Genomic DNA, 143,843 nt, shown 5'->3' with positions numbered 1-143,843 from the left:
TTAAAAGACCTGCTGTGAACATTATTTTTAAAGCCAACAGTGAAGCCCTGCCCTGCCACCGGACCACCTTGCCCTTCGTACACGCAGATGCCGCTGCTCCGGGCCAGCCTGCCTCCCTCCCCGCAGGCTTGGCGAAGGAAGCCACTGGGAGGACTGCGAGCCTGGTCTCCGTGGACCCTCCATGCGCCACCACGTTCCAGAGCGCAGTGCTGAAAGGGACGCAAACGGAGGATTCTGCAAAATTCTGCCCAGCAAGCTGTGAAGCCAGCAGAGTTTACTCTCTCAGCCAGCTAGGAAGGTAAAGACCCAATTTGTTCCAGTCGACAAACATCTGGAAGCAGAATGAGCCATCTGCCAGGCCAAAGGCCACCCCCAAGCCGTATTTCTAATGGTTCCTTGTCTGCGCTGTTTTTGCACACGCTCTCTGAAGCCAGGCCAGGTGGTGATTACTGACACTCCGTGCTTTATAATTCTGTTAGCTCACAGGGAAAAAAAGGAGAGCTTCCCAGTTCATTTCTTGGAGTCAGTGTAACCCTGGTACCAACTCCTGCAAATACCTTGTCTCCCTTGGTCTGTCCACACACACAAGACCATCATTTATACTAGTGCACAAATTCTAAATAAAATACTAGCAAAAGGATATGGAGCAACAGGCAAAATTGGTGCAAAGGGATCTCAAGCTAAGGCCCCATGTACAACCCCTTCCTTTTGCAGTGCACCCCATGCCCTCGTTGGCTAAAGGTCTAGGGTGGAGAGATCCTGCCATTATTAACCTTAAGAGGGGATGGACCGGCCTGCTGGGCTTGTGGGGGATGAGCAAGGACAGAGAACTGAGAATGAGGGAAGGAAGCCTCTCCAGGGACAGACGGCCTCCACGGTTCACCCTCTGTCCATGTGCTGGGCCACATGAACACCACTGCCTGCCTCCCCTCCCCACACCTGTCCAAGGCTGGGAGGGGGAGAGAAGTCCCGTAGGTACATGAAGATCTAATCCAAACAGAAACACAACCCACTGTTCTGGTTGAGGAGCCTCCATACCAGGACACAGCAGTTCTTCCCAAATTAATTTCTAAAGGTGTTGACTGACAGCAGCCCAAACGAGGAGGGGTGGTAGCGGATGGCGGCAGTGGTGGTACCGGACCTTGGCAAAAATGAGACTTAAAGACAAGGTTCTCAAGTTCAGCTGGACGACACTTGAAAAATAAGAGTAGAGACTTACGCTATCTTATATGACAATGTGTAGTTTTAAGATTGTAATCGTAGTTACGCAGTGTTAGCAGTCAGAAGCAGGGGGAAGACCCAAGATCCACAGGGGAGGAGACAGCCAGGCGAAGACAGAGGCCCCAGAGCGCCTGCAGCCGCCAACGGCTGGAAGAGGTACTTACGGACCCTGCACCTGCCCCTCCGAGCCACTTGATCTGACTCAGGCCCCTGGACGCCTGGCGGGACTGCCACGTGGGGCCCGGCTCACCCTTAGGAGAAACCAGTTCTGCTATTTAATAAACACTGAGTTAGCCTAAGACGCTGCATTGGAGACAAATGTGGTATAAATTATATCAGTTTTATCCCTGGGTAAAATGCCTAGAATTGTTCCTCTTAGTCACTCAGGGGCCAGACCACAAACAGAAGGCCCGGCTTTCTTCTGACTAGTATTTCTCAGGTGTGATCACCGTGCTGCCTGAAAGCCTGAAGTGCAGAATCCAGAGCCCACGCCCAGATTTTCTGAACCGGAATCTCACGGAGGGGGCCCGGGAATGTATGGTTTGGGAAATTTCCTCATTTGGTTTTTACTCACACTCGAGATTGAAAACTGGTGCACCAACGTGCGTGTGACCTCCCTTTCTGCTCTAACGCACTTGGCCTAGATTGTATTCTTGACTCTGTTACTGCCAATTGACTGAGCTTCCAACATCCCATCTTTAAGAGGGAGAAAAAATCTCCTCCGCTGCTGGGTGTTGGGCTAACATTCTCGAATCCTGAGATCGGAAGGACTCAATACCACAGCACTGTTGTTTACCAATCAACCTTCATCTGTGCCGGGCCTGCCCCGGCATTTTCCTTCGGTGCTGCAGGAAAATGCGCCAGGCGGGAAGGGCCCAGATGCCGCGGAGATCACCGCTTCCCTCTCTCCCCACGTGCAGGGGCAGGTGAAAATGAGGAGCTGCAAAGGCTGATACCTTTCTTCCCCATTTTGCAATACTCTAAATCAGATAGCAGACGGCCCCCAGGCCCAACGGAGCCCCGGGTGTCTGGAGCTGTTCAGTCACTGGAGGCCCCACAGCCAGGCTCTGAAACCAGTTACTGGTGGACAGAGCCAGTCCCCGTCCCCACCACTCAGGGGCCGCCGTGCAAGCAAGTAACATGGCTGGGTGCTTGCTCAGTCCATGGTACAGGTGCTGCCAACTTACCATGGCTCAATTTAAGATTTTTCCACTTTAGGGTGGTGCAAAAGCCACATGTATTTAATACAAATCATACTTGGAAATTTTGAATTTGGATCTTTCCCCGGGCAGGGCGATCCTCTGTCGTGATGCCTGGTGGCAGCAGCGAGCAGCAGCTTCCAGACAGCCACACGATCTTTTCTGGGAGGCTTGAGGAAACTCATTTCAAGATTTTTATGTTTATGCGAAAAACTTTACTCCTGTCATATACACAAGCAAGCCCAGTTGCCATCTGCACTTTACTGAAGGTGATTCAGACCAAGAGTGAATTAAGTACCTACTCGAGGCCTTTGCGACCCTCCCTCCTTCCGTCGGCAGTTAGCGCTAGAATCCTACACCCTCAGAGAAAGGGACCTCAGGAGCTGCTGGGCCCAATCTCCCCAAATTCCAGATGGAGAAAAAGAGCTTTGGCTTTTGTCATTATTCCTTGTCATGAGATGCAACAAATTAGTCCCTTTCTGTCAAAGACTTCACCCCCATATGCTATCACGGCGGCCCCTAAACAATTATGTCTAGGTCATCTAAAGAATATTATTGGTAGCTTACGCCCAGGGAAGAATCTCCCTAGGAGGCCAGGGGGGATTTTGGCCAACGCTCCCCTACCCTTCAGCTGTGTTGGAGGCAGGAGAATGGGGGCTGCCCCTGGGTTCCCCTGAGGAGCAGGAGGAAGAGGGTGTGTCCCGGAAGCCCTCTGCCCAGCCGGGCTGGCTGTGGTGTAGGGGAAGGGACGCTGTGGGGTCTGCCCTGGGGGGAGGGTGGCTTTCTCAGCCCCCCAGGGCAGACTGGAGGCGTCCTTGACTCCGAATGGGGGCTCAGGACCCAGGCTGTAGGCCGGAGTGCCATCCCGTAGGAATACACAGCTCTTCCCCTCTGTCTGTCTCCTCCAGCTCCATCTAGAATTGTGAGAAAGAGCAGGAGACATGGGGTGAGCCCCCAGCGGGTGCCTCAGAGGGAGGCTTCGGTGGGAGTGACTGCCTTTGCACTCCACTTTGGGGCCCTGCGCCGTTTGGTCCTGGCACCCGCCACCGGGCAGGAATGCACCAGGCTTCAAAGGAGGCCCTAAAGCAGAGTGTTAAGCAGATTGACGGAAGCTACTAAAGAACTCAGCCTGGAGCAATCAGCAACTTTCCTCAGACTGCTGAGAGCCCAGCAAGCAGAGAAGGGATGAAAGTCTCCACTAACCCGGAGGGAAACAGAAACACCCAAGAGTGGATTCTATAGACAGTAATATGACCCAGTTCATAGAAAAATTATATTACCATTTGAAGTCATTGAAGCTGTTTCCAGCTGTGTCGGGAGAGAGACTGCTGCCCCCAGGCAAGAATGACCTAATATGGTAAAAGTGAATGTAATATCAAACATGTTATCCTGGAACAAAATAAATAGAATAATGTGCCTTGTATTCCTAGAGTGCTTTTATTTATTTATTTATGTTGAAGTTTTCATTACCGGAGCCCTTGGCCAACATTCTCTTACTGCTTCACCATATTTCCTGTATAAAAATTGCCCTTAATATGTTCAAAACCTACTTCTCACTTACAGAAACCCTCAAGAATGCCTTGGTAGAATGCAGCTAAGTTTCAAAATGTGGAAGTCCCCCAGAGGAAGCTGACTGCAACAGAGTTAGTTCCTGGGCCCACTGCCCTTCTCCCCACTGGGCTCGCGGGGGCTCCGTGGTGGAATCTCAGCCCAGAGGGTGTTCTCCGCGCCAGGGTGCTCAGGCGGGTACAGGCAGGGGGAACTACACATTCATAGGCTGCTGTCGCCCCAACAGACGTGCTCTGTGGTCCCCAAGCTCTCTGCACTGTGGTGTGTGTGGGCCTGGACCCCACTTTCTCTTTGCCTTTCTGGGTACTGTGAATCCCCAAAAGGAGGTTAACTGTAAATCCACCTGTACAGCGGCAATGATGGCTTCTTTGTAGCTGAATGTTTTTTTTAAAGAGTGTCTCACGTCTCCTTCCTAAGAAGCAATAGCTGAGCGTTATGATCTCTGGCTTTTAAGATAAGCAAAAATGACACGAGGTCCAGAATTCTATGACCAGGAGCCACTGAGCCATGTTAGGCAGCAGATGGCCCTGCCATGTCTAGCTCCTTCTGTATTTCCAAACTGAAGCCTTCAACTAATGTCTGTTTCCACTCAGGTGTTCACTGACTACTGCAATCAGATTTCCCCCAGGATAATGAGCAAATTCATAGCCAGGGAGGTACTATGTGTTCTTTTCCTCTCCTATTTACTAGTTCGAGTTCCACATGGCAGCCATAAAAGGAGCATTCTGATTCTTATAAGCTCTAGCTTGGAAAAATAAATAAAGGTGAATAAGAATTTCCCACTCTCATCACCGTTACAAAGCCCCATGGAATCGATCTCACCACCCCAAGCCCCACTGAAATCAATGGGGTAATCTCCTGAATTCATTTTCACGGGATTTGGCTTTGTAAAAATAATTGGATTGTGTGGTACTCTAACTCTCTTTTCAGGAAATAGAGAAAATGTGCCTTTGCTAGTAGGTGGGGGTGAAAAACTCCCCCAAGTGCTGGTAGGTTTCACCCTGTGTTTTCGGTATTGGCTTGTCAAGAGGAGCTATTATCCTGTCCCAAATGAGCCTGTACTACCCTCAGTGAGGTGTTTAAAACCGCCTTCCCTAGTGAGAATGAGAACACTTCTTTTGTTCCCATCTTTAAAATTAACTGCACAGTATCACCACTATCAATGAGGTGTTTAACATCAAAATTGCCTCCCCTGGTGAGAAGAAAAAAACTTACTTTGTTTCCTTCCTTAAAATTAATTGAGGTTTTTAAAAACTCATTCTTATTCAACCAACAGTTGCATAGAAGGGGAGAAGAGCAGACGATAGGGTGTTTAAATGTTGCTTTTGGGAGCCCAAGAAAGGTCGACAGCACGTTCTTTTTGTTGAGACCACTTGCCGAACGCTGTCCTGCGCCTCTGCTTTATTGTCCCCCCATTATCTTTTATAACACTGGTCTCATCCGTGTGACCCTTGGTGGGGAATTAATTAATAGGTACTTGCTAGAATGAAGGAAGGAATGTCTCCATCAACCCAGATATTTCCTCTTGGTTTGCAGATTTTCTGCAAGCCTACTCTTCCAATGGGGTTAAAGAAATTGCTTATTAAAAATTAAAATTAATCTCTAGCAGTAATATCTGTAGATATGGCTAACGATGTTCCCTTCCCTCATTTTCTCAGGAATTGCAGAGGTGACTCTTTTAACGGTCTGGCTAGGAATTGAGACGTGAGGGTTGTGTGGGCACCGCCCTTTGCAAGATGCCGAAGAATGAGGCAGGCAGAAGAGGCGGCATCTTGACTTTTACTAGTCAGAAGTTCCGGTAGGTGTAGAAGGATAAAGCACCAGACTAGCCCTTATCCAGCTAAAAAACTGTCCAAAGGAAGGGAGAGCTGGGAGGGGAGGGGAGGGAACCAGGAGAACTGGACCGCGGGTGAACTTCCCCAGGTCCTGCTGCCCCTGTCACCCGGGCTGAACTGCAGAGGGAGGAGGAGGCCCGGAGGTCCTTGAGCAAGGTGACCATACATCATTCCCAGTAGAGCCCAGGGCAGCGGCACAGGCATGGCATCGAGGAGCAGACTAGACAGAAGCAAGCAGACGTGGGACAGCCCAAGAGCGAGAGCGCTGGCGTCCTCAGCGTGGCAGGTTCCCAGTGCCTGAGGCAAGCAGGGTGTAGCAAGGAGGGTCCCCCAACCCAAAGAGGCTGTGCCACAGGGGCGGGGAGAATGAAGCGGTGGCCTACATGGACCTACATGGACCGAAGGATGATGGATATTTCAGGGGATGCCCAGGCAAGTCCTCGACCTTGACCCTCAGCCCCTGAGCCTCAGCACCAGGTAAACTCTCTGGAATGGATACTTAAATTGCTGAGTGGATTGAAATTAAATTACCACCACTTGGTGGAATGGGACCTTGAAGCAGAAAATGAGTTCAGTCATAGAAAAATAGTTACATTTCTTTGCACACCTTGAGTTTGTGGACTCAGTTCATTTGCTACCATGTCATTTGCATAAGCCAAAAAGCCAATTGTTACAACTGCATCATGACCAGATAAAACCTAAAACATGTTTTTAAAGTTCATTTTCATTGACTGTAAGCTATGTACCAGATACTGACCTATTCTCTCTATGTACAGGATCTCCTTGTAATTCATAGATGCAACTATCCTCATTTTCCAGTAGAGGAAAAAGATTTAGAGAAGTTAAATAATTTGCCCAAGGCTGCACTGGTGATAAATAATGAGCCAGAATTCAAACCCAGGAATGTCTGACTTCTACGTCAATATTCTTACCCACTACATTAAATAAACTACACACAGTCATCTCCTTTGGCTTCCTAAGCATCTCCAAGAACATTCCTTTCTACTGTCTCTGCTGCTCCTCCTTTCAAAGCAATCACACATTCACATTACTGGAGCCCTGGGTACAAAGAAGCGCAAAGCTCTTATCCTTCCTGCTTCTTGTTTCCAAATCGCCCAACAATTAGAAAGATTATCGCTGTTGTAATCTTAGTGCCTGGACTTACAAGTGTTAGCTCAGTTCCTATTTCTTTTGCAGCCATTACACTTTGTGAGTTAATCAAAATTGCTTATTAATTAAACTTCACCAAGGAGCAAACTAGGACAGGAGACAGAGTGCTAGACTTGAAGTCAGTAGACTTACGTCCCTTGGTTTCTCATTCTTGCCTTTCCACTAACAATTGTTTGACATGGGCAATCAGATCATGTAACCTCTCTGACCCTCGTTTCCTCATCTACAAAATAAGCACAGTTTTAAGGTTCCCTTCTAGCTCTAACTTGCCATGATTTTGCCAAGCCAGGATCAAATGTATCATTATTGTATGGGAACTTGAACTGTTCTTCTCCGAACACTAACTCTTCTCTGATCTCTAGCTGTATCTCACTCCTAGATTTAAAATTCCCACATTTTGGGATATGGGAAGAGTTTTCCAAAGGAATGGGAGGTTACATATAATAATACCTCATCTGGTCAGCATTAGGTGGAAGATGAAGACTAAAAAGGTAAGATTGTTTTGAGGAAGGCTTTATGTAAGACTACATAAAGAAATACAAGAATTGCTCTAAAAAGATGTCATCACTTTGGCTAAGGTGTGGAGGAAAGGAAGCCTTCTTGGTAACAGGGCCTCACACAAGAGAATTGCCCTGTGCCATTTGAAACTGCTTACTATCATCTTTTCTTTAAAATCTTTTCCGGTATTTGATGATCCTTCTGTTCACATGGCAGTTATATGTGGCAGCAATAATGCACCTAGTTATTGGGCAATTTGGGAACTAGGAGCAGAAAGATGATGAGCTTGGTGCTTCTTTGTATGGGGCTTCTTTGCTCCAGTATGTGAATGTGTGATTGCTTTGAAATGAGCGGCCTAGACAGTAGGAAGGAATGTCCCTGGAGATGTCTAGGAGGCCAAAGGAGGAGACAGTGCGTAGTTTAACTTAGTGGGTAAGAATACTGACGGAGGAGTCAAGACTTCTGGCTCCATCATTTATCACCATTGCAGCCTTGGGCAAATTATTTACCTTCTCTAAATCTTGAGTGTAAATTCTTTGATTATTGAATTCGTTCTTTCCTTTGTATGATATTGACCTTATTCAGATGTCTTATTATTCTTGGGGTGGACCCCATGACTCCAACTTACGCAATCAGCATGTTTCATACCCCTGGCCACAACGTTTACTTAAGAAATGATTCAACAGAACCAGTGGATTCCCAATAGTATTTCAGGACATTGGCAGAAACTATCAGGAAAGGTAAATTATCTTTCTACAGCAGTTGTGTGTTGGATCCCAGCCACTCCTGTTCCTTCAAAAACTGTCCCCTTCTTTTTCTTCACTATCCTCAGAACCCCCTGGGTCAGGTCTTCCCAGTCAGCAGATGGACATGCTCAAGCTACTCCGATTTTAATTTTAAAAGCTGCTTAGAACCGATGATCCTCTCCTGCTTCATCTCCTTTCTCTCTTTTGCAATCAAATGCCTCAATTTCCTAGTCCTGGACTCAATCCAGTTTCGAGTGTGCCTCCATCAGACCGCCAAAACTGTTTTTGCTGAGCTCCCCTGAGAGTCCCAACTCTAAATCCAACCAGCATAAATTAATACCAGCATTCCTCTTATTTCTCCCCAGCTACTGACACAGAGGACCATTCTCTTCTTAAAAACATTCTCTTTCACTTTCAGGAGCCCACTTCTTCTCACTGGGATTTGGCTGACCTTTGACCTCATACGTTGTTTTGTGTACAAGTTCCGGGTGGAATGTTTATCAAGTCCGACCCTGACATCGACTAGAGCATTTGTTCCCACACAGCCCTGCATGCCCAGGGCACCCTTAACCCTCTGCTGGCTTCTACACTCATCTTCAGGAGCAGAGCCGCTCTCTTCAGGTTGCTCCCTTGAGGAAGCCACCTTGCAGAGAAAAAGCCAGCTCACCACTGGGATTTTCATTGGATTTTTTCAGACACACAGTAGCCACAGGTTTAATGAATGTGCTTCCACTTGTAGTGGAAAACTTAATTCCTGAAATTAAGAGAATTCAGTCACTTGTAGCTTAAAACTCAATTTAGGGGTTTTGGGGTGAGAAATTCCTCAGTTGGTTTGGATTTTCTTCCCTGATCGGGTTTCTAGCAGAGGCAGTAGTCAGGGGAGAGGCTCAGGTATCATTGCAGCACAGTCTCTGGGCTTCTGTCTTTCTGTGCCTCTTACCTGTGAGATCTAGCGAGTGAGCTGTCTCATCTCTCAGTACAAGCAGTGCACGTTGGTCATGGCAGGAGTTGAGGGTTCTCCCCTCTGAGTTGGCTGGACCTGGATCTCAGGGGCAGGGTGACTTTAAGAACTAGCTATTGTCTCCTTTGCAGACCTGGGCTGTCCACCCCTCCGACTTCAAACGGACCATGGTGCCTGGGAGGCACTTCTGCATTCTTCTCTCTCTCAAGCCTCTGGGACTTTTGGATTCCTCTGGGCCCTGTGAGAAACAAGGTGTGGTTTGTGTTGGTGGGTAAGGGAGGGAGTGGTGTAGGTGGTTATCAGAATTACAAAAGGCCTTCTCTGCGCTCATTTCTTCTCTCCTAAAGGCCAACCTGTGTGGGCTCAGGACCCTAAAGTTCCAAGCAGACCCCACACTTCCGGCCTCCCACCCCCTCATTGATTTTATTAATTCTCTTCTCACCTTTCCTGAATTCCCTGTCCCAGGCCTGGAAAGGAATTTGTCTCCATATGGTGAAAGGCCTTTTGTAAAAATATGCTTTTCTTCTCAACTTTGTGGTCCGTGGTCCACATGGATCTTTATATGCAAAGTCAACTTTTTAAGAATCAAAAAGAAAAACATATGTACCTTCTCTGTCAAGCAACTGGCTCTTGCAAATAAGTACTCCAGCTTTCAGACCATATTGCTTTTATTATAACTTTAGAAATGACTTTGAAATGCAGGCTCTATTTGCTCAGCTTTGAAGGCAACGAAGCCCATGGGTGGAAGGCTACATGGCAACAAGAAAAAAGTGAGAAAATTCTTGGTTTAAAATTCATAGACATCATGTAGGTATGTAATCAGAGATTATTTTACTTGTTATCTCCTCGCAAAGAATTCATGAAAGGAAAAACCATAGGATTTTTCCAGTCTTCTAAACTGCCAGATTTCTGCATCCTTTCGTCTAAAAGTTTCAGCAATTTACAGTGAAAAGGAGTAAAGAACAAAACTAGAAGCATAATCCCAAGCTTCAAAATTTCTTTGTTCCTGTGTTTTTATGCAGATTCTTTTGGCATTGGCAAGAAAAGGGGCAGTATTTTTTTTCATATTTATGGCTGGATTTTGATTGTTCCCGCATTGTGTGTAAATTACATGTCTTTTTAAAATCTTATCTTAGTGACTTTTGTTTGCTTCTTCTGATTCAAGAATTTTAAATTCAAAGCCCACAAACACTTAGTGACAGGACTTGTCATTTATCACTGTTACACATCCTTTATTTTGACTTATTAAAATTTATTAATCTTAAAATACATTCATCTTAAATTTCCTGAAAAGAATATAATTATTCTTAAATTTCCTGAATATGGAAACGTAATGAGCACGCCGGCAGTAGTGTTAAGTGTGGACATTCTGAAGTGGAAAAATTGCAAGGAAAAAAAATGGCTCCAAGAGGGGAAGGTTGGGGGCGGTGGAGATAAACAAGCCGTTTTCCGCGCCCCGAGGGCTACCTGTCCAGTTGGGGGTTATTGTTTGCTGCTTTAAGGAAACACTACAGCTACAGAAAGTCCTCCACGCAGTGTATCGTGGACCGCAAACGCGAGAGGCGGCACTGCCTGGGTTGACCTGCGGAAACCAAGCCCAACCCTGCGGGGCAAAGGCGTCTCAAAGCCTGGACGCCACCGGGCAACGTCGAGCTGCAGTCCTCGTTTAGCCTCACTGTCTTAGGATTACTATTTACGCGAATAGGCGCCCCCACGTTCCTAAGTGCCCGCGACCCGGACGGACTCGGGATGCTTCGCCTGTCGACGTTCACAACAGCGCTCGCAGCGGATTGTGACACAACCGAAAGATGGAGGAAACCTTTTGTTTACGATGGCCAGGCTCGAAGCCAGCGTCCCGGGGCGGGGACGCACAGCCCCGGCACCCGAACCGCCCCAAGCCCGTGAGGACGCGCGAGGAGGCGGTGGGAGCGCGCGGCGTCACAAAGCCGGGCCGGGAAACGCCGGGAAACCCCGCAGCCCGGCCCCCTTCCCGGGCGCCGCCACCGCCTCTCGGGGCCGCAGCGCGCTGGCCGCCGGGCGCCGCAAAGCGCCCTGGGAAAGCGCCGGAAAGACGCGCGGGCGGTCGGCGGCGGCGAGGTTATAAAAGGGAAGGAGCGCGCGGCGGGCGGAAGTGGGCGGTTCGGCTGCTGCGGGCGCTGCTGTTCGGCGTCCGGACCGCGCGAGGGGCGTTCTCGGCCTGCCGCTGGTGCAGGCCGCAGTGACAGGGCCCGCGCCCCCGCGTCCCCCCCTCTCCTCAGGTGCGGCGGCCCCAGCGGCCTGCAGGCCCAACATGGCGCAGGAGGTGTCGGAGTACCTGCGCCAGAACCCGAGGCTGGCAGCCTGGGTGGAGGCGCTGCGCTGCGAATGCGAGACCGACAAACACTGGCGCCACCGCCGGGAGTTCCTGCTCCGCAACGCCGGGGACCTGGCGCCCGCCGGCGGCGCCGCCTCGGCGGACGCGGGGGAGGCTGCGGACGCCGAGGGCGGGAGCCGCGGGCGGGAGATGCAGCAGCTCGTCTCCTTTTCCATGGCCTGGACCAACCACGTCTTCCTCGGATGCCGGTGAGTGCGGAGGCGGCGGTCCGCGCTTTGTCCCCCGTCGCCGGACTGGGGCCTGGACGCAGCGCGGGAATCCGCGGGACCGGCTGCCCTCGGAGGGCGCAACGGGCGTCTCTGCCCGAAGCCGGCGCGGTTAACAGCCCGTAGGGGTCCCCCCCCGCCTTAGATGGAGGGCTGCTGGTGCAGTTGCTGGCTGGCTACGCTCCGGTGGACGGACACTAAATTTAAAGGTTGCTGGGGAAGGACCCTGCCTCCCAGACCCCGGGGCATTTGTTTATGGGGTTCCAGGAAACACAGTTCTTGGCGGTTGGGACATTTTATTATAACCAGGAAATGCAGTTCCTGTGGCCCGTTCTTGCATACCAGAAGTATTGCTTAGGAAAAAAACTTTTTAAAAGTGTCTTTTCCTTCTTTTTCAGGTACCCTCAAAAAGTTATGGATAAAATACTTAGTATGGCTGAAGGCATCAAAGTGACAGATGCTCCAGTCCATACAACAAGAGACGAACTGGTTGCCAAGGTGAAGAAAAGAGGGATATCGAGTAGCAATGGTTAGCAGATCATAGATGTGAACATACATAGGAGTTTAGAATATGTTTGATGTAATTAGGAATTACTGTTGTTACTAATTTTTTAACAAGCTGGAATTTATGTAACGTTCAGTTGAAATGTTAAATTTGTCTGTCTTTTACTCTGAATTTGATAGTTCTCTTTGACTTCTTTAGATTTTGAAGTGTCAAACGTCTTATGCTGTTGATTTTTTAATATTTGAAACTAATGATGTTATTCAATAATGTTTTAAAAGAAATGAAGTTACTCTACACTTTTTAAAGAAACTATCCGTTCCTGAATCTTCTTGCCTTGTACCTTTATTTTAATGAGTATCTGTCTTAGAAATTTTCAGCTGATACGTATGAGGTAGACGTAGTCACATATCTGTTTTCCTTCTTTTTAGAAGAGGTAGACGAGCCGGTGAAGAAGCGAGTCATAGACGGAAAAAACAATTCTGCAGTTGAGCAAGATCGTGCAAAAACTTCTGCCAAAACAGAACGTGCGTCTGTTCAGCAGGAAAGCAGCTCGGCATGTTCTAAGTCGTCCACCAAATCGGAGAGTAGTGGAAACTCCGCTGGGAGCGCTGGCACCGTGGGTCAGAGTAGCTCTACAAGTGATGGAGATCAGCCCGTCTCCAGCCAGAGCAGCAGCAGCAGCGTTTCCTCTCAGGTACCAGCGGCGGGGTCTGGGAAAGCCGAGTCGGAAGGTCCAGATAAGCATGGTGGTGCAGCCGCTCTTGTTTCCTTGTTGAAATCTGGTGTTAATAGTCCTGTGACCCAGTCCACTGAGTCCAGACAGCCAAGTGGATCACCTAAAAAGAGTGCTTTGGAAGGCTCTTCAGTCGCAGCCTCTCAGAGCATCTCAGAGGTCGAGGTGCCCTTGTTGGGCTCCTCTGGAAACGCGGAAGAAGAGTTGCCACTGTTGGCTTCTAAACCTAGTTCAGAGACAGCTTCAAGTGGGTTACCTTCCAAAACTAGTTCAGAGGCAAGTGTTTCATCATCGGTTCCTAAAAATAGCTCCTCATCAGGCGCATCCTTACTAATGCCCCAGAGCAGCACCTCAAATGCGTCCGTGCTGACTTCCAAGACCACTTCACAGGTAGCCGCGTCACTGTTAGCTTCCAAGAGCGGTTCGCAGACCAGTGGGTCTCTGCTTCCCAAAAGCACTTCCTTAGCAAGTGTGTCTCAGCTGCCTTCTAAGAGCAGTTCTCAGACTAGCACATCACAGCTGCCTTCTAAAAGTGCGGCACAGTCAAGTGAGAGTGCTGTCAAATTCTCTTGTTGCAAGTTAACCAATGAGGATGTGAAACAGAAGCAGCCTTTTTTCAATAGACTGTATAAAACGGTGGCGTGGAAGTTGGTAGCTGTTGGTGGTTTTAGTCCCACTGTGAATCACGGAGAGCTCCTCAACGCAGCTATTGAGGCTCTGAAAGCAACACTGGATGTGTTTTTTGTCCCCCTGAAAGAACTGGCAGATCTGCCTCAAAACAAAAGCTCTCAAGAAAGTATTGTTTGTGAATTGAGATGCAAGTCTGTGTATTTGGGCACTGGCTGTGGAAAAAGCAAAGAAAATGCAAAAGCAGTTGCATCAAGAGAAGCATTGAAGTTATTTCTCAAGAAAAAGGTGGTGGTAAAAATATGTAAAAGAAAATACAGAGGCAGTGAAATAGAAGACCTGGTACTCCTTGATGAAGAATCAAGGCCTATAAACTTACCTCCAGCATTAAAGCATCCTCAAGAATTACTGTAGTATGTCCAGAATATCACTGCATACAGTGTCTCATTTGAAGAAAGGAACTGGCTTACTTTTGTATAATATAAAACACAGGCTTTCACAAATTTTGTATTGCTTTTTTCCAGTTTTGCAGAAAATTTACATTCTAGTTCTCTTCACACAGTAGAAGCTGTAAATACTTTATGAATGACAGCACACATTAAAAGGTATGCAGTAACAGCATCTCAATATGCTGTTTAATTTGCTGACGAAAATACTGTCTTCTATTTTTAATGATCCATTAGGTACGATGTGTAGTTCTATAGAGTCTTAAAATTTTTGTACTATGAATTTGGTGAAAATGTATTAAATTGTCTACCATGTTTTTTTTTTCTTTCTAGCAGAGTAAATCACATCAAAGAAAAGGGGACCATAGTATTTGAATCAAAGTCTGTGAACCTTAAGGTTTTAAGAGTGTTGCTCATAATGTTGAACGTGTTAAAGAATAAAAGAAGAAATAGTTGCCTCAGACTATTTTTATGAGAAGTTGTAAGCATTTTTAGGTATAAAGCAATATAAAGTACTTAAGTTTATTTTATTCTGAGGTTGTTAAATTCACCATGATTTTGACACTGCAGATTCTTTAAGTGGGTTAATTTATGTTTTGAGCTGAAATACAATTTACACTTTTTCTTAAAAGACATAAATGTGGGTTTCTATATTAAGCATATTTTGTGACTACTATTAACTGATTGATTTGTTTAGATATTAAATGCTTTAAGCTATTTTACCTTTTCAAGAAGTTGTGGTTTTTTTTTTTCCGACCAAGTCAGAACCAATTCCTGCAAGTAGGCTTCCCACTACTAGTCATTGTAAGTTACAACCAGGTAATTTTTCATAACTGTATACAACTTTTTTATGGATAGAGAAGTTAGAGTTTGCAAATCTAAAGCTAGATGGGTTTTTTGTTTGCAATTCTCATAGAAGAATACTGGGGAAAATAGCCATATTCCGCTCTTATGAGTCTATTCAATTAAATTACATTTGTTAGGAAAGAAATTGAATCCTGTGTCTGTATCTTAGGTGTTTCTGGCTGTGTACTTGATTATAGTATATAATTGTAATTGTTGTTTTTTTTGTTTTTTTCCCCAAACACTGGCCCAAAATTTTTTGCTATTTTTGTGGCCTTTTTTCTGGCTTTCTAGATGCTGCACATAAGCAGTAGTAGTGATAATGTACAGAGATAAATCAAGAAATAACCTTTTACATGCCAATTACATTGCGGTAGAAAATGGACCATAAGTGGCACGATTTTAAGTATGTAGAAGTTAATTCATACTCTAGAAATAATAGACAAGGTTACTTTTTATGTACTTCAAATAATTAGTTATTTTTATTCTACCAGATAACTTCTTTTACAAATGGTCACTTCTTAGCATGTTAAATTGGCTGCCAAAGCTCAGTCCATACTCTGTAAATGGGCAGCCTTCACATGCTGTGAGAAGCAGTGACGCGGCCACTGTGAAAGCGCTTTGACCGCCGCCTCTTCCTTCAGCCTTGGAGTGTGTGTTTTGTGGGACAGCGATTGCCAGAAAAGTGAGCCGAATATTACAAAGAACAAATAAATTTTTGTAATGTATCCAGTTAGGTGGCTTGGTAATTTCCTAAATTGGCTTGTTTCGAGTTAATATAAAGTTTATTGAAAATATTTTTAATTATAGTAACCTTTTGATATAATTGGAGGAAACTGCTTAGTGTAAAAAGCAGACATTTAATTTAAAACATTTATTTGCTATAACCTTATTAGAAGCTTTTATAATACTCTTAATAGGATTTGAAGAATCCCTGATTTAAGAGAAGTGCATATTTTGTAATTCTAGATAGTATAGTGCAGAAGAAAAGCTTTGGGATCTCTTATTCTTGAGATAGAATCTTGGCTTTTTCTGGGAATTTAACCTTTTAACTTGTAAAATGGAAGTAACAGCTGCCTCAGAGAGCTGTGAAGGTTAAATGAGATGATACGTTTAAGGTGCCAGTATAGTGCAACATTCCATAGTCATTAATTACGTGTACATGTGTACTCATCGCTTCACAACCTTATGAATAGCTATTCTCATTCGGCTCATTTATCAAGTGAAGAAAAAATAATTTGGTCAGAGATCGAATTCCAGCCCATATTTGATTCAGAGCCCAAGCTCTGACTATATATATATATATTTTTAATAATTTTTTATTAAGGTCTGACTATATTGCTTATTACCTTTCTCGTTTTTCTAAGTACTAAAATGTCTGAAAATCCCCCTCAGGCTGTGGTTTTCTCCCAGTTTTATTAAGTAACCTTAACATCTTTCCCAAAGTTTCATTTCCTTGAAATGAGTCACATCCTGAGCTCTTCTGTTTATTAGTGCTTCTCCTTAGTACTTGAATGTCTTGAATATTCTCACTAGGGAATTATCCTATATGGGTGCAGCTGAAGTTTGTTGAACACCCAAAAATAATTTGCAGTCAAGTTTATAAAATAATTTATGATAGGAAATACTGAATTTTTTTAAAAAGATTAGGCTAAATGATGTCCTGTCACTGGCTTTTTCTGAGAGTACTAGAGTTGGGATGATTTTTTTAATGGTAAAGTTAGAAGGGTTGACTTTGAAGAATAGTATTTTGGATTTTTAAGCCAAAATCTTGGGGTCTGCCACTGCCACCACTAACTGGGGTAATTGTCCTAAGGCCATGTGTTAGTGAAAGCCCACTCCAATCTGAGTTGTGTGGGGAAGGGCTATCATTTCCCTGCGAAATCCAGCTTTTCCTGGCACAGATTCCACATTGGCTGTTGGGATTGCTGAGTGATGGCAGTGAGACGTGACAGCAAGCGTCAAGTGGGAACCAGGTCAGTCCTACCATTGTGCTGCTCTTGTGATTTGGGGGGAATTTGTAGGTTTTGTCCTCAAAAATTGTGCTCTCGACTCACCAGGACAATGGTAAACCTGTGGATATCAATTTCAGCATGGCTTTTGAGAAATATTTTCTGTGGTTAGATAAAAATTTTGTAGCTTTCTACCATTTAAACAAAATAAATGCAGGGGTTAAGCCATTAGTTTTCTCACTACCCCTCTGTAAGAAAAATACTAACAGATTTCATATTGCCCTGGCTTTCCTGAACACAGCTTAGTTGTTACCCATCTAGAACCATTCCTTTTTGCTTTTCTTTTTCTACCAGCTTTAATTAATCTCCACTTTTCTGTTTCCCTTCTTTAAAAATACTACTGAAGATCATTATCTGAAAATGAACAGTTAAAAAGTTATCTTTTTCTGTCCCTTTGCTGTTTATACAGAAAGAAAAATAGTGAACAAGGTCTCAAACTAAATTGACTAACTTGAAGGGGAAAAAATGGAAAACTAACCAGGAAGGGTTTGATACAGGACATTCTTTTCAGTAATAAGCAGAGGTTTCATACGCCAGTACTGACAAGAAGCAAGCAAATACGTTGTGATTTTGAAACTTCGAGGGCTAGAATGTGAGTCCTTAGACATCATTAGGAAGCAACCAAATGTAAGATAAACAGTAAATTATATAGAAATGGAACTATTATAAGTAATGGTGGTTAGTATTGGTGGTCTTACGTTACAAATGAGAAAACTAGCAATTTCTAATTGTGTCCCTCAAATCACAGCTAGTCAATGTTGAAGCAGGAACTCAAATCCCGTGTTTTTACAGAAGACTAAACAATGGCTTGGTTCTAATCTGGGTCACAATGTGAACACCAGTGAGGCATGCTGCCTGTCCCGTGATACTTATTTCCATGTCCCAGGAAATAGTGTAATCATACTTTGAGGAAAATTCGAAAAATTTTATTTAACTATGAAAACTAGGAATCTTCTAACTGAACTTTAAAAGAAACTGCTCAAATATGTATTTGAAGTAACCATTAGAAAATATTTTCTTGACATTCAATTTGTAGAATTCAAAGGGACAATTCAGAGGCAATGATATAATCAGTGATATCAGTTGGAACATTATATATCTTATGAATCCTGTCTCATTCATCTTCACCATTTATATATTATTAGTTTTCTACACTAGCTATGGATAAAATAGTTCTCATGAAATACCTAATAGAGGTCCATGGAAGCATTTCCTGTGTACTTGACCTGGGGGCACTGATAGTGGAATGCACTTAATGAGGGAGTTATCAAATATGCCTAATGACCTGCAGTTTGGAAGCCAGTATGGGGTAGAGTTCTGCACCTTTCTATCCTTGTTTTTCATTTCAAAATACTAAATGCAGCCAATGAGAAGTGTGAAATCGGTAAAAAAAAATACTACTCTGAAAATACTCATTCCTTTTCCCTGTAATTCACGTTGGCTAGCAGCCATTCTGCCCTTAGGCTCATATAGGGACAGAGAGAACATCATGTGACTTTAGGGAAGTCTACCCATTTCAGGCCCGGTAGGTTTTGAGGAGGAGAAGGGTACAAAAGGTAAGCAGCATTTTAGACATGTAGGTTCTGATCTCTACAGCACAAACTTCACCTGGGTCAGTACCATGAGGTGGCAGTAATGACAACTCCCACTTAATGAGCATGACTTGTTTATCCCCTGACTGTAGTCAATGACTGTGTCACTCTTTAGGAGGGTCCAAGAGATGGAAACAGAAGGCCTGCGTAAGAAATCCTGAAGGCATCAAGACCTTAAATCCAGAGCCGCTGAGTTGCACAACAGCAGGGGGCACCATTCTCCTGGGATACCAGGGAAGTCATTTAACACAATGTATGATGTCCATTGGAGCTGTGGGGATGTGGCCCTTTTTGGAATTTCTGAGATCACAGTTTGCATGGTATGAACTTATAGAAAAATCTTACTTTAAAAAAGTAATATGAAATAAAATTATTGGTGGTTCTATGAAGCATGGATAGCATAAATTCTAACACTGTTCTTGGGGGGAGCATTTGTTAAAAGCTATTTGATGATGCTGAAGGCACAGTTTATATTTGGTCGTGAATAACTCTGCCCAACACGCTGAGGAATTATTTCAAGACAATAGCCTAAAATGATTACGTGAAGTAAGGCTGCTTGGGTTATGTTAAGGGTGTTTTTTTTCCTCTATTCACAAAGTTTGGGGGAAGTTCAGGAACTAGGCAGATAAAGAAGTATGTCGCTCAGGTGTGGAATTACACTCAGTTGGCTTTGTGTTCTCTCCTACAGGTACGGTCCTTAGTTATATCAGATTTGCTTCTCTATATTTGACGTAAACCCCCCCTTTCTTGCTCAGTTTCCCTTTCACCTTTCTTTCTCTTTGCTCCATTGATTTTTTTCTTGGTTGTTACCATTTGCTTATGTGAGCTAATATAAAACAGCAAAGATTTTAAGATTTTTACTTTCTGAAACCATGGGAAATAGTCCTTCAGAAGTCAGCGTCCTATAAATTTCAGTGTGATGTTGGTTCTGGGAAAATAGTGAAAGAAAATTGCTGGCAACTTTCTATCTCTGTCAGTATAAAATAAAGGGAAAAGAGTGGTACACACAAAATAATATAGGGTCAGCTCAACTCTGTTTCCATGAAACACATCTGTGAATTTTTGGTAGACTTTGGCACTTTTTTAGAATTTAAAATTCTGTCCCTTATTGTAAGGGAATCCATGCCACCAGCATCAAAGCCAAGCTTCCCTACTGGGTCTTGACCTAAAGCAAGCAAACTAAACTAACATCAACAGCCTGTTGATTTTCCATTGCCACTGTGACAAATTACCACAAATTTGGTAACTTAAACAATACCAAATCTGTAGGTTAGAAGTCCAGCATAGGTCTCCCTGGGCTCAAGTCAAGGTGTTGGCACCTCTGTTTGCTTCTGGAGGCTCAGAGGGAAACTGTTTCCTAGCCTTTTCCTGCTTCCGGAGGCTGCTTGTGTTCCTTGGCTAACGAACCCCCTCTTCATCTGCAAAGTGAGCAATGGTGAGTTGAGTCCTCAAATAGCATCACATGGACTCTGTTTCTGCTGTCACATCTCTTTTCTGACCCTGACTTCTCTGCCTCCCTCTCGACTTTCTCTGCCTTCCTTTTCCACTTACAGAGCCCCCTGTGATTACATTAGGTGCACACGGATAATCATCAGAGATGCAATAACTTGGGAGAAAGAACGAACAGGAATAATACAGTAAGACGTAAGCTGGAGGAGCTCGGGAAGCAAGTAGAAGAAAAGTACAGCCACTAAAGATGGAAACAAATTAGAAGAACCACAAGGAGAATAGACACAGCTGTTGACACAGGAGCACAGAGGATAAAGAGCATAAAAGTGGGGAAAAGAAATTTAAAACAGGGTTAGGAAAGATTAGAGAGAGAAAATGATAGGGAAAATAGAGAAAGGAGTTACCATAAGCATAACTGGAGTGTTCAAATAGTTGAACAGGACAAGGAATGTGTTCAAAGAAAACAACCAGCCAATAGGCTCAAAATGGAGTCACTTGTGCTAAGCCCATGTCACCAAACCAAAACTTAATACCTAACCTAACTGCAGTTTCAACCTCCCCCAGGAATGTAGTCTTAAACTGGTCAGTCTGGGATTTTCCTGGTCAGCAGTAATGAGGTAATTTGCCTGACAGATCCCTTTCATCCCCCAAAGAAAGATGAGGAAATCTGCTTTTTCCTTGTCCCTCCCTCTTTTTGCCTATAAAAGCCTTCCATTTTGCATAGCTTTCAGAGCAGTTTTCTGTTTCCTAGATAGGATGCTGCTCAATCCACAAATGACTGAAAAAAGCCAGTTAGATCTTCACATTTACTCGAATTGTTTTTTAACATGTATTTCAGGAAAATGTGTATGAAATAAAACTGGAATCAATGTCAAAAGAGCACATTGCATTCCAGGAAAAATTGATTCATAATCCTAAGTATTTAGATATATCTTAGTCAAGTTACTGGACTTCAAAGATTAAAAAAAAAGAAGGCTTTGGGTGTCCAGGTGAAAAAATCAAGTTATTTATAAGAAAAAACTCAGACTGACCTCAGACTTCTTTGCAGCCACATTCAGCACCAGAAGACATTAAGAAGGAAATGTGACCCAAGAATTGTACACCCAGACAATGACTCCAATGTAAATGAGAAAGAAGCAATTTTTAACGTTCAAGAATTCAAGGAATATTGTCCCCATGAGCCTGTTGTAAAAACTGTACTAGGAGAAGTTTTAACCAGCAAGAGATCACTGGGAATGCTAGCGCAGATGGATTGGCAGTGATCAGTGACTGACAGCAGAGCAAAAAGGAGAGCAAACTCAGAGATGAAAGTGACAGAAGAGGAAGCAGGGGCTCTGTTCACAATCTGTGCTGACGGTGTCTCATGAATGGATGGCTCCGTGAGAAGTCTCACCTCTCGTAAAGAAGAATGTCGCCTCACTGCTTTCCTCAGAGAGGTTCCAAAGTAAAAAACTCTTGGGGATGAAATGACAAGAGTTCAGAGTGATTTTACAAAAATGGTAAAATGCATTTAAAGCAAAGCCCCGTTCACCTGGGTATGTTCTGAAAACTAAAAACCTGGACAAAGGCACATAAATCTCTTGGTACGAAGAGAAATCCGGTGGCTTAGCAGAGGAAGGGCTCTCCCTCTGGTGCTTGAGCTGACAGGTGACTTGCAGGAGTATTTTTGAGAAAATAGTAAGCTAGACTTTTCTGGGTGCTTTGAAAATAATGTCAGCAGAAACTAGCCTATCTGGCAAACACTTCACCACATGAACTAGTTGAATGAGTATCTACAAGGCCTGCGAGAAAACGTCTGACTCCCAACTGAGAAGTTCTTGGGTTTAAAGAAAACAAATGAATTTTTGGAAAAATGTTGATGAAGAAAATCTTGAAGTGTTTCCACTGTTCTACGAACGAGAGAAGATATCAGTAAGTCTCAAGCCTCACTGAAAACCACCTGGAAGAGCTGCCGGCTAAACTGGAGCTGTGTTTTCCCTCCTTTCAATGCCACCAAAGGCCTGGGCAAGGGCCCCTTTCTCTGAATTTGCTCAGCTTGAGAACTCAGCTTTGAGAGAAGACTGAGAACTTTGTGAGCTGCGCTCTGACCGGATACTCGAGATGACATTCCTAATCTCTCCCGAGACAAGTTCTGGATTTTTGCAAAAGAACAGTGTCCTGCCATTCATAGGCAAGCAATGAAAGTTTTTCTGCAGTGTACAACTTTTTACTCATGTGAGTGAGCTTTTACTTACACAGGTTAAGCTCTTGTAGCTTAACAAGCATCAAAAGCAAGGACAGAAATGGCCTCATTTCAGTTGAAATAAAGTCTGTGGGCATACATTTCAAATTTACTCCATGATCAAGTATTTTGCAGCTAAAAATAAGCTTATATTTCTTTTGAAGAGGCAAAATTTTACTCTTTATTTTGAAGAATATTTTTTATGCACAAATAGGCCTATAGGAGAGATTAAGAAGCCAACACATGTCAACAAAAATTTTGTAACTGCTGGGTTTAATTACATGTGAGTCTGATCATGTCATTCAGTAAGAAAATGTTTTTACAAAATCTTATGATAAAATTGTGTTTTATAATTTATTTTTATTAATATTGCTTTGCCTTATGGTTTTAATAGCTTTCCTATTCAACATTGTCAATATATTTTCATGCCATAACATTAATTAAAATCGATTTATAACCTTAATTTAAAGTCAGTCTATGGAGACTACCTTTAAAAAATTAAATGCCAATTTTAACTTGAACTAATTATTGGTTACATTTCCTTATAACTTCTAAAAATTTATAAAAATGATTTATCTCAAAGCTAAATTTAACCATTTTTTCATAAAGAACATTTGGCAAAAAAGTCATTTTTAGTTTCAAATGGGAAAACCACTCTTGCACTTATCTGTATTGTAATGGTACATACTGTACTTATTACCATCTTACATAGTGAAATCTGCAGTAAGACTTGTAGGCACCTTAATATCCTCTGTCGGGAAGGGGACCCACTGAAACGAACCTAGGTTCCCATCCAGCCACCGTGCCTGGGAGGTTTAGGCTTAAGAGAAATGTCCAATGAAGGGACCATTGAGCCACCAGGGGGCAGCACTAGGGCATGGCTTTCGTAAGGAATAAACGAAAAAGGAAAAGGCAGGTAACGATGGTATTCAACAAATATGTGTTGTGCATCTTGAGTGCCAAGCACCTGAGGAGCTTCCATTCCCGGAGAGTGGAGTGGTGCTAACCAGCATCAAAAGCAAAGTTGCCTACTTCCAGTTCTGCCTATAACATTATCTCTCCCAAATCCCCGTGTCCACCTATTAATAACTTTTGTGTTTTTCTCCATGTTTTGCTTCCAGCCGCTCTTCCTGTTCTTAGTCCCACTTCTGGATGGATGAGAGTTCAGGTAAGGCTCTGATCGCTTCTTAGTGGAACAAAGAAATGGTCACTATTGGCCACTCCTTTCTTAAAATGATAGGTATCATGTCAGACTTTTCTCCAATCAGTGTCATGGTAGCAATGCATTTATTTCTTCTGGGCCTACAAAGCCTGAAATATTTCTCATCTGGTCCTTTACAGAAAAGCTTTCCGGCCCTAGATCTCATCCATCATCATCTCTTCCTTGCACAGATTCAGAAGACTCCAAGTCATGCACGATCAGCTCCTATTTCTTCAGTCACCTGGGACCTGGTTTTCTCTTTTTCAAACACATTAAGTCCTGTCCCTCTTCAGGACTTTTATTCTTGCTGCATCCTTTACCTGGAATGCCTTTAAAGGTTTGTTCCCATCCTTTAGACCTTATCTCAGATATCCCTAACCAGAGGGAGTAGGCTGTAGTTATACTCTGTCCCCAAATCACCCTCTTTCTTTCCCTCAGAATAATCTTGCATATTTATCTGTTACCAAGTTATTGTCTCCACTAGAATGGAAGCTTCATGAGGCTGGGTGCCTTACTGTCTTGTTCATCAGTGACTGGCACACAGTAGGTGCTCAGTAATATTTTTTTATTGTGATAAAAACCACATCACATAAAATTTACCATGTTCAAGTGTATAGCTCAGTGGCATTAAGTACATTTGCATTGTGGGTAACCATCACCACCATCCATTTCCACTTTATCCTCCCCACCCCTCCTACCCCCAGTCCTTGGCAACCACCATTCCACTTCCTTCTCTATGAATTTGACTCTTTGAGTATTCTGGGTACCTTGTGTAAGTGGAATCATACAGTATGTGTCTTTTTGTAACTGGCTTATTTCACTCAGCATGTCTTCAAGGTTTATTCATAGTGTAGCATGTGTGACTTTTCTTCCTTTTTAAGACAAAGTAATATTCCTTTGTATATACAAACATACATATATATGTGTGTGTATATCTATATTATATATCACATTGTTTATTCATACATCAGAGTGCACACTGTAGGAATTTCTTAATTAAAAAACAAATCTTCTCAATAGTGAACATTCCCTGGGTCTCTTAAATTAGGCTTACCTGAACTTTACAATTACACCTAATATACAGTTAGTATATGCTTAACTTTGAATCTAAAATTCGCACTAGCAAAATCAAGAGAATAATTGGCAGCAAACTCCAGGGATTTTATAAGACAGCCATTAGAAAGCAGTAGGGTAGGCTGCTTTTTTTTTCTTTCAATTTTTACTATTGAATATCAACCCTATATAAAAGTAGACAATAATATAGTGTCCCATATAATCATTGCCCAGCTTAACTAACACCTCAGTACTTCACCTTTAACTTCACTCACTTCCTAAATTATTGTGAAGCAAATCATGTTGTCTCTATTTCAAATGTCTCCCTAAAAGATAAGTAAATGACTTTGATATCTTGACATTTTATCAGAACATTTTGTTCATGGTGGTATCAAACATATCTGTAAGTTTGTCATATAATTTGATAGAACTTCATTAATAAAACAAATTTTAAATTTAAAAGGATTTATAAATGTCTGATTATTTTAAAAATGCAAACCCTGAAGGAATAACCTGTCAACATTTAGCCACAAAAAAAATAAAAAATGTTGGGTTACAAGGTGACCGTAGTTCTTCATGTAACTGGCGCTTGGGCAAGGAACTGGGGACCGAGTCTGCTGCTCTCCATTCAAGGAGTGTAGGAATCACCAAGAGCTTGTTTAAAAAGCAGATTCCCGGGCCCCACTTCTATAGATTTCTGATTTGGTAGGACTGGGCTGGGACCCAGAAACAAGCATGTCTAAGAAATACTAAACATGATTCTGATGAGGGGTCTGAAAGTGGCTAAAAACCTTATTTCTGACTTTTGTACTGGTTTTCCCCGTGGCTTTGCTATTTAACATTTGTGCCTGTGAATATTCTCTTGGGTGAAATTTTCATGTACTAACCAGATAAATACACTGTATCTCAGCATTTCCTTCCTTTATTCTCGACTTTAATTGATAGACATTTTCTCCACACGTTTACATGGTCATCTATTGTTCTATTGTCTTACAGGTGAGCATGGTCAGTTTTCATGGTCTTTGATAACTTTGATTACTTTATTGGTTCCCAAATACAACAGTCTCAGTAAATCAGGATGACGTTGGCTGGAGCAATTTACAATACATGTGCATTCACTATTCCTGAGGACAAGAAAAAAGGTAAGAATATATGATCTTTTTTGGTAAATTCATAAATTCTTTTGTATCAGACTATGGTTATAGCAGAATACAATTGCAATTTGGTTCCATTTTCTTAATTTAAAAACAGCATCTAAATCAGCAATGCTTTAGTAACAGCGATCTTCTTGGAGAATCATTTTATGCTATCTAATTAAAATTTCAGTTTCACAGTGATGGAGCCAAAGCTAAAGGACAGATGGAAAGAATAAAAGGCCTGAACATGAGGAAAATGTAATAGAGGAAAACACAGAAGAAAAGAAAGCTGATTTTAGTTATTTATCTAATTTCATTAAATGGCAGTGCTAAATCGAAGATAATCAGAATATGGCATACAAAATAGGCTACTTTGGCAAAAGGATTATTTTGAGCTGGTGTCTCTGTCTTTTATACCAGGGAGGGAAAAACAACGTTTATCACAGATCAAGATGACGCCAAGATAAGTCTGCATAAGCAAAACCTTACTAAATAACTCTACCTTCCATTGGTTTCCTGCATATATTTACTTTCCCACAATTTACTACCCCTAGAAGCCCAAACTCCTTTTACTTTGTCTTGTCACTTCTCCATAATCCATCACCCTTTGTTAACATGGTATATAAGTCCCCCTGAGTTTAACTGCTTCTTTGCATCTTCACTTTATGTGAAGGTTTCTGTGCATGTAAAAATATTAAAATATTAAAATATAATTGGTATGCCTTTTCTCCTGTGAATCTGTCTTTTGTCAGTCTAATTTGCAGGCCAGAGACATAGAAGCTAAGAGGATAGAGGAAATTTTGCCTTCCCAACATAATTATTTGAGAACTTAATCCACTAGGCATTTGCTCTCACAGTTTTCTTTTAAGTGGGAAGAGATAGTGGTAAAGTAGAAGGAACTTTGACTCTTGAATCTACTAAATGTATGACCATTGGCATGTGATTCAAACTGTGCGCCTCCATTTCTCCATCTGTAAAACAAAGACAGTCAGTAGTTCTAATTACTTAATGTAAGTAATTACTTAATGTAGTTGTTTTGAGGGTTAAATAAGATGAAATATGTAAAATACTTAGCGTAAAGTGGAGCCTTGGTGACATTCAGTTTGTTTTGTTGCGTATCTCTATTGTTAAAGTAAAGATTGTTGGAAAGAGGTGTTTAGGGAGCAGGATGGGTAAATGTGGGTGGGGCTGTTCTCCTTCTCTGGGTGAGGCTGCCACAGAAATCCATAGCGGTCTCATTGTGTTCGCTGGCAGTTTTGCACAAAGGGCTTGCAATTGAAAGAGGAATCTGAGAAAAATCCAAGATCCCAGAGTATAAAATAAGGGCACAGAAGGGAAAGGACTATCATTGTGGGTATTGCTGAATGGTTTAGAAGAAGAGGGAAAGAGCATATCCGATTGCCAATATGAAGCAGGAGCTTGCACCCAATAATTCTGTTTTAAGGGCCCCTATTAAGGAAAAAATCCAAAATACATAAACACAATCAAGTACACAGGTGGTCATCTCAGCCTTACGAGACAGAAAAACTAAAAAACAACCTGAATAACCAAAAATTGTAAATTAATTAACTTACAGTATTTTTATGAGGGAGTATTACTTAGCCACTATAAACAATACAGAATAGGTATATGTATTATCAGTTCAATTATTTAAGAAAAAAGTGCACAGATGAAAAAAGACCTGAAGAACATACAAAACAGTATAAAAGTACTTCATAGTGGGGGGTGGATTATAAATGTGGAATTTCAATGTTGTTCTTTTCAGTAAAGTTGCCTATTTTGAAACCTTTAAATAGGCTTCAAAATTAAATTGCAGTATTTCTTGGTTTTAATTTTGAATGATAATATATGTGCAGTTAGAATGTTGGTATATATAAAGTACAGATTATGAACAGTAGTAGTAGAAAAATTCTAATAAAAGTGAACTAAGTCTAAGTCTAAAAACTTAGCATATCTACTTTTGTGCCCCTTTCCTAGTAGGTAGTATGCATATGCAGTGTGTTACTCCAGAATGTCCAGAGGGTTTTTGTGCTACTTTTATAGTTAAAATAAGCAAAGTTTATGTTTTATTTCAGTAATGCATGCATCAAAAAATTGTATGTGCAAACTGATATTTGTGAAAAACAAGTCTCCCTCCAACTCCACATTCCTAGGCTCTAAAATCAGAGACAACTACAGGTATGGCTGGCCTATTCTTCTAGAGATATTTTACTTGAATACAAGACATGAGAGTTATTCTAAAGGTCACGTTATGTAAGGAAGGCTCTTTTGAAGCTGTTTTTGAATGAACATGCTGATTTTTAAAGATTGGGTTAGATAGGCTGTTAGTCCAACCCTGTATTCCAGCTGTATTTTTTGTTATTCATGCAAGTATCACAAAGTTTCCATAGATATAATTTATCCATCACAGTCCTAAATTTTAATTCCAATGTAGAATTAATGGCATGTTTAGCATTTATTAGATTAATGGCTCAAAGAATCATTCCTTTCTCTGATTTTTGTTTTCCCATAACAGAAAGCTTTTTGGCTTGAAGTACTTTCCGTACAAATTTTTCCCCCTTTTATATCTTTGTTTTTTTTAATCTTGCTCATTTTACTATGTACTTTAGGTCCATACCAGGAGAAATATTTCTACTGTGACTTCGGGAATTTCTTCAAAGTCTTCTACCTGAAGATGTCATTTGTGTGACCCAAGGACATTAGACTAAAGCATCCGGAATGTACAGCACAGAACAAGCAAAAGAAACTCCACTACAACTCAACTGTACTCAGATAATGAAGAATACAACCTTTTTCCTCAAGCAGAATAAAACAATGGAGCACACAGTCTAGAAAGCGAAAGAAAATCAGATACGTTATTTGTATTAGTTTCAAAACTTCAGTATCCTAACAGACCTGGCATGTTTACAATTACTTGTTGTAGGAAAATAAGGTTTAAACACAATTTGCAGTACATATTGTATAAAATGAGATATACTGGTTTCCACTATATAAAAAAGCCAGAGAATCTCAATTTATGGAAATAAATTAGATAAATAATTTTAAACATTTTGTGACTCTGAGAAGATAAATTAATATTCACTAGAATGCTGGATTAACCATGCCAACAGCAATTCATGTAACAAAAGCTCCAGTAAAGCCTCAGTAAATAATCAATTAGAATCATTTAAAATAAACAAAAGATTGAGTAAAAATACTCCTGGCAGTAGCACTAGTTTTATTTTTAAAAGATCATTCTTACTATAGCTATAGCTGAAGGTATAAAACATTTGCCAGAATAACAGTCTAAAGGATACATGGTTTTTAGTATTTTTGATTTCATGATTACTTTGAACGTTATTGTTCAGAAAAATCCTGATTTTCCTTTAGAGGTAATTTTATTAAGTTTGCTGCAAGACTTCTCAAAGTGATTTTACAATATCCCAAGTTCTTAGATTTTATTTTTCCTGTGGGTACTTTTCTTTCCTGTGATGATCAGCTAGAAAATAAGATTAACTAGTATTTATTTTACTCTTAAATTTCTAGGTGTACACTTACCTTATGAATTGCTATGTAATTTCTGCTTAAGTTAATGACCTTCTCTGGGACCCCACAGTGTCACCGGTAGAGGTGATCTGTAACAGGGATTCTAACCTCCTCTCCGTCCCTGCAGACAGGACAGTCCCGGTAATTCACCATCGGCCCCGCTGCCTCCCCCAGCTGCTCAGTGGTGCGGCCTGTTGTCTGCTTTCTCCTTCTTCAGGGAAATCACTGATCTAAGATGACTTTTAATCCTAAAAAGTCTGTGAGTCTGTACTTATCAAGAGATCAAAAATAACCATCTGAAATCATGCAACCTTAAGATGGATGTTTTTCTCTCCTTTCATGTAGCCTCTATTAAGCACTGTGCAGAGCTCTGATACAACCGACAGGGTTCCTGAACTAAATCATCTTTTTGTGAGATTCTTCATTAAAAACCAAACAAAAACATACAATTTAAAGAAAGGGTAAAGTCTATGCTACCATGGCTTTCAGGTACATTCTCTGCCTACCACTCATCCCTGTCCATTTGATGAAATTAGTAAGAAATCTGTACAACAAATTAAGAGTAGCATCTGACAGGCATTGCACAACGCTTTAGTCCCAAGCTTTCAAAGAAGGTAAGAGGTCAAAGCTTAAGTTTACACATGGTTTGGCTACTCCAAGATTCTAGGCTATAGCTAGGTTTACTGGTTACCTGCAAAAACATGTTAAGGTGAGATAGCTCACTGAGATACAGAGGTATCTGTAAGGACAGAATGTGCTGGCATCTCTTTTATCACTCTAGGGACCTACCTATGACATTATTTGTATAGGTTGAGCAATTTATATCTACAGTATCAGCTATTTAATTTTGGACAAGTTTTTAAGTGTCATTGGCAAAATCAGACCAGAATTTCAATTTTGAATATATAGTGTAAATCTCTTTTCCCTAAACTATAAACCCTTTCCCCTGCTTTTCAGAAACATAATTGCATAATTCAAACTCCTTCAATACAGTGACCTAGTTCCCCCTCTTGATGTTATAAACAGCTCATGTAACTATGGTAACCATCCAGGGAAAATTGAATGTTTTTCTGGTCAGCAATATGCAAAGTATACCATATGTGCTATTTTTTTCTCTCTGGGATAACCAAAGTGAGTCATACATGTTTACTGTTCTCCTCAGTTAGGGGAATATTTTATGATAACTGAATTTTCTCTTGACTACAGTCCCAGTCATTTATAGTCCTTTTATTAAAATGTTTTACAATCGTCTCTTGCTGTTAGTAGTCATTCTAAATCCTGAACAGTATCATAACCTTTAGTAGGATTGATTGAATAACCAGCTTAAAATCTGGCAATCTACTGTGTAAATGAAATGTACAGGCTGACATTGCTCAGATTTCTAATATTCCATCTTGACAATCTGGTATTTTCTTTGTCATTCAGTCCTTGCCAAAGCATCTCCTTAAGGCAAAAAACTAAAATGAATTACATCTTGGGGGTATACTAGACACTGAGAAGAGCTATCTCCAGAGTATAGGAAGTTTTCATGTATTTTTTTTAGCTCTATTTTATTTTTCTATCTATAATTAGTGTGTACTACTTATGCAATAAAAGCAATTAAAAATGCTTTAAAACTGAGCTCAGTGAAGATGTAGGCTGTATTGGTTTTTTTTTTTTTTAGTTGCCTGTTATACTAATGAACTGATTTAAAGTTTTAGGTTTTTTCAGTATAATTTAAAATGCTTCACTGGACCTTCTAGAACAAATTACCCTCTAAATAAAAACTCTTAAATTTTTAAGGATTTATTTGCATTAGGTAAAAATTACACTTCTACAGTGGACTGTCAGTGGGTGGCCTTTTAATATGAGGATTCTGTTTATAAAGTGATTTTCCTGAATTTCCTCTATTTTTAATAGTGCTTTTCAACTATCCAAAGATCTTCCTTAGAAAAAACATTGTTATCTATCTGCTTCACTGAATTAAATAGGGAATTAACTGCCTCTTACTGGTTTAGAAAAGACCTTACTAACCAAATGTAAAGTGCCGAACTTATTTGGATCCTGTTGAACAAACCAAGTGTAAAAAAGACTGATGACACAATAGGGAAATTTGAAATTTGAGTTGTCTGGATATTAAATGATAATGTAATTTTTTTTGATGGGATAATAGTATTGTGGATGTTTTTTTTAAAGAAAAACATCCCTCATCTGTTTATATTTGAAGTATTTACAGATAAAATATTAATAATCCAGCAAGAGTAAGGAACTAGTGGAGGGCTATAGATGAAATTATATTGGCCATATGTTGGAAAGTGTTCATGCTGAATGACTGGTATATTAGGATTTATTGTAGTATCTCTATTTTTGTGTGTGTTTGAAAATTTCTATGTTAAAAAAAATTACAAAATAGGAAAAAAAAGGATTTCAAAATTAATAGGCCTGACTCAAGCAGTAACTGAATTTTCTCAGGAGGTAAGTTTAGGAATCCTTCAGAACTACCTGCTAGTTTTGTTTTACATCTGTTTGAAGTTGTTGCTCTGCCCTCTCACAGTATAAATAGGGGCTCCAGGATGCAGATTTAGAGGCATAAACCTTTCCTACCAGGAACCTCTTAGAGTAACTGATTTAGAAATTAAAGGTAATCCCAGACATTTCTGCTACTCTGGCGGTGTCAGTTATCTTTTGTAGGGCTACTTTATGGTAGAAAATATATTCAAGAGGAAATGCCTTTTTGCTTTATTTGTAAGATTAAACATTACCAATTAACTTCCATATTGCAGAAAACGGGGGACCTTAAGTATTGCATTCAGCAGAGTAAGGGAATCCCAATTTGAAAAGGCCCCAAATTTCCAGCTAAGTGATTACTAAGAAAAGGACATGATAAATAACCAAGCTCAAGACTTGAGTTTGGGGAGTATGGTGATTTATTTTTCCATGTCAGTACTATCCCCACACAGTCTGCTGTCACAAGCATAGCAGGAATAAACCTCTGATTAACTTTTATAAATTAATATAGCAACTTTAGCATGTGTCTGAAATACTTCACAAACATACGTATAACCACATTAAGGTGTTCTTTACAGGTCTAGACCACCACAAGCTGAGAAATCTTTATTTGAATTTTTTGCTTCCTTTCAGCCTGTCCAACAGTTATGAAAGGTGAAAACAAGGCTATAAAAGGTATCCCTTCCCAGGCATCCTTCCTGCCTCTCCTCTGTCCTGGGGTCCTGGAGGGAGGAGTACTCTAGGCATTCTGCATCAGTGCCTTTTCGCACTTCTCGTTTGTAACCACGTGTCCTGTCTGCCTGCAGATCACCTCTCAGGTGGAATAAAATACACTGGTGCATGCAAGGTCTCACCTGAATCAAATAACAAAACACCTTGCATTATTTTGGGGGCGCTGATTCAAATCTGTAAGTAAATAAAAACAGTAGCGGTTCAGGCAAAAGGAGATAAAATTCAATTCTTAATGTTTTTGTTTTTAACAATGATTGATTTTTGACAAGACCTGGCTGTTTAGTCTGAAATATTTAAAGAATGACAACAGTAAAATTCCTAGACGAAAATACAACACACTATACTGCTTGGGTTGACAATATTCGGGTAGTAGAACCTCAAAATGTCACAGGATGGTAACACAAGACAATCTGTGAGTTCTGGGCAATACATTTTTTGTTGTTCTCAAGACGCCCTATTCCTTTGTGCTTTGTTTCGGTTTCGATCAAATTTTCCTTTAGATCAAGGTCTAGGTTTCTCTCTGCATGTCAATAGTTACATTCTAATAACAACCGTTTCAAAAGCTCTCTAACGGGTCACCATACAGGTAACATCACCGCGGAGACCGCGATGGACAGGAGGAGGAACCCAGTTCATCCCCGCTCGCGTCTTCTCTTTAACTCGGAGGTACTATTCAGAACCGGGTTTGCTTACATAGGCATTCCATCAGAATTCTCCCTGGAGTTGTTCTATTTAACATCCATTTCTTTCAAAAAACGCACGTTACGAAACACTGAGTCCGTCGGCATTACGAGCTCCTCCGTTCGGCATTTCATGTAACACTGAACAGCGATCAAACGCTGACGGCCGAACGCGTCGCTGAGGCCGTGGGTCGCTGACGGGCTTTGGCCGCACCCCCACTTGCCCTCCTTACCCCTCCGCCCCGAGTGTCTCCCAGCCCTCGGGTGGGAGCGGGCCAGGCGGCGGTGCCCGGGCGGGCCTTTACCGCTGTAACGTCCAGACCCCCGGGGGAGAACAGGTTTTTAGAAGGGAGGTCTGGTGGACAAACACGTCTCGGGGCAGATGCCTCCGGACGGACCAGGGGGTCCTCCAGGGCCGGAGGGCGGGCCAAACCTCCAGGGGCCTCGGCGACGGGAGACCTCCCGCGTCTAGGGGCGGGAGCACGCCGGGGCCGCGAGGGAGATTTAAAAGGCGGGCGGACTGCCGGAGACAGAGCACCGCCTACCTCGGCGATCAGCCCCCGGCGCCCCACGAGCCCACAGGCCGCGGCGGGAGGAGGGCCGGAGCCCGCGAGCTGCGCGAAAGCGGCGGCGGCTCGGCGGGAACTCGGCGCCGCGCATGCCCTGAGCTGCGCCCAATGCACGCCGGGTCGCGTAGCGCCGCAGGCCTCCCTCCAGCCGTCAGCCCGCAGCGGCCGCGGAGGCGCTCTTTAAGGCTCGCGAGTTGCGGCGCTAGATCCAGCTGCAGGGGAAAATGTGGGTAACACCGGGCCGAGGAAGCTGGGCCAGGCTTGCCCCTGCCCGCGGGAAGGACGGAAACGAGGAGCCCAGCTCCTCCCCTCTCCAGCCCCATTCACACATTGAGCTGAGAGGCGGGCTTGACACCGCTTCCCCTTTAAGAGGGGGCGGGGCGCAGCCTGTCGTTTGGCCGCACCCCGCACTCTCCTCCCGGGCCGAGAGTTGACAGACCAATCGCCCGGGTGGCGAAGGGAAGGCGGGAGAATGCGAACCCGTCGGTAGGGCGGTAGGGGTGGGCCTCCGGCCTTATTAGGAGGGAGCCCTGCGCAGGCGCAGAGGCGGCCGCAGGCGGAGGGGCGGGGGCAGTCCGGTGAGAGACTACGACAGGCTCGGAGGGTGATTGGGAGGAAAGGGGGCAGCAAGCGGCTTGTCATGGGGATCCGAGCTACGAGACGGCGGTGGTAGCATCTGGGGACTCTGAGGGCGACAGGAAGTGTCAGCGCCTGGGACCCCGGCGGCAGCTCCGCTTGGGGGATCCCCGCTGTTCCCGTACTGGGGAGGGAGGGGCAAGGAGGGAGCCCCGGTCTCGCCCCGCCCCTGGGCTTGTTACCGCGGGGGCGGGGAGTGAGGCTTCTGCGGGGAGTGGAGATCGGGGGACTCGGCTGTGCCCTCCGGAGCGGCTGCCGGTGTTCCCGAGGGCCGGGCTGCGGAGCAGGAGCCGCGGCGGCCGCGGCTGTTGCATGTGTGGCTGCTGGATGCGGAGGCGGCGGCGGCGGCGGCGGCGAGGAGCAGCAGCAGCGGCGGCAGGATGTTAGGGCAGCAGCAACTATACTCGTCGGCCGCGCTCCTGACCGGGGAACGGAGCCGGCTGCTCACCTGCTACGTGCAGGACTACCTCGAGTGTGTGGAGTCGCTGCCCCACGACATGCAGAGGAACGTGTCTGTGCTGCGAGAGCTGGACAACAAATATCAAGGTAGAGGGCCCCAGGGTGCCCGTGCGTCCTCCCCCGACTTGATCCGCCGGCCTCCGGACTCGGTCGCTCGGAAGCCGCCCGGGGAAGTGGCACTTTCCATTTCTCCTGTGACAGTCTCTCCGAGTGCACAGACGGGGTCTGGTGTGTGGGACCGGGCACAGGGGCTGGGGGCCTGAATCGAGGCCCTCCCTCCCCCCGCTGCGGTCGGCGAGGACTCCGGTGGGGTATCGGGTGGGGATGGGGGTGGGGGCCGCTCGTCAGCCCCCGCTGCATACCCAGAGGCTGCAGCTGTGTGGACGGGAATCAGCCATTTTAAGCAGCATTTGCTCCGAGGCTTCCTGTCGGGTGCCGCAGACCCTCCTGCCCCGGCAGGGAGCGTGCTGCCAGGCGCAGGGCTGTAGGGAGGGAGCGGTCGGCCGAGCCCGGGCTCCCGCTGGTCTCTGGGGCCTGGCTTCCCTGCCCCTTCGGCCCCCACCCCATGAGAGCAGATGCATTGGAACGTGCGGGGTGGAGGGGGCGAGAGACGGCCGCGAAGGCGGACTTGGCGGAGCTCCCCTCCCTCTCCTCTCCGGCTCCCGGCCCGGGAATGAAAGAGTCCTTTCCCCTCTCCCGCCCCAGGGGAAGTTCCGGGCCGCAGCCCTGGCCCCGCTCCTTCAGCCGAAGAGTTAAAAGGGGAGGGGTCCCCGCAGGGAACGGGAGGGGGGCGTGTGTAGCGGGGAGGTCGCCCTGCCCCTGGGGGCGGTGCCTGAGGGCGTGACGTAGAGCATGGGAGCGGCCCGGGCGCCCGCGCTCCCGCCCGTCTGGAAAATGGCTGGTCGCGGGAAGGTTTGGGCGGAGCTGGCTAGTTGCGAGGGGGCCGGAGCCGTGAGGGACGTTAGTTTGTCACTAGCAGAGTCAGTGTTGAGGCCTGGGACATAATTTGTTGTGATTTTTTTCCACTCTTTCCTGTCTACTCAATCTCGAGGACACAAGCTACTGGGACCGTCGCTGACCCTAGCATCCTGTAGGTTCCGGGCCTGGCGTCACTTCCGGGTCCCAGAAAGCAGTGGGTGGTTGACTGGGCAACCGCCTAGCGTCCCTTAACCCCTGGGTCCCTTCTCAGTCAAGTTTAGGAGATGAATGCGAAAACCACCCTTTGTGGTCAGACCCAAGAAGCTAGGACAGTATCATTAATACTGGTGGACCTTTCACCTGCTGCTAGGAGGGGAGAAGTTTAAATGGGGCGCCGTTTTGCGTTTAATAGCCTGGAATCAAGGAACAGACCTGGGACAAAATGTGGGAACAGCCATATGGTCTTAAAAAGATAACTTCTTGGACCCATTCTCTCGTTTTGTAGACACGTCACTAATCTTATGATTTACTCTCTAAGGAACCCACTTCTGGGGTGACATTTTCTGGCCTGTAGCACGTTAGAATAAGTATCTCATGTTTTCAAATCTGTAATTCTGACTTCTGAATCCATATAATTAATAGAACTGATCTTTGTTAGAGGGGAAGAGAATTAATACTAATTACTTACCGTGTGGAGCATTGTCTCATTTAATTCTAACAATCACCCAATGAAGTAAAACTTTTATTTTTAAAAATTATTCAAGAAATTTACAGATAAAATTTACAAGGATTTTTAATTGTTCAATTAATTAGGTGGGCAATATTTGACTCCAGAGCCTGGCTACTTCAGATGCACAACCAAATAATACTAACTCTGAAGTTTGTAAAGCATGCAGGTTTTTACATTTCTTTAAAGACACATGACTTGCCGTCACAAAATTAAGCTATTTTCTTTAAATTCAAATTGAAGAGTGACATTTTGTTACAGAGAAATCTGCCATCTTGACCACCTAGAATTCTCATAAGAATTCTGGTAACATGAGAAAGAGTATTAGGGCTTAAAAGATCAAGAGATTATGAAAGTTTTGAGCTCCATTAAGATTGTGGTGAGTTTCAAGATTAATATAAAAACAACTATCTAGTTTTTACTCTGTGCACATGCTTATTGAGCTCAGCTTTCACAGTTCTGTGTTTATTAGCTTTGTGCACTCCTGTGTTCTTGGTTCAGATTTGATATGTTTTTTTATTTCTTCTTAAGTATTTTCTATTTTTGGATCTAATGTTTACTGCAGTATTTAGTGATATAAATTATGTAGGCAGGCAAAGAAGTTTCTCTCCTACCTATTTGAGACACTTTTAGAAATTACTGAAGAACTTTAAAAGTGATCTTAAAAGCTTTTTAAAATGGAGAAATGAATTTCACAATTGAATTAATTTCACAATTTCACAATTGAATTAAGTGTTTAATATGGGATACGGTTATTAGAGAGCCTTAATTTTTGTTCCAGTATTATTGTTCATAATTTATTGGGTAAATAATCATCGAACTAAACTTTAATACCTAATTTCAAGTACATTTCATGCAGCTTGGTAGAAAGTGCTTAAAGGCAGAGCCAGATATACTTATCTGTCATAGTTCAAACTCTGAGGTCGTTACCTCTTGGACTTCATTTCTTCATGTATAGAAGTATGTCTTCCTCTTGAGGTTGCCGTGGGGATCGAATGAGAAATCCTTCATCACATGGAAGGGGCTTAGTGTTAGTTTCCTGTCTACTTATAATTAAGGTGTCTTTAAAACGTGATTTTTTATCTCCTCTAAGTATATCAGTGTGCTGGTGTGACATAATTAGCTTCTAATTCCTGATTCTTAAATACAGAATATTTGAAATAAAGCTTGCCTTTATTTTACTTATTTTTTTATTGAAGTATGGTTGATATACAATCTTATGTTGGTTTCAAATGTACAACACAGTGGTTCAACAGTTATCCATGTTATTAAATCCTCACTCCTGTAGTGCAGTTACTAGCTATCAACATAGAAAGATGTTACAGGATCATTGACTGTATTCTCCATGCTGGACTACCGTCCTGTGCCCAACTTATATTGTGATTGTGAATTATTGTGCCCCTTCATCTCCCTCACTCTCTCTCCCTCCACCTGCCCCAACCCCTCCCCCTTGGTAACCACTAGTCACTTCTCAGTGTCTGTGAGACTACCCCTGTATTGTTCCTTTGTTTTGCTTTGTTTTTAGATTCCAGAAATAAATGAAATCATATGGTATTTGTTTTTCTCTGCCTGGCTAATTTCACTGAGCACAATACCCTCTACATCCATCCATGTTGTTGCAAATGGCCAGATTCCTTTTCTTTTCATTTGCTTTTATTTTTTAACCCCCAAATTTTGTGTGTCTGAGGGGAAAATATATAATTTCCTTATTTTCTCTAGAGGAAAATTATGTTCTTAAGAAGTCCACTTTTATACCTCGCGGGACAAATGGCTAGATATGAACTTTGTTTAGAAATATGCTACACAGGTATGAATACCCTCAGTGTGTGGTCACACCTTGTCCTGTGTCCCAGGTCAGCCAGCTGTCCATCATGTGTGAGTACTTCTGGTTTCCCTGGGTAAGCTAATGCCTAAGAGTTGTGTTGAATCCTTGCTTTGTGTTCCCCTTGCTTGCATACAGCGCCAGTGCATGTATTTCACTTGCCTCACATTTCTGATCTTATCATTAGAATAGTAATATTGGAAGGTTATGCCATGTGCTGCTAATAATATTGCAATATAAAACTGCTATGCCACGTGGCATGATAAAGGAGAGTTCATTTTTCTTTCTCCCTATTTAGTAAGGTAGAACTCTTTCAGAGAGCATAATATTGCATAAAGATAAGAATAGACTAAATTTGAATTAAAAACTAATCTTAAGTTTTGGTGACAACTGTATTTTCAGATTTTCATGTACATTCTATGGACTCAGCTATTTTTAATTGATGTAAGTGTTTTCAATATGCTGTACAGTACCTAAATCAGCAGTTCCAAAAGCTTAGAACCACCGGCCGAGTTCTCTACAAAAGCAGAGTGACCCAATGCTGACTTCACTGTCATTTTGTTAGTAGCTTAGTCAGTTGAACCTGAACCTAACCCTATTCTGGAAATAGTTCATTTTCAGAATCTCGCATGTGATGCAATAAAAGCGGGTAAAACCAAAACCAATGTAACGGGAAGCTAAGAGTTGCTTGTGTCTTCTTTGTTTAAAGATGTCCAGGGGTGTCATATGTAAGTCAAGGTGTAGTCTCTCTCTGAACCTTGTAGCAGGTCATTCATTGAACTGTAAATCCTGTAAACACAGTTAGACAGTAATCTTTAGCCTAGTCTTGAAACCTCTTTAAGTTTTATACTAGAGTCCAGCATGTAAATTTTATATACAGAATTGTTGTGAAGTTCAAATGAAGTAGAGGTAATATAGCACTAAGTAGACTCCAAAGGGCATAGAGTGTCCTGGCCCATGTAAAATACTTGTGATTATTAACCATACAGCTCTATCCTTTTAAATTAATGACTATTAGAGGTTGTGTTCTTCCTTTTTAAAGGAAACAATGATTTTTAATGTGTACATACTATCAAGAAGTGTGATTTTATAGTTTGAGTTTGTTCTAACTTTACCAATTCTGTGAGAGAAAACTCGACAGTGTTGCATAATGCATAGTAACTGTTCAAATTTTTTCTTCCCTTTTTTAGAAACATTAAAGGAAATTGATGATGTCTATGAAAAATATAAGAAGGAAGATGATTCAAATCAGAAAAAACGCCTACAGCAGCATCTCCAGAGAGCATTAATCAATAGTCAAGAATTGGGAGATGAAAAAATTCAGATTGTGACACAGATGCTTGAATTGGTGGAAAATCGGGCAAGGCAAATGGAGTTACATTCGCAGTGTTTTCAAGATCCTGCCGAGAGTGAGCGAGCCCCAGATAAAGCAAAGATGGATTCCAGCCAGCCAGAAAGATCTTCAAGAAGACCCCGCAGACAGCGAACCAGTGAGAGCCGTGATTTGTGTCACATGACGAATGGGATTGAAGACTGTGATGATCAGCCACCCAAAGAAAAGAAATCCAAGTCAGCCAAGAAAAAGAAACGCTCCAAGGCCAAGCAGGAAAGGGAAGCTTCACCTGTTGAGTTTGCAATAGATCCCAATGAACCTACATACTGTTTATGTAACCAAGTGTCTTATGGAGAAATGATCGGATGTGACAATGAACAATGTCCAATTGAATGGTTTCACTTTTCATGTGTTTCACTTACGTACAAACCAAAGGGAAAATGGTATTGCCCAAAATGCAGGGGAGATAATGAGAAAACAATGGACAAAAATACTGAAAAGACAAAAAAAGATAGAAGATCGAGGTAGTAAACACCACCCACATTTTAAAGGGTTATTTGTCTTTTATATTATTCTTTCAGAATTTGCTTTCAGAAAATGTTTTAGGGTAAATGCATAAGACTATGCAATAATTTTTAATCATTAGTATTAATGGTGTATTAAAAGTTGTTGTACTTTGTCTGTGACCTTAATTTTCTGCACTGAATTACCAAATATTTTAAGCCAGGTAGTCTTTAGATCACCTGAAGAAAGGAACAGGGAATAGGGAGAAGGTAGTGTGAACCTCATGAAAACTTCACAAACCATGCCTATTTCATTTTTACTTCAAACTGCAATGCTGTATTTTGGGTGAACACCAAAGTTTTGCTAACAATTAAATATAGTTGGGGTTCTCCGTAAGCACTCAGATTATCTTGGGTAATTTAATATGAACACTACCATTTAGAGCTTCTTTCTCCCTAGCCCCATTCATACATACACCCGTTCATCTCTAGTCTTCCAAGAATTTAAGGAGCTAGAGATAATAATTTGGGATTCCATGTGGAATAATGTACTCTTTTAGAGTATTTGCTGCTGTATTTTCCTTGGTAGCATTTTGATACACTGTCAGTCGCCCATCTGTACATGCCTTTTGCTGCTGCATCATAGATATACTTAATCTAGTGCTTAATAGAGAGCTGTGTTCTGTTTTGTTTTAATTAGGGCAGGTAAGAGTGGTTACAATACCAAAAATGCTGCCATTGGCAAAATGGTTATGTAGTATCACGGTTCGGTTTTGAGCAATTTTTAAAAAGTATCAGATTTAAAAATATTTTCCACATGACCCATTGCTGAGATGCCTAACCACAGACCTATCAGTGGGAAAAGGGCATATACTAGGCTTTAAATATTGCCTTCTGTCAAACAGGAGTTTAAATAGTTTTGCTAGTGGCTATAGTTCACTTCTGTCCCAATCAGTGATTAATTATTATGTTAAAGAATAGTGTATTTACTTTCTTAATATTCTGGTATTGGTGCTGTTTGATGTTTTCACATTTACTGAACTAATTTCATTATAACAATGCAATTAATAGTGTATTTGTAAACTGAATTTTCCAAGATTCTAATATTTTAAGGGTAGGCATCTTGATGGATATATATCCATATACTGGGAGAATTTTTTGGTTTGGGGGAGTGGGCAGCGGATTGACTAGTCCTTTAAATCTATGTGTAACCTGCTTTTTATTCTTCATTTCTTCCTGAACTGATTATATTGATTCTTTTTGATTGACGTGAAAAATCCTGTCTGCTTATTTGGGAAAAAAAAAAATGTTTTTTCCTCTTCCAGCTCTTCTGTGTGGCTTTAGGCATATTATTTCCCCTCACCTGGGTGTCACATTATTCATCTGTAATATGAGGTTGGTTTAAATATCTCCAAGAATCTTTTGAAATCTAGAGTATTTGCACTATAGTGAGGACTTTAATAATCAAATGACTTGCTTTTCTCTTTCATTAATGTCCTTCATTCTGAGATGGGGACACTTTAAAGATGAGCTTTGACACAGGTAAATGCACAGTATTTGATGAGCTTCTGTCCTGAGGATATTTTGAGTGATGACTAAAAACAGCTGGTTATTACTTCTTGAGCAAGAAACATTAGCATTATTCAGAATTTATTTTATGGTAACTTGGTTGAGTTGTAAAGAAACCCTTTTCTCTCATGAGAATATGGCATAGTGACTGCATCCTAATTACCAGGCTAGAGCTCTTTACCTGACATCGTTCAAAAGATCAGTATATGCAAAGTCTCCGAAAGCTTTCAGATTTGACTGTGAGAAACCTGCCCTTTTATGAATAAATTTGCCTTAGCATATGGGGAAAACAATAAGCTTCATAGTAGAAGTACCCAAATTTGGATTAGCCTTGATAGCAAAATAAACATGGAAAATCCTGGAAGACGTGTTCTTAAGACCTAAGGTTTAAAACTTTTTAAAAATATTAATTTCTTTTTGTTTTCCATCCCACAGAGGAAATGGAACTCTTTAGTTTGTGTAGCATTAGGACTGGGATTTCTTTTTCTAAGTATTATAGATTTCATGTACTTTCTGATAGCGTGATTACCCACTCACACTAGACACCAGTGGTTCATAAACTTATAACTGGAATTGCCTCAAGAGCCTCAAAAAATAGATACCTCTGTCCCATCCCCGGCAATTGTGATCTCATTCATTTGGAATGTGGCTTAAGCATTATAATTTTTTAAAGATCCCCTAGGTGATTGTAATATACAGAGAAGTTTCAGAAGCACTGCTATATTATGGAAATTTGAACCTACTGGAAACTGAGGTGGAGTCTCTACACGCAGCTGTGTATGACTGAAGCACATGTAAGTGCTGATACACACGCAAGAGTCTGTCCTTAACCAGAGCAGTTCCGCCAACACCTGAGGGCTAGACACTGTTTTAAGCAATGGTGGTTTAAAAAGAAAAAAAGGCCCTGCTCATGGAACATACATTCCGGTGGGTGAGTCAGTTACATATGTCAGTAACTGTTAACCACTGAAAGAGAAGTAAAGCAGAGAGAAAATAGTGAGTGGAAAGGGAGGTGAGGCTTTCAGTCATGGTGATTGAAGAAGGTCTCTGAGGAAATTATGTTTGAGCTGAGACCAGAAGGAAGGAAGGCAGAGATTCAGGGGAGGGAGGAGGAGAAAGAGCAAGTTTGCCAATCAGACGAGCGAGGAAGGGGCTGGAAAACGTCGGTTCTAGGAGGCATGGTAGAAAATTTGGGAAGGGTTTATAATGAAAGTATATAAGATCTTTATATTTTTTTGAAGGTCACTGGGTGCTGAGTGCTGAATTTATTGTAGGGGATGTTGGTGAAATGAGATTTAGGAGCATCCTCAGAAGTCTCTGTCCCAAAAATATTGGTGGCTTAGACTAGGGTGGTGGTCGTGGAAGTGGTGGCAAGGGGTAGGGCTCTTTCTAAGTGTTTTCGAGGTACTGCCAGTGGAAGGACTTTGGCCTAGGGATTGGAAAGCAAAGTGATGACAAGGGTGGCTCTTAGGTTTTTGGCTTAGGGGAAAAATCAAGATTTCTGTTTGCACTTGGGTTTGACCCGTCTGATAGCCTTCCAGTGTTCTAGAGGGATCCAGCGTGGAGTTAGCGGCTGACTTTAGGGGAGGGGACAGGAGATAGATATTTGAGAGTTAGCTGGAGAGTGAAGTTGAAAGCCATGCGACTGGAATCACTCAGGGACAGAGCTGAGCACTGCCCAAATTTTAATGTGTACAGGAGTCACCTAATTTTGTTAAAATGCCGATTCTGATTCAGTAGGTCTGGTGTGGGGCCTGAGATGCTGCATTTCTAACAAGCTCCTCAGCTGTGTTGCTGCTCCCGCTGTTGGTTCAGGGACCCACCCGCATTTTGAGTAGCAACCTTGTTGTAGGTGGAGAAGAGGGGGGTGGGCTTACAGCTCTCCACCATGTAAAAGTGGGGGGAGTCAGCAGTGGAGCCTTCGAGATCTCTCCGTGAGGTGAACCATAAGAGTGGCACACCGGAAACGGAAGTGAAGGAAGTGTTCTAGAAGGGAGTGACCACTCATTCACATGCTTTCAGGGAGGGTGAAGACTGTGAATTAACCACTAGATTGGGGGGATTGTTTAATTAACAGGCTGCAAGTGTGGGGGATGAAGGCCTGGTCGGAGTGGATTGTGAATGGAAAGGGACTGAGGAAGAGTCGGCAACTATGGACAACTTCAGTTTTGATGTGATGGAACGAAAATGGGATGTGGCTGAGATACAGGTGAGCTAAGGATTTTAACTTCAAAAGAGATAATAGAGCATGATTATATGCTGATTAGACTATTCCATTGAATTGCTATTCCACTGAATCCCAAATGAATTGCAGGAGCAAATCTGAATTGGCAGGAAACAAGGGAACCAGGACCATAAGGGGTGGGTCTCAAAGTGGGACAGGGGCACTTCCAGCTCCTACAAAGGGAAGGCCTGTTTTTACTCCTTTGCTCAAAGAGTTAATCACACAGCTATTGCAAGGCACTGTTGTAGGTTCTGAGGGTAGAGCTGTGACCAGAGCAAGACAGAAATCCGTAACCTAGTGATGCTTGGATTCTGGAGTGAATGAGTGTCAAAGCAGATAGCTTGCTAGGTTTGGTACTTGGAAAATGAGATCATGCTCTTCTAATAGCTTCCACTTTCCCTGGGGAAGGCCGGGACGGGGAGGGATGTTGGAATCTGTAGGAGTGAGTGAGAGTTGGTGTGAACTCTCCCAAGGAGACTGGGAGGGTGACCACACCGGAATGGGACCAGGAATGCCCATCAGAACTGTGGGTCGGCTGGCGTCTGGTCATAGCTTCAGATGAACTGATCACTCTTTCTGTTGCCTGAATGCAGGCATGAAAAAAGAGATGTGTATGTACAATAGCTTAAAATTCCAAAAAAGTCTCTCCAGTAAGCTAGAAAGATAGCAGCTCCTTTGTCCTTTTCATACAGCTGGTCCGTGGCTTCCTCTGAGGCATCTGCCCTTGCGCCCCAGCTCTGAAGCAGAGGGGAGCCTGTTTTCAAGGAGCAAGTGGTGTAAATAAGCTAGACTGCTCTTCAGTCCCTCGTGAATCAAGTCTTTATGGTTTGATGGCACTGAAAATCTATTTTAAGTAAAGTATAAGTTAACTTGGAGTTCCCTTTACTCTGTGGCCTAAGCTCTACAGATCAATTGGAGAAGCAGCATCCCTGTATCTTGTCCTCAGTGTGAGGGGAGCACTCTGGACCAGGACTCCAGGATGAGGACATCTGGGATTGCCGTCAGGTCTTGGCCTTGCCGTTTGGTTGTAAAACCAGTGATTTAAGAAAAGGTTATCCTGAAGATGTGCTTAACATTAGTCATAGGAAAGAGTTCCGTCACAAGTTACTAACAGGGTAGTTTATGAAATAACAGCTTTTAGTTCAAGTATGTGGCAACTAGACTTTAAAGCAGGGTTTTCTAAACTTCAGACACTAGAGTGATGTTGATGGAATTTTGCCTTTCTGCAAACCATTCTAATTTCAAATTTCAAATGATTTATTCATACTCTTCTTAAAGGTACTCACTTTTTAAAAAAAATTTTGGTATCATTAATCTACAATTCCATGAAGAACATTATGTTTACTAGGCTCCCCCCTTCACCAATTCCCCCCCCACATACCCCTTCACAGTCACTGTCCATCAGCATAGTAAGATGCTGTAAAATTACTGCTTGTCTTCTCTGTGTTGCACAGCCCTCCTGATGCCCCCACCCCACTATACATGCTAATCGTAATGCCCCCTTTCTTTTTCCCCGCCCTTATCCCTCCCTTCCCTCCCATCCTCCCCAGTCCCTTTCCCTTTGGTAACTGTTAGTCCATTCTTGGGTTCTGTGACTCTGCTGCTGTTTTGTTCCTTCAGTTTTCCTTTGTTCTTATACTCCACATATGAGTGAAATCATTTGGCACTTGTCTTTCTCCACCTGGCTTATTTCACTGAGCATAATGCCCTCTAGCTCCATCCATATTGTTGCAAATGGTAGGATCTGTTTTTTTCTTATGGCTGCGTAATATTCCATTGTGTATATGTACCACCTCTTCTTTATCCATTCATCTGCTGATGGACATTTAGGTTGCTTCCATATCTTGGCTATTGTAAATAGTGCAGTGATAAACATAGGGGTGCATCTGTCTTTTTCAAACTGGAGTGCTGCATTCTTAGGGTAAATTCCTAGAAGTAGAATTCCTGGGTCAAATGGTATTTCTATTTTGAGTTTTTTGAGGAACCTCCATACTGCTTTCCACAATGGTTAAACTAATTTACATTCCCACCAGCAGTGTAGGAGGGTTCCCCTTTCTCCACAACCTCGCTAACATTTGTTGTTGTTTGTGACTCACTTTTTGATGTCAATTTATTTTTAAAAGGAAGCCTATCACTTTGACAAATGGCAAATTAGAATCACTTTCTGTGAATATATTGCCCTTAAATATAATGAGGACAAAGCAGTGTTATTAAATTTCCAGCCATGCAGTATTGGGAATAATCAAGCCAGAATCACCCTCTCTGTATTAAAGGTGGGATTAGTAAGTAATATTAGATAAGGGTAATCAACAGGATTTAAAGAGAGTTTGAGCACTACCTCACCATCCTACTCGGAGAGGCTGTAAGCAACGGAAGGTTAACCTCTGCGGGTTTCTTGAACTATCAATATGAAACAAACATTGACGTGTCTTAATTTAAAGGCATTTATCCAGCTACATGTAGATGGAATGGGCCTCTTATTGAAGGTTTCTGTCACACCCCCCTAATGGTATTGATCGGCATTATCTGTATTAATATTAGAGTAACAGGTATTATCCTGACTCCACAGGAGTTTCTAGTCTTGCCTGCTTTCTGATCTCAGGGTACAGAACACAGCCCCTTCAGTGCCATTCTTCGGGAGTTCAGAAGGATTTTCTTGGCAGCCTTGTCCGGGCACTCTTGGCCTTAGCATTCCAGCCCTGGAAAAACCCTATGCATTTTCTAGATAACTTCCTCAATTACCCACTTGAGAGTGGATTCTTGATTTAGCACTCTCCATTATTTAAAAAATTCAAGTTTCCTTAAGAATTGGGTACCATCAACACGTGCGTGCATGTCATTAACACTGAAGGAATGAGACTTTTGCCCTAGCAGTGTATTTTGGGATGGTGGGGAGCTGTGTACCTATAAACACTCAAGCAGTCTTTCACATTTATATTGTAGTGGCTGGAAATCGTCCTGCCTCCTTAACTGTGTCCTTCAGTCCTTTGCAGCATACGGTAGGACAGAAATGAAGATTGGGTGTCTTTATCCTTTGGTTCAGTATGTGTTTTTGTGCAGCAATATCCTTCCATCTTGCCCCAGGTGGAGGGCTAGTACCTCTCCACTTGCCTCAGACTTTTAAAAATAAATCTGGCTGCTTTTAATTTTTGTTCTTCTAAACTGTCTGCCTGGTAGCTTGTATTCCCTCTTTTAGTTTGTGTGTTGGAAAAGCACTTGGTCAAAGTTATTTTCTTTCTATTTAAGTCCTTATTGCATTAAAATTCATCTTAATTTACTTAGACTTCTCTTTTCAATATAGATTAAATGCAGACGATATTTGTGTCTAGCTAAAAAATAAATAGATTCTAAGAGAGGATCTAGTTTGAGCATCAATGTATGGTTTTGGTTTTTTAAATACGTGGATTTTTCCCCTCTGTTCTTGACTGTGCAATACACTTGCTTTGAACAGCAAAGTGTAATTACATTGACCAGAGCCCTTAGTTTATTAATACAGTATGCTAATGTTGGAAACTTTCCATGGAGACACAAAGGTGTTAGTCCAACTGGGTGGTTTTCTCTCCCAGGTTCAGGTTCTAGATGAGTCACATGGATCGTGCCTTCAGTGGGAAGTGATGATTTGGAAACCCAGAGAACAACTTGCCATTATATACTTACCAAGGTTGTAAAATGGTACCATCTAGCAGTTCCAAGCCTTTAGGGCTGACTGTTACTGCAGTTTTGTGCCTCAGAAATGTGATAGCATACCCCACATGTCAGAAATTTTCTCCTATTATCCTTAGAGCTTGTTTTGTTTTGTTTTTTTTGGTTGTAAACCAACATTTCTCATTATATGAAAAAAGCAAATTTTCACAGATTAAGAAAAGTGATTATAAGCTGTAGCAAAATAGTGATTAAAAAAATTACTCAAGTTTGATGACAAAAGGTTTGAGTCCAGAGAGGTGCAAAATAGTAGCTAAAGGAAGATTTCTATGCTACTTTACATGCAGGATTAAGGTCGATCATTTGCTGGGTTTTGTTTTGTTTACCAGATACTTGAATCTTTGTTTTACTTCTTGTGCACTGAGGTCTGTCTATCCATCCGAGTGGGTGAGAATGCAGATCTGATACTATGAGAGACAGTATCACTGTCCATAATCATTTGTAAATAATCCCTGGCTGTAAACTGTCATTTGTTTCCTTAGCGTCTCTTCCCATTTTAGACATGCCTCATCCTGACTTCGGACAATAATCTGACAATTCAACAATAATTTAAGTAGATTGGAAAAATAATCTGGAGAAGCCTACGATGTGGAGCTTGAAGAGCATTCTTGTGGTGACCAGGTGACTTCTGTCACTGAGGCGAAATTACGCTCCAAACCAGTTACCTACCCAGAGTGTTTCATGGGTCCTGGACTTCTGGGCTGCCCAAAAAACCTGGGCAACTTTGCATGTTATGGTCCCCTCTTGGAGACTCCGCAGGGACAGGACCGTGGAAATATTTCACCCACCCTAACCCCCGTGGCCATCCCAGGCTGGCTTTCCCTCTTCACTGACCCTCATTCTGCAGCCCTGCCTGCTAAGCCCTGGCTTGCACGCATCCTCAGCCCCCTTGCTTCTGTTGAAATGTCACTCAGCGCACTTGGCTTCTTCAGCTCTGCTGCTAGAAAGAAGCCAGATTCATGCACAACAGTGCCGACTGCTCACGGCTTCAATTCATGTGACAGAGCTCCCGCAGGCCCTCAAGGCTGCCTGGCAATCTTTCTCCGCTCACTCTTCCCCTCTCTGAGACCCCGTAGTCTACTTTCTCTTCTTTCTTCCAACCGGCAGCAGCCCTCTCCCTCCATGTTCACCAGTTGATGAACTTCTTGTTTCACTGAGAACAAAAGTTAACCAGAATCTCCACCTGCTGTTTCTACCAGTGCGCCCAGCCTGCTGCCTCCCTGTCCTCGCCATGGATGCCGGTCTGCGCTGAGGCTGAGGCTGAGGCTGACCCCCCTCCCATGCATGGGAGCTTGGTTCCTACGAGCATTCCCTCCTCCCAACTGTCCATGCTTCCCCTGGCATCACACTTTCCTAGTGGCATGTGCTGTTGTATTTCCAATTGTAAAAACTGACCACAGACAGCCCACATCCCTGAAAACTAAGGTCCTGGTTTCTTTGTTCACCATTGTGGAGAAACTCCTCGAAAGGGCTGCCTGCTCTGGTCTCTCAGTCCATTCTTTTCAGATTTTCAGAATGGCTTTGTCTTCAGCATTTCAGTGAAACTGCACCCCCATTATCAGATTCAATGGTCAGTTCTTGGTCATCATCTTTTCCTGCCAGCATTTGACACAAATGTTCTCTTTCCTGAAATGCTTTTTTTCTCCCTTGGCCTCCAGGGGGCCAAGTATATATACTTGCTGTAGAATCTCCCCCAGCCTCACAGATTGTTCCTTCACATCCCGCTCTGCTGAATAGGCTCCTTCTTCCTGTCCTCCCCACACTGGAGCGTCCTGGGCTGAGGCTTCAGGAGTCCTTTCCTCCCGCACTCCCTCCGGTATCTCATCCTGTTGGGTGGCTTTGAACACCCTTTATACTTTAATGACTCCCAGATGCATACCAGCAACCCAGTCCTCCTCGCCAAACCGTGCATCAGCTGCCCTCTCCACATTTCCCTGTTTGTTTGACCGACATCTCAAACTTACCGTGTTAGCTCCTGCTTTACACGCCCTTCCAGCCACGTACCTACTCTTGTCTAGTCTTTCTCTTCACAGTAAAGGGCAATTCCATCTTTTAGTTGCTCAGGTCAAAAATCTTGTACTCACCTTCGGCTCCTTTTTTCTCTTGTACTTCAACACAAACTTGTCTGCAAATTCCGTCGCTTTGACCTTCAAAATCTCTTCAGCAGCTGACCGCTCCACTGCTCTTTGCCTCTTCCCGACTGTTGTCAGTCACTCCTGCCAGAACTACTGTAGTAACTCCCTTACCAATCTTCCTGTTTCCACCTTTACCCTTAGGCTTATTTTCTACAAAGCAGGTAAGAGGTTCAGCAAATCAGTCTCTCCTCTCTGTCCTTGAATGGCTTCCCATCTTACAGTAAAATGCAAAGTCCTTATGATGGCCTAAAAGCTGCCATGTAATCTGGCTCCGAGTTCTGACATCTACTAGCACTTTCCTTTTGCTTACTCTCTTCCATCCACATTGGCCACCTTGCTCTGCTGTGAGCACATCAATCGCTCTCCACCCACAGGGCCTTTGCACTTCCTCCTCCTTCTGCCTCAATGGTGTCCTCTCTGGTTTCCATTACCCTTGCTCCCTCTATCATGTAGCTACTCCACAAATGGCTATTTTATGTTCTAGAATGGCCTCTCTTCCTCTGATCCATGAAAACTCTTACCCAACTCTGCCTACGTTAGGAGGAAGACCATAATCTATGAAACTCTTAACTAAAAGATGGGTATATGACCTTAACCTTTTTAGAGAATTTTTCGTTAGTCCTGCTAATGTGATATTAATGCAAACAAGTCTTGCATTTGTGGACAATAATGTATAAAGACAGTTCAAATAGAAAGGAAAATACTAATGAAAAGGGAGAATGTTCCAATGCCATGTTACCTCCCCCTTTATCTTTAATTTTTCTTCATAGCATTTGGTTGTTAGGCTGCCTCCTCCCACTAAAATGTAAGCCCCTTGGGAGCAGGAACTGTGTTCTTCATACTCGTATTTTCAGTTGCCCATAATAGTGCCGATGCACTACATGTCCTTATTAAGTGTCCTTGGAATGAATGTCGTGAACCTTTTGTTAATCTAGTCCAGTGTCTTTGGTCTTTAAACACACCATCCCTTCTAATTTAACTGGGTGTCCTTTACTTCCTCTGGTAACTCTAGTTGGGGAGGGAAGATTGAGTTGCCTGTGAGGCAGAGGTGGATAAACAGGCCTGGATGTCAGGGTCGAGTTCTGGCCTGGAGATTAAAATCTGGGTGACATCAGCATATAGGCAGCCCACAGAACCATGAGGCTAAAGGAAGTCACTGACAGAGGAAATGCGGGTGGAGAACAGGTCCGAGGAAGGAGCGTGGGGACCTCCGGTGCGAAGAGGTGGAGGAAGAACCATAAAGGGACAGAGAAGCCGCCCAGGAGGTAGGGTGCACGTCAGCACGCCTAGGAGGCATCTGCGGACTGGATGGCCAGAGCTCTCACTCTTGACTACCCCTGCACCTCTCCCAGTTCTGTTTCCTCCCACATCCTATCCCACTTCAGGGCAGAACTGCACCCTTCCAGTAGCAGAGGCCAAATACCTAGGAATTTAATCTCTCTTTGCTTCACTCCTGCCTATGTGCAGTCCAACAGCAAGTCCTGTGTCCTTTGCTGCCAAGCCGTGCCCTGAACTCATCTAGGTCTCTGCATCCCACTACTATCACAGCCCGGTGGCATCGTCTCTCAGCTCAACCACTGCAAAGCCTGTTGCCCCCCTGCTACCCCTTCTTCACATGGCAGCTGGAATGATTTGTGTGTACGTTTTATGCATGCATGTGCATGTACGTGTATGTAAACCCTCTGTTTCATGTCTTGCAATGGCATCTCATTGTCAGTATCCATACAATGAAATCTAAACTCATCACGGAGAGTGGTGTTTGTTACCTCACTGTGTTTTGCGACCCTCTCTTGCTCGCCCACTGAGATTCAGCCTGAGTGACCAGGTAAGGCAGGCTTAACAAAGCGTGTCGGGTTTAATTGTCCCCGTGAAGAAAGAGGGCTTGACCTGAAACAATGGGTTGGGGGTGGGTAGGAAGGGCTTGCTCAGGTGCACAGATATTAGAGACATTTTACAAAGAGATGCAACAGGTTTTGCCCTTGCTTTCTGCCTTTAATTCTTTGTGGACCTTGATTTCAGATCACAGAGAATAAAGAATTATCTGAAAAGGTGAGGTTGTGAACTTTCATCTCTCAGAAATAAAGCACTGGCTTTCTGTTGATTCCACTAAATCTTGGCAGTGGGTCATTGAAAGCCACAAATTCCGAACAGCCATGGTGTAAGCTGTTCCTTCTCTGTGTTCGTCTGTTTGTGAACACAGAAACTTAGGAAAATGTGAAGACTAACTATGGAAGGAAAATATGGGTGTCAGACAATGCAGCAATCTATTTTCCCCACCAACTTCCACGTCCTCGAGGTTGTCGGTATTTAACCTTCATGAGAAATTACCTGGAAGACAGCTACATATTATGAGGTCAGAGTGTCCGTACAGGGGTTTCCGATCACAAGGGAAAAGTGACAAAAACACATTTTTAATACTTTCAAACGATCACTGTTGACATTTGTCTAAAAGGATATACAGGCAACCAGTGTCACCATTGTCCTCACGGGAAGTGAACCAAGGGCTAGAGGTCAGGAGTGGCAGGTACTATCTACTTATACACAACTGATTTTTTTGCAAAATGACAGCTTAAAAGGGCCAGGAAAACGAAGTCTTATATATTTATGCTTCCTGTTATTTCATGTGCAAATTTTACACATTCCTCCCCCTCCCACCACCAGTTGGGCAGCTCTTCTGCAGACTGTTGAATCTGTGCATGATCCCAGATGTAGAGCTGGAGCCCGGGGACGCAGTTCAGCGATGGACGCCCTCAGAGCCATCCAGACACAGGCAGGTCCCGGTGCTGTGGTGAGTCCCGCTTCTTTCGTCTGCCGACCACGGGACCAACACGGGGTGACCTGTGTAAGCCCTTCCAGCTTGGACACTCCAGGTATGTCTATGCTGCTCATTTTGCAAAGTGAAAAAGTATCTGTTGACCTTTCTATCAGAGGAGATGTTTCAGTCGGCATTTGCTTATGAAATTCCAGCTCAGCCTGAATGTTGGATTTCAGGGCTCTGCTTGTTCAGCCCCAGCCGCATTTCACACGGGGGAAGTTGGTGGCTTGGCTGAGTGGCTAAGACTCACGTGTCTGCAGCTGGCTGAGCTCTACAGGCCTCTACCTGCCAATCCCCGTGGGCTGAATCTGAATACTAATTCCACCCTCAGGGGCCAACACACATGGGAAATATTCATGTCTCCTTCATATGCAAGTCTTTTTTTTTCTTTTTGGGAAAAAAAAATTGAAGAAGATTCTAGTTACTGTGTTAAAAGAAAAAATCATGTTTCCAGATGCCCATAAATTCATCGTATTATCAGAAGTAAAGAAAAAAAGTGTTTAATTAAGGGAAGAATAAAAATTGCCAGGCTTCTCCCTTCGACAGGTACCAGTCATTAGCCCTCCAAATGGAGTGTCCTCGCTGCTTGAAACAAACCCAAGAACATCGGTGTCAGCAGTGTCCGCAAGTTTTTTCCTCTCCTCACAGTCTGCTGGACTGAACTCAGTCTTGGCTGCTTCTCTCTGGCCCCTCTAGAACCTTTGAGTACGTAAGTGTTCAACCTGAGCCTGGGTTACTGTGAGAACATGCCCTTCCTGGGCTCAGGGGTTTTGTGTTTGCATGTTTGGCCCTAGCTTCTCATAAACTCTGAATTGCTTACGGTCACACAGAGTGGACAGGAGGGAGAGTTCTTGATGAGGGAAGGTCTTTCCAGTGGCCTTTTAAGGCATTGAGCTAGAATCTTTATGCTTATAAAATGACATCTAATTTTTCTGTTTCTGGGTGCCCAAAGCCTAACAAAGGGAGCTGACACTTTAGGGAGCTGGCCCCCGTGTTCTCTTGTGCTGCACATGGTCAGTTCATCTTGGGGTAGAGTCCCTGGGTGGGAGGTTTGGTATGAAGGGAGAGTACAAAGAATTTGGTATGGACCGGGTGAATGGGGATAAACCCTGGATATTCCAATTAAGAGCATTTCCAAAAGGCTGGACTAGTTGCAAACAACGTCAGGAACGGGAATCCTCCTCTGCCCCTCCTCCCACCCCCAGCCCCAGGAAGAAGCAAGCTGGCCCCTTGGGGAGGGAGGGTATGGACACACATGCCTAGAGACACGCTGGTTCCTGTCACAGCCACCGACTGGGCCTGCTGGCTTCTAAGGGGCTGGGGGCAGGGAGAACAAGCGTGTCCAGGGAAGAAATGTTCTAAGAGAAAATATGTCTATACAAGAACACAAATGCTCAGACTATGGTAGGTGCTTTCTTACTCCCCGTGACAATGAGACCTCCTTGGAGGCAGTGAGGACTTTGGGATCCTGGATGACCGCCCCCACCCACGACCCCCAACTCTAATTCATCGCTTTGAAATAAATAAATAACACAAATTAATTAAATTCCAGTTCTTTCCATCCCTGGAGACTCTAGGCTCTGTGAGAAGGGACTCCCGAAATCTGGGTTTGAGGCAGTATTTTTTCTATTGCTTTTTACATACCCTCATGAGAGTGGCCTCTTCCACTTTCTGAGCACATTATTTACAGGTCAGTTTTTCCACAGATCTGATTCCTCTACCATGATCAGGAGCAAAGGCTTGTTTTCTGTGTCTAAAGTTATTTTGTTGCTGTGCTAAAGTCACTGCTGGTGTGCACAGCATGCATTATAAATTATGCACTGATTATATATATGGCTGACTTCATTATCCCCCTTCTGCAAAAATCCCGGCTGTCCCACACAATTAGCACTTAATGATGTTTCTGTATTGTTTTTAAAGTGTTCCATATGTTGGGTCTTTGCTCCTCAACCAGACTACACACCTCTGTACAGCAAAGATCAAGACTGAATGAAGCTTTTTGGAATCCCCCCACCACAGCAATACTTATCTGTCCTTAGTAGCACTGTCTCTCGCTGGGCTGGTGTTTTAAAAAAGAGATGGTGGCACAAGTATCAGCTAATTTAATTTTTTTAGGAAAAGCTTGGACAAAGCTGAAATACATTAAAAAGAAAAAAAGACTGAAGGACATTTAGTGAAGCCATTTATCACTCAAGTCCCCAAAGAGCAGGGATTGAATCTGTTTTTATTCTCCTTCATCCCCGGCACCTAGCCCGTGGTTTGGCAAGTAGCATGTGTCTACTGAGTTAGCAAATGAATTTCTCGAACTCCTATTATGTCTAGGTCCTGTGCTAAGTGATGAAGATACAAAGACAAATGGCGCAGTTTCTTCCTTCAGAAGCTTACAGTCTGGGGAAGAGGAATGGCAGAACTGAAAACACTCTAAAATGTTAAAGAAGTGGCCCAAGAACTCCACTTCTAGGAACTTACCAGAGAAAACAAAGTCCCTGATTTGAAAAAATTATATGCACCCCTATGTTTATTGCCACATTATTTACAATCGCCAAGATAGGAAAGCAACCAAACTGTCTGTCAGTAGGTGAATGGATAAAGAAGATGTGGCACATACACACAGTGGAATATTATTCAGCCACTACAAAGGAAGAAAGCCTGCCATTTGTGACAACATGGGTGGACCTAGAGGGTATTATGCTCAGTGTAGTAAGCAGAGAGAGAAAGACAAATACCGTATGACCTCACTTGTTACGGAATCTAAAAACAAAGCAAAACAATCAGCGAAACAGCAGTAGACTCATGGACACTGAGAAGTGGCTGGTGGTTACAATGGGGAAGGGGGGAGGGGGGAGGGGTTAGGGTGGGCGGGTGGGAAGAAGGTGGGGGATAGAAGGGCACAAAATCTCAGTCATAATAGAAGGTGGTCTCCGGGATGGTAGTGCAGCCTGGAGAATATTGCCAGTGGTTCTGTAACATCTTTCGGTGCTGACAGATAGTAACTGTACTACTTAGGGTGAGGATTTAATAATGTGTGTAAGTGTTGAAATAACTGTGTTGTATGCTTGAAACCAATGTGATATTGCATGTCACCTATACTTCAATAAAAAATAAAAATCAAATATGAAAGAAGCTATTAGAATTCCATTCAAAGTGGTTTGAAATCAGAGAAGGGAGCTGCTAACCATCCAGGTCAGTTGGGGATATTTAACATTAAGAAAAAAACATTTGATGGATTTTGAAGGAAGACTAAGAATTTGCCAGGTGGAAAATGTGAAGACATTCCGGGCAGTGGGAACAATTGGAGAAGGTTTAGAGAGCTGTGAAAGTCGGTGTTTTCTGTGAAACCTATTGTTCTGAAGGTTAACAGATAAGGTCCTTTGAGGGGGATGGAAGAAATAAGTGATTGGAGATTTGTTTGAGAAGGTCTCAGGATTGATCATGTAGATGATGGGACCGGTGACAGCTAATGAGCAGGGAACTGATGTGAGCAGATCTGGATTTGGGGAAATCACGGTGGACAGTGTGGGGGCAGAGTAGAATGGGAGAAAGTAGAGGCAGAGAGTCCACCTTAGAGGTGACCATGGTACTTCAATTAGAGATTGTCAAGGTAGGAAACGAGGTACTGGGATTGGGGATGGAAAGAAATGGATCTGTTTGGGGGCTATTCAGAGAGCAGAGTCACAAGAGGACTGTGGGATTGATTGGCTGCGGGGAGATGAAGGGGTGAAGCAGGCAACGGGGGCAGCCATTATGCAGGTGAGTTCCCAAGCTGGCTGCTACCTGATGTCAACCTGGATCCCAGGGCCCATCGTCAGAGACGTGTAACAGTCAACTCCATACGCAGGGCCAGGGTGTGCCACCGCCCTGCTGTCAGGTTGGGCCAGTGACATGTGAGCTGCTGGGATTTACACCACGAGTGCAGAAGAGCCCACCGCTCCAGCACGGACTCGTGGCTGCCCCCTGCCGCAGGCGAGCACCTCCCAGACCAGGGCTTCTTCCCCTGGTCCCCACTGAGGGTCCCCACTGAGGAGACCTGGGGAGCAGACCTCGCTACCAACCCACAGCCTGGAGCTGACTGAGAGACCCACAGGTAGTATCAGCAAGACATAAAAATGTTTTTTATTGTAAAAAACTGAGGTTTTTTTGTAGTTTATTAATTCAGCAAAGCTGACTACATACAGAAGTCAATCAAAATTCTTAAATTGAAACCATATACTCTAATATGAGTGATCAAACCAAGTACTAATAGAAGTAACAGAATTTATTGAAGAGGAAAAAAATTTATCTTTATTGGTAGGAATAGTCTCTAATCAGACAAATAAGTAACTACTCATATTCCATGTAGCAGGTTATATTTTATATATATATATTTTTTTAAATTGGAGTATAGTTGATAGACATTATTATATTGGTTTCAAGTGTACAATACAGTTGTTCAACAGTTATACACATTATTATTAGTGAAGTTACTGTCAGCACAGAAAGATGTTACAGAACCATTGGCTATATTCTCCATGCTGCACTTCCATCCCTGTGACCAATTTATGATTGAGATTTTTGTGCCCCTAACCCCTCCCCCATGGGGAGCCATCAGTCACTTCTCAGTGTCTTTGAGTCTACTGCTGTTTTGTTTGTTCTGTTTTGCTTTGTATTTATATTCTACAATGGCACTTAGCATAATACCCTGTAGGTCCATCCATCTTGTTGTAAATGGTAAGATTTCTTTTCTTTTTATGACTGAATAGTACTCCATTGTGTTTCTGTACCACATCTTCTTTATTCATTCATCTGTTGATGGACACTTAGGTTGCTTCCATGTCTTGATTGTTGTAAATGATGTGGCAGTAAACATAGAGGTGCATGTAATTTTTTTGAATCAGGATTTTGTTTTCTTTGGGTAAATTCCTATAAGTGGAATTACTGAGTCGAATGGTATTTCTCTTTTTAGTTTTCTGAGAAACTTCCATACTGCTTTCCACAGTGGCGGCACTGATTGGCATTCTCACCAACAGTGTAGGAGGGGTCCCTTTTCTCCACATCCTTGCCAACACCTGTTACTTCTTGTCTTTTGGATGGCGGCCATTCTAACTGTTGTGAGGTGATATCTCATTGTGTTTTGATTTGCGTTTCCCTGATGATTAGCGATGTAGAGCATCTTTTCATGTGCCTGTGGGCCATCCGTATGTCTTCTCTGGATACATGTCTGTTTATGTCCTTTGTCCATTTTGTAATCCGGTTATTTGTTTTTTGTTGTTGAGGCATATGTGTTTTTTATGTATTTTGGATGTTAACCTCTTATTGAGAAATCATTTACGAATATATTCCCCCATACTGTAGGATGCACAGACTATATTATTACTGCTAATTATTTGCTGCCCTTCCTCTAAAGGATACTTCCATACACCATTGACATCAGGCATGGCCATGGAATTTGCTTTGGGCAGTGAAATGTGAATGGAACTGACATATGCCCTTCTAAGCATACACTTTAATGAGGATAATTTGAACAAGAAAGGATTTCAGGAAGTTGGAGGCACAGCAAGAAATCTGAACTGGTAAGTCATCTGGACACCCTTTTGTTGAACTCTTAAAGGGCAGGTGTCACCAGGATGAAGTCTTCCGACTGGCCATCCAGTGGCCTCATGGGTAATATTTCCATTATGATATTCTTCTCCTGCACACATCCGGAAACTTCCTCTTAGTAGTATGACAGATTGACTAGCAACATGGAGGAAATGGCAAATGCTAATACAATCCAGGAGGGACCAGGGTATGAAAAAGGCCATCGTTGTCTCGTGAATTTATGAAATACGGTATCCTTTCCAGTGGCTGAACTCTTCCTTTCCAGCTGCTCCTCAGTACAGACAGCATGCATTCCTCTCTGACAGTATCTGGGACACCAGTGATGAAATCTCTGGGTAAATATGGGAAGATGAGGTAAATAGCACCGACTGAGTTTGCAGGAAACCACGTGACTGTGTATCAGTCAGCGTCTCCAGTCCTTCCGCCGTACAGAGCCACTCCTACTCCCACCTGTCAGGCTCCCCTTTTTTTTCTGGGCTCCATTGTTGATCACTCTCCTTTCTTCCTGACACTTCTTTAGGTATGTTTATAGCAATAATTGGTTTTCAGCCATACATTTGTTCTTCTAGCTCCTGGCAGATCTTTTGTTTCCCAATGTCAGAGCCAAACAGACCTGGGTCCAAATATAGGCTGTACCATTTATTACCTGTATGTTTCTTAGCCATGAGCCTATATATTCAACTACAAAAAAGTTATATTAATATATAATGTATGTATATATATTAATAGATTAATATATATTAATATCTCCATCTCAGAGTTATTGTGAAGATAAGAAGAAATATGATTCTAACTTAGGTGGTACAAACAAATGTAAGTTTCCCTTACTTTCTGTTAAAGCATAATGCAAAATAATCTTAGAATGATAATAAAAATAATATTTATTGAGTCCTACTATGTCACTAGTGCTATGCTAGAAAATTTAGTCTTGTTGAGCTCAGAGTGATCATTTAATACTCTTTTTCTTTTCTTCTCCCCTCTGCTGTTCTATCTAAGCCTTAGTTTTCTGTAGACGCTGGAGATCTTATGTAGCTCAGACAGCTGTTGATGCTGATGAAAAGCTTCATATCCTGTTCCTGTCGTGTAATTACAGAACCTCTTATCTCCACAACTGGATTCTTTCTGAAGCACCCTCTCATTATCTCACTGCTCTCATCAAGAGTTTACAAGGCTCTTCAGTGTGTATCAGATTCAGAGCTTCACTCCCAACTCGCCAGCTCCTCAGTCAGCCCTCCAACCAATGTTTCATTAGGAGAGTTAATGAAACATTCCACCTTCTCTTTCTAACTCCCCCCAAGGTCTCCATCCAGCTCTCTAGTGGGGGTGAACACACCCACATCTCACTACCAATTTTCTTTATGTAAACTGCTTATGCTCTTCCTCTGCCTAGAACTAGAATTCTTCTTATGTCTCTTCATCTAAATCTTATACTTTCTTTAAAGTCAAACTTGAAGCCCACAAAAGCTTCCAGGACTAGCCCAAACCTCAAGCCTACATAATACTTGTTTTGTTTTGAAAATCCCCCACCTCCCAGATTATACCTCTCACACAGATTACAATCCCTCCAGAAGGTCTCCCTCCCTCTCTAAACTTAATCAAACCTAGAGGAGACAGTAGGTACTTAATAAGTACAGAAATAAATCATTAGTGTAATGATCAGTCAACCATGGGACTGTCTGCCACAAAAACTACTTAAACACCAAAAGATTTCAACTCAAGTATGTGAAGAAACTATCCCTTAATTGACATATGCTATATGTAGGGTTAGTTTTGTTTGAGAATTCACACACTTTAAAAAAACAAGCATACTTAAGAAAATTCCAAGAATTTTCAAACAAACTACATAAAGAATGATTCAAATGTGGATAGTTTAATAAGAATCATGTAGTGAAGAAGAGAGATAATTGTACAGTTTAGTCTCCAGATTATTGAAGGGTTACCTTCTTGAATGTGACCTTTCTGTCTTTTAGAACCTAACAAAACTACTGTGTATATGAATATATACCTTGTACAAGATAATAGCATCCAAGCTAGATGTTTTTCAGTAACTATTACTATTGTTATCCATATCTTAAAAAAGCATGTATAACTCTGAGTATAAATAAGTTACAGTTTATTTTTTAATTTAATTATAAAGCACAATATCCCATAGCATACACATACCTTCTTCTGTGTGCTGACTTGTACAAATGGGTGGGACTGTCATTAATGAACTCTCATAAGAGACTGTGGAAAACAAAATAGTTGTGGATTGGACTCTTCCTGGAACTCACTGTGGCACAAAGCCAGTGGCATGAATAAAACATTCATTGTTCACACACTTCTGTGATTTCACAGCATGCAAGTTACAGACATACAAGCACATGGTCTGAAAACTTCTAACACAGGGAGGGATTCCCGGGCCAGGGTCCAGGCTAAGGATAATTTAAATGGAGCCCAGCATTTAGTGCTGGGCTTCATGGCAAGTAAGAAGGATGATGATTTATGTGTCTTTTGTTATTAGACATTGACAAAAATCACCAGTTCTTTAGGAGATGAGCTTTTTTCCAGTGTTGAACTGCCAGAGAAACTGGTCCAGGGACACTGAGCAGCTAAGGCAGGGTCTTCAGTGGAGATTTTGAAAATATACAGCCTTTCTTATCAAGAGACAAGAGCATAATGAGCCAAGATAATTTGTAAACTATTTTACAGGAGTTCAAGTGATTTAATCTGCAACTTTCTGATATAACCATATTAACAGGAAGTTACTAAGAGGACTTATTGGGTTGTTTTTGTTTTTAAAGCTGCAAATAGCATGAAAAAGTGGTTAAAAAACTGAGCTTCAGGGAGTCAACTTAGCAAAGCCATTACCTACCTTATTACTTCGAATTTCCTTTTCCTTTGATTTTGGTTTATCTGTGGACTAAAAAAGCAAACCATTTGTGTAACATTTTACTAGTATAAATAAGCTAAAATTTCTCAAATACTGAATGCTTCTGGGTGTTTGGCCAGGTGTCTTTTCCTGCCCGGCTCCTCTGTCCCAGGGGCACTTGCACAGGCTATGTTCGTGTAACACGTGAGCTTGCGAGGAGCGGAGGGCTGGAAGCAGAGCCTCCGTCTGGGCCTAATTATTTCCGTAACTCGTCTTCTCTTTCCTTCTGGTGCTTCGCTTTCCCAGTGGACTCGCCCATCCCACTGCCTCCGCGGCCTCCCAATCTGGGCCACGGGAACGTGCCATTCCACTGTTGAACTCTACCCCATACCTGGCTAAGGCGATCTTTCTTGGCTCCCCAGAGCATTCATTCATTCATTCATGTGACAGTAGTTATTTCAGCATGTTTGGGCTGAATCCACTTCTAGGTCCTGCAGAGCAGCCATGGATGAGGCAGACAAGATTCCTTCCCAAACAGAGCTGTCATTTTAGTAGGGGAAGATAACAATAAACACATAAATAGAAAATATAGTTATTGTTAGCCATAAGTACCATTAAGAGACTGTTCGGTGTTTGCCAGAGCTTGCATATGTCCGGGAGAATAAGAAATAATTTATAGAAAACACAAATAATAAGGTAGTCGTATATGTTTTACAAAACACAGGGTTAAATTTTAAAATGATCATTCTCAAAAAATAAATAAATAAACTGCCAATTAAAGATGAAATAAAATGACTATCCTCTAGCTTCAAAGAGCTGGCATATTGTCACAAGCCTGTTTTTCTACTATATGGTTTCAGCCACCTTGCTGGTTTAGCCCTAAAGGCTGTTCTAACATTTATTTTGACTCTTAGATACAACAATGGTCTCTTTCAAATATCATTGCTAGGAAGCCCTCAATTTCAGACAAGTCAGTGACCCAGTACATTCCCTAATGCAGGCTGGGGCTCCACCTAATACTGAAGACAGTCTCAGAATGCTCAAGTGGAAAATGTCACTTGCAGTATGTCACCACCAAGGACTTAGAAATGAGGGAAAGAGCAAATGAAAATGCCAGGAAAATAAAAACTTCCAAGGGATCAGATTAGAGATATCCAAATCTCTTTGATGACTCTCAGGCTGGTGAAAGACTCTAAATAACACAATAGAAGATGTTTGCTTCTCTAAAGGATTTACCCTCTTACTATGGGGGTTTGTTAGCAGGGAGGGCCGTAAAACAGCAGTCAGAAAGGCTGGTGTTGGCATGCCAGCCATGGGCAGGATGCAGTCTTGACCTGGCAGGTGTCCTCATCAATATAAAAATGAAGGAATCAGGCAATTGAAACCATATGTTATTAAACATTTGAACCATAAATCCCTTTCTCTGAATCTATGCCCATCACAAAAATTTTCTGTGATTTGGTTTCCCAAACTCATACAGAATATAAGATCTACATGAAATCTGGGCCCACTTATCAGTTATATTTCTTATTGAAATGAATAAATAGGAATTTTGATTAATATAATTCAATGCCTTGTCAGCCTTTTTCCCCAAGCCTGATCAAATCTGGAACATGGACCAAATGTAGTTTCTAGGCTCCAAAAAGCTGTGGGCTGCATTGGGAATTTATTTGCTCATTTCTTCATTCAATCGAATATTTTGGAAGCTTCTCCCCGCCTAAGCACTGTGCTTAGGAATGTAGCATTGAGAGAAATAGATGTGATCCTGACAGTCACAGAGCTCTTAAGCCAACAGGTGAAATAAAACATGACAAAGGGTTCTTGGCATCAGTGTTTAAAAAAAAAGAAAACGTTTGAGAACTAAGGAATTACTGGCTTCAGGACGGCTTTCTGACATTAATGATATTTAAGCAGAGACTGGAATTAGGACTGAATTTGTGGAACTGAATAGTGAATAGACTGGAATTCATGCAGTGAATGGGACAGAAAGAGGGAGAAGGTAGCAGGGGAAATGGAGGCAAGGAGGAGAGCAGGAGGAGATGGGGTGACAGAGACAGGTTCAGCCAGGCTGCCACTGTTAATGCCTGGGGGAGGCTAACCCGAGAGCAGATGGCAGGCCTTGTGGTCCAGGTTTGAGGAGTGTGGGCTTCATACTCTGAACAACAGGAGCCACAACGTTACTTAGCAGTGACCTGGCATGATCAGATTTGCATTTTACATGAATCTCTGGCCATGCAGCAGCTGAATTATGGGAAAGGGAGGGGTAGGGGTAGACACAGAGCAGGGAAGCCAGTCTGAAGGCAACTGTCATACCTTGTGTGAGAAACGATGGTGGTCCAAGTAGAAACCACTGGATTGAGGGAGGGAGTATGGATTGGAAAGACATTTCAGAGGCGGAAGCAACGGCTGATGGACTAACACGGGTGGATGATGGTGGGGCGGCAGATGGAGGTGGGCATACGAAGTGAATCATAAGGAAACCGCCTGACCTGGATGCTGGTCTTTTCTTTAGACTTTTCCTGAACATGGACAAAAAGCACAAAGATGTGCACATAGGAAGAGAAGGGCCATCCCCTGGTGGAGACCCAGAGGAAGGTGCAGATTCAAGGTGGACCCGGCCAGCCCAGCTGAGGACCTGCCAAGCCTTCAACACTGAAGCAGATAACACTCTGCTGAGAATTTACACCTGGTCAGAGACCCCCGCCGTTCCTCTCCCTGGCTCCAGGAGATAGAAACTTCCTGAAAGTGAGAGACCAGATGGTAAGATACATGTTTGTACATTTACAGTATTTTCTTTCATTTCTGCCTTTGTCGCCCTGTACAGTCATATACCTCCCAGGATGTCTGTGTTCACGGCTCACCATCTTCCCTCCCGTGCGTTTCACTGCGTTTATCACACCAGCCTTGCTGGGTCTCGTACAGCCGTTTTCACGGTCACACAGCTACTTTGCTTGTAGACACTCAGATTCTTGGGTTTCCTTAATTTTCTGAGTTTGGTTTTGCATACTAGCTCCTTAATTGCCTATTAATGATTCTTTTATTCCTCATGACTGATTGAATTCTGTGCACTTTTAACTCAGCCCTCCCCCAGCCCCTCTTGCAAGGCCCTTATTTGGTGCTCTGGCTTATCTGTGTGTTCGCATTTGCATATTCCAGACACGAATTCTCACATTGGTGTTTTTGGAGGTTTCAAGGACTAGCTTTTCAGCCATTCTGGTGTTTATACATTTTTAATTATAAAGAAAATAAAAGTCAGTTACTGTAACTCTTACTCATGGATTTGATGTTCCAGAGTGATGAGAGAAAAACAGACAATAAAATACATATAGAAAGAAGAAGACAATTGCTGTGATGCCCTCATTAAAAGGAATTCTCAGGAAAGATACCAACAGTATTTAGTAGGCTTTCGGCAGTCTTTCCATTAGGGCTGTGAAAGGGGCCTTTATGAATTAATAATCATGGATCTCAGATGAGCTCTCAGCGCTGCCTGGAAGCCCTAATATCTTACCCGGGTTTACTCTCTCTCTCTAGTCAGTGACTGTTTTGAAACTTTCCTGCTTTCCTCAAACCTCTACTGCTTTCACCTCCCTCCCTCAACTCAGCTTCTTAGTCATCAGCCAAGAACCTCTCAGCTTGCTGTAAATGAATTCCCTGGCACACATAGTCAGCCTCTCTCCTGCTGTAACGTTGGGAGGTGCTTTCTCCAGGACCTGTGGACCCCCGCCCCTGCCTGTTTTGCAAAGATCCCTTTGCTCTTCTGTGGCTTCAGCCTCTCTCTTCCAGCTGGATTCGTTCCATGATCCGCTCTCCCACCTTAGAGCAAAACCCAACAAAAAACGATGCCTTGATTTACACTTCCTTCAGCCACTACCACGTTTCTCCTCTCTCCTTTATAAGCAAGTTTCTCGGTGGATGTGTACAGACTTACGTTTTCTATTTCCTCGCCACTCATTGCAAGGTCCACTCCAGCCACATCCACATAGTGTATGTCAGGATCTCCAGTGCCTTAGAGATCATTCCACGCTCCTTTTACCTGACCGCTGAACAGCATTTAACAACATTTAACACAATAGCAATTTATTTTCCTTCTTGAGACTTTCACCCTTTGGTCATTAAGTATCAGGATTCTAAGCTCTGTTCTCCTTCTCTACTCTCCTTGGAAAATCTCAGCTCTGCCAATAGCTTCGATCTCTGTCTACATGCTTATGACGCCTACACTGATATCTCTCAGCTTCTCTTAACTCCAGATCTTGCCTACTTTACTTCTCCACTTGAATGTCGCAAAAGCTTCTCAAGTTCAACATATCCAAAACGGAATTTTTGTCTTCCTGCTCAAAGCTGGTCCTTTCCCACTGTTCCATAGCTCAGTGCCTGGAACCACTGTGCAGGTGTGCAGGCAGGACCTAGGTGTTCATCCCTGACTGATCGTTTGCCCACATCTTCTAAATTTAATCCCACACAATTCTACTGATTTGCCTCCTAAATAGGCTGGGATTTTCCACCACTGTGTGTGCTAATCTAAACAACTTCTAAGGAAATTCAATGAAAGCAGGCAGCATACAGACTCTCTGAGGTTCCCCTCTCTTGAAACTCTCCTGCCTTCAGATTTAGCAAGTACCAGTGGTCATGGGTTTCCATAGGATCTAATAATGAACCACAGGATAACAATAAAGTAACTGCCTAGTGGCTTTATATTACAAATAAAAGGAACATTTAAAAAACTTCAATACCTAAACTCTTGCATTATGCATTGGTTACATTTTACTTAAATTGTACTCTGCATAAGGCTGACATTTGAAAAAAATCTGTGTGTAATTGGTAATTAATTATTTAGTGGCAAGTGATGAGGATCGTGGAAGATTAAAATAGGCCAAAAATCATACACAAAGCAGATTTTCAAAAAGGGAATGAATCAATAAAACTTGATTGCAAAGTTTTATTTTGCATATCCTCAGTTTAAAGCTAAGAGAAAAGTAAGGATTGAATGAAAACCTAGTACAAAAGGGGTTCAAATGAGGAACTATGTATTTTCAGAGGGGTTTAACAGGCAATGCAGTCACAATATACACACAGCACATACAATTAAATAGTCTTTTCATATCTAAAGTGCTCTCTTGGAGAGAGGTCATCAAATGTGTCAGAGTGTTTTTAACATGAAAACACCCTTCTTCCAGCAGTACAGCCCGGACAGTGGAAAGCTCTTCACTGTCACTACGAATGGCCAACCATGAGTAGCCATGACAACGGCCTCTGTAATGATTAGCAGTGTGTCTCTTAGGAAAAGGACACAGTTCAAGGTCAAACCCTACATTTGTGTAAGAGGCTGTATTCTGTTCCTCTGTACAAACTTACCAAATAGCAGCCAAAATTTGAGGCTCCTTCAACCTTGAGGGTGTTGGCCAAATGACCCTGCTAGCTTCTGTCTCCTGGTTCCTGCCCAGACCTCTGGTTTCTGTCCTTTCTATCCTGAACCACCAGGGTTCCTGCACGTTCTGCAAAGCATGTTGCTGGGGCCAGAGTTGGGATGGTGGCCATGAAACCCTTTCACGTAGTCCATACATAAAGCCTGCCGTGCCTGTTGGCCCCCAGTGCGGGCTCAGCTGTGAACAAGACCCGGATTGGAGCCTGCTTCTCAGAGTTGGGATTGAGCCTACTAGCAGCTGGCAGCTGAGGAGGGGTGATACCCTGGGGCTCCTTCCAGTTCATCTGCATCTGTTGTCTCTAAATGTGTTTGACCGTTCACCCATCAGTAAAAATTTTTTGAGCAAGTACCCCCAATATATATTTACTTATAAGTTATGCATGCAATTATATGCTGAAATCTTTATATTAAATCTTAGCAAAGCTTAATATTTTTCTTTTTTAGAGAAAAGCAGACCTAATATTTTCTTCCCACTCTTCAGTGGACAGTTTGGCCCGCCTCATAGTATGCTTACATTGCACTTGGAGATCACTGTGTCTCACTTTCGCCAGAGCCAACGTTATGAAACACAAATCTCTCCCTACTTAAAATCCCTCAATGGCACCACATTGCTCTCAGGATGATGTCCGGATTCCTTGACATGGGTTATAAAGTCAGTCGCATGCTGCTCTCACCCCTTTACTATCCCATAACTTAGGATCACAGTACGTGTGTTCTCTCTATGCTGTACGTACATTTTCTCCCTTCTTAGGACTTTGCATAGACTTTTCCCTCTCTATTGAAATGTTTTCTCCCCACACAGTCCTCCTGTGAACTGCTATTTCAGGAAGCTCCCTGGATTTCCTCCTCTACCTCCCACCGCATCATGATTTGGAACCGGCCCATGATTCCAAGCATAACAGGATGTATGGGACATAAATCACAGCCATTGTGATCATAGCCTATTGCTGGTGAGCTTGTGGAAGGTTGGGATGGGTTTTTAATTTAAAGGCTTGGGTTTAGTAAGATTAAAAGGTGGAAAATGTTTTGGTTTGAGATGGTGCTGCACATCAGCCCAGGGCTGGCAGCCTCTTGCCTCACCAAACGGATACGGGCTTTGGTCCTGGGAACTAGGGGGAAGGAAGAACGCTGCTCTTCCTCTTTCCTCTGCCTTCCTCCTTCCCGTCGTATCTGTCATCTAGTGGCGGTGTTTTTTTCAGATTTCATGATTCATGGTAAGAAATTAATTTTATAGTAGACTCAGTGCACACATCCATATACACACACCCCACACACATGTGTATACTTGCATCCATATGCACGCATTCATTTATTTGCCACTTTCTAAAGAAAGCCTACTTATTTACCTTATTTGCAATTGCAACTAACCCCCCATCCTGAATCTTGAACCCCAGTAAGCTTCCCTATTTTTCCTTGTCCCCATCAAATCTTTGAACATACTAAATAATTGACTTTATTGTATTTATTTTTATGGTCTCTATCTCTCCACTAGACTGTAAGCTCCTGCAGAACAGGATCTTTGTTTTGTTCACTTATTTATAATCCCAAGTACCCAAAATGGTGCCTGGCACATCGTATGTCCTCAATAAATATTTAAGCAAATGAACGAATGAATTGAAATAAATGTTTCATGAAACTTTACTATGTGGAATACATGCATATACTTTCTCATCTCATGTATTCAAATAAAAAACTAGGCAAGATCTACTAAAACCTTAAGTTTTGGAAGCACTCGCCTGGGCAGTTTTCCTAAGGGCTGGTGTCAGGGGACCCTGTGTCAGGGTCTCTTGGCACTAATTCCTTGCCCACTACTTCACTTAGAACACTTGATCTCATCCACACTGGTGTGAGTTCTTCCATGTCGCTTAACCACCTCCTTCAAATGTCCAAGAAAGCAACTGGGTGTGAGGAAGGATTACAGCCAATGACTGGCTTCTGATTTCAGCCTGCCCTGGCCTGGGCAGCCAGCAAGTAAGAGGTTACTGCGCTTGCTGCAGGTTATTTGCTTCCTAGGTGGGCAACGGAGCTAAATTCCATTAGGCCTGGGCACGCAGGAGGGCAAGGCCATGCATTCTACTCAACTGAAATTGTAACTCCAGCTTGAGCAGAAAATGCCACTGTCAGAAGTAACAGGATTCGGGGATCAACAGTGAAAAAAATCAGCTGCAAAACATTTTAACTTCGTGATTCCAGGATTCAAATTACATTTCCCTCGTTCCCCTCTGGCTGCACAGTTACTTCCTCAGCTCTTAGTTACTCTACGTCACTTTCAAGGCTTGATAACTGGGCATTTTTCTGTGCTGTGCCTTCCATTCATTTGGAGGGAATTTTGGTTTCAACTTTCAGTGACTTGCAGAGTCATGAGCTCCGATCATATTTAAAAGAGCACATTAGCATCAAATTATCTTTCCAAAACAATGCAAAAGGAGAATATATAGGGAAATTAATGTTTATTTTCCCCCAAGTTCATTTTTTCCCCTAATAAAGAATGTACTCTTAAATTCTAACCCACCGTTATTTCCTAGGAGGAATTATTAATAAAATAAATTTAAATAGATTTATATTTACTTAATAAAATAAATACATTTATTACTTAATGTTTTATTATGGAATCTTTCAAACATACACAAAAGAAAAAAATGCTTTTTTTCTTGAGCATTTTTGAAGCAAATTTCAGACAACCTGTCTTATAAATACTTCAGTGTGTGTGTGTAAGTGATCATAGGGTATTTTTAAAAACCAACCCCTCTAACATTTATCACTTAAGATTATTAACCATTTCTTAGGGGAAAAAATTCTGTAACTATGGTGGTGATGGATGCTAACTAGCTTATTGTGGTGATCATTTCACAAGATATACAAACATTGATTGATTCATTATGCTGTACACCTGAAACTAGTATGATATTGTTTGTCAATTAAAAAAATAACCATTCCTTGCTATAATCTAATATCCAAAGCACTTTAGAATTCCCCACTTTATCTTAAAAATGCCTTTGTACAGGTTATGTGTTTGAATCAGGATCCAAACAAATATGACAAAATACGTTCGGTTGCTATGTCTCTTGAATCTCTTTATATTATAAGTTACTTTTATACATGTTACAATGTATAAAAGAAAATAAGTAATTTCTCTACAGACTCCCCCACAAGCTGTATTGGCTGACTTGTTCTGCAAACTTCAGCATTTTCTGTAAAGTGGTAGTTATACCTAAATTTCTAAGTGATGAGTGCAAGTTCAATTGTGCAGTCAAGAACCCTTCATATGAGGCACGGTGTACTTTATTTGACATCACATCGTGTGTCACATAATGGCATATGTGTGGCATACTACTGTCCCATCTTTAGAAAGGCTGAGATTGACCAGGGTGTCCCAGATGTGTCAGACTGGTCCCACTCTGCATCCAAAGGACGTTCATCAAAGAAGTACCATTTTGTATCCAGACTATGAGGACAGGCAGAGCCAGTACTTTTAGTACAGAGCTGCTTGAAGATGACAGAGGTGCTATCAGAATATTCTCGGCTCAGGCATAGGCAACCTTTCTTTCTCCATTTCTCTTCATTCACCTGTTTGCCTGCCTCTGGGCTGTGTACTTGTCTGAGAAGGCCACTTTCCTGTGGGAGTATCAACAACATTGTTCCAGTGTAAACCCTCACCAGAGGTTTCATAGGAACCCATATGGGAAACTAGTATTTTAAATCATAGAAATTAACAATAGCGTGGTGTGTGTGTGTTCAGGTAAGACTGGAAAAGACTATCTTTTGGTTTGGAATAGTTCTACTGTTTTGAGGCTTCAGTGTTCTTTATTTGATGAAATTATGTTTCCTATAGCTGATATTTGGTCAAACATTAAGTTGGCAAATTTACTTCCCTGATATGTGAAATCAAAAAGTTTCAGACAAAAGGTTAAGATGATCCTAAACCTAGGAGATGTGTAAGAACCTCAAGATGTCATGAGCTTTTAACATTTTTCCAAAGGGGGCATAGGTTAGGGGGAAAAAAATGCTTGATTAGTCCAAAAGACAGTGGAGTCATCACAGGAGACGTAAACTCTACCAGCAGACAAAGGTGCCCATGACTGGTACAGTCTTATTTATTTATTTATTTATTTTTTTTACCTATAACGGCTCACTTACTTTCAACGACCCACTAAAAACGGTCACCATCAGACACCCTTCATACCTATAATGAAAAAGAAATACAAGTGTTGGCAAAGCTCTGAAGAAATCAGAGACCCATACGCAGCTGGTAGGAATGCAAAATGGTGCAGCCGCTGTGGAAAGCAGCCCGTCAGTTCCTCCCAGGGTAGGGACAGTCCCCCGAGGGCCCAGCAGTCCCATTCCTGGGTGTTGCAGTGCCCCGGGCCAACCACGCCCCGGAAGCGGCTGACCTGCCTTCTGACGCAGCGTCAGCTCAGCGGTCGCCCGGAGCTACGTCACAACGCTGCGTCATCCCCCGCCTTCCTCTCGTCACCGAGGCTTCGTCCCGCACCGTCACGAGCTGGTGAGTCCCCTGCAAGGAGGCATTTTTATGAGCGAGAGCCCACATTCACGCTCTTTTATACAGTATGTATACGTATTAACAGTTATTACAGTATATTACAGTTAGAATTGTTCTGTTTTATTACTAGTTACTGTTGTTAATCTTTTATAAACTGTGCTTAATTTATAAATTAAACTATCATAGGTGTGTGTGTACAGGAAAAAAATATACATATAGGGTTGGGTACTATTTGCAGTTTCAGGATCCATTGGGGTCTGGGAACGTAGTCGCCTCGGCCCCGGTTGGGAAGGGACTGCTGTATAAAACCAGGAGAACACCAAATTATACACTTTAAACGGGGGAGTTATGTGGTATGTGAAATTTATCTTAACAACAGCCAACCTTTCAAATAAGCATTGCTTTTTTAAAGACGTGAAATCATGAAATGTATCACTCATCTACTGTATTGAATCTCAGGGATTAGAGAATTTTTCAGTTAGAATTGAGTTTTTAGTCATCTGGTCTTTTTATCTCCTTATCCTTCTCATCTCCTTTCTCCATTTTCTAAATTTCAAATTAGTAAGACTGCCCATTTAACAGACAATGAAAGATAAATCTACTAATGGAGCTCGTATAAATAAATCCACTGCGATGATCAAATTGGATCAGAAGGTTGTTTAATGAATAAAGGTTTGGAGTAAGTTGTGTCCGATCAGCCCATTTCCTGTATTACTAATGGGGAACTGTATCTCCTAGGATAGATATAGAAGAGTGAGTTCCATTTTTAATTATGACCCGTTTTTAAAAAAGGGAGAATGAGAGATGTGGACAAAAGGAGGAAGAGAGACAGGAAAACCTAGGGTTGTTGAAATCTTGGCGACCCCAGTGTCGAGGAGACCTGAAAACAACCCTTAAAATATGATCAGAGTTGACAGAGCACGAAGCCGAAAAAACAGCTCCGTTAAATTTCTAGTCTGAGAGTATATAAAGAAAGCTACTAAATAACTCCGTCTAATGCTTGATAGCGTAAGACCATAAGCATTTTAAACCGTAGAAAGTGAGAATCTGAAATGCAGAATATCAAATACTAAGACTTATGTCAGGAATTCAAAACTCAGAGGGATCGCATGAACAAAAGCAGACCTCAGGTCATTATTCAAAACACCAGATGACGCAGAGGGAAAAGTAAATAGGCAGAAGGCTCCATGCAGGCCCTGCCCGGTTTAGGCAGAGCTGGTGCTCAGATGGCTCTTGACTGTGGTGAAGGGGGGCCAGGCAACAGGTTGAGAAAGACACTCCATAGGGTGAAGAGCAGCCCCTGCAAAAGTGAAGCAGAAACAGGTCAGAAGTCACGGGTGCTTAACCAGTCTGGAGTGGCTCATCACACAGAAAGGTCATGTCCTACTGACCTAGGATTAGGAGGCAAAAATTGCCCAGAAAATAGAGATTCCTGAAAGATGGTTGGAACTCCAGCGTTTTCAAGAAGGAATTTCATTAGGGAAACACACGAGGGAAAAAAAAGCAAGAATGATAGGAAAAGGCATTTGTTAGCAATATTCTTATCACGTGACCTTTTGAGATCATGCTCAAAATATTTTAAAGCCTACTTGTGCTTTCATAAGTAAAAGCACAGTATGCCTTTGTACTTGTTCTAAAGGGTTAAATGAAGTTAAATTTAAGGCCCAAATCCCCACCCCTTTTTTATGGACTCCGTAAGTTAATGTGTTCAAGTCTCTTCCACTGTTCGGTCTGAAGACATGTGTTGGAGACCCTCTTCCATCTCTTCTTCATTGCTGGTTGGAGACCACTTGCGCTCCCTCTGCAAGATCTCTGTCAAGTCACAGGAGACTCCGTTTAATTTACCACGCTGCAATTAATTCTCCCAAGAGGCCATGCCTGCCAGTTTAAACAGTGTTAGGTAAGAAGATGGAGCTCCATTTGGTGTATCAATTTACAGACGAGTTAGCGTTTCTTCAAATGAGCCATAAATCTTGCAGCTTCACCAGCTTTCAGCTTGATTTATAAGCTTCAGTTTCTAGGCACATGCCACACTGCACAAGTGTGACCTTCCCCCAGCGTTGTGACAGCTTTCTTTAGGTCCTCACTTCAGAATCTGATGTGCCAGGGAAGAGCTGCAGTAGTCGCAGGGCAGAGGAACAGGACAACCAGGCTATTTATAACTTTGCCCTTTTAATTGTCATGCTCAGGATTATGAACATGCCTTGACCTAAAAGTTATTGATCTAAATAGCCCAGTTCTGAAGTGAGACTTTTCTAATATTTAGAGTTAATAATAATTTGTAGTAATTACCTCTGAATGTTGTCTGTACCTACCCCTACCTTCTAGACAATGCCACCAGCAGGGGGGAGAGAGGAGCCTTGGGTAGGAAGAGAAAAGAGGTCTGATTTGTGTAAGGACTGCCAGTCCTTTATCTGGCAAAACAGGCAGCATATTGATTGGGGGCACTGATCAGAAGGGATGTTGGCATTGTGGAGTAATAGTCCGGAAAGCCGTGGAGGAGGCAGGCACAACCACTTCTGGAAGGCTGCCGGATGTGTGCCAGGCAGGAGCCTATGGAGGAGGTGGGGTGACCACCCTGGGTAACAGGCCAAGGGATGCTACCACCCCCCAGTGACCCTCAGGTGCTACTGATGGGAGGTGGTACCACACTGGGAAATGGGCAAGTAAAAATCAGGGCTAGCTTCCTGAGTTGGTGACTTGGTTTCATATAAATGGTATCATATGATATGTGGTCTTTTGTGACCAGCTTCCTTCACTTAGCATGTGTGGTTTAATGCTCTGCTGTTGCCATTTTGAAATTCTTAATAATTGTATTTTTGTATTTGTGTTTTGTAAGTGAAGTCGCAAGGGACAATGGCAGTCGGCCTGATGGCCACATACACACACATGCATGCCTTGAGGACAGTGTGGGCACTGTGGACTCCGGAGGTGCTCAGGCCAGGGCCGGGCCCTGCTGGGGGCGATGACAGTTACTGTGGCAGTACAGCCACTGGGGAAAAGAGTGGCTCCAGATGGGGGCAGCGCCGGGACCTGTGAGGAGTGCAGCTTGACCTCTGTGTCCAGAGCTCATCCTTGCCAAGTCTTCACAGGTATTAACTCTGGCTGGAGCATCAGAAAAGGAACTGTGGGTGCTCAAGCAGTAAAGTTTGCCAAAAAATTATTACAAAATAAAGTATAATCATGGTCATTGCAATAAAGCATATCAGGAAGTTATTAGAATCCTCAAAGAGTTTAGGATCTCCTGTTTTTACAACTGCTGAAATATTGCAAAGCAAATATCCACAGGCTTGAAAATTAAATTTAAAGGTCTTTGTATTCAACAGAAATAGCATTATTTTTATAAAAAGCTTCAAATGAACCAGTTACTAATGAGAAAGAAAATTTTTAAATTAAATTTTCCTTGTAATTGAAGATACAATTATAGAATGCATATAGAAGTGTCTTAAGTTATATAAAAATCATGAAGCCATTTCAGAAACCTCTACAAATTAGAAGAAATGCCAGAGAAAACCTTAAAATACCCAATGTGTAAATTTTAAATTTGTATGAGTTAAATCCTATTTAGAAAAATTGTCCTGTTAGAACCATCATCTCTCATTATGCTAAACTTTACATTTCAAAATAATTTACCAAATATATCCCAATGCAGTTACAGACCATAATACTCCTCACAACTCTAGAAGTAGTTTCATCCTTCTCAAAATAAAAAATTATAAAAAATTATTGATTTTGCATTTGCCAAGAGTGGCTTATATTGCTTTCAATTGTATTGATTGAAAATGAAATTGCTTAAAGTATAATTTTTGATGTTCTAGTAAATGAATTTACAGAAAAGCAAGTCAGAAAAAAATCTTGTGTTCAAGATACCACATTTTTAAAGTATCATTATTTATCATATTATATGAAATTATGACAGACAATGGAATATTATTCATTGCAAAGGGAAATGAACTATAAAGCCATGAAAAGACATGGAGGAATGTAAAATGCATACTTACGCAGTAAAAAGGCCAATCTGAAAAGGCTACATACAGCCTGTCAGCCTAAAACTGCTCTGAAAAATATATCTATTTAAAAAGGGAAAAATGGGCAAAAGATCTGCACACACCCCCAAAGAAGATACACAGATGGCAAATAATATGAAAAGATAATCAAAATCCTACATCATTAGGGAATTGCAAATTAAAACAGCAATGAGACACCACTGTGTACCTTTCAGAATGGGGAAAGTCCAAACACTGACAACAGCAAAAGCTGGTGAGGATGTGGACACAGGAACCTCACTCATTGCCGGTGTGAAGGCCAAATGGTACAACTACTTGAGAAGACAGTTTGGCCGTTTCTTACAAAGCTTACATGCTCTTACCACATGCATTTATTCAGAGGACTCGAAAACTATGTCCACACGTGAATCTGCCCATGGATGGTTATGCAGCTGTGTTCATAATTGTCTAAACTTGGAAGCAACTCCGATGTCCTTTGGTAGGTGAGTGGATAAACTGTGTTACATCCAGACAAGGGATTAAAAAAAGATGAGCTACCAAGTCATAAAAAGACACGGAGAAACCTTAAATGCATATTACTAAGTGAAGGAAGCCAATCTGGAAAGGCTACCTGGTGTATGATTCCAACTATATGACATTCTGGAAAAGGCAAACCCATAAAAGTTAACATAGAGCAGCAAAGGGATCAGTCGTTACCAGGGGTTATGAGGAGGGAAGGATGAATAGGAGGAGAACCGAGGATTTTTAGAGTAGTGACACTGTACAGTAGCACATTATAATGGTGGATACATGTCATTATACATTGGGCAGAACCCATGGAATGTACAACAGCAAGGGCGAACCTTAATGTAAACCTAATGAGGTGTCCGTGTGGGTTCATCAGTTGTAACAAACGTAAGCTCTGATGTACAATGTTGACGGGGAAGGCTGCACATGTGTTGGGGCAGAGCATATGGGGACTCTTTATTTTCTGCTCTATTTTGCTGTGAACCCAAAAATGTCTCTTAAAAAAAAAGCCATTTTTTTTAAAGCTGGTTAAAAAAAGGGAGACACAAAAAAAAGCAAGAAAAGGGAATTTGTTAAGAGATCAAAAATACCAAAAAAACTACTTCCAGATATGGCCCAGGTGTTGGAACTATCCAACAGGTTCTTTAAAGTAGCTCTGGTTAATATGTTAAAGGAACTCGTGAAAAATGTGGATAGTATACATTAACAAAAGAGAAGTTTTATCAGAGAGATAGAAACTATAAAAAACAGGAAAATGGAAATTCTAGAAATAAAAATCCATGATATTAGAAATGAAGAGCTCCTATTATGAGCTTATCAGCAGATTGGAAAGAGCTGAGGAAACGATCAATAATTATGAAGGCAGGTTCATAGAAATTATATGAACTGAAACAAAGAGAAAGGTAAGTATTTTGTTTTTAAAGCTTGTAGCACCCAAGAGCTTTGGGACTATTGGACAACCCAACATGTATAAAATTGGAGTTCCAGGAGGAAAAGAGAGAGAATAGCACCAAAGAAATATTTGAAGAGATAATTGTTGAGAATTTTCCAAAATTAATGAAAGAAAACAAATAAAAAACCAGAGAAATTAAAAAAACAGAGAGACCCCCCCAAGCTGAGGGCAAAAAAAAAAATCACCTAGGCACTTCCTGGTCAAATTGCTAAAAACCATGTATAAAGATAAAATCTTGAATGTGGTACATATACACAGTGGAATATTATTCAGCCATAAAAAGAAAAGAAATCCTGCCATTTTCAACAACATGGATGGACCTAGAGGATATTCTGCTCAGTAAAATAAGCCAAGTGGAGAAAGACAAATACCACATAATTTCACTTACTTGTGGAATCTTAAAAACAAAGCAAAACAGAAGGAACAAAACAGCAGTAGACTCATAGACTTTGAGAAGTGACTAGTGGTTACCAAAGGGAAGAGGTTGGGGCAGGTTGTAGGGAAGAGGTAGGGGAGTAAAGGGGCATCATAATTCATAATCATGATATAAGTTGGTTACTGGGACGGTAGTCCAGCAAGGAGAATGTAGTCAGTGATTCTGAAACATCTTTCTATGTTGATAGATAGTAACTGCACTAGAGGGGGTGAGGATTTACTAATATGGGTAACTGTTGAAACACTGTGTTGTGTACTTGAAACCAACATAAGATTATTTATCAACAATACTATAATAAAAATTACAAAAAAGCTAAAATCTTGAAGGTGGTCAGAATAAAAAGATCTTTATATTCTAATTTGCATTTCCCTGATGACATATGATGTGGAGTATCTTTTCATATGCTTATTTGCCATCTGTACATCTTTGGTGAAGGGTCTTTTAAGGCGTTTGGTGCATTTCAGTGTTTTTGTATTCTTACTGTTGAGTTTTAAGACTACTTTGTATGTTTTGGACAATAGTCATTTATCTGGTGTGTCTTTTGCAAATATTTTCTCCCAGAGTGTGCTTTGTCTGTTCATCCTCTTCATGGTGTGTTTCACAGAGAGCTAACTTTTCAAGTTAAAGAAGGCTAGTTTATCCTTTCTTTCATGGATCATGTGTTGGGTGTTGTATCTAAAAAGTCACAGCCATGCCCAAGGTCATGCAGGGTTTCTCTCATGTTATCTTCTAGAGGTTTTATAGTTTTACATTTACATTTAGGTCTCTGATCCCTTTGAGTTAATTTTTGTGATGGGCGTGAGGTTTGTGTCTAGATTTATTGTTTTTGCATGTGGATGTCCAGTTGTTCCATCACTGTTTGTTGAAAAGTCTATATTCTGACTATTTTTACCAGTTTTCTCATTGCTTTTATAGAAGAAAAAATGTTCATAGGTCTCACTGTGTTGTTTTTCTGATGTCAGCTCCCAGTTGGTAGCACTGGTGTTGAGGTCATCGTATTTGACCTTCCTTCCTGTTCATGTCCGTAGTTTTAACATATTGCATTACAACCACTCTGTCCCCCTGAAGGTTCTGATGAGACCTATAGCCTTGTGCTGTTGGCATTGCAACCTGATGCATCTACCACTTATATTTGTGAGGAAGCTCTTTAGATTTTCTTTTGAGTCATAGTACTCAGTGTTGTAAAGCATCTTGGGACAGACTGTCCTTCGGGGACCAAAGTAAACAAATGAAAACCAAATGGTCACTTAGTAGCTTTAATTCATTTTGTTTCATTGGGCTCTGCACTTTTCATGCTCTTGTCACCTAATTATCTGTCAATTATATTCATAACTGTTTCTTAATTTGCAGTAATTTTGTCACTCAGAGGATAATTGTTAATTATTTTTCCCTATGATTATCATGGAAGCAAAACAAGGCTCTTGAAAACTGTGAAATTAAGTCAGAAGGGAATTGCAAACCGTCGCGTTCCGCTTTCCTCTGACATCCCACATGGTGTCTGTGGTTTGTATTCATAGTGATGCAAAATGACAGGTGTCGGAAGCAGATATTTCCAGCATATTAATAAGAACAGTGCACTGGCCCCTTCCTTATTGGTAGGTATGGCGTGCTAAAGAATGCTGAGAACTCTCAGACATCAGGAAAAAAGGCTCACGCACTCGCTGCCATCAGTTAGTTGGGTTCTGGATCAGTAAACGGAAGTCAGACGTCTGAGGCAGTGCCCATTCCCCCCCGACTGCCATGGCCGGCTGTGTCTCTTGTGGAATGCGCTAAGGGTACCTACCAGCTCATAGGTTGAACTAGGAAGGCTAATAGGCAGACAGGGGCAGCTCATGCGTTCAGCATCACAATAAGGGGTAGAGAGATGCACAATTTTCCACATGTCTGAAGCTTATTTCTTTAAGCTTTGAAATGTTAGTTTCATCAATTTTGGGGAAAAAACCCTCTAAAACTTATCACATAAGTAACCGCTCTTTTAAAGTGAGTAGCATGAAGCATAATTTCAGTATCACCTTTGTCTCAGGCCCATCAGTAAGAAAGCTGAGTAGGCACTTCTACTGTGTGACATGGCACAGGGGCCAAAGAGCTGAGTTACTGTTTACAAAGTGCTCAGAGTAGTGCCTGTATGTAGGAAGCACAAAATAAATGTGAGGTGGTTTTTCATTTGTTTGTGAACTAACAGCACCTGCCGTGTCTTTCCCAACCTTATAAGCAAACATACAGTGGTTTTACTCTTTGCTAATAGTTTAATTGTTTCCATACCCATTTCTCATTCTTTTCAACAGCAGTTTTTCTGAAAGACAAGTCTTCCTGTAATTGGCATAGCTACTTCCTCACTGTTGGTCTCACCTGAATCTGGTTTCCTGCAGGATCTGTATTTTTGAAAGTCACTAATAAGCCCCAAAGTTCAGGAAGAAGTTTCTCCTTCTTAAAGTTTTAGAGGCATTTGACCCCTGATATATGTTGTTTTTACAGCTTCATGGACACTGTGGTGCAGAATTCTCCAGTCCCTCTGACCCGTTTCCTGTCTCCTTTGCCCCTTCTTATGTCCCAAGAACAAAGATTCTTCGGAGTTTTGTGCTGAGCTAACCTCTCCTCCTTCTCTGTTGCATCGGTGGGCAAGCTCATCCATTTTCCCAGGGTCAGCCTTTGTTGCTGGGAGCGGGGAATAGATGCTGAGTGCGCCAAGGGGCGTCCTGCAGATGCTGTCTGGGTGTCCAGCAAGTCAGTTCAATTCTGACTCCAGCTACCTGGAATGAGTGCTAGATCCCACGAATTTAAGGATTCAGCTCCACAAGACTGCCCCACTTCAGATGCCACTTGCAGGTCCTGGCCATCCATACTTCTGACCAGCCAGCTACCAATCAGGGGTTCTAGTGACTCTCTCTTCAGGGTCAGTAATTTGCTAGAACACGTCATTGAGAACTCAGAGAAATATCATGCTTAGGTTACTGGTTTATAATAAAGGATACAACTCAGAGCAGCAGGTGGCAGAGATGCATAGAGTAAGGTGTGGGGTTGGGGACCCAGAGCTTCCATGTCCCTTCTCTTATACCACCCTCCCAGCACCAGTGGACAAGCTCATCAAATGTTGTTCAAGATATTTTGTGAGCTGAATCCCCAGCCACCTCCTACCCCTTCCTGGAGCTGGTGGGTGGGGCTAGCTAAACGTTCCAGCCTTCTCATCACTGGGTCCCTCTGGCGACCAGCCCCATCCTGAGGCTCTGCAGGGGCTGCGCCCTAAGTCACCTTCTAGGACAAATGCAGATAGGGTTAAAGGCACTCACTATGAATTACAAAAGAACCTACCTGTGGCTCAGGAAATTCCAAGGCTTTTAAGGGCTCTGTGCCTGGAACCTGGGATGATAACCAGATATATTTCTGACTATGCCACAGATCCAAGGCCTGAAGGCCAGACATCATGACTGCTGATCTGTGTGATTGTTCAAGTTGTCTCCAGTTACTCCGGTTTCCTCATCTGTTAAACAGTGGCGGTAATAATAGAATCTACCTAATAGGTTTGTTGAGAGGTTTAAATGATTAACAAAAATATGTAGCTCAGTACCTGATGCACAGTAAGCAATTTGAAAGTGTCTGATCACTCATTCACTCCCAGGCTCACCTTGTGGTAAGGTAAAATGCTAACTCCTGTGTTACAGGTAAGATTCCAAAGGGCAATCAAGGCTGTCTATTCTGCAAAAGTTTCCGTTCCATACTATTCACAGCAAGTAAGTTTAGTAAGTGTTAGATAGAGGTGAGTTTGATTTGAAGTGTCCTTTATTCTAAATGGGGACTTTAGGGGGCATTGGCTGTGTGTGTGTTTTTCTGTGTGTGTGTTTTTCTGTGTGTGTGTGTGTGTGTGTGTGTGTGTGACACAAGCCCATGACTGACATTTAGAGAGCTCCTCTGGAATGCAAATATTTAGAAAAAGTACATCTAGACTTTCAGTCACACCTATCAGATAAGTTCCAAACCATTGCTCTTGATAAGAATGAAGAAACAAAATATTTCTAAATCAGAAATTGATGACTGATTTTTGGCCAAGATATTTAAAGATATCATGTTCTTGGCTGCTGACAGAATGTCAGTATTTCCATTTTAAAATGTTGATTTAAATCCAGATGCTACAGAGTAGAGTTCACTGTGTTACATTAAAGCCTTTGAATTCAAGCATGCATATGCCCTGATTCCTCCCAGAGTATTGCACGGTTTTTCTTGAAATAGGGATAAAAGCTGTTGATTCAGTAAACTGATCATGATATGACAGCATGCAATAAATCTGGAGACAAACCCAAGCAGGAAAGTCAGGTTGCAGAAACAAATGCGTCTTACACACCCATATGTCTCTCCTGTGCAGCTGTTTTTGGGTGCATACTGCAGTTTACTTTATGAGGACTCACAGAATCTTCCTAATGATCTGTGTGGAATTCGCTCCTTGGTGCCCACAGGGTCCTGTGCCTCCTCCAAGGCCCAGTTCTGGTATTGCCCGGGAAGCTAAAGCACAACTCTGGCGAACACTGCATCTTCCCCTCAGCCAGCCTCTCCATGATGTATTCAGTTGACCCTTGAACAATGCAGAGACTATAAAAGATAATTTTTATCTTTTATTAATAGGTCTACTGGGGAGAACAGCCCTGCACAGTTGAAAATCCATGTATACTTTTTGACTCCCCCAAAACCTGCTAATAGCCTACTGTTGACCAGAAGTTTTCCTGAAAACATAAACAGTCAATTAACACATTTTTATGTTATATCTATTATATACTGTATACTTGCAATAAGGTAAGCTAGAGAAAAATTTTTTTTCAAATTGTTGCAGATCTCAAAAAAAATTTCCAATATTTTTATTGAAAAAAACCTGTGTATAAGTGGACCTGCACAGTTCCAATCTATGCTGTTCAAGGATCAACTGTAATTACTTTCATGTTAGGAGGCTCTGTTACAAACTTTTGAGCTCACAAATAAATTTTTTCTTCCCCAGAAGCATATGTGTTCACTCAAGAAGTGTAAAGCTCAGAGGTTTGTGGAGAAATCAGTCTTTACTCTCTTCTGGGAAAAAGGGAAAATAGTTATGGGGCTTTGATTTTTTTTTCTCCTGTTGTAATGAAAACAACAGAATTAGTATGGCCCCTTTCTCCTTTGGAACTTTGAGAATTTAGGCTTGAGGCCAATGGGCTTCAATCGTGACAGGAGGGCTTTGCCCACTGAGCGCAGCATCGGTTGTAGACTGACTTCATGGTGTATGGCAGGACATAATGCTAATTTTTCCGCAAGATGGTTAGTTCCCAGTGCTTACTCTAATGCATGCTTTCCTCAGACACAGGCGATAACGACAGAAACCAAGTGGCATTTCTGCCCTGCCTTTGAGACTTCACTGCAGCCCTCCCCATGACCCGGATGATTTTGGACTTGCGGCCTCCACAATTGTGTGCGCCAATTCCTTGAAATAAATCTCTCCGTGTACCTATCTCTATACACATCCCATTGGTTCTGTTTCTCTGGAGAACCTAATACAGTGAGTGGTTGGGTGGCCTCCATTTCCTACAGTGCGTGCATGCACCCGCTCTCCGGCGTGCTGTGTGTCACCCACCCTCCGCTGTGTCTCAGGGCAGCCTTCGTCCCCTGCCCCTGATGCCTGGAGTCTGCTGTATCTCCTCTCCCTGGAGGCTGGTCCTCTGGATATGCTGCCATCCTCCCGTGTCTCTCTGCTCCCTGCTCTGATATGCTCTGCCCCTCGGCTAACGTCCTTGTCCTAAATGCCATCAGGCAGTGCTGACACCAGTCCTCTAGGGATGTTAGGCTCACAGCTCCTTCAGGGCCACTATCTCCTCTTCAAGGGCTTTTGAACACATTTCTAAGGGACGCCATTGTTTCTAATTACTTTCAGAGGTGTCCTAAAGACCTCCTTTTTGACAAAAATGAGTACATTTATATTTTCAAATAAATTCTCTAAGACACAGATAAAGGACTCCAGAGTGTGAATTCTCCTCCTTCTCAAGTTATTTTTTGAACTCTCAGGCAGACTTTTAGTCATGTGCCTTAGTTTTGATTTTTGATATTCTAATCCTGATGTCAAATTCACCATCCTTTGTAAATTGAAGCATTAGTTCCTCTATCGGCATCCCAGGGATGTTCCCATTTAATTAAAAACAACAGGGAAAGACATTTCTTTAATAAGTTATTAATCTATCCTTAACCACTTGCATGTATATAGTAGCTCTGGCTGTTAGGAATAAATGACTTTTATCTTCCCTGTTTGCTGGAAAATCCACAAATTACCATTAGCACATGTGAAACACTTTCCTTTTGGGAGTAACACTCCATTCTTTTATACCACCTAATAACTTAGCCTTGACAATGACCCGAGACAAGGGGGAACTGCCAAGTGAGCGTCCTCTTTGCAGATTACACCATCAGTATTTGTCTTTACTTCCCCTAGCTCCTAAAATCTGATGAAAATGATACACAGTATGTTTCTTCAGAGACTAAATCCTTAACAGAGCTGGGAAAGAAGAAAGCATGCAATAGTAAATGAGAATTTGTGGGGGGGGTGTGTGCTGGGGGGCACATTTCTGAAATTCTGAGAGCAAATGGCATCAGATTCATGTAAAAACAGAGAGAGAGACATCACTCAACACGGGGAGGGGAGAGAACTGTTAGCCAGGAAGCCATTCTCCAGAGGGAGCCCCAGGGAAATTCCAGGCTCGGATCTACAGTAGCAAACACACAGACATTAGTTAAAAGACGCGAGATAGAAAGACTATTTGTAGATTGTCCTGCCTCTCTGCCATTTAGCATATACAAAATATTAACACATGCAGAAAAATATATGTACAAGAATGCACCATGCAGCATTGTTTGCAATGGCTAATAATTAGAAATAATCAGTAGGGGAATTAATAAATGAATTGTGGTTTATTCATACTCTGACTTACTATGTTTAAAGAACTGTCATGGAAAGATCCTTAGATTATATTGTTGAATAAAAATTAAACAGCAGTATACAGAAAAATATGGGTTGTACGATCCATTTATATTTTTAAAATCCGCTAGCCCTACATATAAACATATATGCATACATATATGTATGTATACATCCACATGTAAATGCATAGAGAAGGTGTACTAGTTAGGAATGCTTCAGCTGTAAATAACTAGAAAATTGGCCATGGTGGCTTAAACAAAAAGGGGCTTAGATTTCTCACATGACAGCGAGCACAGAGGTGGGCAGTCCAGAGCTGGCGCCGCTGTTTGGTGCGGCCCCAGGACCCAGGCCGTTTCTGTAGTTCTGCTCTGCTGCCCTTAGGGTGCTGGCTGTCATCCTCATGTATGTCGCCTCCTCATCCCAGGATGAGGGCTGCTTGCAACTTCATTTCTGCCTTTCAGGTAGGAAGACAGGTAAGGGTCATAGCTCAAGGTGTCAACCTTTCCCACAAATCCTCAGCTTACATCTTGGTGCCCAGAACCGCATCCCTGCTGCAGCTGGGTGTGGGCTCTCTACTCTAAACATAGCCAGGGCTCTGTTGGCGAGGAGGAGCGGGAAACAGATACGGGGGTCCATACGCCTGTCCCCTGTGGAAAGGAAGTGTAAGTACGAGAGCAGGAGAGTGTCCTCTCTGGGGAACGGAGTACATTTCCTTTCTATCTGACATACTTCTTTGGTTGTTGATCTTAAAATAATTTCAAGCATATGGAAAAGTTTCATAAGTAGTTGAATAAACTTTCCTAGACCTAATCTGAGAGTAAGTTGCTGATGTGATGTGCCATCATCCCTGAATTCTTCAGTTTGTAATTTCTACAAACAAGGTCATCTGAGCAAAACTACCAAGATCAGGTCAGGAAATTAACAATGAAATCTTACTGTCTAATCCACGGATCTCATTCAAGTGCATTTTTTTTTCTATGATCATATGTTGAATTTTCATTGATGGTTTCCTTTGATGACAGATGTTTGGGGGAAAATATAAATTGTTTTTATTAAAATGTATTCTTCAGAGGGTTTGAGCAAAGAATGAGTAGAGTCTGCAGGCTGGAAGCCATGGGCAGAGGTCGGGCACATGCACAGTCTCTTATCTCAGTGCTCCGCGGAGGGACGCCGGGATGGGGGCGAGCTGGACTGCTTCGGCTTTGAACTCCAGGAGGACTCAAGGCCCCCACCCCCACTCCGTTGCTTTCCCTTTTTAGCTAGTAAGCAGAAGCTTGACCTTGCCAACTGGGACACGATGTCTGCTTGGGCAGCAGGCTGTCTGAAATTGGGTGGCAGCTGTCCGGGGAGTTAGTTGTGTGTGGGCCGCCTGTTGCCAGCACCTGTTGACCTTGCATTTGGGCACAGCCCCTCCTGCAGGCCCTGGTCCCATTCATATTGTTGCCAGGCAACCAAAGTCTTCAGGGTCAGGCAACCCTGTTTGTCTTTCCACAGATGTATAGATAATTCATAAATAAAGCATATGTAAGTAAAATTTAGATTGTTGAGGGAACGTACAATAAGGCTTGGTTTTTTTTTGCCTCCCTCCTTTCCATCACTGCCCCCAGATGTTACTGATTTCAAACCACATTTTGGTGATCTGCATGCATGATCCCTGCAAGAAAGAACAGAGGGATCAATATCCCATAAACTGATGCAGAGATGACATTGTCACAAATTAGGGGTAACTTCAGTGGAGCACAGTGATTTTACAGTCTACTGTTTACACATAAATACAACTGTTCACATGGTTTGATTTCAATAACTCCGCAAAATTCTTCAATTGTTTAATCATTTATGGCTTTTCAGTTTAATCATTTACTATTTCTCCTTTAAATTTAAATCCATCCTTTATCAATGCCATAGGAAACCTTCCCTCTAGACCTGTATGTCTAATATGGTAGACACTAGCCACATGTGGTTATAAAAATTAAAATGACAGTGAACTAACTTAAATTAAGATCTTAGTTTCTCAGTCACCCTAGCCATACTTTTCAAATGCTCAATGGCCACATGTGGCTAGTGGCTGCCTTCTTGGGTAATGTAGATACAGAACATTTCCATCATCGCAAAATGTTTTCTTGGACGGTGTTGCTGACCTTCATCTGGAAACAAAATCTTGAATTGTCTGATGTCTGTGGCTTATCAGAAGCCTGTTTAATAGAAGCAGTATTTACAGACTAGTGGAGAGTGCCCATTCCTATGGTTTCTTTGAGTTTCAGGCTTGAATCAAGCAAGACAATTTAATAGTGTTTTTGAATTAGGGTATCTTGGCTCCCTACAAAACTGTTCTCATTGAGCCACATTTTGGGATTTTGTCCAAGAAACCATTAAAAAATAGCCTCATGAATATTGCTGTGCTAGAAAATAAAGGATTGCTCAAGAATGATGGGGCCTGTCAAAAGGACATAGATACCAGTTTGGTGGGATATTAACAGGCCAAATCTGAGAGAAATTCAGCAGCAAAATAAATAATGATAAAATGGATTATAGACTATCCCATCCAACATGGAATTGGGTTCACACTGATGTAAGTAGATTTGAGGAGGAGAATGCAGTACTGTAGAATGCCAATTAATAAATGCAGAGGGAATGACAGAATTATAACATCACCCCTTGGTTATCTTCATAGTCATAGTATCTCAAGCAAGAGTTAGCAGGAGAAAGTATGAGTGAAAGTTGTGTATAGAATAAAGTGTATAATTTCAAAGTATCTCCTTGCAAAATATTACAAAGGTAACAAATAGTAACTTCATAGTGGAGAAACCTGGCAGACAGTAACCTTAACCAGTTTTCAAAGTTGACATCACCAGGACTGGGAGTAACGGCTACCATGTCCTCCTGATGAAACACACTGAGGACACAATACACTTCTGACATATTCCTGCCAAAAATACATGACCTGAAACTAATCATGAGGAAACACTGGACAGACTAAAACCGAGGGACATTCTACACATATCTGGCCCATCCCGTTAAAAGATGTCAAGGTCTTACAGACAAAAAAAGACTCCAGAAGTATCCCAACATAAGAGCAGAGACATGTTAACAAAGCACACATTTGGTCCTAGACTGCCTCCCAGAAGAAAAAATGTCATTTGCTATAAAGGACATGTGAGAAAATGACAAAATCTGAAAGGGTCTGTATGTTCGGGAATAGTAATCTGTCAGTGTAGCTGCTTTATCACTCCAGAGTTCTGTGTCCTGCTTAGGGAAGGTCGTCTCATCCTGGAACTGTACATTTAGGAATCTCCAACGTGTTCTTTTTCCTCGATCGATCTGGACATTACTATGATGTAACATGAGATAGGAATTCCTTTCCTTTTGTTCTCCCTAGGTGGCCCGTAGTGTTAATACCCTTTTTTGAAGAAAGTATTATTTCCTACAGAGTTATCATAAATTCCTGTATATGTTTAGGGTTATTTCTGGACTTTAGGTTATTTCATTGTTGAGAGCAGGTGCCAGCACCTTATCACTTTTATTACTGTTGCTTGAAATATGTTGAACTGGTAGAACTAATGTCACTCTATTACCCTTCTCTTTCAATTCGTTTTTCTGACTTTTCCAGGGTGCTTAGTTTTCCTTAACTTCAGGAGAAACTTATTTCTTTCTTTTAAAAATCTGGCTGAAACTTCACTGAGATTACCTAATATTCATAAAATAGTTTAGGGAGAATTACTGTCATTTATCAATTGATATTTTACACTTGCTCAGGTAAAAAATTTAGGAGTCATTTTTGGTGCATGTCTATTTCTCCCACATGCTTCCACCCGCAAATACTGCTAGCAGATCTTTCAATATGTATCCAGAAATTGGCCACTTCTTACCCATTGGCATGTCCTACTCTCGTTCAAGCCATCATTCTGTTTCACCTACATTTCTGCAATAGCTCCCTTACTGGTCTTCCCACCTTCCCTTTTGCTTCAGTCTATTTTCAACACAGAAGCCACAAAAAAATTGTTCAAACATAAGTCAGATTGCCTCACTCCTCTGTTCAAGACCTCTGTACAATGGAATATTACTCAGCCTTGAGAAGAGGAAAACCTGCTATTTGCAACAACCTGGATGGACCCTGAGGGCATCATGTTAAGTGAAATAAGGCAGACAGACAAAGACAAACTCTGTATGATCTTTCACCTGGAATCTAAAAGAGCCGAACTCAGAAAGTAGCGTAAGTGGCTGCCAGGGGCTGGGGGAAGGGGAAATTGGGGGAGTGGGGATGGTCAAAGGGTACAGACTTCCAGCTGTAAGATGCCTAAGTTCTGGGGATCTGATATAGTGAACAGCATATTGACTATGATAAACAATACTGTATTCTGTACTTGAAAATTGCTAGTAGATCCTAAATGTTCTTAACACACACAAGTATTTGAGTGAGTTGATGGGGGTGTTAGCTAATTATATTGTAATCATTTCACAATAGATAAGTGTTTCAGGTCATCACACCTACACCTTAGACTCACACGATGTTATGTGTCAATTCTGTTTCCATAAATCTGGGGGCAAGCCCTCTCGAGGCTTTCCACCTCACTCACAGTAAAAAACAGCTGGAGCAAAGATCTGAAGGTGACTGTGTTAACTTTGTGACTTTCTGAAGGAAAGGGTCCCGGCCAGAAGCAAGAGCCAGAGCAAAGGCCACAGCCTTCTTATAAAATATGTCCATCTTTTGTATACTCTTGTCAGGGGCTTTCAAATTCTTTTTCACCATTACTCACTTTAAGAAATACATTTTACATACACATGCAAATACACATAAACACCCAAAACTGAACCAAGTTTCATACACAAAAATGCCTTTACAATATGTAGTATACACTGGTATTTTGTTCTCTTCCATTCCATTAGAAAAATTGTGGGTGAGAACCCTGAATTAATTTTTTTCCCTAAAGGATCACAAACTACATTTTAAAACAGTTCACATCCTACATCACCTCATTATTTAGTCACCTAATTGAAAACACTGAAATTCAGTCATGGATTATCATTTGATTCCTTCCAGAGAATGCCTTTTGTCCTGCTTTTATTCTATAGAATGTCAATGGCAAAGCAAAACAAAACAAAAATCTGTTACTATGTAGCCTGATTTTTTAATTAAAAAGAATTTTTTTTATTAAGGTATCATTGATACACAATCCTGTTTTGTGAGGTCTGCTCCGTTCCCCAGGTGTATGCAGTCTGGCGCAGCCTTCTTTCCTGTTGCTCTTTTAGGATTGGTTGTATTAAATTTTCATATTATATGTGGTTTTGGGAGGAGTTCTCTGTCTCACCTCTCACACCGCCATCTTTAATCCCAACGGTGTAGCATGATTTTTAAATTACTTAATTTTCAAAGCTATCACACAGAGCCCTCCGTAAACACTGGCCAAGTCCTTGTCATAACTGTTCTCTTCTCAAACAAGGTCCAGAGTAGGCACATGTATAGGATCAAGCAGAGCTGGTGAATCTTCCAATGAACCTAAAATGTTGGGGGGGCCTGGGAAGAAATGATGTGGCATGACTGAGGTTCAAATGTTACAACCAAGAGAGAAAATTCCCAAAATGCAAGGTTAGGACCACCTTCATTCCACAGGGTATTTACATACTTCAGATTTGCCAAAGTACACTTTGCAAACAATACTCACCTTCATCTGTAACTTCAATTTCAATTATTTTATTTTTTGAGAGATTCTATTTCGTTCTTTACCAAACCTGCTTGATGATGTTTAATAGTTTCTTATTCCTTACTCAGTTTCCTCTTTGTAAGAGGAAATTAAGAGTCTGTGTAATACAAATATATCCTTGAGGTTCCTACTGCCCGTTTCTCTTCCGCAGGCTCTCACACTGCTTTGCTTCCCTGTGTTGTGGTTTTTGACCATGAGCACATGTTCCAAGCACTGTCTGGAGTTTCTTTGGAGGTCTGGGTTCAAAATAGGTTCTTTCAGAATGAATTTGTGATCATTTCTACCAGTTGCCCACAGGCTCTACCCACTTGGTACCACTTTAAATTAAAATCTTGGCTTGAGGGTTTTTATAGATCGTCCATATGGGGAGGAATTTGCATAGAAATCCAAGTGTGAGGTAACTTGTTACAGTTGTCAAGCAAGTGTATGTATGTATATTTACACTTACCCCTCCATCTAGAACCTGGACAGGAACTTTGTCCTTAGGGTCCCTGCTCAGCGTGTTTGTGTTTGTGTGTGTGCGTGCACTTTGCCCTCAGGGTCCCCACGCAGTGTGTGTGTGTGTGCATGTGCTGTGACTCCTAATTCTGGGATGATCCTAGACTTCATCTCCTGTCTTCTGGGACTCCTTAACCTCATGGTCCCAACTTTCATTCCATTTTTTAGATCTTGGGTATTCCTTACCTTCTTGTCAGCTCAGTTTAAATATTTTTAATCCAACATTTTGAACAATTCCTAATAGGAGGGCACATCTTGTGCCTTAAGTCTATGCAGATTCATAAAATCAACAATTCCCTCTCAAGCACTTTGAAATCATGCAGAAAGATCACTGTGTGCAAGTCAGATTTTATTGCTTATTAATATGTCATTCCATACAATTTTAAGTAAACAGACTGAGAAAATATACTGGGAGTATTAAACAGATGATGGCAATATAGATGAGATTGTTCAAGTGTTTTACATAAGTCGTAAGAGGCACCACTGCCATCACCCCCCAATATTTGTACATTTGATATAAAAAGTGAAAACAGTTCATTGGCATTGAACTAGCATTATTCTTTGTAATCTATGAATCACAATAGCCTGAACAATTTCGGAATCTTCAGAACAAAACAAAGTTATTTTTTTCCACTAACAGATGTAGCGATTTAACAAAACCAGGCAAACAAATCAACACAACAGAAACTACACACCCAATCCCCAAAGTTGGCATATTCCAGTGGTTCTAAATTTTCATGTTTCTACCACATTAATTCAAGAAGTCAAACGTAGTTCAGCTTTTGAATGAGATTAAACTTCTTCACCATAACTATAACTTACTTTATAATTCAAACGATTACTGAAGCCAATGTTAACCCAGTAAAAACCGTGGATAAACTTACATTGCTCTTATGCTAAGGAAACTGCTTTCAAAATTAATTATTCTTTAAAACCTCAGCCCATCACTGCCGAGGTCTGACTCAAGAAACCAGCATCTGCCTTCCAGACACACACACAGCAGTAGTAGTTCTAAGTGTTTTTAAAGCTGGGCAGCATATACAGAATCACTGTCACTTGCACATACACATCAATAACTTTCTGGTAAAACAATACTAATAGCTTCCCTTATCAATGTTTAAAAAAAAAATCAAGCATGTACTACCACTCAGTACTTGAAAGACCTTTATGTCTATTATTACAAAGATATTCAGGCTGAGAAACACATTTGGTACATGAAAAGAAACAAGATTTGAAATGTGGTTTTAATATTAAGCCATTTAGAAGAAGACCTCAGGTACCAAACAACTAAAAAGAGACAACAGTGGATAAATAGGAATTTATTAAAACCACTGTCACAACAATACAAAAATTAAACATTAAGGCATCTTTTACTCCCATCCTGGTATATGCAGAAGAGAGAAATGGGAACCAGCACTTCTATAAAAATGCTTTCTAATGTATTTGGCAGATTTGGTCTTACATTCTCCTATTCCACATACCATTCAAAGCTCCTGATAAACATTGTGACCCAAACCAAGAGAAAAGTATAAACAGATACTCATTTATTAAGAAGTTCACCCTTGAAAAATAAACTAAAAAGAATATTATATGTAAAATCCAAATACCAATATTTAAATTTCTCTGAAACAATTTATACTTCAGCAATTAAGAGAAAGAAAAGGTGAAACTTTTACTAAGATGAGAAGCCTATTGATATGGATCACGGCATGGAATAATCGTTCACCCAGTGTTCTGCTCCACTGGGGTAGGCGCTTGAAATGGGCTTCACACTCCTTTAAGAAAATATCACAGCCACTAGAATAAGGTCATATAAATTAACACTGATTATTTATTATTCTCAATGTTTGTCCATTTATAAAGTTCAACTGCTTCATAAAGTATACTGAACAGTAACATTTTCACCTTTTATTAAGGCAAGTTTGTAAAAATAATTTAATACGACCAGATCTCTTAATGAACTTTCAGCTTCAAATGTTTTTTATGTAAGAAACATACAAAAAAAAATCTGTTTTATAAAATGCTACCTCAATAGAAGAAAGTAATGAAAGATTTTGAACCAGGTTACTTTTTGAAGGATGTTCTCGCCTTGTCTCAAACTCCAAGCACTATTCATCATCTTTTGAGCCAGTTTTGCTTAACTATAAAAAACAGAAAAGAAATATTTAAAATGTTTAAGCTGTCGTATTATTTCAGTTCATTATTTCCACTTGATATCAAATGTAAACGTTTATAGTTAATATAACAACAGGCAAGAAGGTTCAAGTAATTTCCACCACCTACAGTTTTCCCCTACGTAACTACTCTTTAGCTTCAGGCTCAGCTACTTTACACAGGATTCTTTAAAAATTCAACCTTAACAGAAAAAGAGGGAAAAATTACTGAAAGTTTTCCAAGAAATAAATCAGGACAAGAGTATATAAAAGATGCCATTTATAAAATGAATGATATTCTTCTGTTTTTGTTTTCTATTATAAAAAATTCTTTAAAAAGTTTTTTAAATTGTAAAAAAGTACACAAGATTTATCATCATAACCGGTTTTGAAAATGTGATGAAAATCTTAAGTTGCAGTTTTTAACCTACAACAGGAGTTGGCAAACTGGGAGGGGAGGGCTGGGGGAAGGATAAAAATCCCCAAAGAATATGGAGGCAATTCTGACCAGCATAAAGACCCAGCCACTAAGAAATCCCCATCAAACCCAAACCACAGGAACCACAGAGAATGGCGGAAGCTGTTTTGAAAAGGAGACACTGAAAGGGTAGCAATTCTCTCAAACATCTTGGCCGGAGGACCTCTTCCTATTTTTAAACATTGAGGATCCTTAGGAACTTTTATTTTTTTTCCCACGCAGGAGATTTTATTATCTGAAAGAGAAAATGGCTGCCCCCGGGGAGGGAGCAGCCTCCTTAGGAACTTTTTTTAAAAAAGTGTAGGTTATATCTACTGTATTGGAAATTAAAACTGAGAAATTTAGTTCATGTAAACATAACAATGAATCCTTTAAATGATAACATTTTAAAAACGAAAACCACATTTTCTCAAACAAAACTTAATGTGAAGAGTAGTGATATTTTATATTTTTGCAAATCTATTATCTAGCTCAATACAAGACAGCTGGGTTTTTACAAATCTGCTTCTACACTAAGGCAGGTGGAAGACAGCTAACAAGAACACAGTGCAAATACTAAAAACAAACGGAGTTAATATAAAAATGCATGTACTTAGATCCTAAACCTACTTGGTACCTTATAAAATTCTGGAAAACCCAAGAATATAAAAGCACACATTCTCTTAGAAGAGTATTAACAATGGCATCATCACACTTGCGGCAAACACCACAGTACACGTGTGAGAGAACAGTGAAAGAGGCAAACAACACCTTAGTATTACGATGCAAATACTATATTCCTGGCAGACCCCCTGAGAGGGCCTTGAGGTCTTCCCGGGAGTCCAAAGACCACACTGGAAACCAGTAGCTTAGGGTAATGGATTTGGACTCCAAACATTCTCTAGGCGGTAACTTCCTTAAAAACATCTTATCCTATCTCCCAAGATGACTGGATTGTTTCAATTTTACTTCCTTTTATAGGTTGAAATTCTAACTTATATTAACAAGAACTCTCCTAAAAACAAAAAAGCTTCTGCATCTCGGGGAGGGGCGCTGTCTCCCAGAGGTGACCCATGTCGCTTCCTTCCGTCAACTGCAACCTGCTGCCCTGAAAAGACGCGTCCTCATTGTGCTTTAGGGAACAGCTCATTCTGCAGCACGGAGCGTTTTAAGGAGGGAACAGACTGGGCTGGTGAGATACACATGAGTACCCCAGGGGCAACATGAAGTGACCACCTAGCCTCTGCACGGGGGGCCTGAGTGAATGACAGCCCGCCAGAGAAGCCCCACCCACACGGACATCTTGAATACGGACATCTTGCCCAGGAAGGTGAGAATACATACTGTCTTCCTTTATCCTAACTGCAATTGCGGCTCATGGCTCCCTATTGCCAAGTAATATTATTGTACTAGATTCTAGAAGCACAAAGAATATTTTAAACAGTTTCTATAGAAAAGGTATCTCATGGCCCAAACAGCTGATTTTAAAATAAACTTTAAGAATATACTGCTTGTAAATTACCCATATTTGTAAGTCCTCACTAAAATCCTAATCTCTGACTAGCCTTGGATCATATTAACTACTTCTCACTAGAATAGTGGCACTAATTGGCATGTAAAACTCATTTCATCAAGTCTTACAAAGAGAATAGACTTACTGTATTAAGTATCTGTTTAATATATTTAAAACTACAAATAATGCAAGAATATTGAGAGAAGTTGGCAAAAAAATTTTAAATGGAAAACAATTTTAAGCAATGAAACCAGGAAATCTTTGTTGGCACTGTAGAGAACTACATCTAGGGTTTGCCTTAAAAAAATAATTTCTACTAAGAAATCAAAGCAATTCTTTTCTGTGACTTGTTTTTTCAGTTTCAAATGATTGCTAATTTTTAGTCATATTTAAGTATGTCCATTTTTAAGACTTAACATATGTTAACAGTTATGCTTTATAGAAGTATGATAACTTCTATAGATTTTCCATTATTTAAAAAGATCTAAAACTGAGGATATAAGAAAGACAAGAATGTGAAGGATATTTCAAAAATACTTACATGCTGAATGTAAAAAATAGATATCCAGTGAAATCCAAAGGTTGAGGGGGAGAAAATGGGAGATATAAATTTGATTAATTGATGGCAATAATTATAACAAGTTTCTGAAGACCAGAATATAAATATATACCTTTACCACATCAACCCAGTTCCATCCTCGAGGAAGTTCTCCTTTATGATCTAGAGGATAAAAACAGTGTTTCTAAGAGCAGTCTGTATAAGATTTTATTACTATTCCACACAATAGTAAAATTTTAAATCACAGTTATTAAGTCAGAAAATCATTATCGTGAGTTGAAAGCACTGTTCCCCTGGGGACACGTGGAGTATTTCAGGTGTACCCTGTTTTCACATTTACCCTATTTTCATTCAAGACAAAACCGTGTATTAAGGAAAAAATATTGGAGGTGAGCCGGTAATGCCAGGAAGAAAAGCTAATCAATTTATTAGTTTCATGCACTTGTACAATTCGACTGCTTTCTAAGGTAAAATTGAAAAAATATTTCAATAATACACATTATCTCTCATTGAGATAATCAAATAGGAAAATTCCAAACATGTCACAAAGGACACAAGTAGGATACACTTGTGTATATACACTATTCTAATGTTTCTCAATCTCATGACTCATTTATAGTTATTTTGCCACTCAGTTACCATCTTATCCAATGGTTCTCTCTCTTGTGGTAAAGAAGTAGTAAATACTTTCAGAACACATCTGTGAGGTAAGACAGTCTGTGATCCAAATGTTCCCAGAATAAAGAATAGAGCACTAATCTCCTGAATTGAAATAAACTTATTAAGCACCCATATCTCAGTAAAATGCAACCCATTTATCTGTGTTATTAAAAAAAAAATCAACACAAACCTGTTTTGTCTGCCAGCTTACGTTTCTGGGCTTTTGAAAGTTGTTCTTTCTTGTCTTTTTTCTTACTTGATGGGGCTCTATTAGGAGTTTCAACAGAGATGATATTGCTTATGGGTGTCTAGGAAAAAAAAAAGATTCCTAAACTCATGCCTTAAAACCTACTGAATTACATTAAATATGGCTACATCCTGAAATGAGTTGATAATCTTTAGACTTGTGAAGTAAAAGAATCCAATATTATTATGTTCATTTGCTACATCAGCACATTGGTTTCAGTCAAAGGACACAATATTAATTTGTTATAACCAGGTCTCTGAGAAAGAAGATCTGGTACCAGCATTATGTTGAAGCTTTGAAGTTCTAAGGTAATTTTACAATTCAGTTAATTTGCTATTATTTGGAAATTTAAATATGTCTTCAGAAAAATCCCATGTGCCCACCTAAGACATCCTGGTTCCCTGAAGAAATGGACATCTTCATGAATGAAGGAAAGTATTTTGATTTGGGTTCATGCAGACTGAGTTTATGACAGATAAAATTTAAAAGGGGCCAGGCTTTGCTCTGAATGTTGGACATATGTTACTTATTTGAGCATTACTACAATCTTGTGAGATAGACACTATTAGAATCCCCATTTTACGGATGAAGAAACTGAGCACAGCAAAATTAAGAAACTTGCTCAAAGTCACAAAGGAAGCAGCCCAGGGAGGATTATCAGGGCCGGGCAGTGTGGCCCATAGTCCAGGAGCTCCGCTACCACCCTCCGCTGTTTCTCCCGCTGCCTCCCAGTGTTTGGCTGTGTCCTCTCAGGAACGTGGAAGCCAGAACTGCCCAGGCAGATGACAGAGCCTTTGCGTCCAACAGCGTACAGCTTGGTTCACAAGACAAAACTCAACTGATACTGAGTGCTGACAGCCTTAGCGCATGGCTTGGTGCAGGTGTTGAAAGATAATTATTTCCTAAAATGATTCTAGAAATCAAATAATTGTTTTTCCAATTTAATAGTTCTCCTTAAACTCTACCACCCTCAAACTAAACTGTGGCAAGACTATTTACACCTAAATAAGCCTGATGGAGAAAGTAATTTCATATGTATTTTAGCTCTACAGGAGAAATCCTCTCTCTGAGCTTTATGAAGACATTAAGTAAATTTGAAAAAATATTTGGTTCAACAATATCTGTTTTGGTGGGCCCATGAAATATTCTAGTCCTATATGAAGGATGAAATCTAAATATGGTTTGATTTTTAAAGTTAAATAGACACTAAGAAATCTGAAATCCATTGTTCTTATTTAACTCAGATGTTAACTCTCATTTTAAATCTAATACAAAGTCTTCCAATTTCTAAAATAATAGTACAAATTAATCACTAGCAGAGTAAAACCAAAACAACAAAAAGTATGGCGAGAACTGACCACATGCTCACCACAGAATTAATGGGATGGTGATTCTCCATGAACTGCTCTTTATTGTCCTTGGCATATTCAAACAAAGTGTAAGTCATGGCGGTCCCGAGGTTGACTTCCACTGCCTCCTGTAACCTGGCTAATATGCTCTGCTTTACAGCTGATGATCTACAATGCACAAGAAATATATTGCTAAGAGAAAGGAAAAGAGAGTGTAAAAAAAATTTTTTTTAAAACAAAATGAAACACTACTCACATGGTGTTGTTAAAAAAAGCATTCATAGATATAACTGGAGGTGTCTGGGGATATGTTTCTGTCCAGGAAATCTCTATTAAGAAGGCTTTGGGATCACCATTTTCACCTATCTGAAGAAAAGGGAAATCTTAGGCTTGTAAAGTGACGCAAAGGCAGAATTTTAAAATGATGAATTGCTTTTCCAGTGGTCATGATCAGATCAGAAATGCCATCTTTTGAAAAGTTCAGGGATACAGCTAAGACTCAGCAGGAGAGGGCAGTGTAAATAGGCAGACTTTTTAACTCATTCCTAGTCTGTTTTAACAGGTTTAGATGATGTCCATGGCCAATTTCCCTGACCTGCCTCCAGCTTTCTCTAGTACCAAGATTGTCTTACATTTTTTTGTTTCATCAAAGCTTTCTGAGAACAAAGATAAAACATCAATTGTGGGGAGCAGGAAGAGAATGGACAAGAATAATAACCCACAAACTTGAAACACCTCATCTTTGTCTTATGTTTTCCAGTTGCTAAATCATAAGTGGTATTAAGAACAAGTAAATTGATATGAATTAACACAATCCCAAGAGACTAGAAAATGAAGTGAGAATTTAGAGTAAAAAGAGGCAAAGAGAGAAAGAAAGGGAATGCCTTAGGCAGGACAGCAACTCCTGGATAATTTTTTCTAGTTACTTACTTTTAATTGAGGTAGAGTTGACATACATTATATTAGTTTTGGGTGTACAACATAATTTGATATTTGTATTACATATTGTGAAATAACCACCACAATAATTCTTGTTAACATTTGTCACCATATATAGTTACAAAATATTTTTTCTTGTGATGAGAACTTTTAAGATCTACTCTTAGCAACCTTCCAGGATGCAGTGCAGTGTTATTAAATAGTTGCCATGCTCAGGACTTACTTTATAACCGGAAGTCTGTACACCTTTTGTTCCCCTTTCGCCTGAATAATTTAAAGATGTCTTTTCAATTTCTTTTGCTCTCCTCCCCAACTTTTATTTTGAAAGATTTTAATCTTACAGAGAAACTGAACACTAATTGGCATGCATTTTATCCGCCACATGCCTTTTACTCCATTTATTTTCTCTTTCCTCCTTTCTGCTACACAATCAACCCTCCTGCCCCAATGTGTATGACTTTTCTTCTTTGTTTTTTGTTGAACCATTTGATAGTAAATTGCAGACATCATGAAATATCCTCAAATATTTATAGGTAAAGTATTCTAAGAATAAGGATATTGTCCTTTATGACCACAATACTGTTATCACACCCAAGAAATTCGATATTGATACAAAAATATTATCTAATTCATAATCCATATTTAAAGTTCTCCAATCTTACTGAAGTGCCCTTTAATAAACCACCTCCTCAACCCACAAATCTGTAATTGACTGAGGACCATGGATTACATTTGCTTGTTAAATCTCTTTATGCTGCTTTAATTTGAATATCCAGCCCTCTTCCCCATGTTTTAAGTGCTTTTTCTGAAAAAGAATCTAGTCCAGTTTTCTTGTACAATATGCTGTGATCAGGACTTCTGACTGCTTTCTCTGTTCATATTCGGACTAAACGGTTTTGGTAAGGATACTACATAGGTTTGTGGGATATTCCCTAAGCCTCATATAAGGAGGCACATAAGATCTTCTGGAATCATCACTAACGATATTAAGCTTGATCCCTTGGTTAAGGTGATACTCTCCAGATCTCTTCAGTATAAAGGTATCTTCCTTATTAAGTAATTAAGAAGTTATCTGTGGGGCGATACTACAAAGCCTAGTGAATATCTTTTTTCTATACAACTTTTCACCCAAAGGGTTTAGCATCCATTAGTGATCCTTGCCTGAAACAATCCTCATACTGGTGGTGGCAACATGGTGATTTTTCTAATAAAACTATGGGATAATTCATGAATCAGCATTTCATCCTTATACAGGGCTACTTACAAATTTGCTTTTTTTTAAATACTTATTTTCAAATTTTCAAACAATAACAGGATTTTATAAGTTTTCACCCCAAATTTTTAAGTGATTCACCCTTATTTTCTGAGCAGTAATTTTGTATTCCTATCCTCTCACCCTTGATATATACCCTGTACCAATATAAGATGAGGCTTAGAAATTTATGTCAAACTTAAGGATCTGTTGACATACCTATATGAGTTGACTACCTGCATAATGGACATAATCAGTTTATGCTCGTGTTTTATCTATCTATCTATCTATCTATCTATCTATCTATCTATCTATCTATCTATGTATCTATTTATATTAAGGTATCACTGATATACAATTGTAAGAAGGTTTCACATGAGCAACATTGTGGTTACAACATTCAACCATATAATCAAGCCCCCCCTACACACCCCATTGCTTTATGCATAAAGTCCTTACTTAAGGTGCGTGTAGAACCTGCTACGTGCTTTACACTCACTGCACTAGGTACTGGAGACACTGTTTTAAGGGGAGACAGACAGGTAACTCACTCAACTGCAGTATGATTAAAAGTTCAGGAATGACAAAATATGAAGAGATGGAGAATGGTCAATTCTGCTTTGAAGTTGGGGGAAGATAGGAGACATGGCCCAAATATGCCATAGAGGAGGCCTGAGTTAGACATTAAAGAAGATGTTGGATGAGAGATGAGGGACGAGCAAATGGTGTGTCCACAGAGCATTAAAAGAACACGGAGAACCAGTTAGCAGGCTGTTAAGTCTAGTGCATGGCAGTGGCTGGGAAAGTTTGGAGAGGTAATTTGAATCAAACAGAAAGGCCTTGAGTGTCAAGCTAAGGAATTTAGTCCTCATTCTATAAGAGAAACCCACGGAGAAACCTCTTCAAACAGAGGAATGGGATAACAAATCAGGTGCGTTATGGAGCTAACCAGTAGTCTACGGGACTGATGGTGAGGTGTTGGGGAAGGCTGATTAAAGAGCTGAAAATGGGGAGTCCCCTTTCATTCATGGGTTATGTAACAGTGTCTGTCCATAGCGCACACACGTCCTACAGCATTCTGTGTACTGTGCTTAATAAATACCTGCTATTGTTAACACATTTAGGAAAGAACAGGGGAATTCGCACTCTGCCAGTTGCTAAGTGGTTGGCAAATCTGGGGAGGGAGCTGGATTCAAATAGAAGGTCCTAGGATTTAACTCCACTGTTAACTATGGCCACTAAAAGTGTCTTGTTACACACATGGAGCGGTGTAAGGCCTGCTGAGCTTATTAAGGGAAGAGCTGAGTAGAGCCAGAGGGTCTCTAAAGGAATTAACTACAAAGAACTTACTTTCTATGACAGTCTACAATAATCACAGATAAGGATGATTCACATACAATTTATTTTATGTGGTGACAAGGCTCATAACAATAAAGCTTTTACAAAAGAACTTTCCCCTACCACTTATTACCATTTGGATAAATAGTTTATATTATTTATTTCTGAAGTAAAACAACTGGCATTGTTTTATGTTGATAACAGAGTTATGATCAATTTCCATTTTATTTTAAAGAAAAACTGACATTTCACATATATAAAAGATGGTCACACATACTGATATCAAATTAAGAAAATATCAACTTCTCTTAATTATATTATAGGTAGTAAAAAGAATATTAGACTTGGAATACAAACCTGGATTTGAATCCTAATATTTATCAATACCACTGTGGGAGCTTAAGATTCTAGACTGAGAGAAGTTATATTTAAGATGAGAAGGTGTCTCATATAATTTCCAAGGTTTCTTCCATTTTCAATGTTTTATGATTCTGTTAAAATTAAACACCTTAGTTTTTAAAAGTTTCTGAGTTAAGTTTTCAAAAGTTAAAAATAATTGATGTCATGGTGACTGGTTTTCATTTAAATGATTCAGAAAATTCAAAGACATAATACATTTAAACCACTACCTTTAAAAAACAAAAGCAGCATTTTTAGCAACCTGTAGTCTTTTCTAGCAAAGTAGTAGATGCTCTTATTCATGCCATGTCTTACCCTGTATTGAAACGAAACTGGACTTAATTCCCGGAAACTTTCATCTCCTTCATAAATTGAACGTAATGCTTCTAGTTCCATCTGAAAGAAATGAATCAAATTAGTTTTGTTTAATGGTATAAATGGATTAGAAATAGAGGGTCTTCATTTTCTGATTCAAGCCACGCAACTATGTAAAAGTGGGCTAGCCACATGGCCTTTGAGATTTGTAATGTACATACCCATACTATACATCATAGTAGTAATGCCAATACTTAGTGTAAAACTGTGTGCCAGGCATTTTACAGTGTTTTATCTGACTTAATTCTCATATCAATCTTGTGAAGATTTTGTTTTCTCCTTCCTACCAGGGAGGAAAATAAGATGAAGTTTAAAGCAACGCCAGAGCATGTGTCCTTCATCACTGTGTTAAAGAGCATTAAACTTATAGATAAGAAATATGTAGCATGATAATTCTCCATTATTTACATGTATTACTTATATTTGTAATCCTTCCACAGATTGGTAACAGACCTTGACAAGACACTCAAGGACAATAAAAAGAACTTTAAAAAGGTAGACAATATATGATAGAAAAAGGTTGACAAGTATGTACCCATGTTGGGAAAAAGGACTACAAGAGAGCATGTACCTAGGAATCCTGTTTGGAAATATTTCTTAGAACACTGTGTACTTACAAATGAGAAGACTCAACCACTATTCAATTACTAACAATTACCTGAGAAGTGACGCAAAGGCTGCACTTGGGTACATATTTTCATTTTCAAAAAGATGCATGTCATGAATTCTACAAACTAAAGATGGGTGAGTTTGATCTACATGGACATTTTAGAACAGATTATTAAAGAAAAAGTTTGTGAGGACCTAGAGAGTGAGGAGTAATCCCTAAGGCTTAGCAAGCATGTGAAAAACAAGGCCTATGTAAACAACCCTTCTCAGAGAGGGTAGCTGGACTGGTACCTTAGGAAAAGGCACAAACGGTCTACCCAGATTTCAGCAAGGCCCCACAGCTTTGTCTTGCTACTTTGACAGAAAAAAAGAGAGGCGTTCAAACTGGATTCCAGAATAATTTGAGAAGATAACATGGGAACAAACTTACTCAAAATAAAGTGCTGCTCCTGTCCTTAATTCTTTCCCATATTTTCCTTAGTGACTTGGACAGGAACCAAGATTGACACAAGCTTATCAAATTTATGGGTGACAATTTGATGGGAAAGTGAATCGTGCTAGTGGCAGAATAAGACTGATTCAAAGTCCTTGAAAACTAATCTAACAAGATGAAACTGTGTAGGGTAAGTAGAAGACCTCGTCCTAAACACAAGAAGAGGATAAAAGACAACCTTGTACAAAGCACCAAGGGGATTTTGGTTGACAGTAAATCTAACTGTAGAAAACTGTGAAGCCACAATTTAAAATCAGGACCTAAATAACTTTATAATCTGTCCACAGACACATGATTCCAAAGAGTGAAGGAAGTAAAAAAAATGGACATATAGAGAAAAGCCGTAAGGAATCATTTAGTATGATGTTTGAAAGGCTGGACAGAAACATTTTCAAAAATCTGAAAACCAGCCATGTGGAAGAAAAATGGAATTTTATTGTTAAAATGGAAGATTCCCTGGGCCCCACCACAAGAATTCTGATTCAGTAAATCTGAAGTACAGTGAAAGCATCGTTTTTCTAACCACTACCAAATAGTTCTAAGGCAGTGGTCCATGGGCCAAAACGAGAAGCACTGCACTATCTGCTCCATGCTTCACAGTAGGTTCACGCCTTGGTCTAGAAACTCACCTGGCAAGAATGTTTTAGAAGGGATTCAGGTATCAACTAGCTTTAGCACTTTGGGTTCTTTAAAGGAAACTTCCAATCCAGAGATTCTATTATGTCTATTGTGTAAAAGTGCTAACTTTCAAGCATTATATTCTGAATAAAGTGAACTAAGGAGACTAGGATTCTAGTCCTGATTGTACCGCTTGTTCACTGTGCAGCCCTGGGGCAATCCCTTGTCTTTGCAGAGTCTTTTCATAAATACGTTAGGAAATTGGAAGGCGCCCCTAGAGATGACCTGCAGCATCCCTGCTAACTCTAATCATGTGACTCTTTGACAAAGTGGCATTTCACGTTAAAACATCTGAGCCATAATTACGCGATTTAGGCGGCACATGTATGCTTAAGATAGACTTCGTATCCACTGGACAGCTATCAGGTGGAGGAATGATTTCCACCAAACAATATGGCCAGAAACCGGAGACACTAATGTCATTATTTTCCTCCGCCAGAAATGTAACTATTTCAATGAACTCGCTCCCTAGCAGCCAGTAAAATTTAAAACTTGAGATCAGATTCCAAATGGTATAGCACAGCACACAGGCGCTAAACAATACACAAGATTTAAGGCGAGCCAGGTGCACAGTCTCGTGCCAAGGAGACTCACCCTTGCTTTTAGGGAGACGTGGGACGACCCGGGTTTGCAGAACTGAAAGCTGCGAGGGCCGGGGAGGCAGGGGCGGACCCCTACCCATTCAGGCGGTGCCTGGCCCCTCCTCGTACGGCCCGGGTGAAGCTGGGGCGCCCTTGCCAGGCTGTCCGCTGTGACGGCGAGGGCACGTGCTGGGCGGCAGGTCCGGGCCTCGGGGGACCGGCCGCCCGCCCTCCGCGCTGGGCATCGCGCCACCGCGGGGAGAGGGGCGTCCGGCTGGGGACTCACCTCCTGGTCCTCGTTGGCACTCATCGCGCCGGTCGGGGGGTGCCACCCGGGCGTACGGCGTTCGTGACAACGAAGAGAAAGCGACAGCTGCGGCCCCGAGGCCGGGGCGTCCCCCTTCAGCGCCCTCGGCTGCAGGAGGCGCACCCTTAGCCCCGGAGGCCGAGTCACGCGCGCCCCAGCCCTCCCGCAGCGTGAGGTCGCCGCCTGGGGTCTGTGCGCGAGGCAGCGGCAGGTGGGGAACCCGGGGGTCCGGGAGCGCAGCCGGAGGGAGACTGGCAGACGCCCCGCCCCCTCCCCTTCTCGCGTCTCCTATTGGCTTCTCCCCTCTCCGCCCCCCGCTCCTTCTCTAGGAAGCGGAGCCCTTCCCTCGCGTTTGGTGAGGCCGCGTCAGGTTCCGGGACAGCCACTGGTGCCGAGCGCTGTCACTCGGGCCCAGGAAGTGCGTCCTGTGCGTGCGCAGGCGGGCCCCGGGAAGTGTCGCCTGCCGGAGCCGGCTCTCGGGCGGTGGCGGTGGCGGTGGCGCCGGGCCCCGGCGTTCTGGGCAGCCGCGCGCGCCTCCCCTGGACCTCCCCTTGCTGGCGGCGCCGGCCCCGGCTGCAGCGGGCTCGGGGCGTGCGGCCAGGTGAGTCCGGGCCCGGAGACCCGCAGGCCAGGGGGAGCGCCGAGGGGAGACGAGCGCTGGTTTGGGGGGCCTGTGCTTTCCTTGGGCGTCAGAGCGTGCAGTCCTGGCATTTCTCTTCTGGCGGCTAAAGGAAAGACGCACCTGTTTATAGCGACTCCAGGGTTAAGGCGGGAGGGGAGGAGAGGAGAGGGGAGGGAAGCGTTTGCCTTTAGGGCTACACTGTTAATTTCCCCGCGTGTCCTCCTCGGAGCTCCCGGGGCTGAATACTGCTACCCTGGGGACCGAATCCTCTCCTGAGTCAGGTTGCTTCGCATCCTCAACGTCTGATTTTCCTTTACCTTCCCGGCCCCAAACTGTGGTTCGTCTTAATGATCGTTTGGTAGCTGAACTTCTCTGAATTTCATCGTTACTAAGTTTTCTGTCCTACACCCTGAACCTCCGTTAATTAAAATATAGTGACATTATTTTACCTTCCACTTGCCTTTCAGTGTATAATCCTTTCCAAGAGTCTTACTGTTTTACACGCCAGTTTCCAGATTACTGCCCTTGCACTACGTGGTCCTCCATGCAGACTGTCTGCCTACCTACTACTTCCGCACCTTCTTCCGTGTCGTAGTTCGGTTGTTACTTCATTGGCTTCTTCCAGGGCATTTATGGAAATTTCTCCTACAGGCTCTCGAGGTCCATACAGCCCCTGCACCTGTCCTTCGGCGGTGTTCTTAACATTCCCCCCCTACCCTTTTCGACCTTATCAAGTGCCAAAGCTTTTTAAGGTAGCATGTGCCAAGAATTTCGGATCCAATTTTCATAAAGTAATTTTTTGAGGCAGAGTAAGTCAGAGCTGTGCCTTCAGTGATGGTAGCCATTACCTGTACGTGGCTGTTAAGCATTTGAAATCGGCTAGTCCAAATTGAGATGTGCCCTGAGTGTACAACCCACACCCAGTTTTGAAGACTTAGTACTAAAAAGTAAACAATCTTATTAATAGCTTTTATATCAATGTTGAAATAATATTTTGGACATATTGGTTAAATATTATTAAAATTAATTTCACCTGTTTTCCTTTTTAATCTAACTGCTAGAGGTTTTTAAATTATGTGGTTCACATTTCTCTTGGACAGGACTGTGATTTAGAGCTCTGTAAATCATTTCTAATTCCCCTTATTTCCACCCCATGTTCAAAGACCACAACTAATTCTCTTGAGCGCCTGGGGTTATTGAAATGGACTCCTGAGACCATCTAGACTCTTTGGTATAAAGCAGAGGCACCCATATTGTGTTTTGACCACCTGTTTTTAATTTTCATCCCCAAATTCCTGAGAACTGTAGTATTTCTTTCTCTGAACATGCAGTCTTTTGCCTCATAACTTAATCCTGTCCTAAAAATGTCTGTAAATTAATCTAAAACTTCTGTCTCTTGTAGACATTTATCATTTCTGGTAAGTTTTCCAAATCATTAATTCAATACCAATTGTTCCTTCAGTACTTAAATGTGAGAAACATAAAATAATTTTTTAAATTAACTTTCCAGTTAAAAACATTCAGTTATTGAGTGGTGGCATAAATGTGCCTTGCTTTTCACAAAAATTGTATTTGAGTCTTGTATAATATACTGGTGAAAATTACCTTTTAAAAAGAACCTCATGATATATGATTTTGGATATGATAAATTTTTAAATATGGTGATTTTGTTAGGAATAAACACGTTTTTACATAACTGCTTTTCTAAAGTTAGTGCATACTTGGATTTATTGTAGACTGATTCTCAGCTAAAGAACACAATATGTCCTCCCAGAAATTTCCAGTCATTAGTAGTATTTCCCTTATAGATTTTCCTTTAAATAGTACATTTTATCTTAATTGTGGAGAAATAAGAAAACATAGCTATTTATAATTAGTGTTTTATTTTAATTTCCCAGGAATCCAGAAATTAGATGTCAGCAATTACAGAGAAATTAGAGATAGTTGTACTTTATTGTATATGTAAGTCAATCATTATTTTTCCTTATTGCTGGAAGAGGTCATGAGACCTATTTTAATTTATTTGCTTTCCTGCTTTCTTGGTCTGTTCATATCAAAATTCTGAGACGTTACCAAAAGTACCGATTTGTGTTAAAGTTGACTACAACTTTTGTAATAGGGAAGATTTTTAAAAATATAATACCGATAGTACATTTTAATAAGGTCCATTCAGGAATTGAACTTTTCCCTTTGTCTCTATCATATTTGCTCAACAGTGCAGACACTCAGTCTTTGTCGTTTTGTAATATTTTTTAATGGTGGAGAGTCATATAGTACAGATAGTACATAAATTAATTATGAATATATTAACATTTGTATTTCAGATTTTTTGTGACTCCTTGACCATGAGCCCCACACAGTGGGACTTCCCCGTGGAATTATGTTGTCGGCCTATGGCTTTCGTTGCTCTTACAGGCCTGGATGTAGTTTATAATGCTGTCCATCGAGCTGTCTGGGATGCTTTCTGTGCCAATCGGAGGGCTGATCGGGTTCCGATTTCTTTCAAGGTGCTCCCAGGTGACCATGAGTATCCTAAATGTAGATCCAAGGTAACGCCATTATAACTGCATGGGGCTCTCCTCGCCCTCTCTGCATCTGTGTGTACCTTTTTAGTTCCTATTGTCTGTGATGGAAAATGTCTGAGTTTATCAAGATGATGGTTGCAGTGATAGGCTTTTTAATGTATGTACATACCACAGGCATGTTTAATACTAGGGTGTTTTTTTTTTAATCCTGGAGGAAAAATTGCTTTATAATTATTAAGTTTCTCTTTTTTTCATTTGTTTAAAAACCTCCAAGTCTCCATAAAGACTTTTCCAAAAGGAGGGTCTCACATTCCCCATTCCTCATCACCAGTATAGTTACAGAATTCATGGTCTTTGCAGTTCGGCTCAGCTTCACACACGGTTTTTGAGTATTTGCTGTGTGTTAGGTACCCAGAACTGTGCAGTAGGCTGGCGATAGGAATTTAAAGATGCTGTCTGTCCTTAGGGAGCTCTGCAGAAAGTAAAACGGCTTATTCCTGGTGGAATGAGGGAAGGTTTTAAGTTCAAAACTGACTTTTAGGATGAACATCATAGTGGAAACTGATCATAACAGTGTTTACTGTGTCAGTTACTTTTTAAAGAAGGCTGTGTATTGATTTGTTACCATAATCATGTGAGGTTGGTCTGAAAGTCAGTTGACAAGACACATTGATCAAAATAAACTCCCCACTTTTTTTTTCCTTCTCTTTTTTTTGGCCCTAGAGCTGTGTTTCTGACAGACTGGTCTCTGCACCAAATATATCATCAGTTCACTAAAAATGGAAATGCCGGGCCTCAGCTTCACTCGGCGGTGGGGGGGTAAGCCCTGTGCATTTGGTGGCCAGCTGATGCGATTGCTCATGAGTTTGAGAGCCACCCATGTTTAAACATGCCCAGCTGTAGACACTGTGCACTCTCTGAAGTTACGTGGGTGACAGCACCCCTGGCCTTTACACATTTTTTTTTTCGGTATGGTGTTTGTGTCTAGGAAGATCATGGCCCGGCAAAACCCCTTGTCTCTTAAATTAATTCTCAAATTCAGGAGCTTTTCATATTCCTATTCCAGTTCTTTCCTGAGTCCCCAGGCTTTTTTGTGTCAGGTTTCCTTACTGTCTTCGTCTTTCCTCCCTCGAAGTGCACTTTGGACCAACATGGGGTACTGTAGTCTGAGCCGGTGCACGCTCTTCGGGCGTAACTGGGGATTTCAGCCGGCATCTTCGGAGCTAATATTTATCTGCCACATCCCTTCCCACGACTTGGCACTTAGCACCGTCCCCCAAGTGCCGGCCATTGTGCTTCTGTGTTTAATTAAGAATTGTGCGTCCTTGTTTCCTTCATCTGCGAGGAAGGTGAAATGCTGTCCTGACAGTACATCCTTGAAACACATGAAACCATCTTGAGTTTTAGGTAGTATTTTATTTGAGCAGCTTTTACTGGAACAGAAATTGGGCTGGTGAGGAATGTAAGTAGCGTTTACCTGGACAAGGGCCGTTTCCTCACAGGGTATTTGAGAGCCTCCACGTCATTGGAAATGCCCGGGCTTTGGTCATTCTTAAAATGGAATTGCAGTGGCCCTAGGGGTGAGATTCTACCTCCAGTGCTTGCGAGCTCTTACTTGATCTTTGTAAGCCTGAATTTCCTCATCTTAAAAGTGCACTGTGTATCTGTTGAACGAGATAAATGCACATAAAATGTCTGTTACTTCATAACAGTTGGTTTCTGCTGTTTGTTGCAAACTCCCTTCAACTTCTCCAATCTTTGCAGAGAACTTCATATGAATGGTACATTCCTAAAGGGATCTTAAAGACTGGCTGGATGAATAAACACCTGAATCTGGTGCCAGCCCTAGTTGTTGTGTTCTACGAACTGGACTGGGATGAGCCCCAGTGGAAAGAGAAGCAGTCAGAGTGCGCTACCAGAGTGGAAATAGTCAGGTATGGCTTCCACTGGTACATTGCGCATGTCTGTTATTTACTGACATTTACTGGAGGCACCTGAGCATTTGGGGATTGCTGAACTATCTTGAAACTTGTTCCTTACTATCGCATTCGTACTGACTTACACAATGCTAAGGTGTGTGAAGAAGTTGAGAAGACAAATTAGTCTGTATTTCAAAATGCTTTTACTTGGGTTCTCATAAAGCACTTTGTCATCATTTCAGTTTTAAATAATTCTTTTGAATGACTACTCTGTAATATACCACTATACAGAAATAAGTAGTAACTTTTACATGAAAGTATATATTAAACTTTGCTTTTGAAGCAGATTTTTTTAAGTATTGGAACTCTGATGTGAGATTACACTTGTAAAACATAAATCATTGTGGCATGTTTTTCTTTGTAGGCAGGAAAAGATTTCCTCTAATTTTGGGTTTTTTAAATTTTTTGTCTTTGATTCAATTATCAAGCTTGTATTTTATGTAAAGTCATGAACACATTTTTAAAAGTTTAAACAATTTAATTATATAATTAATTTTATTATAATTTTTCCTTTGCAGACAAAGTTTACAAGGGAGAAACACAAAAGTTGCAGTGGTTCTGATTCAGAAGAAAACCCCTTTGCCTCCAGGTATTAAGAAGTTACTTAATAACTAATCAATAACTAATAAATTATTAAAATTGACATTAATAATAACTACTGATCAAGAACTAACACCTAATAATAAATGACCGATCAATAACTAAAACAACTAGTTAATAAGTTATGATAGTAGAAATCTAATAAGTAATAAATAATGACCAATGAAATTACAATAACTAAAAACTAATTTTTGTTTAGATTTTAGTTTAGATAAATTAAATAATGATCAATTAAATATGGATAACTATAAAAAATCATAACTGGTAATAAAACCAATTAATAACTAATTGCAATCAGTAACTAACAGTAGGCAACAATATCTAATGATTATAATGATCATTATATAATATTACTGTAACATAATTAACTAATATTGTTAAAATCAATCATAATATATTAAAATAATATTAATGATAACAATCAGCTGACTAATAAGTGATAATAATAAAAATCTAGTTAATGATTATTCATAGCCAAATAATAAATAATGACCAACTAATAGCTGATGAAATTAAAGACTGATTAACTGATCATGATTAGTATCTAGTAAGTGGCAATGAATATATAATCAATAAGTGATCATGATTAATAATCACTCAATGACTAATCATAAGAATAGGCAAAATCTAATGAATAATGGGTAGTAATTAAAAACCAATCAATAAACAATAATAACTAATGACTGATTAACAGGTAATGATGATCCATATCTAATGACTGATGAAAATTAAAAACCAATTAATAAACAGTAATGACTAATAACTAATTAATAAGTAATCCTGATCCATATCAGATTAATGAATGATGGTCAATGACCAATTAATAGCCAATCATAATTAAAAACTAATCAACAGACAACAATATGAATAAATGATAAGAATGTTCAATCAGTAACCAGTTGTGATTAATAACCAATGATCAGTGACCAATCTTAATGACCGATCATAACTCATGCACATAAGAATTAATTACTGATAATAACCAATTAATGACTGGTTATAGTTAATGTGATTAATTGCTAATATTCCATCAACAATTACTAATTATAATTATTATAATTAATGGCTCAGCAAAGAACTAATACCTAATTATAATCAATAGCTGATTATGACTTAATTATAACAATAACTTATTTGTACCTAATAATAGCTAATTAATAGCATATTGATAATTATGAAGTGATATTATGTTGCTTCAATATTAATTAATCATGAATTATTAATTCATAATATTATTTTGATGCTCTCCTCTTTTATGTTATTTTGCTTCTCTCTTTTACCTCTGTGGGATTTGTCACCAGGAGAAGATGTCATTGCCTCAGAAAGGGCTGCAGCTTTATGTAATGCGTGTGAACTTTCAGGGAAGTCTCTGTTTGTACTGCCGCACACCGACCACCTTGTGGGTTATATTATAAGGTAAAGGTCTTAAACATTTTTTTCCCTTTCAGCTGTTTGTAAGGCATTGAGAAATTGATAACTTGGGTCCAGTTTTATTTAAAAAAGAGGAGACACTGCAGCTGTGTGGTGCAGTCAGGGTTAGTGGGAAGGAAGGAGTAGTTATTTAGGGCAGGGGGACATCATGAAAAACCATGGACATCTAAACAGGAGCTAATTTAAGTGCTAAGCGGGAAGACTGAATGCACTGGATATTCTGTTACAGAACAGGAAGTTAGACTCAAGGTCCACTTCCCCCAAAACATTCTCAATTGTTCATGTTACCTTAAAAGTGTAATTTTGGAATATCTGCTAAAAGACTGGTCTTTTTCACTAATCTCATTCTTGACTAGATCTGTCATTTATTCATTTATGGTTTCTGAACTGTTTGTATGTTTTTTCTCAAAAGAAAAAAGAAAACTAACAATCAAGTAGTATAGAAGTTAAAAAGTTATGAGTTAAAAAGTTAAAAGTTCTATTCCAGGGTTATCTCTGTAACTAATCTGTTACATATAAGGGCAGGGAAGGTTTTATTTTGTGGAACTAAATTTAAAGGAATTAATAGTATTTATCAGGCCTACTTGGTCTCAATTCTCTAGATTAATTGTTTTAACAGGTGTCTTACCTCTGAGTACATATCCAACTTGAAAACTAAAACCAAATTTATCGTTCATCGTTACTGACATAATGTAGATTAATAATACTAATTTCTGTGTTGAGAGGAAGTTTTCATTTTTTTTAATCATTCTCAATACCTATAAACATATTTCTGACTACCATCAGATGAAACATTCTAAATAGTAAGTAATGTATTGATACCCATTTATGAAACTTCATACTTTATCTTAGGTTAATATATTCTTTCAAACATTGTATGATTCAAAGTTAGGATCTCGTTTCAATTATTTTCATATTCTAACATTTTTAAAACCGTAGTTTTAAACAAAATCTTAACCTTGAAAATATGTTGAATTTCTTAGATTTTGACTTACCCATTCTGTTTTTTTCCCTTTACATATTTTACTTCAATTTATTCAAACCTTTTGACTGTGGCTTCAAAAATCTGTTTTTTTCCAAGGAGGAAAAAACCTTGAGGTTGAACCTTTATTTGACTGTGAATTCAGTTTTCTTTCACCATCAGGCAGATATTTCTGATACTTCTTTTCACAAAAGGAACATTGAAGTTATCCATCTCTGGTCAAACTTTCACTGTTCCTGTGTAATCTCAAGGTTATGGAATGAAGCAGGATCTAAATCATACAAATGTTGTTTTCACCTCACTTGCTAGTTCTAATTTTTGGCCTTTTCCCACTAGTTTTCTTACTCTCTAAACCCTAAATATTAAAATCATGAAAAATAGTAAAATCTTATTGAGTACTGGATATCTGTTTCTTTCAGATTTATAAAATGATAAAATAATAGAAGTAATCTTAGAGATACCTTATTTTTACAAATTAAAAAGTTATTTTTATCAAGTATTTCTTGGTTTATAAATAGTTTTAAATGGCTTTTAGGGGGTCTTAATTTTATTTTTGGCTTCACTTTTTATCTTAATCATGAAGTAAACTAGACATTATGTCTGTCTGGATTTTACTTTCAGGTCTTACAAATACTATTCTTGAAAATAGTTGGTTTAAAATAACTTCAGTGTTTGACTGTTGGGTTTTTGTTTAACAGATTAGAAAATGCCTTTTATGAACATGCACAGACTTACTACTACAGTGAGATCAGAAGAGTAAAATCTCATAAAGAATTTTTGAATAAAACAACACACCAGGTACAAATTATTTCCTAAGGGAGGAAATAATAGAAGCACTCTAGAGCAGATTATTCATCATTCTGTATTTCTGAGGAGATTACTAAATGTCTTTAATAATAATATTGTTAAATGGTTTCCATAGTATTAGAGGTTTTTTTCTAAAGCTTTTAAAAACTAATCTGTCTTTGTATACTCTTTGCCCTTAAAGTTCTTAAAGATAGATTTTTATAGCCTTCTTAATATACTTGTTTGTTGGAATAATTCTTGAACTTTAATTTTGAATATTTTCCTTCACACTTTTATGTCTCTTAATAAACATTGTAATTTTTACAATTTTAAGTGAATATATGATAATTGTAATTTCTTCTTTCAGCTTTTATTTGTTAGACATCAATTCAAAATAGCTTTCTTCAGTGAATTGAAACAGGATACACAGAATGCTCTGAAGTAAGTTTCAGTTGTCAAATGAAATTTTTCTTACTTCTATGTTAATAGTAACATATTAATGGCAGTTTCTGAATCTCAGCCAAACTTTAATTTAAAAATGTTTATGTTGGTTAGATTCAGGTAAAATAAAATAAAATACCATTTATTTTATTTTTTCTAGAGATGAATAATCTCTATGATGTTTTGGGATTAAAAAAAAATTTCCATCTAGTTATCAGAAGTAAATTTCATAGTGTCATTAAGTTTTCTGATCTATTTTAATTGAATTTCATGATCATAATTAACCACCTTCTCCATGTTGATTTTAGGAATTACAGGACTGCCTATAATCTTGTACATGAATTGAGAGCCCATGAAACCAATATTCTGGAAATTAAGACTATGGCAGGATTTATTAACTACAAGGTAATATGGTTCTTCCGAACAAAGAAAACTTGTCTTTATGCTAGATTATTTTATCAAAAGTCGAAAATCAAGATTAGTTACTTGCTCTGAAAGGCGAGTATTTGATTAATCATGCTCTCCTCCTTTATGCCCTTTATCTCAAGGAGCACCCTAGTTCCTAGCAGCCTAATTTTAATGCTTGTTTTCAAGTTCATGGGTCTGAGAGTTCTCATTGAGGGAAGATGTACTTTTGTAAAACTCCACAAAGAAGGGTCTTTTGTTCGTTTTCAAGGAGGAGCATCAGAGAGTGGAAAGAAAGCTGATCCTATTATTAAATTTTAAAAGATGCAACTTTTTAGAGCTATGTACCATTCTTTGGTTTAATGGCATAGCCACCGAGAAGGTGTATCTATTCACTTTAAAGGAAACTTTTATACTGCTTATTGAGCATAGTAAGATTGTATATGGTAGAAAAAGGCACGTGAGGGCTGTTTATTTGCTTTTAATATTTCCACTCTTATCTTTTAAAGATGGCTGGCACTGAGTTGGCAATGTGAGGGGCAAACAACACTTCAATTCCCTGTTTAAGTGTAAACTGGTGCAGCTTTTGTAGAGAATATTTTTCTCATGATCATATAAATGTAAAGTGATGTTTCCTTTAACCTAGCAATTCCATTTCAGGAAATTTATCTGACATAGGTGCTAAGATTTGGAAATAATATATATAAGAATATTCATTTCATCTTGTAATTAGAAAAGATTGGAAACAATCTAGCAATAAGTGACTGGTAAATACAAATTATCACAGATAATGTAATATTATACAACTATTAAGAATGAAGTAGCTCCATATATTGCTACGGAATGATACCCAGTATACACTGTTAAGTGTCAAAAGGCACAAAGCATCCTTGGTGGGATGTTATTTGTATAAAAATAATAGCTTATATAAATGCACACACACTCTTGTCTGTACATATCACAGAACATGCTGGGAGCAGGGTGTCCTTGGACTGGAAAATCGGATGGCTGAGGGACAGGGTGGATGACACCCTTAACTTTTCATGTATTCCTTTAAATCTACAAAATAGAGCTGGGATAAGTATATGGAAATAAATTCAGGCTTTGTTTCTTCTCTTTGTCTTTTTACCATACAAACATATGGATTATTATTGTTTTGAAAGAGCATCTCACACAAAAATTTTCAAGAATTTCTGTGATTCTTGTTTGGTGTAGAGCTGCTGTGCCCTAACTGTGCTACAGAAAGTTTAGCTCTCTGACAGTTCTAGAATGAAAGTTAATCTGTCCTCACTTACCTGCTGGAGATATTTTTGCCCATCTTTATGATCTTCATTGGGTATACTCTTTACTATTCTTTTGCATAAACTTTAAAAGCTTTTCTAAGGTATAGAATAGATTGAGTACAAATGTGGAGTAATTTTATTCATTTATAAAAGGGACAAAACATCTGGTTTCAGCTTAATCATTCTCATAGAGAAAATCAATTCTATTGCAAAGAGCTTTGGAGGGGGAAATTCTAGTCTGTTTAAAGTCAGTCTCAATTTTTATGTATTTTTTAAGTGAATATGCCTTTGACTTGGCTTTTCTTCTTGCTTTGGGGTTGATTTTACATTTTGCAGATCTGTAGACTGTGTTTTCAGCACAACACCCCGTTGGATGCAATTGCTCAGTTCCGAAAACACATCGACTTGTGTAAGAAAAAAATTGGAACTGCAGACTTGTCTTTTGAGCACGCTGCATGGATGTCTAAACAGTATGTTTTAAATTGTGCTTTCAGAATGTTTTGGAAAAAAACAAACTTGGGATTTTGAGGAATGGAATTAGCATGGAATTTAGTCAAAAATTTAACTAAGATTTTTATTAGTATGTAGGTGTTTAGTGGTGTAGCATAAGTATGGTTCCAGTAACAGTAGGTACTGATTCATATGGTTCCTTAATGGCAATCCGTTAATTTTTGGTAGATATCATCTCTTTTATTCAGCGTATATGTCTTGAGTTTCCACCTCTTGTCTAGGCACTGAGAAGAGAACAGTGAGCAAAGCAAAATCCCTGCTGAAATGGAACTTCCTGTTTGAGACTGATGGTTAAAAATTGCTAAAATGAAACTGTTCCCAGAAATGTGCATGTATTTGAGTGATGGGGACTATGTGGACAGCTTGTTTGAGGATGTGTTTATATAGTCTTGCACAGAGGAGTTGACTTTAAATTAAATACAGAATTCAACACAGAAGTATAAATTTTAAATACAGAATTTGTCTGCAACCTGCAATTAATGAGGAAATCCCAGCAATTTACAGGTCATCAATAGATTATGTTGATAGAATCTGTCGAGGCTATGGTTCCAGGATGAATAATTATTATAAGCTTTATTTTTTTCCCCTTTTTAAAAAAATTTATTGACTTTTTTCTGTTTAGATTCCAGGCCTTTGGAGATTTATTTGATGAAGCTATTAAGTTAGGATTGACAGCTATTCAAACGCAGAATCCCGGGTTCTATTACCAGCAGGCAGCATACTATGCCCAGGAGCGTAAACAGCTTGCAAAAAATCTCTGCAGCCATGAAGTAAGTCACCGACTCCTATATGCTCTGGCTTTTAGGAAATTTATTAATTTTCTCTTGAAAGAAGGTAAGACTGGTTGCCGTTGATAAGTGATCATTTTTTTCCAAGCCTTTGAATAATAAATGAGTTTTTATTTTTTTCATTTTCAGGAATTATGATTATTTTAGCTTGAGTACTCCATTTTCACCCATGAATTAAGCAGTTTTTCTTTAAAGAACTGTTTATGATTGGCATGAAGTTAGTGATGTAGATAAGAGAAATGTCCTCTGAAATAAAAGCCCCAGTTTCATCCATGCCACCTTGTAAATCCATTGTTTTGTCTCTGTGATCACTGCTGTAGGACTTGGAAGAATGCGGGAGAAATGTGCTTTGTTTTGACCCACTGGAGAAGCTAACCTTAGACTCCTTTCTCTTCCTGGGGTTTCCTCTGTGGAAAACGCTTAAGAATCTGCTTGAGATGCATAATGTTAATTCTGTGGTTTCTTAACTTGACATTGCATTTTCCCTTTCTCTTGGGTGATTATATTTAGGTACCAGTTTCCCCATAAGCACCTTTAAAATAAGAAAGTGTGTGTGTATACACTCACATGTGTATAAATACATGCAAATGCATTCATAGTTGCATCAGTTTATTTTCACTTAAAATCTGCAGTTTTCTTCTCTGAAGATGGGTGAATATTATCAACAGTTCTACTTCAGAAATGGTTCCAGAGCAGAGTTTGCATATTTTGTACTTTAAATATATGGATTTTTTCCCTCCTTAAATCATATAATTAGACAATCTTCTACCATATTATTTGTTTATGATTTATAACTTGATTGTGTGTTTTATATTTAAGTGTCTGGTATGTTGTAATTTGGACACAGTATTTTAAAAGGTGGTTAAAACTAGGTTTTGTTAGGGTAGAGGAATATAGGCATTAATAAATATGGGTTGGAATGTAAAACAATATTTTGTCAAATAATAATTAGAGAAACCTCAAATCATGCATATAATTTGGCCCAGAATTTCGTTTTCAGGAAGCCCAAGGCGGACAAAAAGGCCTAAGAGATAAGTAACTAAAATTTATTTTTAAAATTGTTCTGACAGATTTATTAATTGAAATGAAAAAACGGAAGTAACAATATAAACTCTAGGGAATATGTTAAAATGTGGAACAGCAGGCAGCCATGAAGAATGATGTTTCTGAAGAATCATTTAGGGATATAATGAGATATACAGAATATATAAATGAAAAAGAGCAGGTTGAAAATTATTCTACTTGATAACGAATAAGTATTTACATACAAAATCTGGAAGAGTAATGTGTCTACTAATAGTGTTAGAGGTTTATAATTAACTCAAACTTTTATCCTTTTCCTTTTTGGGTGTTTTCTACATTTTTCAACATTACATTTTGTTTCAGAGGGGAAAAATAGGAAAAAAGAAGAATAAAGCAGTGAAATTCGTCAGTGTTAGAAAGCCAAAAATATCCCTCCTTAACCAATACCAAGACTTAATATATGTGATGAAGAAGGAAAATTGTGCCATCTTATAAAAACTCCTTATAACATTATTTTCCTTTGTACAAAAGCACTTAAATATATGGAATAAACACCAAGCTTAATGTGCAATAGATTTTTTTACTGGTTTATTACAACAAAGATAAAAAATGTAAATGAGTCATTGTGAAATCATTTATCAGAATCAGGTCGATTTACTCAAATTAAGTTTTATGAGACTGCCTAAATATTACATGAAACATTTTTAGTTGAATTTCTGTGAAAATTTAATTTGTTACAATATTCATAACTTCCTTTTGATTCACAACTTACTTGAACATGTGTTCGATATTTGTAATATGAAACTTTTTTGTTCTATTGCGTAAAATAGATGGAGAGAGAGTTGGTTTGTGATGGTTATGTAAAGGCTTATTTATTGTTGTGTTTTAATTTACAGGCTTCTGTAATGTATCCCAATCCTGATCCCTTAGAAACACAAACAGGTGCTCTTGACTTTTATGGACAAAGATCCTGGCGACAAGGAATACTAAGTAAATAATTGTTTTTTCCTCCTTTTTATGTCAAGCTCCAAAGGCAGAGATGGATATCATAATTTTTCCATTGACTGCATTAGGCATAACAAATTATGTTGTAAAAATGTGTGTGTTTTCCCATGTAAGAACTTGTTTGTTATGCTTTAGAAGATTGGAGACTGTTGAGAATTAGGCTTGGGGTTGATTAATGATTGTGCATTGAGTCCCCTATACAGAATTTTATTGTTGTTAACAACCATTTGATCAAAAAAAATAGGGGAGATGCCCTCACAAAAATAAATAAAAATAAAAATAAATAGATGAATGAATGAATAAAAAAATAAATAAATAAACAAAACAAAACAAAAAAAATAAAGTACACACTTCCAATTATAAAATAAGTAAGTAACCGGGATATAATGTATAGCATAAGGAATATAGTCAAAATATTGTAACAACTTGGTATGGTGATAGCTGGTACCTAGAATTATCATGTATATAAATGTTCAATCACTGTGTTGTACATCTGAAACTAATGTAATACTGTATGTCAACTACCCTTCAATAAAAAATAATTATCTAAAAAAAAAAAATTGAAGAGACTTAGGAAAGACTTAGGAAATACCACATGGATATATTCATTGCTTTGAAAGATCATGAAAATCATGATATGCAAAATGAAAATTAAAAAATAATAATAATAATAATTTCTCTGCATCTTTTTTTTGTTATACATACTTTAAACAATTCCTGTGCAATTGAACCTTAAGTATTTAGAAATTCTTAATCTCTAGGAAGTGTATGGTATGTAGAGAATGATTTTGATATTATTCTTCAGGTGGTTGATTCCACTGGGCAAAGGAATTTTGAGCCTCAGGAGTGTTCTCTTCAGAGCAGAGATCACAGAGAGGTTTCCATGATAATAAAGCTGTCTCTTAGAATCTTTAAAATTCTAGAATGTTTAGGGGTCTTAAATACATCATACTAAAGTGAAGGATTCAAGGAGTGTACACATCCACTGTTCATGTGAAGGGTTTATGTCAAATGAACTATCTAAAATGGGTCGTATCTTACCTTATCCAGGTTTTGATCTTTCTGATCCTGAAAAAGAGAAAGCAGGAATTCTTGCCATTCAGCTCAAGGAGAGAAGTGTTGTTCACTCTGTAAGTTTTGTTTTCCAGTATAAACTAATTTTTACAGTATTCAAGGAAAACATGAGATTATTTTTATTAGAATGTTTCACACTTTATCTTTTCTAACAGGAAATAATAATAACTCTTCTGAGCAATGCTGTTGCACAATTTAAGAAGTATAAATGTCCAAGAATGAAAAGTCATCTCAGTACGTATCCATGATGTGCCACAATTTCATGGAGCTTTCAGTAATTTTAAATCATGTACATCAAATCTGTTTTCCTTTACAGTGGTTCAAATGGGGGAAGAATATTATTATGCAAAGGATTATACCAAAGCTTTGAAGTGAGTCCTATTCACTATTTATTTTTAAAAATTATTTTGATTACCTTTCAAAATTAGAATAGAATTTGTATTTAAGGATTTATTATTTCTGTATTTGTTTCTACTTCTGTTCAACTCCATTTCTGTGATGTATCTTCAAGTTCTGTGTGCTGGTACAATCATTTTCAAAGTTACAGGGAACCTTACAGTTAGCTAAATATGAAGATAACCTGTTAGTTTATTTTTTATGCCACTTTATTTCATTTTTTTTCTAAGTATTCTGTAAGCCCTTGTGAAGCTGTTTCAGTGTCTTACGTTTTGTTTTCTTTCAGGCTGCTGGATTATGTAATGTGTGATTATCGGAGTGAAGGATGGTGGACTCTACTCACATCTATATTGACTACAGCTCTGAAGTGTTCCTACCTCATGGCCCAATTAAAAGATTACATTACCTATTCCCTAGAACTCCTTGGAAGAGGTAACCTGATTTCTTTCAGTAAAATTCTGAATCTTTAAAATTGTTTATCATCTTTAGGCTTTTTTAAAATTGGCAGAATATTCCAGGCTCAAATATTCTTTACCGTGTGCAAGTTGCTTTGTTAAGAGAAGGAACTCATATTTTCCTGGAACTTATAGTCAAGGGTGTTTTTACAGTTGAGAAGAACAAAATTCTTCTGCCTTTTAAAAACATGGCATAAAATAATTTTTTGCAGTTTAACTGCAAGTATATAAGGTGTTGGGGCTAACTTAGAAAGCTGTGCTATCCTTAAATTTCCTGGAATTTTTGGCCATCTTAGAAGAGCTGTTTATTCTACAGTATTTTATGTAGACTTAAATGGGGGTAGTAGATTTACTTGCCTGCCCTATAGTGTTTCCTTCTTCCCTCATTTTAGCTTCAACCCTGAAAGATGACCAGAAATCTCGGATAGAAAAGAACCTCATAAATGTTTTAATGGTAGGTGGAATTCTTCATATAAAATATGTTATAAGGCTTTGTATCCATAAATCTGTGCCTCTGTGCACATATTTTTTATAACTAACTGAACGAACATTTAACCCTGTGTTGGTGCAGAATGAATGTCCGGATCCTGAACCCGACTGTGACATCTTAGCTGTGAAAACTGCTCAGAAGCTGTGGGCAGACCGAGTTTCCCTGGCTGGCAGCAATGTTTTCACAATAGGAGTGCAGGACTTTGTGCCCTTTGGTGGGTAGCCAACATCTACAGCATTATTTCAGACAAATCATCCTTATTTCTACAGCATAAATAGATGGAGAATAATAAACATAAAAGTCAAAGGATTTTCAAAGTGCAGTTGTTTTATGGATAAACTGATTTTTTTCTTTTTCCCCATTGACTTAGAATCAAAATTTTAAATACTTTGATTATTTACTTTGTTCACTTGTAGTTCCGATGTTACTTGATACACATTTGAAAGACAGTTATTTAAAAGGTTTGTGCTTTTAATATCTAGGCAGATATTTTGAAATAACTTAAAAATAACAGTATGGTTTTTTTCCTTTAAAATCACACGTTATATTCTAGAAGCAACTATGTTTTTAAAATTAAAGATGGTTTCAGAGCTGCTGTTTGTTTAAGGTTGGTTTGTTTTTGAAAAGTGAGCTACAGTTATGTCTGCTGAAGTGCTTTCATGTAGCAATAAGAATATGCAGTGTTAGAAATCCTTTCTGAAGAGTGAATGTGGACCAGAGAAAAGTGTGCGTGGGTCTAGTGTCTGCAGCGTGTGACTCGGCCCTATTTGTTTTGTTCCTAGTACGATGCAAGGCTAAATTTCATGCTCCAAGTTTTCATGTGGATGTTCCTGTGCGGTTTGATATTTATCTGAAGGCTGATTGTCCACATCCCATTAGGTTTTCTAAGCTCTGTGTCAGCTTTAATAATCAGGTAATGATACCTTTTATGTGTTTTTACCATGTATATGTCTTGTTGAAGCTTGAGTTAAATTAGATAAAATGAGCTTAGTGAATTTTTGGTCTTAATGGTCTTATAGTAACAAATGGTCTTTGGTAAAGTCTAAAAATAAATGTGTTTCTAGTTCTCAACTTCTGCATCAGCAATTCAAGTTTTAATCCTTGCCTCCTCTGATTTTTGTTTTCATTCCATGCTTCTGATCTAGAAACTTGGTCCTTCTATCTTTTGTAATGGGGAGCTTGAATTTCAAATAAGGTCCATTCAGAAGGAACATGAATTTGTTTTATATTCTAACACTGGTATTAGTTTTTTATTATAAAACTATTATGTTTGATGTTAAAGAAGTTGAAGTGGAATAGAAGGGTATAAAGTGGAAAGTAAATAGAAAATTCCGTTCCCAGAGGTCTTTAACTTTTTGAATAGACATTTCTTATGCATGCCTCTATAAGCAACTTTTGTTACCTGCAGAAATACAAATCATACTGTATTTCCTACATTTGGACATTTTGTAGTGGAACATACTATAATCAGCTACTTGATAACATTCTAAAGCTCTCATTTATAAGCTTCCTTAATAGAAAATTATCCTCTGGTCACCCAGAAAGCATATTGTACCTTTAACCAGCAAGCATTTATTGAGAGTTACAATATCCGTAGCATCACAGTGAACCAGAAAAAGTTTAGCGTATGTGAATCACACTGCAATATAAGCATTTTGCAGGCAAGGGCCCGGACTGACTCACAGACTGCCCAAGATGGTTATGAGGAACGAATTATGTGGTGTAGATTAAAAATAGAGGTAGAGTAATAAGCATGAAATAAGAAAAGAGAGAAGTTTCAAGAGTGAAGATGAAATTATTAAGATATGTATAAAAAGATGAGGAGGCCACAGGTTTGGCAAGGAGAAGATGCTGAATGGAAACAGGAGTGTGCATTCTGTGTTTATGGGCAGGTAGAGGCCACAGCCTCGTAAGGGCAGAGGGCTCTTTAGGGAGCATGACTGGGACTTCAGACCAGGGCTTAAAGGAACTTGAAGAATTAAACAGATAGTCTAGTAATAGAAGTCATTGAAGATTGATTTATTCATCCATCTATGCATATTCTGTCTATTGGATGGTGGTAAAGAAAGGGTAAAGTAGAAGGTTTTCTGCTTTAATAGTTTTTTTTTGACTCATAAGAACAGAGAAATGTCTCTGTAATAGAATTGGTTAGGTGAACCTGGGACACCTGAAGATTAGTGTATTTTATTCAACTTCAAACTATTACCTGAAGATTCCTTCTAATTAGTTTGAAATGGTAAAGCAAGAGCATGAAACTTATATTTACAAGAAGCTTTATTCTAGTAGCAAAATAGAGGGAAAGACACAATATGGCAACTAGCCAGGGGCTCTTTATGGGAGTCCAGGTACTGAAGTATGAGGGTGTGGGTCAGGATGCTCGTGCTGGGAGCAGAGGTGAAGGGATATAGGAAGCATCTTAAACTAGGGAAGTCTGGATCGCTGCGTGGGTGTGGAGGATAAGAATGGGGCTTGGGTAAAGAAAGGCCAGGGACTTTTATTTCAGGCTCAAAACTATTAAACTTATTTTTCCAGCTTTATTGAGATATGACATACAACACTGTATAGATTTCAAGTAGTACAGCGTGATGATTTGATATACATGTGTATTGCAGAATGAGAACCACATTGAAATTAGCATATGCACTCATCACCTCACATAATTACCTTCGTGTGTATTCACTGAGAACATTTAGGATCTGCTCTCTAAGCAACTTTCCGGGACAGAAATAGTATTGTTTATTGTACCCACTGTGCTGTCCGTTACCTATTTGTCTTACAGCTTTTAGTTTGTAGTTTCTGACCATCTCCCCACTTCCTCCGCCTGTTGGCACCCACCACTCCCCTCCAGCCCCAAGCGCACAGACGGGATCAGGACAGGATCTGTGCCCCCTGCTCTCCCTGCTGCTTTGATTGGACCTCCATCCTCGTTTATCCACTTCATTCCTGTGTAACCCGCGTGACCCCACCAGGCTCCCATAACCCTTCAGAGTACTTGTCACAGTTGTGCTTCCATTTTTGTCTGTGTGATTATTTGGTACATTACTTATTTTTCCTATTAGATTACAGGGTCCATGAGGACAGATCGTTTTTTTTTGCTCACTATGGGATAATGCTTACTATGGAATTAGAAGGTCAATATAGAGATTCTATTTTATCTTCTATTTTATCTTCTATTCCATTTCACCCTTTTTAAAAACACAACCTCTATACTTCTATAGAGTATTTCTTAATTAATAATTAAAAACTAACAAAAAGTTAAAGTAAAATGTAAATTAGTTTTTTAAAGTGAGACTATATTACGAATGTGTGTTACTTGCAATTCAAGATCCAGATCACAAGGGAAAAAACAAAGAGTACTTAGGGTTTGTAAGCGTGGAATAGAAGTGAAAATTAGAGGGAAAGTATAAAACTGAACTACGTAAGAATTTTCTGAGAAGATAACTCATCTGCTGGGATAGAAGAAAGCTCTTAGAAAGTTCTCCATGGCATTTCCATTTTAGAGGAGTTCAACCCAGTAAGTCCAACTGAAACGCCAACCCACTTGGTGTTGAGTGTGAGCAGAGCACACGTGACTGACGTGCAGAGACTGTGACCCTCGCTAACTTCTTTTTCAGGAGTACAACCAGTTCTGTGTAATCGAAGAAGCAACCAAAGCAAGTGAAGTTTTAGAAAACGTGACTCAGGGAAAGATGTGCTTAGTTCCTGGTAAAACAAGGAAGTTTTTATTTAAGTTTATTGCAAAAACTGAAGATGTGGGGAAGAAAATTGAGGTTAGTTATGAATTTGTGTATTTTAAATGATAAAAGTAGTTGTGTATGTTGGAATTTTAAGCGAAATATTTATTGTATAATATAGCAATTACATTTTATATATGGCATAATTCAGTCTTAAGATCTATATCATGTTTAAACATCACTGATTACATATTTTTAAAGAAAAATGAAGCTGTAATAGTTTAAAGGATTTATTTAATGTAGATAACTAACATGCCTTTCAGAAATATGTGTAGGAAGAAGTAGTGTTTTATTAAGCATAAACTCCAGAGCCAAACCATGTGAATTTAAATTCTAATTCTGCAGCTTACTAGTTTGTGGCCCTGGGCTGTTACTGGACCTCGACCTCACTGTGTCTCAGTTTAATCTGTAGAACAGGTATAATAATAATAATATCCACTTCTCAGTGTTTCCTAAGAATTAAATCAGCTAGTGAATGTGAATTGCTTGGAACAGTAATTAGTATGCAGTAAACACTCACTGCGTATTTGTTTTCCATGGTTTGAATGGGAATGGTTGGCTAGTCTAAACTTGGGACGGTTTCTAAGACAGAAACATAAGACTGTACTACCAGTATTCTCATCACACTTTCTATGAGTATTGATTTCATTATTCGGCAGTAGCCAACGTTTTTTGCATATTCATTTAAAAAAATTCTTCATGATTTTGAATAAGTCCCTCATTACATATGTATTTTTTCCATGGTACCTAAGAAAGCCTGCCAGATGGAAATAATAGCAATAGTGTTTTGAGTACAAAAATTGTTAATGGGCTTAGTTGAAAGGAACATTTATTCAATTAGAAGAATTGCATTGCTAATACTGTAGATATCTTCAGGAAAAATACATGTGGAATTAAGAATTAAGCCATTAATATGTTAATGATTATCAAATAGTCATTTATTTCACTCAGCAAACACTAATTGAGCAGCTGTTATGTCAGACACTCTGCCAGGTGCTAACATCATCACTGTACAGGCAGTGTCTCAGCTAGAAAGTCTGGTTATTATCTCAGTTTAAGGTGAAGTTGAAACCTAACCTGCTGTTAGCGAGTCCCACAGCTGATGGATGCTCAGAACAAGACTAACAGCAGGTACTCTGACTTCTGTCACACCCTGGGGTCCTTGGCGACCCGGGGGCCAGCGGTCTGCGAGGGAATAGGGTGAGAGGGTTTCTGACAGACCTCCTTCTTTCAGATTACTTCGGTGGCTCTCGTTCTGGGCAACGAGGCAGGAAGATGTGTGGTGGTAAACTGGCAGGGAGGAGGAGGAGACGCTGCGTCCTCCCAGGAAGCCTTACAGGCCTCACGCTCTTTCAGAAGGCGGCCTAAGCCCCCCGGCAGTGAGGTCCACTGGGACAGCGTGGCCATCCAGGCAAGCACAATGTAAGCTGGCCTTGCTGCATGGGTTGTGAGAGGTCATCTTATTTCTATTGAATACTTTGTTGGAATAATTGTGGTTTTTTTTTTTTAATCAGTCACTTAGCGAAAATTTTTTCCCCCCAAGGATCATTTCCAGAGTTCCAAACATTTCTGTACACCTGCGACATGACCCACCTGCCCTGACTAATGAAATGTATTGTTTGGTTGTGACCATTGAGTCTCATGAGAAGACCCAGATCAGAGACGTGAAACTCACTGCTGGTTTAAAACCCGGTAAGCATTCCTTCTAAAAATGTGATCAGTATTAATCCAACGTAAAATAAACATCAGTGGTGTCAAAGAAGTTTATTTGAATATGGTTATGATATAGTCTCTTTGTACAATATGAGTTGTTAGGATAATGTTTGAATACTTTGTATTTTAAAATACTAGTATTAACTCTTTTAGGACAGGATGCCAATTTAACTCAGAAAACTCACGTGACTCTTCATGGAACGCAGCTCTGTGACGAGTCCTACCCGGCTCTGCTCACTGACATTCCTGTCGGAGACCTACACCCAGGGCAACAGGTGAGCTTGGGCAACGGTGATTGGAAAGGCATCAGCTTGTGGTTTTAAATATGTAGTGAGTCTTAGACAGTTTGGGAGCATTTTAATAGCATATTCTGAGACTAAAAAAGTGATTTAACTAATTCACATTTTACATATGTAAATGTGTGAAATGTCTTAAGCAGTTTTTGTACAAGGCTTTTAGAACAAATGACCCTGATATGGAGAATTAGTTGCCTGATAAAGTAACACTAAATAGCTAAGTAACACTAAGTTGGTAACTTAGTGAAAAAATAACCATTCAGTCACCTTCTGTTTCCAAACCAAACACAAAGGATTCGTGGGAAGTTGAGAACGGTAATAAAAAAGATGGACTAGGCAGGACCCCGCTGTTCCTGCCACAGGAACAGCTGGTGAAAAGTGCGCAAGAATTTAGCCAGTTGAGACAGTGAACTCTAAGAGGTGGGAACATTATCCTAGAATATATGTCAGGAAGAAATCTCTGCAATAGTAATTAAAATACTTTTACTTTATTTCAGGTGGAAAAAAAGTTGTATGTTCGCTGTGGAACAGTGGGTTCAAGAATGTTTCTTGTGTATGTTTCTTACCTGATCGATACAGCCATTGAAGAAAAGGAAATTGTTTGCAAATGTCACAAGGTATTTTTTTTTTTGTAACTACTTCTGGAAGGCTCCTATATGGAATAGTGTTCCCTATTTTGTATAATTTTAGTCATCCAGTAAAATACATGGCTTAGGTGCTTATAGTTTATTGCAAATTTTTATTAAACACCTGTTGATTTTTATTTATATTTATGATAAATGACGTAATGTGCCATTCATTGCTCTAGTATTAGACAGTTGACATACGTGGCTTGTCATAAAATTAACATTTGAGAGCTCATGCAAAAAAGTCTTGAAATTCTAAACCTACCCTCTTCTTTATAAAAACACATAGTAGATAAAATCCGTAAGTTGGCTCATACGCAGAAGGTTTTAGAGGGAGGGAGGTCTCTCGTTATGAAATTTTTTTTATTCTTGAAAAAGATTCTTAGGAAAATGATTTCTGATAAGTGCACATAGAAGAGAGTGCAAATAGGAAAGTTGTCACAGTCAGTCCCCCAACTCAGAGCAGCTGTGTTCACTCTATGTATTTTTTTTTGGGGTCTCTGTGTTGTTTATAGAGATGGGCATGTTTTTGTATGGATTTAACCATATTGCATGTAATGCTTGTATTCTCTTTTATTAATGGAAGGTTGTGACATTTCGTATCCTTGAGTCCTGGCGGCAGCGTCGTCTCAGCTAGCAGTTTAGGGATTTGTAGTTTGGTTACTGCAGTCTGGGCCGTGGGCTCGTTTATAAGCCCCTGGGAGGCAAGACCATTCGGAGAGAGTTTGGAGTATTTCCCGAGTGGGAGGGAGGGAGGCCTGTCCATGTACTGTCAGAAATCCCACCCAGCCTGGCGTGCTGGAGAGAAGCCTGGGCGCTGCTAGGAGGCGAGGGCCGGGCCCAGCGCTGTCTCCTCTTGTAACTCAGGCCAACACTGTCAGCTCTTTGGGCCCAGCTACTACCTCATCTGTGGAATTGGAATGTTGAAGTTCTCTGCAGCTTTAGAGTGCCAAGCCTTGAATGTAAAGACTTAAACAGAAAGAAGACCCAGACTCTAGGCTTGGCACTGCTGGCCTTGTGGCCGGAGGCCCGTCACTCCACCTTCCTTCCTTAACCCCTGCTTCCTCTCCTATGAAATGGAGACGGCCTGCACTGCCCACTGTCCGTAGATCTGAGATCGTGTGTAAGAAAGCATGTCACGTGCTCCACATGGCTAATCATCAGGGAAATGCAAATCAGAATCACAACGAGATACCACCTCATACCAGTCAGAATGGCCACCATCCAAAAGACAAGACACAACAAGTGCTGGCGAGGATGTGGAGGAAAGAGAACCCCCCTACACTGTTGGTGGGAATGTCAGTTGGTGCAGCCACTGTGGAAAGCAGTATGGAGGTTCCTCAGAAAACTAAACATAGAAATACCATTTGACTCAGTAATTCCACTTCTAGCTTTTGACCCAAAGAAAACAAAATCCCTGATTGGAAAAGATGTATGGACCCCTGCTTATTACCACATTATTTACATTAGCTAAGATATGGAAGCAATCAAAGTGTCCATCAGTAGGCAAATGGATAAAGAAGATGTTCATATATATACACATGGAATATCATTCAGCCATAAGAAAAAAAAGAAATCATACCATTTGCAACAACGTGGATGGACCTAAAGGGTATTATGCTTGGTGAAATAGCCAGGAAGAGAAAGACAAATACCATATGATTTCACTTACTTATGGAATCTAAAAAAACAAAACAAAACAAAACAAAACACAGTGAACAAAAGTGGTAGACTCATAGACACTGAGAAGGGACTGCTGGTTATGGGGGAGGGTTGGGATAGGTGGGTGGGAAGGGAGGGGGATAAAGGGGCTCAGAAATTCTCTGTCATGTAAGTTGGTCACAGGGATGGTAGTACAGCATGGAGAGTATAGCTAATGGTTCTGTAACATGTTTCTATGTTGACAGATAGTACCTGTACTAGAGGGGGTGAGGATTTTATAGTATTGGCAATTGTTGAACCACTGTGTTATATACTGAAGCCAATATAAGATTGTGTATCAATGACACTTCAATTAAAAAAAAAAAAGCACTTTGCAGTGTGAACTCTTACAAAACTGTAAGATAACTTACCAGAAATTAAATCTGGTTTCTCTATGTAGATTTTTACAAATATTATCTAAGGGAAAGGTCCTCTTCCTAACATATAAATTGGGATTATTTATTGATCAGTAATAAATTGTGTTCTCTATGCCTTCTATTTTCAAATCTTTATTGTTAAGATTTATAAAAGCCATTAAATGTGCCTTGTAAATTTTCTTGCAGGATGAAACTGTAACAATAGAAACTGTCTTTCCATTTGATGTTACAGTTAGATTCGTTTCTACAAAGGTATGTTCCTGTGAAGCATATTGGAAATTGTTTAGGTTATAGAAATGAACAGAAAAAATAAAATGGATTGATTTGGTTTCCGACAGACCTTTGTCTTTGTGACAGTTTGAGCACCTGGAACGGGTCTATGCGGACGTCCCCTTTCTGTTGATGACAGACCTTCTGAGCACGTCACCGTGGGCCCTCACTATTGTATCCAGTGAGCTACAGCTAGCCCCTTCTATGACCCCAGTGGGTCAGCTAGAGTCCCAAGTGGACAAAGGTAGAATGTGCTTCGTCACACTTACCTAGCAGAACACGTGCGCGCTCGTGCTCGTGTGCTCGTGTGTGTGTGTGTGTGTGCGCGCTCGTGCTCGTGTGTGTGTGTGTGTGAGTGTGTGTGAGTGTGTGTGTGAGTGTGTGTGTGTGTGTGTGTGTGTGAGTGTGTGTGTGTGTGTGTGTAGGACAGCAGTGTAAGAGTTAGTTTTTTGCCAGGGGAGGAACCTCAGACATACAAAAGTGAATATATTAAGAATTAAGGTGGAATTAGTATCATTTGTAATTTGGGTATACTTTAAAAGATGAGAGTTTTGGTACTATAAAGAAGTTACTGTTTAAAAAAATGTATACTTGAAAATAACATTTTTTCATATTTGGATTTTTTAATAGATTTTATCATCAATTTGTAATTAATGTTTACTTTTGTTTATAATGTGAAATGGGAAAAGATATTTGTTGGAAAACTGTTATAGTGGAATATTGATATTTTAGAAAAACACTGGAAAGAAGCTTTATGACCTTGAAAAGGTCATCTAGCATCTCTGAGCCTTAGCTTAGAAGTATGTATAAGTAATGTATAATTGATCAGGTATTCTTTTTGGCTGTATTACTAGGAGGTAGAACTCCTTTCATAGATGAAATCATTGCATAAGGATCATAAAAGCTCTCTGTTGCAGTTGTCTTACAGACCGGAGAGAGTGCTAGTGAATGCTTTTGTCTTCGGTGCCCATCTGTGGGGAATGTTGAAGGTGGCGTAGCAACTGGGCATTATATTATCACCTGGAAAAGGTAAAGTTATATCAGCCCTCTCTTTTCCTCATTATCTGTGCTGTTGTAATGCCTTTATTATTTGTTAACATTCAATCATCAGTCCTGGAGAGCAGACTAGAGAAGTCACAGTATCACTGATCATTTATCAAAACACAAAAATTTAAAAGGATGATTAATTTTTATTTGTGTTTGCCCCAGTTTGTGACCTATGTATGTGATGAAATTTTAGCCAAACGAGTTTTGATGATAGGACCATTAAAAACATGGAGAAAAACTGCCATTATTTATAGTCATTAGGATTGTTCACAAGCAAACCCAAGGGAATCAACAAAATAGTAGAACTGTAAGAATTTCATCAAGGTTGCTGGATATAACATCAAAGTATGAAAATCAATTGAATTTTTATGTATCAGTAATAAACCTCTAGGCAATCTACTTTGAAAATAGGTGTCATTTATATAACAGCAAAAACGATAAAATATGTAGGAATATGTCTAATAGAAGGTGTATAATATCTCTCATTGTGGAGAAAATTATAAAACTTTAAATAAAACATTAAAGGAAGACCAAAATAAATGGAAGAGATCCAAAATGTTCTAGGGGAGGATTTAGACTTAATATTATTGTAAATTTTTCTACAGGTTTAATGTAATTTCCTTCAAAATCTCAATAGCTTATTTTGTTTTTGTGGAACTTCACACTCTTGATTCTAAGAGTGTGAAAGGCAAAAGTCGGAAACAGGATACTCCAGAAGAAGAACTAGACGAGGGTGCTCACCCTTCTCAGTCCCGAGACTTGCTGTAAAGCTCCAGTGGGCATCACTGTGGTATTGACTCAGGGGTAAATAAACCAGTGGAAGAAGAGTCTAGAAACAGATCCATAGATCTGTACATATGGAAATGATAGTTTACAGAGATAGCATTGTAGGTCAGTGGGGAAGGAATCAACTGTTTTATAATTTTTGGTAAACAATTGAATATCCATTCAAGAAAAAATTGAATCTCTTCACTGTATATACGAATCAGTTCCAGGTATACCGAAGTTCTAATTATGGAAAGCAAAACCATTTTTCTTAGTAGAAAAATATGAGAATTGCTTTATGACTGGTGTAGGAAAGAACATCTTTAAATGAAACAAAAAGTATAAGCCACTAAAATTGTTGAATTTGATTTCTTGAAATCATGTTTCTCAATTCCCTAAAAACACCATAAAGAACATGAAAAGACAAAATACTGGGAAAAACTATTTGGAAATGTAAAAATAACAAAGGATTAGAATTCATATCAAGAACTTCCACAAATCACTAGAAATGTGCAAGTCTCCTAACAAAGTTAAGCCCAATGCTTGAGTAAGCAGCTTAAGGGAACTAGTAGAAGTCAGATGGCCATTAAATAAAGGGAGAGAAGGTCAGTCTTACTGGTAATCTGAGCTTGAAATGTACTCCCACTAGTTGGAAAAATAAAAAGGTTTAACAGTGCAAAGTCAAAGAGGTGGAGTATAAATTACAACAGTTGCTTTGGAAATCTGTTCAGCAGTAATGGTAAAGCTGAAGATGTCTGTACCCTGCAGTCCTAGGAAAGGTCTCAGATATGTACACAAAGGATTTTTGTGTAAGAATGTTCATCGCAGCACTGATTATAATAGTAAAAGTTTAGAAACAAACTAATTGCCCATCAACAAAAAGTGGATAAATTGTGGCACATTCATACAATGTAATACTATGTATCAGTGAAATGAATGAACCAGAGCTATACCTATTAACCTGTTAAGTAACCAGAGCAACTGCAAGTGTTTAGAGTATATATATCACGCTGGAAAACATGTCAGACATATTGTATGTTTCTTATGGCAAAATACATATTTTGGAAAAGTGTAAAGAAAAACATAAGAATGGTAGATGCCAAATTCAGGATAGTAGTTCCTTCTAGAGGGAAAGGTGAGGATGCAGGCAGGAAGGGGGACACAGGGAGAGTCGACCATATTTGTATGTTTTCTTAGGCTGGGAGGTAGAAACATGATATGTCAGGTGTTTTCTAGGTGTGGCTCAATTTCATAGATTTTAAAACAATTCATTAAAAATGAGAAGGGAAAAATATGTGATTTTATTTTTAAAAAACCAACTTGTCATTTCTCCTATTTTGTATTTATCATATTGATCTTTAGTTTATATATTTATAGGAAGTAAAACAGCATTTTGAAAGTACTGCTTAATTATTCTATCATGTTACCATAATGCTGTTAATGTGTTTCTTGAATGATGAGGCTTAGATGCTCTTTCTTGGTAACAGTTGCACAGTGTCAGCTGTTCCAGGTCTCCGTGCAGACCCTCTGTAAGGGCCTTCCTGGGCACTCAGCTGCCAGCTGCCCCTGTAGGTCCCACCCTAACTAATGTCGGGAAAAATACTGAACAGTTTGATAATGTTACTCACTTTATCTGAGTAATGTTGGAATGCTACTGCGTTTATTGATAGTAAAACATTTTTAGTTTCTCCTGTGTACTTGTAGTTACAACAGTGCACTTTGAAGTGGTCTGGTGTTCATCTGTGACCTGTCCTCGGGGGGATAGGTGGTCGTCATGACGCACAGCGCCTCACTGCTACCACAGGGAGAATATTAGGCTGCCAAAGCACTGTGTTAAAGGCGTGCTTCTTAGTGCAGGTGATATGCGGTCTGGAACCATTCCCTATGTCGTCACTGGAGCCAAACGGCAGCCTTGGATTGTAGCATTTGTTAGTTGGAACCATTCAAAGCAAAAATGGAATTCTAAAAGCTCTAACTTCACAAAACTACTTCCATTAATAAAGTTTTAGAAATGGATAAATAATTTTTATTTCCTTTGAAATGAGTTGGTGAATATCCATGTTCCTGTTTCTGGTTTATTAACCGTTCACATAAAACGTGGATGTAAAGGACGTCCTTTTCTGCCACAGGACTTCAGCCATGGAAAACATCCCTGTCATCAGTACTGCCGTCACTCTGCCCCACGTCATCGCGGAGAACATCCCCCTCCATGTGAACGCAGGTAAACTTTTACATTCAACTTTTACTTGGTAAGAAGAATCCAGTAAGAGTATTTTAGCTTCTAAGATTTTGTTTAACTTTCCATTACGAAAAATGCTCAACATTTACAAAAGAAGATTCTGATCAGTCTCAGTTCATCTGTACCTCTGCACACTCCTTCTGCTGCCACTGTGTTGAAGCGAATCCCAGATATCGTTTCAGCTATACGTGTATTAGTATGTGTCTTTAATATTACAGATCATGTTTCTAAGCATAATCACAGTACCGTTATCATGACTTAAAAAATCAGCAAAGATACCTCGAGACAAGTGCTGGGCATAGAAGCCACAGGGCATAAATCTGCAAAGAAGTAAAAAGCTAACCTTTGCAAACAATATGGCTTCTCTCTCACTTACCAACTTTACATTTCCCTGTATGGCCCCGGAAGATGACTGGTTAGCCAGAGACGGGTAAGATTCCTCAAGGGAGGAACAACCTAAGACAGGCACAGTCGCAGGGGGGCCATCAGGTGAGAATTTGGGGATCAACAGAGGTGAGGCTCAGAACCTCACCCCCCCTGCTTTGAGAGAAATCTGCTGCATCCGTGGATGTTTTGCTGCCCTTGTCTAGCCTGGATTAATACTTAGTCCATAGGCACACACCTGATCATCTACATTTGCCCTCTTACAGCACTAAACTATGTTTTCTACCTTTATCTTGCATCTACCTACCACTTCAGCATTTTATTAAAAATAAAAATAATAATAATAATAAAGGGAGAAATGTGGGATCAACATAAATCAAGCATAAAAATCAAACGAATATTCATATTTGACCTGATTGTTTATAGTTCATAATACGTGATCAAAACCGAAAGCTTCTGTCATGACTGCCCTTGTACTGTTCACCATGTAAGAACTTACTCACTATGTAAGAATTCGTTCACCATGTAAGAACTTGTTCGTTATGCTTCAGAAGATGGGAGACTGACGAGAATTAGGCTTGAGATGGATTAATGATTGTGCATTGAGCATTGACCCCCCCTATACTGAATTTTATTGTTGTTAACAACCATTTGATCAATAAATATGAGAGATGCCCTCTCAAAAAAAAAAAATCAGCAAAGACTTCTTAATATTATCAAATTCCAGCGTTGTAATTGCCCTAGTTGACTGTGAATGTTCTTCGGTTTAAGGTCTCTAGATCACCCTTGGTGGATGGCTCCTGCCTCTCAAATGCACAAGCCCTCAGGCGCCCCCCACAGGCATCTCCCTCTCCAGCACCGCCATCTCCCCCTCTTCCTTGCTGCTCCTTTATGGAAGAAACTGAGTCATTTGTCCCGTAGAGCTCCAACAGTGTGGGTGTTGCTGGGCGCACTGTATCGTTTTTAGTGTTTCTTCTCTAAGTTGGTAGGCAGATCTGTAGGCTTGATCAGATTCAGGTTCAAGTTTTGCATGTGAATACTTCATAGGTAATGGTATGTGCTCCCATCTAGAGGCACATAATGTCTATCATTCCTTCTTGAACCATGACTGATATTTGGGGAAATCTTTTATAGATTAAAAAAATCATTCCTGAACATGGGTGAATGTAGTAACCACATTGTTTTTCATGTGAAGCCTTCATAAGAGTGTATATCAGTAATACCTTAATAAAAAGAAAATTAATTGAGAAAAAAATATCATTCCTAAAATGTAATTTAGCTCCTGGTAGCCAAGACCCTTTCTAAGTCAGTTTTCAAAGGAGATGTTGATTCTTCTTTGCCAGTTTTAGCATAGTTCCCATGGCTACTGTCCAAAGAATTTTCTTACTTATCAAGAGTACAGTAATATTAATTTAAATAATCCCATGTGTATGGAATGAGATTCATTTACAAAAAGAACCCATTAGTTGTGAGCTATTTTTTTTTTTTAACCAAGAGAAATGTGTCATCTTCCCAGATCTGCCGTCATTTGGGCGTGTCAGAGAATCGCTGCCTGTCAAGTACCACCTGCACAATAAGACTGACTTAGTGCAGGACGTGGAGATTTCTGTGGATCCTAGTGACGCCTTCATGTTCTCAGGTCTCAAACAGGTACAGTCTCCCCTCACTGGGTCTCTTGTAGACATAAAAGCATGCCTAGGTAATAGAGAGCTGTACAGTTTAGTTTTGTGTGGTTCTTGTTTTTTGATAGTAGTGAATTTTTAGTTATCCTAAAAAATTAAGTCCAACTCTGTAAAGGTGGATTAAGCAGGCAGCTCTTTTCACATCGAGATCATATATAAAATAAGAGATCACAAATCCTTGGACTCTTAATAGAATCCTGAAAATTTTACATTTCCCTTTTATTACTAATGAGTGTGTGTGTGTGTGTGTGTGTGTGTGTGTGTGTGTGTGTGTGTGTGTGTGTTACAATTTGAGGCCTGACTACCCATTAAAAGCAATTCTGTTCTGAACTGTTAGTGAAATTTTTGAGATTTTGATCTTTCATGGATTTTACTTATCTTTGATATGTTTAGACACAGTTTTATGTCTACACATAAAAATAAATTATTCAGGTGTTTTGATTCATCTGTTCAAATCGGGTGGAAAAGTTCAACAGGTTTTTGAGTGGCACATGCACTCGGGTAAACCATGTTGGAGTGGGCGTGCTGTCCTCCAAGTGACAGACGCCCCTCAGCAGTCAGGAAGTACTCTTTATTAACAAGGACACAAGTAGAGGGACGAATGTGTTCTGACACCTGGAAGTGTCTCCCCCGACGAACCATCTGTGCTGGTGTGTTCTGAGCGCTCTGTTTGTTGTTAAATGCGAAATGGAACCGTGTGCATGTGAGGTATAATGTTAAGCCCACACACTGGTTTAAATTTATAATATTAATACAATATTAGCTATAGTATGTTGGTACACACATGTATCTTTGACACATCCTGTATGTGTTATCTGTACTCATTTACAAATGAGTAAGCTTTTGAGTGTCCTGATCTTTTTCATGTATTAGAAAGAATTAGATAAGATACCAAAATCTTACCAGTTTGTGTTTTCTAAAGTATTGTTAAAAACTTCCAAAAACCTTTTTTCTCCTGAAGTCACTTACCTTACCAAACACCAGAAATAACGATTTTGTCTTATGATGACATATTGTTGACCAAGGTACTTCTCTGCACATGATCCCGTAACATTGTGGCTGTAGAATCTATGTGGTCTAAGGCACAGAAAACACTGATCCATCTAGTGTTCTTATCTTTAAGGAGGTACAAGTGGCCTTTTCAATCTTGGTAGAAGCAGAGAAATCATGCATATATTTTTTATACATTTATTATCTGTGTGGCCCTAGTCTCATACTAATTCAGCCCTGATTTTGGAATCTGAAAGATGGAATAGGAGAGAGAGAGAATATTTCACCAGAAAGATTTGGGTGTCTAGTCATTTATAAATTATCCAGGGGTAATTAGATATTGCAAGCATGTGTATTTGATTATTTTTCTCTACAACTCTTTATGATTTAGATTCGATTACGCATCTTACCTGGCACTGAACAGGAAATGTTATATAATTTTTATCCTCTAATGGCCGGATACCAGCAGCTGCCATCTCTCAACATCAACTTACTTAGATTTCCCAACTTCACAAATCAACTGCTCAGGCGTTTTATACCTACCTGTATTTTTGTAAAGGTAAGATTTTTCTGCTTTTTAATTTTCCTCTCTTAAAAATAAATCAAAGGTGTTTTTTCATGTAAGTTTCATTAAATAGTATTTTGAGACTAACTGATATGTTTTAGCTTTTACTGTATTAATTTGGTAATATTGCTACTTATTATTTTGTAAAGTTAGTATTTTGTAGAATCTAATTTCAAAGATTTTTATTCCATTAAGTAAATATTTATCCTTATCTTTGAACATGTGTTTTCTTTAGCTTGGTAAATATGTTTTTAAATTGAAGTTATTTTTAATCAAAATAGATTAATTTACTAAATATGACCCCAGATCTTGCCTGATATCTGTATAGTACCGGACTTGGGTCTTTGCGGAAAATGATCATCTGATGGAAACTGTACACTGTTTTAATGTTTTGATTTTTTTACAATACAGTTTCCAGGTTCCTGCAATAAAAGAATATGTAGCAAGTCCCTGGTCAGTGTGAAGGAACATATTGGCCGCGTAGGCAGTTAATTTAGCTCAGCAGTCGCTTCCAGTGAAGCCATTCTTGGTTCCTGAAATTAAGGCTTCTTTTCGGAGAGTTCTGGTTTCTCCCAGTATCTCAGCTGCGCATGGGTACATGTGAATCGTGGGTGCCCTCTTTTAAGCTGATACCTACTTTTGGTCTGACAAATTACATTGCTCACTGTTTACGTTTTTGTGTGTCAGGTTTTGGGGAATAGTCCCTTTACAAAGTCTGAGATTTGGTTCATCTTAGAATTAGTCTGTGGTGATGTACCTTTCATAATCTTCCCAGCTTTTATATTCCCTGACTTACATGGCTTTTTTGCATCTGCAAAAAAATCATTTTATTAACCTTTCCAAACTCCTATTCTACACCATACTTTTAATTGTAAAGGAAAATCGCATAATTTAAATATCCTTGTGTTTAAACAGTGTTGTTTTTTTTAAGACTTTATTTTTTTATAGAGATTTTAATGTTCACAGCAAAACTGAGAGGAAGGAAAGAAAAAAAAGTGGAGAGGAAGGTCCAGTATTTCTCATATTCCCCTGCCGCCGCCCAACCGCGGTGTTTTAGACATCTCCACCTGATCACGTTCTGAAACCGTTTCCATTACCGCTCCTCACCGTTGTGCCTGAGCTCACCCTGCAGGAGAAAAGCCTTATGAAGGGGCTGGGGGTGCCGCCGGGGGGTGATCTCTGATGGCCTGTTCTGAAGCCTGCTGTTCCTAACTCAGAAAGGTTGCTTTCATCAGTGAAAGGATGTGTCGGTGTGCAGACCTGATCACAGTCTAGCTGCACAAACAGCTGGTTTGAGATATGAAAGTTGATCGTATTGCAAAATCAGGATTTGGGTTCCATTAATTTATTAGCTCTTTCATTCCTTTCCCTGGAGGGCTCAGTTCTAACCATAGGCGATAGTTCAAACCTAACCATAGGCAATGCTAATTCAGTCTTCTGAGTTTCCGTCACAGTAAACCTCTTCCGGGTAGTGTTTAAATTTATAAGAAAAGTTTCTGGAAAAATAAACATTAGTAAGTTTAAACATAACTAACATGCCCTATTTTAAACCGCTATCATTTCTGTAAATACAAATACTCCCTTTTGCTTCCCTGACTATTGCCAAAAATTGGCTGGAATCCTCAGCCAACTGATCCTTTATCAGTCAGGGAAACTTGCTGTGAAAATTGTTTTCCTTGTCACACTAGGGGCAGTAAATGAGGTTACCCTTTTCCTACTTAGTAAATAATTACTGGCTAAAGTTTTATATCCCATCTCACCTTTATTAAATTTTGGAGCTGTGCTATTCCAGTGTGGCAGCCACTAGCCACATGTCCCTATTGAGATTTAAATTAAAATTAATTAAAGTCGAATTTAATCAAGAAGTTAGTTGCACTAGCCACAGGTCAGGTGCTCATAGCTGTGCACGACCAGCGGCTGCCACGTGAGCAGCACCGAGAGCATTTGCACCGTTGCAGGAGGCTTACTGGGCACTGCGGCCCTGGAGCAAGGTTGGAGCCCTGCTGTCCTTCCTTTGAAAAATAGGCCTGAGCTTTCTGATTGCCTGATGCACTTGTCTTCCACCCCTGTTTGTAAAGCTGTGCTTGGTAAGAATTTAACCAGGTTGAGCCATTATCTTTCTCTGAAACTGCACATCCTGCGTCAATACTAAAATTTACATGAAGTGTAAAAGACCAGTCACCTGTGCACTTGTTCAGTCCGTCCCCGCCTTGATGTCGGAGTCCTACCGTACATGTGCTCACGCGTGGCAAAGCCACCTCACAGCTGCACCACTGCTTGGGTTGCGTTTGCTGCCCCAGGCCCCCTGCGGGAGGCAGATGGCCCTCTGTGGTGAGGTCATAACACTGCTATTCTGTTTCATATCCAAATACCATCGCTCATGCTTTTTCCTCAAAGCCCTACTAATGTCCATCTGTATAATGAGATAAAATTGTTTGCAAGAATTTCATATTTTTAATTATTGATGACTCTCTGGGGCATTGCTAACCTGTCAGAAATTTTCCATCTAAAGACATTTCTGATACCCTTCATTCATTCTTAGCCTTTATTCTTTTGATGTGTATTTTTTTTCAATCAGTGACCTTAGAGAAAGGGAAATTTTTCTGTGTTTATCCACTGCTTCTATTTCTGGATACCGTAGAGTTCATTGTGAATGGCTTTTTCTTGAACAAGAGGTTGGGAGACCTTGAATCCCCAAGGGACTGTTCTGTCAGCTCAGGTCTGTGGCCCTGAGCAAGAGGGAGAGAATCAAACCGTATCACTGAAGCAGGAATGGCAGATCGGCTCCTGTCACCTGCCGCAGTGACGGAGTGGCCACGGCTGCTAGAACCAAGGTTGGGAGTGGGTGGACTCGGCAGGAAGAGGTCATGATCAGCTGGTGCTGTCCGCCCCCGGCATCAGGGACGTGCCATCCCCGGCTCCAGAGAGGAAAGAAGGCCGGCGGGAAGAGGGAGAAGAACAAGTTTTATTTGGACCCTTACACATGTTTATTCTGTCTTTGTGAAACAGTTTTCTGAGAACGTAAAAAATCTTTTCTATTGCTAGAGCATTTGTTGTCGTCATCATTTTGCAAACCCATTTTGTTTTCCCACTTTAAAGCCACAGGGTCGACTCACGGATGATGCCTCGATCGCCGCCGCGTGATGTTCAAGACCGACTGGCTCTTGGCTATGCGTAGGGAGAAGTTGGACAGAGCTGTATAAGTTTTTCATTGTGAACTGTACTTTTGATCATGGTAAAAGTTAATCTTTTCTATTTTTTAATGGATGTTATACCATCTCTTCAGAGGAATTCATGCTTAAAGTATTAGGAAAATCTATCCTCTCTTATAGTTTCACTAATAAAATTTAAAATCAGTGTGACATGAAAGGATGTCAGACCATTGTTACTGTTGAAAGTCATTTTATGAATAGTGAATTCTTTTAAAAATAAGTGATTTGCATGTGCAATATCAGAGGAAAATTAGGCATCCCAAATATGACTGGACAGGGAGGGGAAAATGCACCAATATCTTCCCCGGGAAGGTTCTGGATCCCTGTGAGTCTCTTTCAGAGTTCACTGAGCTGAAGATAAATCGTCCTCATAAATTCAGCATGTGCTCAGAATACATCACAAGTTATACAGAAAAGTTCCAGAAAGGTTTGTAAGTTACCTAAAAAATCTTTCTTTACCATCAAAACATCAGATGGACTGAACTCACAGCCAAGAGGAGGATCATTTCTGAAGCACGTTTGTATTTGTAAGTGTGTGTTAGCAAGATCTTCATCTGTAAGGATCTGAACTGCAAGAATCCGAGTATCAGCATAATTTCCTAACTAAAAGTTTTTGAAGAAGAAACAAGTCTAAATAAGTGCTTTTGGTTATGTTGCACAGTTTCAAAAGAACTATTTAAAACTCCTGAAAATTCATGTAAATAAAAATCACATTGTTAAAAAGTGGGTTTTTTTGTTAACATATCTTAATTTAAAGATACCTGATTTCCTGGAAAATTTTATTATTTAAAAGTACAGGAGTTGTAAAAAGGAAATAGTGATGTAAATAAATATGTTCTCTTTCAAATATGCTTCTATGTATTGTTTACTTATTTTGAGCTTGTTTGATCTCGGCTCCATGAAGCAGCTTTTACTAGGAGCTGTGGCGTGAAGTGGAGTAGAGAGCGTGGGACAGAAATTGGGAGACCTTGTGTTCTGGACCTGGCTCTGCCAGCCTTCGGGGAGCCTTGGGCACGTGGGACAGATTTTATCGCAGCTGTTGTGGGAAATGCAGTCCGTCAGACCCAGTGAGACAGCGAGTGGTGGGAGAGCTGGAACTCAGACCAAGGCAACCACACACACCATTCTTGTGCGGTCAGCATTTGGTCCTGAACAAGTGAGTCCTTGGCTAAATACGATTTGATGACCAAGGCATTATGCATTCTGTGAGTTGACGCCTATTCTTGAGTCTATGGCAGTAAATCTGTTGCCCTTAAACAAGTGTTGAATTCCAAGTACTGACGGAGCACCTACCACGGGCCGTTGCTGCGCTGCTTGTGGAAGCCATGAAGGAGCCCCTGCCCCTGAAGACCAGGGGTCCAGTAGGAGAAACAGCCATGTGGACAAATCCCACTGCAGTGTATTAAGTGGACACAAGACTTGTGTGCTGATGGGCTGTCTGGGATTCGCTTTAAAATGCTCCAGAAATCCAAACCAAACCAAAGCAACAAGTCAGGTCAGAGAGAAAGGGATGAAACAAAGTTTGAAAAATGTTGATAATTGTTACAGGGAGTAAAGGGTGCCGGGGGCTCATTTCACTTTACTCTTGGGATGTGTTTGAGATTTTCCATGATAAACAAGTAGTAGGAGATCTGAGGCAGAAAGGAACCATTAGGTGGCTACAGGGCAGCGGTGAGGCCAGGGCCTCCTCCAGGAGTGACACCGGCGTTGCCATATTCACAGTAAGATTACTCTGTCTCGTATGGGGATGCATTTCGGACATACCAGGTGTGTAAAACAAATCCCAGCAATGGATGTGCGCTGGCTGGAGTTCACTCGCACCAGCGCTGTGGCGTGCCCAAGTGCTTTTAGTGTACACAGACATGTCTGTGGTTCGGTAAAGGTCACATGGTTGTTCCTACCCCAGAAATTCATATTCAGTGATAAGGCAATGGCGCGGGGCGTGAAACTCACTTGGAACTGAAACCCCGCAAGCTGGCTGCTGTCACCACCTCTGCTTCAGGGAGAGCAGGGCTCTCTCTGCCTGTCAGAATTCAAGTTTCGGATGAAGCTTGTCTTCTTTTTAGCTCTATAATGCTCATCAGACCAAAGAACTGCAGTTTGAAAAATGTTTGATCTTGGTGACGATAATCATTGTCTCGGCAATGGACTGAACCTCAAATGTAAATTTAACAGGGAAAAAGTGAGCCCTGTATTCCAGATGAAACACCGAATCAGGATGGGAGGAGCTCTATGCTGGCTCGTTTTTACAGAAGTGTGAGTGGCCACCAGTTCAAGGTACATTTACAGTGCTGTCTCTACTCCTGACTGCCCTTCTTTGCTTCACTTTATTTTTTTACTGTGAAAATTTCCATACACAGAAGTAGGGACTCTAACACATTTCCATACTTGTACTCAGCGTCTGTAGCCAATAATACTTTGCCATCTACCGTCTATTCTGTTATGTAATTTTACCCATAAAAAAAAAACATGACCACAATGCGTGACTACATCTAAAGAATTACCAGTAATGCTTTAAATTGGCCACGACACACTGTGATTCAGTTTTCCCTCGTACGCTAGGCAGGCTTTTGACGGTGTGTTTAAATCTGTAGCCAAACAAGGTCTATCATTATATTTAATCACGTCTCTTAAGTCTGTAAAAAGTTCCCTTTAATGTAGAACAGTCCCTTTACCCTTTTTTATTCCTTGTCATTGATGTGTTGAAGAAATGGGGTCAGTTGTTTTGTAGAATATTCCACATCCTGGTGTCGGCTGATTGCACCCCCAGGTGGTATTTACCTTGTTTTTCTCTCCCCTGTGTTTCCCAGGGGCTGGGAGTTAAAGTCCAAATCTTGCAGGAGTCCTTTCCTGCCTTTCTGGCTGGCTCGCGTACTTTTTTTTTTGGTAGGAACGTCTCCTAGGTGATATGCTACACATCTAACTGCTACTCATCTGGTTACCTCACTTTTGAAGTCATGCTATAATTGACCAATGGATTTAGAGGATGACAGACTAATCCCTTTGTTACAAAGTGCAGCTAAACGTCCATCAGTGGAAATTGTCTGAATCAGTAACTTAATTAGAAGTTGCAAAATGAACGTTTTAAATGCTATCGTGCATTTATTGGCTGGAATCACTCTGAATGGAAGCTTTTCTTCCTCATTTACTAGGGAATTTCCTCATATACTGGGTCTATTTAATTACCCTAAAATATAGTTCCTATAGGAAAGAGAGTTTTTGATAACTGAACTCTTTCTTTTCATTCATAATTTTCAGAGTTTTGAGTTGGTGCCTTCTCTGTCTCTCATGTTGTAAGAAGGGCTTTGGTTTGGTTTCGGTTTACTCGTTCTCATGTTTTCCCCTGATCTGTGAAACCATCTTGTAAAACAACAAGCTGGAGGACAGGAACGTTAGGCTGCTGGGATGACTTTCTGACTTTTGGGAGTAGCTGTCGCCTCTGAAGGAGACCCAGCACCTTCCACCCAACTCCATATGAACCGAGCGATGTGTTTGCCTGTGCTCACACATTTAAAGCTTCCGCTTTGAAAAATAAAGCTTATAAGGAATCATCTGTAAGGATAAAGTCAGCAAGACAACTTCTACCAACTGACAGACACTCACTCCTACAAACCTCAGCAAGCACACACTCAAAACCAGCATTACTTATGTTCCCAAAGATGACCTTGGGAACCAGTGTGAGAGCCTGACATGGAGGAAAAGAGTAAATAGTGGTTCATAAATGTATTTT

At 40.4% G+C, this 143,843-nt stretch overlaps 4 protein-coding genes and 3 long non-coding RNA genes across 14 annotated transcripts in view; 6 read left to right on the top strand and 1 right to left on the bottom strand.

Annotated features, from left to right (window-relative positions):
* Positions 1–3,837, top strand: part of LOC140845247 (uncharacterized) — a 23,370-nt gene extending 19,533 nt beyond the window's left edge. For 3 of the 5 annotated variants that reach the window (XR_012124045.1, XR_012124043.1, XR_012124042.1), the window contains one exon: positions 8–3,837. This is a non-coding gene — a long non-coding RNA (uncharacterized lncRNA). The remainder of the gene's footprint in view (positions 1–7) is intronic. The other 2 variants (XR_012124044.1, XR_012124046.1) reach the window with 2 other exon arrangements.
* A 7,466-nt stretch (positions 3,838–11,303) lies between these two features.
* Positions 11,304–14,812, top strand: CDKN2AIP (CDKN2A interacting protein). Of its 2 annotated transcripts, none has more exons than XM_017650344.3 (3): positions 11,304–11,761; positions 12,178–12,277; positions 12,713–12,867. In XM_017650344.3, the coding sequence occupies exons 1-3, from the start codon at positions 11,490–11,492 to the stop codon at positions 12,719–12,721; spliced, it is 381 nt and encodes a 126-aa protein (XP_017505833.3). In that variant the 5' UTR covers positions 11,304–11,489; the 3' UTR covers positions 12,722–12,867. The 2 variants fall into 2 exon arrangements, with proteins under 2 accessions (XP_017505833.3, XP_017505831.3); XM_017650342.3 differs by having other exon boundaries at positions 11,306–11,761; positions 12,178–12,308; positions 12,713–14,812.
* Positions 14,813–34,193: 19,381 nt separating this feature from the next.
* ING2 (inhibitor of growth family member 2) lies at positions 34,194–40,164 on the top strand. The gene is made up of 2 exons (XM_017650341.3): positions 34,194–34,772; positions 39,343–40,164. The coding sequence occupies exons 1-2, from the start codon at positions 34,607–34,609 to the stop codon at positions 40,011–40,013; spliced, it is 837 nt and encodes a 278-aa protein (XP_017505830.1). The 5' UTR covers positions 34,194–34,606; the 3' UTR covers positions 40,014–40,164.
* Positions 40,165–51,709: 11,545 nt separating this feature from the next.
* Positions 51,710–67,880, top strand: LOC140844822 (uncharacterized). The gene is made up of 5 exons (XR_012123319.1): positions 51,710–52,488; positions 52,980–53,138; positions 57,817–57,982; positions 63,374–63,621; positions 67,086–67,880. It is a non-coding gene; the product is annotated as an uncharacterized lncRNA (long non-coding RNA).
* Positions 67,881–70,531: 2,651 nt separating this feature from the next.
* Positions 70,532–102,149, top strand: LOC140845246 (uncharacterized). 2 transcript variants are annotated; one of them, XR_012124040.1, is made up of 4 exons: positions 70,532–70,849; positions 93,557–93,748; positions 95,650–95,705; positions 101,490–102,149. It is a non-coding gene; the product is annotated as an uncharacterized lncRNA (long non-coding RNA). The 2 variants fall into 2 exon arrangements; XR_012124039.1 differs by lacking the exon at positions 101,490–102,149 and adding an exon at positions 101,340–101,475.
* RWDD4 (RWD domain containing 4) lies at positions 90,145–103,976 on the bottom strand. The gene is made up of 7 exons (XM_036996438.2): positions 103,697–103,976; positions 100,990–101,070; positions 97,003–97,112; positions 96,767–96,914; positions 95,341–95,458; positions 94,603–94,652; positions 90,145–91,949 (listed from the first exon to the last, which is right to left on the bottom strand). Exons 1-7 carry the CDS (start codon positions 103,718–103,720, stop codon positions 91,917–91,919), a joined length of 564 nt encoding a protein of 187 aa, XP_036852333.1. The 5' UTR covers positions 103,721–103,976; the 3' UTR covers positions 90,145–91,916.
* Positions 103,977–104,112: 136 nt separating this feature from the next.
* TRAPPC11 (trafficking protein particle complex subunit 11) lies at positions 104,113–140,964 on the top strand. Of its 2 annotated transcripts, none has more exons than XM_073219189.1 (30): positions 104,113–104,318; positions 106,664–106,856; positions 108,629–108,798; positions 109,362–109,432; positions 110,745–110,859; positions 112,555–112,654; positions 113,010–113,083; positions 113,392–113,488; positions 115,108–115,241; positions 115,904–116,051; positions 117,989–118,082; positions 119,148–119,227; positions 119,327–119,405; positions 119,488–119,542; positions 119,854–119,999; positions 120,415–120,476; positions 120,594–120,726; positions 121,295–121,425; positions 124,127–124,282; positions 125,481–125,668; positions 125,790–125,938; positions 126,113–126,234; positions 126,753–126,872; positions 129,146–129,211; positions 129,317–129,473; positions 130,147–130,258; positions 133,171–133,262; positions 135,181–135,314; positions 136,728–136,895; positions 140,001–140,964. In XM_073219189.1, the coding sequence occupies exons 2-30, from the start codon at positions 106,773–106,775 to the stop codon at positions 140,043–140,045; spliced, it is 3,282 nt and encodes a 1,093-aa protein (XP_073075290.1). In that variant the 5' UTR covers positions 104,113–104,318; positions 106,664–106,772; the 3' UTR covers positions 140,046–140,964. The 2 variants fall into 2 exon arrangements, with proteins under 2 accessions (XP_073075290.1, XP_073075289.1); XM_073219188.1 differs by having other exon boundaries at positions 106,664–106,888.
* The last annotated feature ends 2,879 nt before the right edge of the window (positions 140,965–143,843 follow it).

This window comes from Manis javanica, chromosome 12 (assembly GCF_040802235.1).
Source record: "Manis javanica isolate MJ-LG chromosome 12, MJ_LKY, whole genome shotgun sequence".
Classification (NCBI taxonomy): domain Eukaryota; kingdom Metazoa; phylum Chordata; class Mammalia; order Pholidota; family Manidae; genus Manis; species Manis javanica.
The sequence above is the reverse complement of the archived record's forward strand: the minus strand, read 5'-3'. Positions and strand labels throughout refer to the sequence as shown.

What these genes read in the sequence shown, in the direction of transcription:
- RWDD4 (XM_036996438.2), bottom strand. Translation starts at nt 103,720, where the DNA reads ATGAGTGCCAACGAGGACCAGGAG. An exon ending in GTGCCAACGAGGACCAGGAG is followed by an intron (nt 101,071 to 103,696) that starts GTGAGTCCCCAG and finishes CATTTCTTTCAG; the next exon opens with ATGGAACTAGAAGCATTACG. An exon ending in ACTGGGTTGATGTGGTAAAG is followed by an intron (nt 91,950 to 94,602) that starts GTATATATTTAT and finishes TGTTTTTTATAG; the next exon opens with TTAAGCAAAACTGGCTCAAA.
- ING2 (XM_017650341.3), top strand. Translation starts at nt 34,607, where the DNA reads ATGTTAGGGCAGCAGCAACTATACTCGTCGGCCGCGCTCCTGACCGGG. An exon ending in GCTGGACAACAAATATCAAG is followed by an intron (nt 34,773 to 39,342) that starts GTAGAGGGCCCC and finishes TCCCTTTTTTAG; the next exon opens with AAACATTAAAGGAAATTGAT.
- CDKN2AIP (XM_017650342.3), top strand. Translation starts at nt 11,490, where the DNA reads ATGGCGCAGGAGGTGTCGGAGTACCTGCGCCAGAACCCGAGGCTGGCA. An exon ending in CACGTCTTCCTCGGATGCCG is followed by an intron (nt 11,762 to 12,177) that starts GTGAGTGCGGAG and finishes CTTCTTTTTCAG; the next exon opens with GTACCCTCAAAAAGTTATGG. An exon ending in AGGGATATCGAGTAGCAATG is followed by an intron (nt 12,309 to 12,712) that starts GTTAGCAGATCA and finishes CCTTCTTTTTAG; the next exon opens with AAGAGGTAGACGAGCCGGTG.
- TRAPPC11 (XM_073219188.1), top strand. Translation starts at nt 106,685, where the DNA reads ATGAGCCCCACACAGTGGGACTTCCCCGTGGAATTATGTTGTCGGCCT. An exon ending in TGAATAAAACAACACACCAG is followed by an intron (nt 112,655 to 113,009) that starts GTACAAATTATT and finishes TTCTTCTTTCAG; the next exon opens with CTTTTATTTGTTAGACATCA. An exon ending in GTGTCAGCTTTAATAATCAG is followed by an intron (nt 121,426 to 124,126) that starts GTAATGATACCT and finishes CTTCTTTTTCAG; the next exon opens with GAGTACAACCAGTTCTGTGT.